This window comes from Carex rostrata, chromosome 10 (genome assembly GCF_964058835.1).
Source record: "Carex rostrata chromosome 10, lpCarRost1.2, whole genome shotgun sequence".
Taxonomy (NCBI): Eukaryota; Viridiplantae; Streptophyta; class Magnoliopsida; order Poales; family Cyperaceae; genus Carex; species Carex rostrata.
Window position 1 is genome coordinate 11,044,556 of NC_135927.1, and position 144,179 is coordinate 11,188,734.

Genomic DNA, 144,179 nt, shown 5'->3' on the forward strand with positions numbered 1-144,179 from the left:
GGGCATTTTTAAAATTTTCTTTTTTTAAGGGTATTAAAAAAAATAGCCGAATAAAGTATGTTACTCTGTGAATTGTGATGAGATTTTTAATTCATTAATATGGCTCTTCTACTTTGTTATATATTGTTAAGTTATTATCAGTTGTTTTCATGATTGTGCTTTGAAAGCGATAATTCCGGATTATATTAGTGGTATTATATGAGTCTTGTACGATAGAGACAGAATACGCGTAAAGATAATGACATCATGTGGTAATACTATTTCATATGATTTATTTTGATCAAGTTCTTATTATTCGAATTTTTAGGAAATTTTACTCGAACAATATTAATTACTAAAAAAAGTAAAGTTGGTTAAGACCCTTTGAAACATTCTTAATCGTCATCGAAATGCAAGATCATGTAAAATAAAGAATAACAGAGGTTTAGTTGTAATTTGAATATTTGATGAATGTAAATCTTACAAATTCATAAAATGTTAAATATGTAAAAGATTGCATTAATTGATTAATACTAGTTCCACAAAAGGAAATTTTTTTTGTTAAAAAAGGTCATGTGCATATATGATTGCTATTTTTTTTTTTTTTGTAAATTCAGTTACTGCTCTAATTAATTTTTTTTATCATTATTGTAAATAAACTACAATTGAAATTGTAACTGAAATTTTCAACGAATTAATTCGGTGTCTTTATACCTAATTGGCTGTTTTATTATAATATTAATTAACTTCTTAAATATACTTGGATGGTTTCATCGATCCAAAAATAAAATTAATTGGCAATTAGTTCATTCGTTGGAACATAATTCTATCAGTGTTTTATATTTGAATTAGAATATGGTTGAAATATGCACCATAATTTTAAATTAGTTAAACTTTTTTAATAATATTAAATTAGTTAATTTAATTTCTAATTGCGAACAAGTTCTTTTCTGACATAAAAAATATATAAATGATCTTTTCCAATGTATTTTGATATTATAGCTAAGTAGTTTAATCTCATTTATTCTTCCCATGACTTGATTTTGGTGACATCATATTCCAATAAAAGAAGGGAATAGTTATAAAAATCATTTGAAATATTATTATATTCTCTATTTTGAATCCGTGATGATTATATTTAAGTTGAATAAATTTATGATTGACATTTAATATTATTAACAAAGTAAACTGCTTTGTAGTTATTATAAAACTAAAGTCTTCCATGAATAAATTTTCAATAGCTTCCGTGAAAAGTTACAATAAAAAAAAAAAACAATAAGAATGATTCATTAAAAAAATTAACACAATTCAAACCCAAGCCACTTAATTATTTCTATTTCTTCTTCAATCAATTCTTATATTATGCACACTCTCCCTTCCGTTTTGGATAAATACACTTAACTAAACCACTTCTCTCTGATTTTGGATCACTTAATAATAATAATAAACAAAGAGGCTCTCTGATATACTTATCCAATCTGATTGCTTCTTAAACAAAAAAAATCTATTAATAACTTTTTCATTCTTGGACCTCTCTTCACTATTCTCTTTAATATTTTTAATTAATCTATTTGTTTTGCTGAATATTGTAGAGTTAGCGTTAGTCAATTTTATGACCGTGCTCTAAAAAACGACAACTTCATATTATTTTGGTGGTAATTTCACGAGTTTCGCACGATATAGACAAAACACGCTTAAGAAGTGACATAATGATCTCATAATACTATTTTAAGTTTATTTATTTTGATTAATTTCTTTTTATCCATTTCTTTTACCCCAACTTCAAAGCGATACTGTAGCACTACACAAAACAAGTATAAACACTCTTAAGTTATAATTTATTTGCACCACAAATTTAGAAATTCTAATTAATGGCACAACAATAGACTTGAATCTCCCAAATTTGGGTATTTCATTGTTTTAAATAACTGATATCGATTAATACAGATATAAACATCTTTTTATTATAGTTATAAACACTTAATAGTGTTTCTGTGTTTGTATAAACATTCATATGGCCGAGTTCAAATTTTGACAGTTGAATTTTTCAACAGCTGAAATCTGACTTGTGACAAAGTCGGTATTTTTTTAAAACAATAAGACATATTTAAATCTGCAACTCTTGTACGGAATAGTACGGGTAGAATTTCTTTTAATAAAAAAACGGGCTTATGCAGGTAGAATTCGTATTCTCTGAGATATCTCAAACTTTGCGTAACTTTATGGAAAATCACAACCGTTTAAATACGTTCTACACGAATCTCAAAGCATACATAATACTGACCCCTACATCACTCCCGAATAGGCACCGGACACGTCGGTCACGCAAAAGTTGAGATATCTCAGAGGATACGAACTCTGTGGGAACAGGTTTCTATTCTACTCGGATCTTCTGGGGATATTCCGATATTACAACTTGCTGCGGGTTACTTTTCTCTATTTTGAAATTTGAAACAGCCCAACACATGGTGTACTGCACAGACTTCTGTGTTGAAAACTTCAAGTAAGTTTGACCTTTTCAACTTTTCAACTGAGAGAGAGGGAGAGCAAGTTCTCATAAATGTTAATGTCCCAGATCAGGTCCAGTAGAAATTAATTCTGTTCTCGGAAGTAATGAGAAAGTACAAATCGTGTTATTACTTATTAAATTTTTTTTTTTTTAAAAACGTTATTAAATTAATTTCTGTTCTCGGAACTAATCTTCGCTTCTAAAATTCAAACAATCGATTCCAATGCGTATTCCATCCGATATCTGATCTAAGCCGTTGATTCAGTGTGATGCCTGTGACACCTGTCCCTTGAATTAATCCATAAACCCCTCCTCCTCTACCAGGAATTCGCATCTCATAATATATCTCAAATTTTGAATTGATCCAAACAACTTCTCAACTGTTCAACACGAATAAGGCAGCCTACTTTATATTGTAATGTGACCGTGTATCAAATTTTAAATTAATCAAATGAATATCTTTTTTTCGTATAGCTTTCAGGAACTTTTTAAATTTGCAATTGAATGCATGTTATTTAATAATATAACTTCAATTCTCGTTTGCTTGGAAAATTTGGAATTTTCTTTCTGAAACTTCTTATTTTTTATAATTTGTTAATAATCTAGCAGAGAGAAATTGTCTGAAAAACTTTTTAAATATGTTTTCAAGTTATATACAAAAATATACTTGTGGTTAAAATAATTATACAATTATGACACACTTTTAAAAATATTCTTGGCACCACTTTTGGTTTTCAATCGATTACACAACTGGTAGATCAGAGACGAACTTCAAAATTATGGAGAGTATGAGAGGAAAAGTCATCGAATCCGCATGGAAAAAATAATTAGTAAATTATAATCCAATTATTAATATTATATATATATTTATATTGGAAAATGAGAACGCTCATCTAATGCGCTGGTAAAAATAAAGTACGAAAAATGTGAGAAAAAAATTATATATATTTACAAGTCAGGTTGACCCTAATTTAATGCTTAAGTTCAAATTTCAAATTAATTTCCGAATTATTAAATAAAAAACATGAATTATTGGGCATCTAACAAGGAAGAGGTTTTATCTATCAATTATATATCAATCACTATAAATAAATATCTGACACATTTATTGAAGAAGAAACATAATTGCATGTTGGAACAAAATAATTTCTAAATTGCATATTAATTTTGTACCCATCTTAATAAATAGTAAAAAAAATTTAAAAAAAATGTAAAATTTGGTCTCCAAGAATCCAAGCACATTTTATTGTAGAGATCACATCTAACGGTTTGAATCGACGATTTGGACTTTAAAAATGTAAAAAATAGTTGTAGTAACTTGATCCCCTCTTATTTAAGGGACCGAATCTCCTACCCCCAGAGTCACTGTTGGTGGGCCCCCCTAAACTATAAATTCTAAATCCTAAACTCTAAACCCTAAATCCGGCCCCACCCCGCAGTGACTGAGGGGGTAGGATTTTCCTGCACCCCGGGGGACAGGTGATCTGCTTCCCTTATTTAAATTGCAGTACTTTTACGTATATTTGTTTCCTTTATACGTCAATTCGTACAATCGCACATAAAAAAATGTACTATAATAAATAAATATATCTAGGTAGGGTTAACTTTACGTAAGTAACAATAACACATGGTTGTAATTAATCTCATATTTTATTGAATGGTTTTCAACATATTATGATTCGTAACTGAGAGCGCCGTTTCCATATATTTATGTAATACAATAAAAATATCTTGTTAACGATATGATTATTTAATAAATGGAACCAACTTGGTCAATTAATCAAGCTTTTCTTTTCATAGACACCCCTATGTGGCTATGATCTGTGAATTAATTTTTAATGGTTGTCCAGATCATCATTTGTTTGTTTATTCTCACGGTCTATAACTTTTTTTTTTTTTTGAAGAATTAGCAGCCTTTCTATAACTTCTTGGAGTGTGCCTTTATAACAGATCAGCCGGTTGAAAAAAAGCACATGCATGAAGCAATATTTTTAATTTTAGATAGATGGGAAATTCTTTTAGATTTCATGGAAGACTCATCATTGATTCAATTGGGTGACACAGAAATAGTGCTAATTCAGAAATAGCTGCTATTCCTGGCGAGCTATTCCGAACCTAGCACGTTTGGATGAAAAAAAATGCTATTCTCAACAAAGGAATAGCTCGGGTTAGCTGCTATTCCGCTATTCTTTAGAAATGTCGAGTTAGTTGTTAAAGAAGACACGTTGATGCATCAAGGAGAAGCAATTAAGCAATGCCTCGGTGCATTTAAATTTCGGATTTTATGTGATCAAACTTGAAAATCTGCATCAATGCATAAGAAATTGAATGAATGATTCGGTTTCTTCTATGGTATAATTATATCACTTATCTCCTTTCCAACAAAATATTTATTATATTTCTAAGAATAAAATTTATGTGCATGATGCACTCCTGTCCACGGAGACATGCTTATCTGGAATATTCATTTTTTTTTTTTATAAAAATGGTAAAATGGTACATAAAGGTTCTGAATTCTGATAATCATTTTATGTTGTAATGTAACTCCTGAAGTACATTGATACAAGATTTAAAAGATAATTATTTTTAAATATTTGAACCCCTAAAAAATTTATTGGACGTTCGTTTGATGGAGAACCAAAAAAAAAAAAGAACATTATAAACCAAGTTACAGACCACTATGCCATTCTATTATTGTAATTAATTAAGCTATAATTAGCTCAGTTTCAAAATCGAAGAATGATAACGCAAGATTCGCCATCACTATTCCGTAAGATATATATTTTTTTTAAGTAATGGTGCTTGATTTTGAAAGAGTGCATCAAATGTAAAATGAAAAATATTACATTATTAGGTATTTTATTATAAAATTCCAAGTCACCTTGAAAATCTTTAATTGAGATGCTGGCTAGAGAAAAATAATACCAAGTATATGAGAACATGTCTATAGTCTATACCAAATCTTACCACCGCTCCTCTATGTGTCTAATTTGTGCAATTCTAGTTGCAATTAATTCTACAATAACAATGTAAATCGCTTAAAATTAATTTGTAATGTATACACTAACTTATGATCCGGAACAAAAAAAAAAAGATTTAACAAAATTTCGAGGTTCGTAATTCGATTCGGGTTTGATTCTGGTTTGATTCGAGTTTAATTCGATTTGAAATGGGTTCGAATTGAAACGAACCAAACTAGGTTCGGTTCGGAATTAATTCAAACCAAACCCAAACCTAGCTTGATTCAATCGAAATGGGTTCGATCATTTTTATGGTTCGAATCTCATAATAACATTAGCCGTCCATTTACCTGATGAAATTAAAATCTAAGATAGAGAGTCATAATTTAACTTAGCCGACACTCCCTCGCTCTCAAATCTCAATAATCTAGTTCTCTCTCCACCTCTCCCTAACTCACTCTCCCTCTAGCTCTAAAATCTAGCCGACGCTCTCGGTGACTGGCTGTCTCTCCGACTGTCACTCCTCCCTCCAGCCTAGATGACTGTCTCTCCTCTCTCTTCGGTCGCCTCTCATAGTTTATACCAAGAAACCGTCTCTGATGTATTTTTTCATAAACAATTTTTCAACTTAAAAACACTCGTTTCATAGTTCATACCGGTAAAAGGAAGCCATGTGAATTGTCCCGCGAGAAAAAAATAATGTATAAACTACCGGTATAACTAGGACTGCTAAAAAATAATTTAGTTCGTGGTTCGATTCGAAAAATGTGTAGTTCGCAATTAATTTGATTCGAAATGGGTTCGGTTCGAAACGAATCAAACCAGATTCGGTTCGAAATTAATTCAAACCAAAGGTAAGTTCGGTTCGGTTCGGTTAGTTGCCACCCGTATGATGTTGCCAGTCTAAAAGGATTTTGAATGGAATTGAGTATTTATTTCTGCCGAACAAACTCATAATCGACCAGATTAGAAACGATAGAATATGGTAATCATAATTAATCAGACTAGAAAATTAATTAATTTTCAATTCCACAATGCCTCTATTCCTTTTGGGCCTGTTCGGCTGAGGTAGAATAGCGGAATTGAGCGGAATTGAAGTTCTATTCCAGCCGAACATGAATTAAATGAGCTGGAATAGAAAGAAGGAATAGTGCACTCTTCCTCTATTCTCAATTCCAGGGGGATGGTGGAATTAAGAATTGAGCCGGAAAAGAATAGGAAATAGACCACTTTTACCCTCTTTTCCAATGACGTGGCAACAGCCCCTTTATTTTAATAATTACCCACTCTTCTTCTCCGTGCAAACTTTGAGAGAAATAACTTTTTCCTTACATTTATTTGATCAAAATTTCCGACGATCCGTCGGGAGATTTGCAAAATTATGATTACAAATAACATGTATGCAAAATACTCTTTCAAATGAGATTCCTCTTGTTCAAGAGATTTCTTGTTCCATCTTGCTCCTCCTCTTTTTCTAGTTGTGCTGCAAGCCTGCAACAGCTTGTTAATGGCTTCTTTACTGTCACACGTAATGGGCCACTTCCCTGCTTGCTAATGCACTTCGTCAAAGCACAAGTATATGTTGTTGAAGATGCCATCTCCAGCCAGTGTTTACTCTCCTTTTACGTGTCTCATTTTGTTTAGTTAATGCTTTTAATTCTTTGCTAGATTGAGCTTGTTAACAAAACCAAGTCCGCTTCAAAATACTAACAAATGTCAAAAACACTAAAGTGTAAAAAAACCTACAGTAACCTCAATAAGGTTACAATAGTTATTTCCTACTTATATTCATATTTAATAATTTTATATTTTCACAATTCCAAATATGATGCTCACCGAACACAACAATGGAATAGTGGAATACTTTGGAAGAGTGATCAATTCTCAATTCTACAATTCCTCTATTCTACTTCTATTCCACTCGTTGCCGAACAGGCCCTTTGTATTCTTCTTTGAATATATGTCTAATATTTTTTTTGTGAAAAAATCAAAGCGTCATATGATATTTATTCAAATGAGTTATTACATAATTATTAAGTATGTGTTATATGCATAATTAATTTATTCTACAATAATAATAATAATTGTCAAAACAATTATTAATATGAATGTAATAAAATTGTAGATATATTCTTTATAATAATTCAAACAGATTGCGAATCAAAGTAAAAATGGAAATGTTTATAAAACATTTATATTTTCAGAACTTTTATTAATTGTGATAAATATATTTTGTTAGTTATTTTCATTTTCAATAATTTTGATAGTAAATATTTATCTTCTCGTTATTAGGAAACATTTTCAAGTTTATCAAATTTTCTTTGCTTGCATATCACTTTATTCAACCAGTACAAAGTACATTATACAATATTCGATAAAAAATTTCCCAAAAAAGAAAAAGAAAAAAGATTTGACTAAATTCAAAGTTTTATGTTTATGTTAATATTGTTAATTTTATAGGGGTATACGTAAAACTCCCCCTTGATGTTAAACTTAAACAACTTGCATGTTTAAGTTATTATTTTTGTTGAACCTCACTTGTTAAACTTATACAACTTTGCATGTTGAAGTTCTTTTATTGTTGAACCTAGATCTGTATGGTACTCTACAGTCTTTACACCTTTCTATTTATATTTTAAATTTTAAGCATCTCCATCCACTTGTTAACTAATTGCTTGTTTAAGTCAAAACACTTGAAACATCGTGCAATTAGTCTCTACATATAATGTGAAAAATAATTGTAGAACACATGATTGCAGAGCATCCAAACATTTCTCCAAACCCCTTCTACATAGCCGCCTAGACCCCTTCTCTCTCGCTTCCCTCCTCCCTTCGAATCCGTGTTTTATCCCACACGCGCTCAAAAGCTCACACCTTTTCACATCCCATTAAAAAACCTTCGCTTAGAAACGCTTCTCTCTCTCCCATGGCCAACTTTTTCTTTCCTCTCCTCCTCTACCTCCTCTCCTCTCTCCTCCCTTCCCCCTCCTTTTCCCTCAACATCTCCTCTCCGGTGAACACCACCAACGGTTACTACTACTACTCCTTCCCCTCCTTCAACAACTCCTTGTCGAACACCGACCTCAGAGTCTTGGGATCCGCCTCCATTGCCTCGAATGGAGCCCTCCAGATCACACCCGATACCCTCAACAACGTCGACTACCTCACCTACAAAGCCGGTCGGATTTTACTCACCAAGCCGTTTAATTTGTGGGAGAATATTAGCTCCGGCACCCGCCTCGCCTCCTTCTACACTGCATTCGATATCAACATCTTCCAGACCAACCAATCTCAACCTGGCGAGGGCTTTGCATTTTTAATCGCATCCTCACTGGAACAGCCTCCACCCGGCAGCGATAACGGGTACCTGGGTTTGACTAATCAAACCCAGGATGGTGATCCCTCCAATAAGTTTGTTGCCATCGAACTCGACACTGTCAAGCAGAGCTATGATCCTGATGATAACCATGTCGGGTTGGATATAAACGGGGTTAATTCGACCGTTGTGAATTCTTTGACTCCATTCGGGATACAGATTGCGCCGGTCAATGCGACCAATTATACTCTCTGGATTGATTACAACGGATCAACCCGCTACATATCGGTCTATATGGCTAAACAAGGAAGTTCAAAACCCACAAAAGTTGTGCTGAATGCTTCACTTGATCTCTCAGAGAAGATAAGCCAAACAGCTTATATAGGTTTCTCTGCTTCCACTGGTGTGAGGTACGAGTTGAATTGTGTGTTGGAATGGGTATTAATGGTGGAGAGATTACGGGAAGAAAAAACAGGGTTGTCAAAAGTGGCCATTGGTTTAATTATTGGTGTATCATGTTCCATTTCGGCCATAGTGGCCCTCGTACTGTTGGCATTTTACATTAGAAGAAAGCGGGTCAAAGACGACCCGGCCATGCTAACGGGTACACTGAGGAGTCTACCGGGTATGCCTCGGGAGTTTGATTTCAAAGAGCTGAAGAAAGCCACTGATAATTTTGATGATAAAATGAAGCTGGGGCAGGGTGGATTTGGTGTTGTGTACAAAGGGGTGCTTGTGGGCGAGAATGGGGAGGGCGACATGGTTGTAGCTGTGAAGCAATTCTCCAGGGCTAATACAAAGGGACAGGAGGACTTTCTCCAAGAGCTGAGTATTATTAACCGGCTCCGACACAAGCATCTTGTTCGTCTTGTTGGTGCGTTTTTCTCTTATTTTGCTTTGTTTCTTGTTTTTAAATATTTTATTACTTCAGTAAAATTTAAAATATTGCATATATGCCTTGTTATGAGGGTTAATTTGGGAATATTTAATGAAACTTATGGAGCAATATGTATTGGTAAGATTAGATGGAAATAAATCTGCTGCGATCCTTTGGAATCGCAGGGACTCTGCTTTTCCAAATCAAGCCATTCATTTTTTGAAATACACGGATCTCAAAAACAGTTGGTTTTAGGCACGAATCTCAAAACAAATGAATGGTTTGATTTGGAAAAGCAGGGCCCTGCGATTCCAAAGACTCGCGGCAGATTTATTTCCTAGATTAGATGATTGGATATTTTGATACTTTTAAGAGGTTCCATGAAATTTCTGCTCTGTCCTTCTAATCTTGGATAATATTTCTGGTCAAACTAATTTGTAGCACATGGTTTTAGACTTTAGAGGCCTTTTTTTTTAACTTAGACCTGAAAAGGCAGACCTCGCTTTCTGGACTTGCTTTGAGGTTTTGTGTGGTATCCATCTGGCAGTAGGATCCACAACCTGTGACATGGAACTGTTAAGAATATCTTTAGCACTTTAGTTGAGTTCCTACCTGGTTTGGTCTTTTCCTTTAAAAAAGATAATTCTTTGGAACTTTATTCTCCGGTCCTGTTCGGCAGCACAGTACGGAATAGAAATGGGTACAGGAAATAAAAATTTTGACCTAGATTTTACTGTTTACGTGAAAAAACAAAAATTTAGTATGAGTAAATTTTTTATTTCCCACGTGAACACTACTTTCGGGATTACTGCCGAACAGGGCCATACCTGTCTCCTTCTCCTAAATGGTTGACACTGGACACTGATAGGATTAGGATATTCATAATTCATGAACTGATTCTCTTTGTAGTTGAAAATTCTATGAATTAGTTGATGGGTGATGCTTCTATTTTTGGGTAATCCTTAATTAGGGTATTTACTAGAAGAATCCATGCTAAGAAACTTCCTTTTATACCAGGTTTTCTTGAACTATCCATAAGTAACCCTTTTTCAGTTATAATTTTCTTGTTCTTGCCTTTTGTCCCTCATTCATATTTGTTGGATGTTTATCTTGGAGAGAGAGCCTACTAAGAATAGAAGTGCTCCTTCATGATCTTTTCTTAAAACTTAAAAAATAAATAAGAAAAGAATGACAATTGACAGGCTTTTTAAGTGGGACTTAAATTTAGTCAATTTACTACAGTTGTGGTTTAGTTACATTTTTTTCCAAGCTAATCATTCCCACTTGGATTTAAAATTTGTATTATCAATTGATGTTGGTTGTTAGAACCTAATTTACTAGGAGTATATATGACATCAAATTGAATGAGAGTTCCCTTTGTACCAAACAACAATAAAAAAATTCTTTTGATGCGATACCTCCAAGAAATGTTTGAACTTGATATTCTTATTTATCATTTATCAACTTTGCAAGAAAGCCGCCCATGTCACATCATTTGTCCTTGGCAACTATCATAATATGCCTTATCCTGTGAACTTAGTTGACCCAGCCTTCAAATATGTCTGCTGAGAACGATATTCCATCTTATAGATATAGATAATAAATAAGAATATCTGTGATTCTCTTTTTTTAAAGTTGTATGCATTAGTTAATGTTATTGCCTCCCTCTCCATTTTCACTTAAAAAAGTGTTTCTTTTTTCTGATACAAGTGTTGTCCAATACAACCCGTTCATTTACAGACACAGCATTTCAATAGATTCTATTCAATTTGCTAGGTGTCATGCTTAGGAACTTCCTTGATGCCAGTTTATTGAAAGAAAGCATTCAACAAAGTAGCTTGTTTGTTAATTTTGTATTTTCTTTGTTATTTCTGATATGTATTTGCTAAATATATATCTTAAGTAGTTCCTAAAGCCTTTTAAGAGCTGAAGTGCTTCTCTCTGTTGATTAAAAAGTAGTTAGAAATCATAATTACTTCTCACTGACTTTTAGTGGGTAAATTAACATGGTCAAAAACTACAAGCATGATTTTTTCGTTTTTTCGTTAGGTATATTATTTTCTTAATTTATTATGTCTACTTGACATTTAAATTTTTTTAATTAAATGGCTGAGGTTGTTAGAAAGTTTCTCTTTGCTATGAATGTGGGTTGTTAGAACCTGTTTTGCTTCTAAAGGAATTTGACATACCTCCTATAGAATGACATTAATATTTTAACTTTCAGAAATACATTAATTAAGCACGGAAGAAAGCTGTCAATTGCACATGATTGAGCCTTAGTGCTATTTATATATACATTTGTTTATTCAGAGGTTGGCTTATCACATGGTTCTTATGCTGGACATGCTTTCAACAACAACAACAACAACAACCAAGCCTTTAGTTCCAAACGAGTTGGGGTAGGCTAGAAATGAAACCCAATCACAATCAAACAATAATACAAGTTGGCCTTATCAGATGCACTCGGAATAATACAGTTCTACTTTTACACAAACATGCCATTTTGTGCATGAAGATTCGTACTGCGTTTGAAAAAAAAATGTATATATATATAATATATATATTTTTTTATTTCATAGCTGTGCTCGACTGCCTTTTTATTTGCCTGTGACAAATTCCATCTCATCAGTGTCATGCTTCTTTTCAAATTTAAAGAACACATAACCCTAGTTTATCTGGCCCTATGTTCTTATCCTTGTTTTTATACCACAGTCATCAATTACCACTAAATCTCTTTCACATGGATAAAATTACAGGATGGTGCCACAGGAATTGCAAGTTTACTCTTGTGTATGACTTCATGCCAAATGGCAGTTTAGACCAACATTTATATGGTGGTCCCGACAAGCCGATCCTTACATGGGACCGGCGGTACAACATAATTACTGGCGTTGCATCAGCATTGCAGTACCTACACAATGAGTATGATCAGATGGTTGTACATCGTGATTTGAAGGCGTCTAATGTCATGCTAGACTCTGCATTCAATGCCCGTCTCGGTGATTTTGGCCTTGCAAGAGCCCTTGAAACTGACAAAACCTCCTATGCTGAGCTTGAGGTCCAAGGTAATTATTGCAGTCTTGTTTCTCTTCTTATTTTTCTAGTTTGTAAATCTTGTACCTTGTTATTAGTGCAAATTAGTTCTGGAAGCCTTACTTATCCCACATGTTCCCGAGCAAGCATTATTCTGGAAAGGTTAATTAGTATAAAATTAATGTTGTTAGCACAAGTAGATGCGTTACATTTCAGAGATAATCACAACATTATATCAAAGACATTCTTTGACTTCATATAGTGCTATCAGATTAAAATCATTATTGTATCTCTTGTCTGAATAAGCAAATACATTAAATTGGAAAATAGCATAAATGTCCAATGACACAAAACAATGCAACATAAGAAAAGATTAAAATTTGCTAATAAATAAATTACAAAAATTTGGTTGCAAAGCAACTTGGTCTTTGCTGAACATCACATCAACTTTTCGACTGACAACAGGGACCATGGGTTACATAGCACCGGAGTGCTTCCACATGGGCAAAGCAACCCGTGAATCTGACGTATACGGCTTTGGTGCCACCATTCTAGAAACAGTTTGTGGTCGCCGGCCGAGGTGTGACATTGCCGGGTTCCACTTCCTGGTCGATTGGGTCTGGAAGCTGTACCGAGAAGGCCGCATTCTAGAGGCAGTTGACCCACGCCTCGCTGGCACTTTCAACGAGGTCGATGCAGATCGGTTATTGCGCCTTGGCCTTATGTGCAGCCACCCCGATTCTAGAGAGAGGCCGAAAACTCAGGCCATTGTGCAGATACTCTCAAGGTCGGTGCCGCCACCTGAAGTACCACCTTTTAAGCCGGCAATCGTCATTCCGGCTCCTGAGCCTGAATCTGACTCAAGCAGGTTGCACAGCTCGGCTGTGACCTCATCTTACACTGTCTCGACATCTGAGGGATATACCTATAGCAGCTATTATGCTAGTAGGGAGCACCTAGAAAATGACAGGTCTCTTGGATGATTTGTGTTGTGCGAAGATTTTTTTATTGTTCATTATCAATAGTCAATTTAATTATTTGTAAGTTAGTGATTTGGAAAGATGTAAATAGAGACAGAATTGGAGTTCAGTTTATCGCAAGTCTGTGCAAGCTGGGACCCACACAAGTTATATCCATGGAGGAAGGGAAGGTGGGATGGGGCTGTGGTACATTGACTTGAGATATCGAAATCAGTACAAGCTGCAGATGTCTTGGATTAAGAGGTGGAGGTAGGAAATGACAAGGATTGAAACTTGAAAGTGCAATTGAAAGTTCCCTTGCATTTCCATTAGATGTTGAGAGTTTATTTTTTGTTGATCTTTATTTGTTTGTTTTTTGGCTTTTGTTTTGGGGTCTCTTTCTTTAGTCTCCTTTTTTGTTCTTTGTTTTGTTTTGTTGTACCTCTCATTGTAAGATTGATTGTAATTAGATCACATCCACTTGTTCCATTCAAATTGCATATTTTATAAAGCAATTTATATGTACATTGTATTATATTTAATTGAAAATTTTCTTTGAAACTTAAAGCCAAGTCAAACTTGATCGTTGCTTGATAACTTCAAAACCACTAGTTTATAATAATTTTATATATACCATGCTTTGTTATTATATATTTTATTTAAGTTTACAGGTACTATTTTCCAATCTAAGTGCTTGTGAGACCTATAATAATATGTATTAACTAGTATTTTTTTTTCTTGTCCGATGCACTTCACAATTATTTGATTGGTTTTATTTTAATTGTTGGGTTGTTGGGAGAATGGAACAGAGAAATTGTAATGGCATTTGTATTGGGACATTGTGAAGGAAATTGAAATTGAAATTAAATCATGCAAAAAGAGGGGAAAGAAATATATTAAGAATAAAAATCTTTACTAATTTTCATTTATTTTATTCTTTAGTATATCTCTATTTTACGAAATAGTGTACTTTTTAATTTCATGGGATTTAATAGAGTGAATATCTTTCATGGATCCAAATAGGTTCAGTTTCATTATTTTTATTATTTAATTTAGACCCAATACAATTAAAATAGTGCGAGAATGACTCAATTTTTGAAACTAATTGTATTATTTATTCTTCTTCTATCCTATTGTGTGCTACACAAGTTTAGGATTATTCAATTATACCAAAGATTAACTAACTTTTTTGGTCAATGCCTAAATATAAAAATATATATCTTGGCACTATATTCCACGTCCGCTGCCATATAATAATGATAGTAGATGTATCATCGGTAACCGGAAACAGTATAATTAAAATCGGAAGGTTTAAAGTTAGATTATAATATTTTTTTGAATAAATAAAAAATGTGATCTAAGTTGTTGTAAACAATCAATTTTTTTTGTTTCTGTAATCAAACTAATGCCACCTTACGATGTTTAATAATGACAGTTTTTTTTTTTTTTGGTAAGTCAATGTAGTGGTAATTTTTTTTTTATGATTTATCGAGATATTATATTAAAGTACCTTAAAGTATATTAAGATGGAGTAAAATTAAAGTAGTTTCATACTTGGAGTAAAATTAAAACTTAACTTTTGACATAATTTATTCTTACTATTTTACTTAATAACGTGCTTTATTAGAATAATTTATCTTTTAATTTAGTGCTACTTAATTTTTTATAGGAGCGGATCCACTAATATTGAATTCGGGTCAATTGACCAGATTTTTTTTTCTTTCAGAATTTATGTATTTATACAAAATTCTCTATATAATTTAAATGAATATAAAAAATTTCTAAATAATTTGTAGTATGAAAATTTTACATGATTGACTCTAATTATGTTTGATCTCCATAATTTGAAAGTCTAGTTCTGCCTTTGATTTATTTATTGATATTATTATTAGTCTATTATCAAGCATTAATGCTTAAAGATGATGTAGTATTTTTTTTTCTTTTAGTACGATATATGAGTAAAAATCATCAATTATATAACTGATAGAACTTCTTGAGTGATGAAGAATGTATTAAACAACTATGTTATATATAAATCTCAAAATAATTTAGTATTTATTTAACTTCAAATTTACATTAGACAAAGATTTAACAAACATGCAAATGTGAACGGTCATCACTCATCAATTGAAATCATCCATTTTCAATTCTATACTTATCCTGATATTTGACTATTAAGCAAGAATTCCATGCAAAGAAAATAAGAACACGTGCCAGATTTGACAAAATGGGAACATCATACAGGTCTTTGGATAGGTTTAATAATTATATATCTGGAGCAAAAGGAATATTAAATGGGTGCGTGTGATTTATTTTCTTTTTAACAAAAATGTCTATTTATTAATCCCATGTAATTCTGTTTTGAATTGAACTTGAAAGGTTTTTATCTGTCTATTAATTATGATTTTAAAGATCTTTAATTGCACCTTGAATAATTAAGGATGAGTTTAGGAGCATGTAATAGAGGTTATAATTTTAAACATAGTTTTTTATTGGATGAAAACTGTTACTTTGAAATTATAATAAGTATTTTTACAAAAATAAAAATATTAACAGATTACGAAAACGAAATTATGAAAAAACCCATCTGGTAAGATGGTCAAATTTTCTGTGCATTTGTGGTTAGCATGAAGTTTCCTTAATCGTGCCATTTCCTTCTCATTTCTTATCGTTGTTTCCATTCAAATATTCCTAAAACAACCAAACAAACACAAAATTAGCATCGCCTACACTCCCCTAAATTATTGACCATTGACTCTAGGGTAGGCATATCGACACTACACACGTTTATATTAACACAACAATTTTACAAAAAATTAATATATGAACAATTTTAACCCTCATTAAATGTTTCTCTAACTACTATTTTTTTCATAATGTAATTAATATAGTGATCATTAAATTATTTGGTTTCCATAATTACTAGATTTTTTTCTCTTTTTTTTTATTTTATATTTTGCATTCATGTAAAATCAAAAGCTACATAAATTTGTTGATCTTTCCTTTTTCTCATGACTCATGATACGTATTTAACTTTTTTTGTAAATTTATTTTTTATATATTAAGATACACTTGCTTTAATATATGATATATCCCAACTCAAATATTTTTTTTAATTTTTTATATTTTCTTCTTCTTTATTTTGATACTTATAATCTATTAGTCTATTTTAATTAAAACTGTTAGCAATTTTTTTTTATTGATGTTTTGTAATTAATTTATATTTGTTAATTGAATAGATCTATCAATCCCCTAATTGAATAGATCTATCAATCCCCTAACTTATCTAGCAATTTCTTCTTCTCTAGAATCTCTACAAGACCATCAAGTCACAAATTCCAACTTTCAAATTCTCGCATTAAATTCTGCACAGAATTGCTATCAAGTATACTTTCAGACCGTGTTGGATTGTTACAAATTATAGAAGTCTATATTTATGAATATGTATTGAAATAGTTATAAAAATATGATGAAATGAATGCTCGGTTGAACCGTGTAATAATTGTAGAAAATTTTGATTTTTATCAAAAAATATATATGTATTCAAATTTTCTTATTTATATCATATCATATCATATCAGTCATAGAATTTGCAATCTTTTTATTTATTTTGTATAATTATCAATATTTTTGGGTATATTATTTGAATTTTAAAAAGTAAACTATTTGCAATCATTAGTCTAGATCAAAATGAACACTTGCATACTGATTTTTTCTAAAAAAAATTTAATAATGAAGTAATGAACACATGAGTATATTGCAAGGACGAAGCCGCATTTTTTATAAATATCCAAAAAAATAATTAAAGTTGGGCAGGATTTCGAAATCTATGCAAACCGAAATTTTTTTTCCGGTAATTCAGTCTAAAACCGGATTTTTTTTTTCCGATTTTAGAATTCCAAAACCAGGGGCTAAAAAAATAATTAGGAAATTGATAGTAAATGCGTGAGTTAGAGGTATGTTTTTTCTTTTCTTTTTCTTCGAAAGAGATTTGTGGAGAGAGAAAATAGTTTCGTGGTTAAAAACATTGACTTTGATCAAATTTTTTTTTTGTTTCCATATTTTTGTGAACTTGAAAATCCGGTAATTTCTCATAAGATTGAGCCTTTTGAACAGTCATGTGAGATGATAATTTTAACAATAAGCCATCTTACAACAAAAGCAAACTAATTATAAATATATACTTGGGTTAATTAATCACAAAAAAAATCCTAATTAATAGGACAGTCTCCACTGTACAGCAATTTCTGAAGTATGCCTAAAAAGGGAAATAATTCAAGGGAGCCTTCTGAGATGTTCTTATAAGATTTCGCAACTGATGTGAAGATTAAAAAAAAAAAAAATCTGATAAAATACATAATCATTAGATCAATATTTTAACAAACAAACGACAAAAGGTTTCATCTTGCCATCATACAATTTTGGATACTATCACATTGGCCAATAATCATATTAGTAATATGAGTATTACAAGCTTGTCAAGCTTCGTAGATGCTTGATGCTTCCATAGTTAAAACAAATTCTACGATGCAAAAGCAATATGCATAATAAAAATAAATAAATCTAATTATACATACTATAAATATATTTGATTTTAGAGAAATGCTATTATTTATCTTGATTTGATTAAAATTTTGAGTATTTATTTTTTTGGACGAGATAAGTTGGGGGTAAAGAATGGGCTTCAACGCCTGAGCCCGTTTCTACTCATGTTGGGCTTGGCCCTCCATTCAAACGGCCCATAAAAAAATTATCTCAATTAGCTCCAAATTCCTTGTATTCTTATGAGATTTGCACCAACCAAAAAGGCTTTAATAATATGCTATTCACCAACCAAAATTCCTTGTATTTTTTTTTTGAACAAAAGTGATTTTAAAAAATTCTAAATAAATAGAAAAACAATTCCAAAAATGTAAAATTTTGTCTCCAAGCACATTTTATTAAAGAGATCATGTTGAGCAATTTGGATTAATTTTTGGGACTTAAAAAATAAAGATATTAGCGTGAAGTAAAATATATCATTTACTTCAAAATTAAAGATATGAGCGTGAAGTAAAATATAGGTGCAAAATATCTTATAACAAAATACAATATTCAAACTTTTTATTTATAAGAATACCGACTTCCCAAACAATCATTAAATACTCCTATCAAATTTCAGCAAATAATTTTTCATTAATCATGCCATCAAGAACAAAATGAGTTAAAAGAGGGAAAATGGAGCTATAATTTTTTTTTATTCCTCAAAATATAACCATACATTTCAGTTCACAAAAGAAGCAGCACCTTAGCGGGTCATCCTAATTTCAATTAAAACTAAAAATGAGAAAAATAAAATGTTCATTCCATCATTCCATATTCCAAGACATAGAGAAGCTCTTTCCAAGAGGCAATTCAAGCCCTCCTACCTCAACCAACATTCCTTTATTATTTCCTCTTTCAACCAATCCTTGCACCTCACCTAAATGATCAAAATGAACACTTGATGTGTTAACCAGAGGCATGCCATCTACCTCAATTGCCAACTCTTTTGCCTTCCCTTGTAAACCCAAGACGCTCACCTTATCAATCATCAATCCCTTTGACAAACTATATGTGCCCATTTGTACACTAGAAATTATTGTGACCTTTTTGCCCTTTACATTCGCCGTGAACTCCACATAAGTTGCCTCTCCTTCTACCAGAGTCATTTCAGGTCTCTCGTCATCATCTACATACACCTTTCCTTTTGCCTCGGCTCCATCGGTACCATACGGGAAAGCAATAACAAGTGTAAATGGTGTCTTTCTCGCCTCCTTAGATATCAAACCTCCACGTTGCATGGGGAGCACTGTGCCTTGGCAAACATGCACATTGACCTCGTTTAGGGGTGCATCTAGGGTTATTAAGGATGCGTCTTTTGATATCACTACCTTGGTCATGTCAAAAAGGTTGTACCAAGTACTTGGAGGGAACATTGCCTTGACTGATGTGGCATGCACCTTGCTCAAGAACCGGTGAGATCATGATGCCTGGGCCCAGCATAAATTGTGTGCTGAGCCCATAGCTAGGAGTGAACTCAGGGAAAGAGAAGAAGACCGGCCTAGCAACAGGTGCACCTGTGAGATGTGCTTCATATATCAATGTGTATAGATAGGGTAATAACTTGTACCGGAGGCCAAGTGCATTTCGTGCCGACTTAGCAACTGAGTTCCATTGGTACAACTCTTGCATGCCCTGGTGATGCAAAATTTGCATGATCTCGAGAGAATGGATAGAAGGCACCAAGCTCAATCCACCTACTGCATATCTCCTCTAGTGGTACTACTGCCGGGTAAAACCCACAAATGTCAGACCCAACCATTGGCACTCCAAAGAGAACAAAATTGAGCATAGTGGAGATTGAGTATTTTAGATCTTCCCATGTGCCCTTGTTATCACCTGTCCAATGTGCAGCATACGAACCCGAACCGACAAAAGTTGATCTTGAAAGAATAAAAGGTCGTTTACCGTCAAGCCCTAACAATGCCTTGTGTGTGGCAATAGCATGAGAAAGCCCATAAAGACTATGCGCGTTATACTCTAAAACACTATCATAATGCATGGCACTAGTGGCAATAGTATTGTAACCTAGAGGTGCACTCTTTCCAGAGGCGTTTATTTGGTAAGGAGGGTTGTCCCACCTAGTACTAGTAAGATTCTTGCAATCCAAACAACATGTCCAATTAGGAGTTGTGGAGATTTTTTTGGGGCATTTGTGTGTAGTTGGAATGACACACTTACCAGCACAAAAGTTAGAAGCCTCATTCATGTCAATCCACAAACCATCGATTGGTACCAGTTGGTGAAACCGAGAAATCTCGTCTATCCACCAGGAGACCCCGTTTGGGTTTAGAAAATCAGGGAAATATACTGGTCCTGGCCACACTTGTGCTAGATAAGGCTGACCATCTAGCTTTATAAAAACATCCTTTTGCATACCTCTTTGGTACACACCATAGGATGGATTAACAGATATACCGGAGTCAATCAACACGATATATTTCATGCCTTGCGCGTGGATTTGATTGAGAAACTCGAGGAGTTTTGAACGAGGGTAATTAATTGGGTCTAAAGTGAAATCTTTTGCTGCATCCATGTGGTCGTCATCATTCCAAATAACATCTAACGGGATGTTCGCCTTTTTGTACCCTTCCACCATATCTTCTACTACAGAGAGGCTCTTATATCCCCACCTACACTGGTGAAATCCTGTTCCAAAATAAAAATGAATGAAGATTAGAAAATAAAAAATGAAAAAAGAGTTAATTCTCCTTTATCAACAATGGGACTATGATGAGAGTACTCTTTTAATAATGTTCCAAGAAATGACATGAAAACATAAGCAGTACTTGTGTCAATACATGAATTTGTTAGGGTACACCGGCGTCAAGTCTAATCTAAGGGAAAGGGTATTTGATCGTTACTCCAATATTTGAACTTGTATATATGCAAAATATCTATGTATTGTATACTACCCATTTTTACCGAATTTTTTATTAATATCCAAATTTAATAATAAATTTCAAAAAATAACCGCAGCCACGTTTATCGAAATATACCCTTTCCGGAAATTTTTTTTCCGGAAACAGAGGCTACTTCCGGAAAATTTTTTTCCGGAAACGGGCTATTTCCGAAAATTTTTTTTACGGAAACAAGCTTTTTCCGGAAATTTTTTTTCCGGAAACAGCGGCTGACTACAAAGGGCGCTGGCTCCACCCGTCCCCATCAGCAGTGTTTTTAAGGTATTTTATTTATTTATTTAATTTATTTAATTAATTTAATTAATTTAATTAATTTAATTTTAAATGGTTTAAAATAATGTCCAAATAATTTAGGAAATACCGAATGGTCTAGAAAAATTTAGAAAATACCAAAATGATTTAGAATAATTTAGAAAATACCGAAATAGTCTAGAATTGTTTAGAAATTACCAAAATGTTGTAGAATAATTTCAAAAAATACCAAAATGGTGTAGAATAATTTAGAAAAATACCAAAATAGTGTAGAATAATTTTGAGAAATACCAAAATAGTGTAGAATAATTTAGAAAATACCGAAATAGTCTAGAATTGTTTAGAAAATACCGAAATGGTGTAGAATAATTTAAAAAATACCAAAATAGTGTAGAATAATTTAGAAAAATACCCAAATAGTGTAGAATAATTTTGAGAAATACCAAAATAGTGTAGAATAATTTAGAAAATACCGAAATAGTCTAGAATTGTTTAGAAAATACCGAAATGGTGTAGAATAATTTAAAAAATACCAACATAGTCTAGAATAATTTAGAAAATACCAAATGGTGTAGAAAATTACCTTAGTAATATAGAAAATTGTTCGATTAATTTAAATTTTGTTTAGGAATCTCTTTTCCTTTCGGGTCCCTTTCGGAGCTCTGATTGTCTGATCGATCGGATCTGCGATTCAGGTTTTTACATTTGAATTTTTTTTATTTTAATTTAAAATATAATTAATGAGTTCATTTTAATGGTTTAGAATATTGTCTGATTAATTTAGAAAATACCAAAATGATGTACAATAATTTACAAAAATACCAAAATGATGTAGAATAATTTGAAAAAATTTAAGGTGATTTACAATATTGTTCGAATTTTGTAGTATGGCAGACCCAGTACTTAAGCATAGATTTAGCCCCCTGTTGTGGATAGTTCACGGTAATCACAGGATATCTGAGGCGTCTAAGGAGGTAAACATTTACTTATTTTGTTTTTCATAACTCTGTAAGTAATCAAATAAATATTGTAATTAATTTTTTTTCTTATTTTAGAGTAAAGAGATTTTAAACGTGAGACATTATCGGCACAAATGCGAGTATAATGAGAGGTACGCACCATTTTTAATTCGAATGGGCTTATATCAGCTCGCGACATTGCCCGATATCGCCCTCGATGCGGCCTTCATTCATGGACTTGTCGAGCGGTGGCGTCCGGAGACGCACACTTTTCATCTTCCTTTCGGAGAGATGACAGGTATTAACTAATTTAAATATATATTTTTTTGATTCCTTACTGACAAGTCAAATATATTACAGTTTCTCTGGAGGATGTGAGTTGTCTCTGGGGTTTGCCTATTACGGGGGAGCCGATAACGGGATTTACAAACTCGGCGAGTTTTCAAGGCCGACTGTATGAGTTGCTGGGGGTGAAAGATGATGAAGTGAAGGGGTTCATGAAGAAGAGGGGAAATGATACGTACGACATGCTTATTGCCAAAAAAGCTGTCCGTGAGCGCTTCAGAACATTACCAACAGATGCGAACGAAGAACAATTGAAATGGTTAGTATTTTTTTATTTACAACTTTATTCGTATTTGATATTTTTTAATAATGTACTCACATTTTAAAATTGACGGTTAGGTATGTCCGTGGATTTCTCCTCGACATGCTAGGGAATACAATGTTTGCTGACAGTAGCAGGGACGGAATACCGCTGTGGTATCTCGGCATGATTGAAAACTTGGACGAGCCGAGAAAGTACAACTGGGGCGGAGCTGTTCTCGCTTATTTATATAGAAATCTATGCCTCGCATCCAGTCCTTCATGCAAAAGCATGAATGGTCCCACCATGCTTCTGCAACACTGGTCGTGCACCCGATTTCAAATTCACCGGCCGTTACCGGGATCTCAACCGAATTGGGGCGCAGAAACAGAAGATACATGTCCATCATTTGCTGACATGTGGAAAGGCCCACACAATTGGGAAAACTCGTCTCATGGTGCAACCTTCGGTCCAAGTATCCCTCGCGACCAGATTCAGAAACTGACGGATAACATGGTCAACTGGCAGCCATACGCATCTGTTTACCACAACCTTTCGAGAACAACCCGGGCGGATCAGGTACATTGTAGTAAAGTCATATTATTTCTTTCATTTATGTCATCACATTTATAATTTGTACCTAACATTGCAACTCTAAATTTGTAACACCGTGAAAATAAAAAAAAAATAAAAAAAATAATAACATAAAATTTTAAATGCAAATTGAATTAAAAGCCTAAGTGTTAAATTAAATTGTATATATATATGTATATTCTTCTTTTAGTAATATCAAACAAGTGGAGGGTCTATTTTGAAAAATGTCCAAAATGCATGTAAACAATTCAACCCTCTCTTTCTCCCTTCGTTGCTCCCTTGTGTGTTTGCTGCCAAAAGAAAGAGAAGGAGATATCATCTCTTCTCTCTTAAAAATCCACCAAGAAACCTTGAGAAATTGAAGAAAAGAATGGAAATTGTTGAGAATCTCTCTCTAGTGGCCATCTAGCTTCCCCATTGGTACTGCTTTTCTCTCCTCTCTCATCAAAAATCTGAATTTTATCTCCATTGCTAGGGTTTTGCTCAAATCTGAAATGTTTGTATAAATGATGAGTAATCTATCTCCATTATGCTTCTAGGTTGTAAATTTAGTGATTCTCTTCTCAATTCTATCTTAATCTTGATTTTCTATCTAGGGTTTGGTTCAAATCCGAAAATTAGAGAAATATTTTGATTTGCCTAGTCTAATCCAACAAACAAAGGTGTTGATTGGTAAGTTCTTCTCTCACTCTCTTAAAATCTGAAATCAATTTGGTGTTGATCTCTTTTCTTTGTTCCCTCTTTTGTGTATGGTGATAATGAAACAAAGTCATAATATTTTTTGATGAAGTGATAATGTTGTCTCCGAAAGGCCTAGTATTTATTGTGTATGGTGATAATTAAACAAAGTCATAATATTTTTGAGGAAGTGTTAATATTGTCTCCGAAAGGCCTAGTATTTATTGTGTATGGTGATAATTAAACAAAGTCATAATATTTTTGAGGAAGTGTTAATATTGTCTCCGAAAGGCCTAGTATTTATTGTGTATGGTGATAATTAAACAAAGTCATAATATTTTTGAGGAAGTGTTAATATTGTCTCCGAAAGACTTAATATTTATTGAGAAAGGCTTGATTATTTATTCCAAAATAGATGATACTGATTGAGAAAGTCTCTATATTGATTAGAAAAGTCCTCATATTAAATCGAAAGGGATTTTAAATCGGAAGGCTATTAAATAGGTCTCTTTTATTTGTTCCCTCTTTGGTGTATGTTGTTGTTCAATTGGAATCCTAAAAGGTGAACTTTGCATATTCTATGATGTCCAATGTATTGAATCAAAATAGCAAGTGTTGATGAACAAACTTGATTTACCATTAAATTTGTGACTGCACAGTGGACAGATTTTTAGGCTGATTAAGAAGCTAATTTGAATGGGCAATTCTAAATCATTATGGACAAATGAAGAGTCTATTTGATGCGTCTCGGAGTCTAGTTTCTAGTGGTTCAAGTTTCAAGTTGTTTGGAGTTTCCTATAAAAAGTTATTGCAGTTTTAGTAACCAAGGGTCAGAATTTAGGGCTGCTGTCTATAATTCCGTTTTTCATTTATTTTGTGTTCTTGTTTACTCTTTCTCCAATAGCGCTCTCTATTTTTAACACCAAGAAGGTGGATACAAAGTTATATGGATTATGTTAAGGAAAGTATATAGAAAATAATATCACTCAAGTAAGCATATCAATCGTCGAACAAATATTGAATTAAGTATATATGTTAATACAGGTGTAGGCTTGGTTGAGCAAGATTTTGCGGAATCTTTCGAGACGTTCGAACCCTAAGTGCGAGATACGCTCTTCATAATCAGGTGCGGGGGTTCACGGGATCTGTTTTGGATTCTATTACTTAGAATTAAATAACGGTACATGTATATATATATATATATGTGCTTATATATATATACCGATTGAATTGTTAATTGACTTATTGTGCATGACCTCATGTTGGATCTCTATTGTTAGCATTATTTGCAGCATTGCATGAAAATAAGTAATGATATAATTGAATTGATATGATATTGTTGATCTAGCATGTTGGTATTGTTATTCGATTGATTGTTCTATTGTTTTGATAATTGAATGGAACCACAGTACTGACATGTGAAGAGGGCAGAGGATAAGTTAATTGTGAATGAAATGAGTGAATTGTAGGGACAATGTCTAGCTAGCTACTAGACTTTGTCTTAGGGCCCATATGCGCATACGGTGAATAACCCTAATTGTGGAGGGTATCGGTAACCAAGGAGAAAGGCAGAGCTAGGTTAACTGATACCAAAAAGGTAGAGTATAGCAGGAGGATTGAAACTGTGGATAATTGATTGTTATTGGTCTCTCTTTGGAAGAGTGACAACCCGTTGCATGATCGGGAGATATGCAATCCTAAAATGGAAATTGACGAATTGATATGGATGTTTGACTATAAACCAGACCAGAGAAATGTTAAGCCAAATGAGATGGATAGTCGATATCTATCAATTGTAACCGGACTTAGCAATTGTATCTGTTATACCAAACCATTCTATGAATTCTTCGATTTCATTTGATTGTGATATGAGTTGGATTTCAATTGCTTCTATAGGTGTTGCATATGCATTTCTTTTATCGAATTGTTGAATTGAAACTCGTTGCGGGTTTATTTAGTTCCGGTAATGGATTTCTTACAAATCCAGTAGCCCTGACTAAATTCCGCACTGAGAAAACGGTTGACAAGTTTTCTCACCCCCTATCCCCTCGGGGAACTTTATTCTTTTGTATGTGTTTGCAGGTAAACGCGAATAGAAGGGATTCGAGTGCTCGACCAGTGAGGTTTAAGCCGCATAGCGATAGGGTATGCCTCACATTGAGTCCATTTTGATGTCGATAGGGTTTTGGTATGGTATTTGTGTATAACCATGTTATCGGACCGTGTCGAGTGGTTTTGTAAACCTAATTGTATACTAAACGTTTACTGTGATTTAATATGAATTTTTTTTTATGTTTTAAACTGTGTATAAAATGTTAATGGGAATGGTTTATATTGATTTGGAAATATGGGGATCGATCGAGTTGAAATCGGGGAAAAGAAATGGTATAAAATGGGAATTGAATTGGGATTTTTTTTATCTTTCAATTATATAGTTATTGCACGAATTTATATATACTATTGAGTATATTATCATAATCTATAAATGTATTTGTATAAACATGATTTTAAATCGAATTAAATGAGAAGTGGTGATGTTGTAAACCGATATTATGTTAGGTTTACACCGTAATTGCCTTGTGAATGTATAGTCATCTATATATTCACGGCGTAACTACACGACACCTAGTTCCGGGGTGTGACAAAATTTGTCAGTCGTTCTACTTGTACCGCGGTTGTCACACCCCGCGGCCACGGGTCGTAACAGTCTCCCGCCGTAAGCATACAATGCCGTGTATGCTTACAAGGCAATTAACAACTCAATCCAAACAATTACATATAAAACAAGTTTCTAATAGATAATCAGAGTACACAGTCTGGTCAGAATATAATACAACAAAAGTATCTCATCCGGATACTAACCACGAGGCCTACCCTAAAACTAAACAACCAAAACATAACTAGGGTCAAGTAAATGGTAAACTATAAGGCCTACTGCTCGCGTGCCTCTCCGGAATCAATCGCACCCGTACCTGTAAAATAACCGGGAGGGTGGGGGTGAGAATAAATTCTCAGTGCGAATTTGCCACATTTGAATTATTGGACTTGCAATCAAACTCTATATTCAACAATGAAACCCAAACAATAACAGTTCAAACAGATATATATAATCATAAATAACAGAATGCCAATGCTCGACAACAGTTTAATAAACCTGAAACACAGTTTACGGAATTTCCAAGATGAATTTCAAACACAACATATATTTTGGCTTAACTCAATTCAATAACTCAATTCAATAGGGCTTGTAGCAATTACAGATGTTCTTTCGAGCTGAACCATTATCAAACCCACATCTGTAGGGTTACTGACACCTACAGATGGCCAACCGCTGGACCCTTTATCTGACACCCATCTGCAATCGCTTGGCTTAACAGTTTATTAAGGTATGGTTTGAATCATATAAAGAAAATCCTCTCTGGAATCATTCCAATAGTCGTAATATTCAATTGACCTTTCAAATGCATTAACACGTAGGAAAATGCCACCGAGCCATAGACGTTACACATGTCACCCACGATTTCCAATCACACATCTCATAACATAATCACCCTCCCTCGTCCCAACCGGTACTGGGAATATCGAGGGCCGTTCACCTAAGGCCATTAGGATCCTGGGAATCCAAGTCAGCATACAGCCCGACTTGGCAAATTCATTGGATCCAAGTGCTTAACTTCGTAAATCCATTCACATACATATCAAATCAAATCAAATAAATCGTGGTGACTTTCAATCAAATCAGATCATAATAGATCGACACAACCTACAACCATACCAGCATGCAAATCACTCAAGTCATATCAATTCGAGTTTAATTTGATTGGGCTATGCAAATGCTTTACACAATTCAGATGCAATCAATGATATTCAACATGACAAACGAATACACAGTTTAATTCCTGAAAATAAAGTATCAAACAAGTCCAAGAATCCCGCACCTTATTATGGCGAGCGTACCGCTTAGTTACGGATCAGGCATCTCGAATTGCCTTGCTAAGTTTTGCTCGACCGAGCCTACACCTATATTATACGTATACTTGGTTTAATTCGGGTTCAGTGGTCTATACGTTTACTTATGGTTGGTACAGTCCTAATTCAATTCTTATGCTTTGGTATCAATTCGTTCGGTTCATCATTTCTTACCAAAATTCTCTAAAACCACACACAATCTCATCTAGGTCCTCGGGACCATACAAGCTCTCAATTGGGTAACCATTCACTTACTAGTTCACCAATTTGGTTCTCGGTTCATTTCAATTTACCGTTTGGTTAACCCTAATTTGGTCAAAACCTCAAATCAGCCGTTACATGTTCTAAAAATTCACGATCAGGAGGCAACCCTACCGATTACAAGTCTAATTGGTTGGGTTAAGCAAATCAAATCACGATTATGCCAACTTTCAATTTTGGCACGAAACCCTAGAAATCAGATTTCACAAATCGGAAGAAATCGGGAAAAAGATTGACAAATAAACTAGTAAGGAGTGTAGAGGAACTAGTCCTCGAGCAATTTGAACACAAATCTCGGGTTTAAAACGAGAATCTGAGAAATCGAGAAAATTCGAGGTTTCGAAAGAAAGAAATACCAAATAGGAGAGCTGGGAGAGATCCTCAGCTGCTTACTCGGTTCCAAAGTCGATTTCTCGCAACAATCGGGAGTCTGAAAGAAACGAAAAGTTCTCGCACTCTTTTCCTTCTCTTTGGCCAAAAATCACGCAATAATGGGGAAAATATGAAGTGGGAGAGAGAGAGAAGGTCTGATTTGAGTTTTAGGGTTAAAATTACCCTGAATGCGGATGCACCCATCCGCACTGCGGGTGGCTTGACCCGCACTCAGCACTTAGTCGGTTTTCAGCATGAATTTTAACACATAAATCACCCGCAGTGCGGGTGGCTTCACCCGCAGTAAGAACTTAGTAGATTTTTGGAATGAATTTTAACACAGAAACCACCCGCAGTGCGGGTCACTCACCCGCACTCGGGACTTAGGCAAGAGGTCCGGAAAAGTCCGAGCATAGTGCGGATGAACCCCACCCGCAGTGCGGGTCAACCTCATCCGCACTCAGTACTTAGCCGATTTTTAGGAAATTCAGTTCAATACAAGAATTCATGAGTGCGGCTGAACCCATCCGCAGTGCGGGTCACTCACCCGCACTCAGTACTTAGCTAATTTTTCAGAATTTCAAATCAACACATGTTTGAATGAGTGCGGATGCACCCACCTGCAGTGCGGGTCAACCCATCCGCACTCAGCCTATAAAATCTCAAAATCTCAAAATTTCAACGCGGTTTTGATTCATACTTAATTTACTTATTTAGGGGAACCTTAATTAAGGTTTAAACTTCCATTTTATTAGCAAAATTTTTAATTCTTGCTTTTAAATCCTTTGACTTTAATTACTAAAATTTCGTAACGTAACATTTCTCCCCCCCTTAAAATAGAGTTCAGTCCCCTGAACTAAATTGCGTACCTTAGTCGTTGAATAGTTCTGGGTACTTCTCACGAATGCTTTCCTCATGTTCCCACGTTGCTTCCTTAGTCGAATGGCGTCCCCATTTGACCAGGACAAGCTTAACTGTCTTACTCCGAAGTTGCTGTTCTTTTCGGTCCAATATCTGCATTGGATCTTCTTGATAGGACAAGTCACCTTGGACATGCAAGTCGGAGTGATCAATGCAGTGAGATGGATCTCGTACGTACCGGCGTAATTGTGACACATGAAACACCGGATGAACCCGGTCCAACGCTGGTGGCAATGCAAGCTCATACGCCACCGGTCCTATTCGTCTCAAAATCTGAAACGGTCCAATATATCTAGGACTCAACTTGCCTGATACGCCAAATCGGTGTACACCCCTGACGGGTGAAACTCGAAGCCACACGTGATCCCCTTCTTGAAACTCCAACGGTCTTCTATGCACATCTGCATATTTCTTTTGTCGCTCTTGGGCCGACTTAAGCCGACTCAAAACGACCTTAGTCTTTTCAGCAATCTCTTCTAACATTTGAGGTCCGGTAGGTGAATACGTACCTGCGGGTCCCCACCACAGCGGTGTACGACACTGCTGTCCTGTAAGAGCTTCTTGTGGTGACATTCCGATACTAGAATGGTAGCTATTGTTGTACGCAAACTCTACCAAGTACAAATGATTGATCCAGGATTCTCGGAAACTTAAAGCACAGGATCGAAGCATGTCTTCCAACGTCTGTATCGTTCGCTCGGATTGACCATCGGTTTGCGGATGATGGGCTGTACTGAATCTCAATTTCGTGCCCATGGCTTCTTGAAAGCTTTCCCAAAAGTGAGAGGTGAATCGAGTGTCTCGATCAGAGACGATGTTTCGCGAACATCCGTGGTACTTAAACTGGTATTGCAAGAACAGATCAGCCAACTCTCTTCCGGATGTCTCGATCCGAAGTGGAATGAAGTGTGCAATCTTCGTCAGCCTATCCACTATCACCCATATGGCATCGTATCTTCCGACGGTCCTCGGAAATCCAGTCACGAAATCCATAGTGATCGACTCGAATTTCCGTGTGGGTATCTCTAGAGGTCTGAGCAGTCCCGCCCTCTTTCGTCTATCTGCTTTGACTTGCTAACAGATCTGGCATTTCTCAACATAGCCTTGCACGTTCCTTTTCATCTTTGGCCACCAGAAGTGTCACTTTAGATCCTGATACATCTTGACTTCACCAGGGTGAATGGTATACCCAGAGTCATGTGCTTCTGACAGAATTAAATTCTTCAGACCTGAGTCATTTGGAACACATATGCGGTCATGGAACCGCAGAATACCATCTTCGTGGAGTTGGAATGGCGAGTCTGCATTTGACTCAAAATGTAGTCGGAACTGCTGGCACTTTGGGTCCTCTTGTTGTGCTGCTCGAATCTGCTCGTGTAACTCTGGTAGAACCTCGATCGCGGCCAAGATAATCAAGGCAACTGTAGATGTACCTGCACTATTGCTATCTCCAATCAATCGAGATGAGGTTTCCAATGCAAACTCACGGGATGCACCTACATGCAGATTCATTCTTCTCATTTCCTCGAGAAGATGTGTCTCGCTGGTGATAATCGATGCCAGATTGATCTGATTTTTCCTGCTCAACGCATCAGCTACCACGTTTGCCTTTCCTGCATGATACTGGATATCCAGATCATAGTCTTTCATCAGCTCCAACCACCTCCTCTGCCTCAAATTCAACTCCCGTTGATTGAAAATATACTTCAAACTTTGGTGATCCGTAAAGATACGGCACCTTACTCCATACAGGTAATGCCACAAAATCTTTAAAGCGAAGATCACTGCAGCTAGCTCCAGATCATGGGTCGGATAATTCTGTTCGTGTGATCGTAACTGCCGAGAAGCATATGCTATAACATGGTCCTTCTGCATCAGTACACATCCCAAACCAGATCCAGATGCGTCGGTGTAGACGGTATACTCCTCGTCGGTGATGGGCATGGCAAGAACCGGTGCAGTTACCAACCGATTCTTCAACTCCTCAAAGCTTTGATCTTGAGTGGCACCCCACTCGAACTTCACACCTTTATGCAAAAGCTTCGTAAGGGGAGCAGCTAACTGTGAGAATCCAAGTACGAACCTTCTATAATAACCTGCTAGCCCCAGAAAACTGCGAATCTCCATAACTGTTTCTGGCCTCTTCCAATCGGTCACCGCCCGAATCTTTTCTGAATCCACTGCCAACCCTTCACCTGATATCACGTGACCAAGGAAGGCCACTTTCTCAAGCCAGAACTCACACTTCGAAAACTTTGCGAATAGTCGATGATCTCTCAATCTCTGCAACACTATCCGCAGATGTACCTCATGCTCCTCACGTGACCTTGAATATACCAGGATGTCGTCGATGAACACCACCACAGTTGAATCCAACAGGTCATGAAACACTCGCTGCATCATATCCATAAATGCAGCCGGAGCGTTCGTTAGCCCGAACGGCATCACCAGATATTCGTAATGCCCATAGCGCGTTCGGAAGGCTGTCTTTTCCACATCAGTCGGACGTATTCTCAGCTGGTGGTACCCCGTTCTCAAGTCTATCTTGGAGTAGATCGAAGACCCTTGCAGCTGGTCAAACAAGTCGTCGATTCGAGGTAATGGGTATCTATTCTTGACGGTCACCTTGTTCAGTTCACGGTAGTCAATACATAACCGCAAGGTACCATCCTTCTTCTTCACAAACAGCACAGGAGCACCCCATGGAGATGTGCTCGGTCTAATAAACCCGCTTTCCAGCATCTCTTCTAATTGGGCCTTGAGTTCCTTCAATTCTGCAGGAGCCATACGATATGGACTCTTTGAAATTGGTGTCGTACCCGGTACCACTTCTATGCCAAACTCCACTTCTCGTTCCGGTGGTAATCCGACTATTTCCTCCGGAAACACATCCACGAACTCCGACACCACTGGAATCGTATTCATCTCAAGAACTTCCGTATTAGTGTACACTATTGCTGCCAGATATGCAGTGCACCCTGAATCGATCAGATGCCTAACTTCCACAGCCGATATGCATGGTATCAACCCTCTAACTTTCCTACAGTTCAGCATGCACGACATACCACCTTTTGCGGTCACAAAACAAACCCTGCGGTGCGGACAGTCGATCGTCGCGGCATGTCTTGTTAACCAATCCATCCCCAATAGAACGTCGTAACCCGTGATCTCCATAACCAATAGGTCTATCTCGAGATCCCTTCCATCAACTCTGACTTTTCGGTTTCGGCATATGGTTATTTTTCGGTCAGTCGAACCGAAAGGGGTTTGGACACTCAGGACTTGGTTATTGGTTTCAGTTGACCAGTTATACTTTTCTACCCAAGCCTTCGATACAATGGAATGGCTACACCCAGTATCTATCAAACAATAGGCACTCTCATCCGAGATAGAAAGTATACCTGTCATCACATCAGCTTGAGAATCAGACGGTTGCGAGCCTTCACCTTCCTCCAGAGTCCTTGTTGCGTCATATGCAACCTCTGCTATACCGAGTGCGTGGGCAGCCACTCGACCTCCAATCCTGCCTCCGCTGGTCTGAGAAGCCCCTCGACCACGGAATGGTGGTCTACCAGATCCACGTCCCATGGGCCCTCTGCCACCACTGTCTCTCTGGAACCTTAGTGCCGCATTCGGGCACTCTCTTGCCCAATGTTTCATGCTGCCGCAGGTGTAACACGCTTGGTTGCGGCGTCTGCAGTCGATCTCAGAGTGTGCCTGGTTGCATGAACGGCACCACACAGAAACGAAGCCCGGCCGGAGTACCGGTGCTGCTATCTGCCTCGGAGGGGGTCTAGGTGCCATGAACTGTCTCAGGGGTGGTCTAGCTGTCGACGGTCCTCCCCTTGACCTAAACTGTCGGTTCTGATCCTCCCTTTGTTTCACATTCCTCTCCGTCAGCTCTGACCTTCTTCTCTTGCTGTGCAACTCCACTTGCTCAGCGTGATCCATCATGGCCTGTAGCTCAGTAGCCCTAGGGGTATCCACAATCATTGATATCCCTCCATCCAGTCCATCCAGGTACTGTCTATGGTATCTCACCACATCAGTCGCGTACCTGGACAAGGGAAGGAACTCATTGTTATAATCCGCCACTGCTCGCCCGCTCTGCTTCAACTCCAGAAATTTCCTCCGCAGCGCCTCTCGCTGGATGTTACTCAGAAACCGTCGAGTGAACTGCAGTTCAAATCACTCCCACGGAATCTTGGCCTCCTCCCCGACATAACTACGTCGGGCTCCATCCCACCAGAACCTCGCACCCTCCTCTAACTGCTGCTCTGCCAGCTCCACCATATCTTGTTCTGGTGCTCTACACAGAACTAGCTTTGCACTCATGCTCGTGAGCCATTCTTCCGCAGCGGCATACTCGCCCGTGCCATTAAACCGAGGTGGATTAAGGCGCATGAAGGAGTCGTACAACCTCCTAAAATCTTTCGGACCTCCTCGGGGAGCCTCCGGTGCCACCTCACGTCTCTCTGCTTGGCGGCCTCTCTCGTAAGCCGCAATCAATCTATCGTCTAAATCTCGGTCCCGGTTCTGCGCACCTCCAGGTCCAAGATCAACTCTCTGGACCTCAGGCCCAGCAGATCCAGCCTCACTTGCTTGAACGATTGGCTCGTTCTGTGGATCCTGGATAGGATCACGATTCCTGATTCTAGGTCGTCCCCTACTGCGACGTCCTTCCATAACTTAAATAAGAAGAAAATAATTTATTAAAGTTGCATACACTTATCTCATAGAACGAACAAGTCGTTAGCTGTGACGACCCCAAGTATAACGTACCCCACTCACGTATCCTATCAGTCTGGTTAGGGCTTAAAACCTTGAGCTCTGATACCACCGAAGAGAGCTGTCACACCCCGCGGCCACGGGTCGTAACAGTCTCCCGCCGTAAGCATACAATGCCGTGTATGCTTACAAGGCAATTAACAACTCAATCCAAACAATTACATATAAAACAAGTTTCTAATAGATAATCAGAGTACACAGTCTGGTCAGAATATAATACAACAAAAGTATCTCATCCGGATACTAACCACGAGGCCTACCCTAAAACTAAACAACCAAAACATAACTAGGGTCAAGTAAATGGTAAACTATAAGGCCTACTGCTCGCGTGCCTCTCCGGAATCAATCGCACCCGTACCTGTAAAATAACCGGGAGGGTGGGGGTGAGAATAAATTCTCAGTGCGAATTTGCCACATTTGAATTATTGGACTTGCAATCAAACTCTATATTCAACAATGAAACCCAAACAATAACAGTTCAAACAGATATATATAATCATAAATAACAGAATGCCAATGCTCGACAACAGTTTAATAAACCTGAAACACAGTTTACGGAATTTCCAAGATGAATTTCAAACACAACATATATTTTGGCTTAACTCAATTCAATAACTCAATTCAATAGGGCTTGTAGCAATTACAGATGTTCTTTCGAGCTGAACCATTATCAAACCCACATCTGTAGGGTTACTGACACCTACAGATGGCCAACCGCTGGACCCTTTATCTGACACCCATCTGCAATCGCTTGGCTTAACAGTTTATTAAGGTATGGTTTGAATCATATAAAGAAAATCCTCTCTGGAATCATTCCAATAGTCGTAATATTCAATTGACCTTTCAAATGCATTAACACGTAGGAAAATGCCACCGAGACATAGACGTTACACATGTCACCCACGATTTCCAATCACACATCTCATAACATAATCACCCTCCCTCGTCCCAACCGGTACTGGGAATATCGAGGGCCGTTCACCTAAGGCCATTAGGATCCTGGGAATCCAAGTCAGCATACAGCCCGACTTGGCAAATTCATTGGATCCAAGTGCTTAACTTCGTAAATCCATTCACATACATATCAAATCAAATCAAATAAATCGTGGTGACTTTCAATCAAATCAGATCATAATAGATCGACACAACCTACAACCATACCAGCATGCAAATCACTCAAGTCATATCAATTCGAGTTTAATTTGATTGGGCTATGCAAATGCTTTACACAATTCAGATGCAATCAATGATATTCAACATGACAAACGAATACACAGTTTAATTCCTGAAAATAAAGTATCAAACAAGTCCAAGAATCTCGCACCTTATTATGGCGAGCGTACCGCTTAGTTACGGATCAGGCATCTCGAATTGCCTTGCTAAGTTTTGCTCGACCGAGCCTACACCTATATTATACGTATACTTGGTTTAATTCGGGTTCAGTGGTCTATACGTTTACTTATGGTTGGTACAGTCCTAATTCAATTCTTATGCTTTGGTATCAATTCGTTCGGTTCATCATTTCTTACCAAAATTCTCTAAAACCACACACAATCTCATCTAGGTCCTCGGGACCATACAAGCTCTCAATTGGGTAACCATTCACTTACTAGTTCACCAATTTGGTTCTCGGTTCATTTCAATTTACCGTTTGGTTAACCCTAATTTGGTCAAAACCTCAAATCAGCCGTTACATGTTCTAAAAATTCACGATCAGGAGGCAACCCTACCGATTACAAGTCTAATTGGTTGGGTTAAGCAAATCAAATCACGATTATGCTAACTTTCAATTTTGGCACGAAACCCTAGAAATCAGATTTCACAAATCGGAAGAAATCGGGAAAAAGATTGACAAATAAACTAGTAAGGAGTGTAGAGGAACTAGTCCTCGAGCAATTTGAACAAAAATCTCGGGTTTAAAATGAGAATCTGAGAAATCGAGAAAATTCGAGGTTTCGAAAGAAAGAATGAGAGAAAGAAATACCAAATAGGAGAGCTGGGAGAGATCCTCAGCTGCTTACTCGGTTCCAAAGTCGATTTCTCGCAACAATCGGGAGTCTGAAAGAAACGAAAAGTTCTCGCACTCTTTTCCTTCTCTTTGGCCGAAAATCACGCAATAATGGGGAAAATATGAAGTGGGAGAGAGAGAGAAGGTCTGATTTGAGTTTTAGGGTTAAAATTACCCTGAATGCGGATGCACCCATCCGCACTGCGGGTGGCTTGACCCGCACTCAGCACTTAGTCGATTTTCAGCATGAATTTTAACACAGAAATCACCCGCAGTGCGGGTGGCTTCACCCGCAGTCAGAACTTAGTAGATTTTTGGAATGAATTTTAACACAGAAACCACCCGCAGTGCGGGTGGCTTCACCCGCAGTGCGGGTCACTCACCCGCACTCGGGACTTAGGCAAGAGGTCAGGAAAAGTCCGAGCTTAGTGCGGATGAACCCCACCCGCAGTGCGGGTCAACCTCATCCGCACTCAGTACTTAGCCGATTTTTAGGAAATTCAGTTCAATACAAGAATTCATGAGTGCGGCTGAACCCATCCGTAGTGCGGGTCACTCACCCGCACTCAGTACTTAGCTAATTTTTCAGAATTTCAAATCAACACATGTTTGAATGAGTGCGGATGCACCCACCCGCAGTGCGGGTCAACCCATCCGCACTCAGCCTATAAAATCTCAAAATCTCAAAATTTCAACGCGGTTTTGATTCATACTTAATTTACTTATTTAGGGGAACCTTAATTAAGGTTTAAACTTCCATTTTATTAGCAAAATTTTTAATTCTTGCTTTTAAATCCTTTGACTTTAATTACTAAAATTTCGTAACGTAACAGCGGTCCTCTTATTTTTTATTGGATTGTTGAGCATCACAATCCTGATCGCTGCATGCGACAGTTCGGAAGATGGCAACAGATAGCGCCACCGCTTCCCCAGGATGCAGTCGAGCACCAAGAGCTGCACAAGTAATATTCGCAAATCATATGTGGTTTACTTATTTTAAAGTACTTATTTACTTATTTATTCTACTAACCTTGTAAACAGGTTGAAATCGGGCTCAAAGAGAAATGCCAACTGGGCGCAAGTGCACCTTCGGCATGTAAACGATGCAACACATTATGCAGATCATGTGTACGAAGTAGGTCATCCATGGGACATAAATGACCTCCTAAGATATCGTAAATGGTACCAGGAGAACTGCATGGCATCCGTCTACCTGTTTGGCCAACACGTGGTGGGTATGGATCGTAATGTTCCGGTTTCAAGAGACGAACACTCCAAGTCTGGATACATTCCCAGCGGATCGACATTTGTTCGAAATGTAAACATTTCTAACTTTGAATTTTATGATTGTTTTATTATATATAATTTATTATACTCCGAATATACGTACAGGCTTTGCGTGGGATAGGAGAGTTAGCACATGGCACACGGGCATTTTTCACGAAGGGTCTCCGTGCAATTGGCAAGGGCAAGATGAGACTAGGTTGGTGCCTTTGCAGAGATAATGGTTATGGAGACCGTGCTATTGCCATGCTGGAGGATGCGGGGGTTCCACGTAATTGGGAGGAAATTCCATCTGACGATTCTTATCCTTTGGGAACGGAGCCGATGCCACCAGGCCCTGTATTTGAAGGCCCAGATCCAGTGACAGGCTGGTTATATGATGGCTCACAATGGAGGGATTACATCCGTCCGGGAGAGTTCGTAGGGCATACTCTATCATCACGTGCCAATGCGCGCCAGGTATGAATTCAACTTACAAGCTGATTTAAAATTTAATTTGTAGCTAAGAAAAACTATGTATGAATTGCAGGAGCAGACTCATGAGCATACTCAGGAGCAGACTCATGAGCATACTCAGGAGCAGACTCATGAGCAGGCGTATGAGCAGACGCATGAGCAGGGGCAGGAGCAGGATATGAGTCATGCTGAATGGATGAATGTACTATTCGGCGATGAAGGCGGCCCGGTATGTAATACTTTAATTGAGGTAATTTTGTTTTTTAATTTACAATCAACAAGTAATAAAAATTTTCTTATGAAATGCAGATGTGTCAGGATCAAGCGGGTTATTATTACTATCAAGGACTGTCTCAGGAGCAGGCGAACGAGATGGAGCAAATACAATTTGACCAGGCAAGGCATGAATCAATGATGGCTCATATGGAGGCGCCTCCGACTCCATTCTTTGACCACGGATTCGGTGATCCTGGGGTGTCGTCTTCTTATGATGCAGGTGATCCTGGGGCGTCGTCTTCTTATCCACCTCCTGGAGAGGATCCGTCTCAGACACCACATGCAGTGGATCCCACTGACGCACCGCGACGTTCACAGCGTGCTAGGGTTGACGCTTCTCGCTTCTCACATTCGCAGTATCCGGACCACCATGTACATGCACAACGTCGCCAGTAGGATTTATGGATTTTATCTTGTTATTTGCGTTATATGTTGTTATTTTTATTATCTTGTAGGACTCCTCGTATATTTTTTATTTATATATTTGTGTTATATTTTGTTATTTTTGATTTATCCTGTCTTGTGTGTTGCATCGAAACCATATCCTATAACCTAACAAAATAAAATAGTTCTCAACACATACAAATAAAATAATTGTCGACACGTACTTAATTAAATAGTTCTCAGCAAATACATAATAAAATAGTTCTCAACACATACAAATAAAATAAGTCTCAACACATACAAATGCTAGCCAGACTTTTTTATCTCCCCCAGACGACGTGCTAGCCAGGCTTTTTTATCTACAAAATCATCATCAGATATTTCAACTCGTAAATATTCCTTTATCTGCACACATCTCGGACAGTCCTTTTCATCTCTTCCACAGAATTGACAAATTTTGTTATTTTCCCCGGTCTTTTCTCGATTGTTACTGTCCATCTTGGTGGTCTACAATTTCATAATCATCAACATTATTACATAATAAAATAGTTCTCACCACATACAAATAAAAAAACACACATGTTAATTTCTACGACGCAGACTGAAATGTTGTCCGAGGGTGCGCCAAACGGTTGTACTTGTTCTTGCTGGTTGCTCTGCCGCTGCTTGCGCCTGTCTTGCTGCCTCCTCTACATGTAGTGTAGAGCATGCATTAGATTGTGAATTTAGTTAAAAAAATTAACAACAGTTGGTTTCTCAGTTATACCTGCAGCATTTCGATCAATTGTCTCACGATGAGCCTGGTGTCCGAGTCTTCGACCACGCATTCTGTCCATCTCCATCGGTATGCGGTCATGCCGTCTCCTTCCTTTTTTTATCAGTCTCGACTTAGGTTTAATTTTCGGGCCCTCATACACTGGCCATTCACATTGGTTGCCTTTCGGTTCCCAGTCCACTCCATGTCTGTGCCACTATTGACATACGGTATAAGGGGTTGACGTATAAATTTTCATTATATCTCATTTCACGGACAACGGCCATGAAATGAGAACAAGGTATGCCGGTCAATTGAGGCTTCTGACATTCACATTCAACCTTGTTGTTGTCCTTAACAACAACCCTATACCCGAAATCCCTACGAGTATACTCAAGTCTCGGCTAATTACGCCTTGCTGGAATTTTTTCACCCTTAACTAGGACCTCAAAAAGCCCATGACTTCCACGATAAGGAATCACAGTCATGTCCCTTCCTTTTCCAATACGCTTTTGCAATAACTTAGTTACCCTGTCGGACCACACCTGACCATGCTGACATGCCATTTGAGCTTTGTTCGATCGTTCAAAAAACCATTTATTTAATTTATAGAACATATCCTCCACGACCGCTGCAACCGGTAATCGCCGACTAATTTTGAACACGGCGTTCAGTGACTCTGACCCATTTGTTGTCATTATCCCCCGTCGGTGACCTCCGTCCAAAGCTTTATACAACTTCTCTGGACATGGAAGCTCGTCTTCATCGTTAGGGTCCCTCTTACCCACCTTGTTAAGGTAGTCGATAGTCTTCGGACAACCAATTTCAAAGTCTTGTAACATCTCCTGCAACCTCCTAGGTTTGCATTTGTTCACTCCAGCTATGAACCTGTCACTAACCTCTCTCTTACGGCTCACGTGCTTGTAGAGATTTTCGGCAACATGTTGGGAGCAGTACCGATGCACACATTGATCGGTAGACTCATCCCATCCGAGATTTGGATCCTGAAACACGGCTTTAATTCCCAAATGTCTATCCGATATGACACAAAAGAATCGATTATCTCCAATTACTTCCAACCTTAACCATCTCATAAAAAAACCCCAGTTGTCAGCGCTTTCTTTCTCCACAATTGCAAAAGCCACTGGAAGCAATTGGTTTTCAGCATCGTACATACATGCCATTAGCAGCCTACCTTGGTACCGTCCCGACATGAAACATGCATCGATACTAATCACTGGTCTGAGGAACGGTATCGCTGCAATACACGCTCCAAATGCCCATGCCGCTCTGTGGAAGTGCCTATCAGTTTCTTTCTCAATCGGTTTCGAGATCACACAATACTTAGTTCCTGGATTGTTTCTCTTGATGGCTTCCAATAGTGGAATAAGCAAGTTGTACGAGTTCTCCCAACTCCCAAATAGATTTGCAATAGCAAGCTCATGACCTCTCCATAATTTGTTGTACTTGGGGGTTACCTTATCATATTTCATCATGACGATATCTCGAATATGATTTATAGAAGAACACACGTCCCTTCTAATGGTCTTATCAATCGCAAGGGCAACCATCTCTGCTGTAAGCTGACAATGATCAGTACGTGTTGCCGATACTGTGCACGTATGGGGAAGTGCTTGTTTGGTAATAATCCAAGATTCTGAAAGACCGTTCTGCTTTGCGGACACCTTAAATTTACAAAAAACATCTCTGCACCCCACCTCGTAACGTCTAGGTTCGCTCCTAATAACCCTGCACTCACAATTATTTTCAAGATGAAACTCATTGATTGCTATCTTTAGAGCCGTTTTCGACTCAAAAAATACACCTTTAGCCAATGGATTATCTGTCATTTTTTTTTAGCTGCCGAAAAAATCGACATCCGCAGGCCGAAAACCGGATATGTCATTGAAACTGTCAACCGGATGTGTCATATTTTCCCGACCAGTAATCGGGTACTGTGATTGACGGGACTGTGGTTGTGACTGATTGGGCTGTCCGATATCATCATCGGAACCCGACGGCTCACCGGAGAGCATCTCATCTCCACTCGCCAAACTATCAGAATCAATTGCATCCACAGGTACATGCGAATAATCGCGTACATGTCTGCGGACTGCACTGGAACTGGGTCGGGATCTCATTGGTATATCCACAGAGTGCCGACCGGTACTAGGTCGGGATCTAACTGGTATTGGGTCTTGATCCACATGATTCTGACTGCTACTGGGTCGGGATATAACTGGTTGATCCACAGAGTTGCTACCGATACTGAGTCCGGGTCTCATTCTTACATCCACAGAGTACCGACCGGTGCTAGGTCGGGATCTAACTGGTATTGGGTCGGGTTCCATAGGATTCTGACTCGTACTGGGTCGGGATCGAGGTTCAGGAATCTGACTAGTACAGTTCGGTTCCAATTCTACATATAACTCCATAATCTGGATCCTTTGTGAAAAAGACGACACAATTCCTAAAATCATTTCGAATGATTGTTGGTCCATTACCGGTACTAATTGATAGTCACGTTGTCCATCCGTGGACATATTAAACCTGGCTTGAATTTCCAGATTTGCTTGACTAGCATTGTACCCAACAAATTTATAAATCTCATTCTGAAGATAATCAAAATTGTGGTTCACGGTTATCGGTAATGAGTATTTAGCTCGGGTACTGTAATAGACCCCCTCATCATTATATTGGATTTCCCCTCCAGTATAAATTTTCGCACAAATAGTTGTCATTTTTAATTTCGATTGGTCTGACAATTTCAAAAATAACAACATATAATTAATAGGGCATTGGTAAAAATATTCTGGACAATTTTCAATAATTATTCTACACTATTTTGGAATTTCATAAATTAATAGGGCAACATTCTAAACTATATTGGAATTTTTAAAATTATTATAAACCATTTTGGAAGGTTGTAAACAATTCTAAATTTTCTGGACAATATTATAAAAAATAAAAAATATTTTCGAATGAAGTAATTAATTATAAATTAAATTAAATTAAAAATAACATAAAGAAAATAAAATTACCTCAATCGAAAACCGGTCGATCTGACTGTCAGAGCTCCGTAAGGAATCCGAAAAGCAAAAAGTTCCTAAAACAATTCTAAATCATTTCAGAATTAATCAAAATTATTTCAGAATTAATAAAATTATTTTAGAATTAATAAAACTTTTAAAATTATTCTGCACCATTTTTAATTTTTTTCAATTAATATGACAATATTCAGAATTTAAATAATTTCAAATTAAATAGTTACATATTTAAATAATTACAAATTAAATACTTCTAAATTTAAATTATAAATAAAATAAATTTAAATTAAATTTAAATTATAAATAAATGAAATTAAAATTATAAATTATAAATAAATGAAATTAAAATTATAAATTATAAATAAATGAAATTAAAATTATAAATGAATGAAATTAAAATTATAAATTAATGAAATTAAAATTATATATTACTTAAATTTAAAATATAAATAAATTAAATTATAAATAATAAATTAATAAAATTTAAATTATAAATAAATTAAAACTTACTGTGAGAGAGCGGATGAAATGAAAGCGACGACAATCTGTGAATTTATAAACTGCATTTCCGGAAAAAAAATTTCCAGAAATTCCGTCTATTTCCAGAATTTTTTTTTCCGGATTTAGCCAGTTTTCGTAAAATTTTTTTCCGAAAATAGACCGAATTTCCGGAAAATTTTTTTTTCCGGAAAGGGTAATTTTCGAAAAACATGGCTGATACGGTTATTTTTTGAAATTTAATATTAAATTTGGATATTAATAAAAAATTCGGCCATTTTTATGTCCAATTAAAAAGTAATCAACATGGTTAAGGTTATTTTGGATATTAATTAATGTGTCATATTGGGTGTGGACATTAGAGGTGTAGAACCTAAGAATAGTATTCATTTAATTTAATGACTAGATGAACTGAATAATTACTAAATTAGACAGCTAAGAGGTTTCTTCTATATTGTTTCTTAAATTTTGAGTTTTGTGGGGGTTGTTGAAATTTAAATTAAAAAAAAATCAAAATTTTCATTTCAATATATTTTTATTAAAATCTCCAGTTGTAATATTTGTAAATTTGAGGACTAATTGAAAAATCTCATATATTATACTAAAGAAACAGAGAGGTGCCTGTACACTCTCTCTCCTCTCTGCCTACTGTTTTTTAGTTTAAACTAAATTGTTTAATGCACTGTCAAGTTATTCTTGTGATGCCACTGTTAAACTTGTATATTCAGCAAATCCACAGTAAGCAGTTACTAAACAAATTTTAACTTGTTTCCAATCTCCAACTAGTTGAAAAAGTATAATGTCTGGTTGTGAACAGTGAACACAATGTACCAACCAATTCACCACTTGAATGTTTGTGCGAATTTCAATACATGAAAGTATTTAATATGTAAACTGTATTTTTCTATTTGCTAGTGCTTGTCCAAAAACTTGGTGTTTCGCGCGCACATATATTTGTGCATTCATCATGAGTTACTGGTACAACTAAACCATACTTCACTTAAAATACGAGGCAATCAGCAACAAACCAAATATAAAATCCAAGACAATAATTAATAAACAAAGATATATACCTAAAGACCAGTACGGCATCGGAGCGGGTCGACCAATCAATGCGGTATACTGATTCATGACATCTAACGGGTCTGGGCCCGAGAAGAAATAGAAGTCCAGTAGTCCTCCAATTATCTTGTAAGTTAGTGAACTTCCCTTGTAAAACACATCCATGCCGTTACTGTTAAGCAACAAAACCCCATGTGCTGACGCTCTTCCACCACTGTTTCTCAAATCCATGTATACCGGGTGGGACCCGTACAAATCCGTATTTAGATTAATTGCCGATGCATCAGTTGTGTACAAGGTGTATAGGTCATTGGGTCTCAACCGTATACCGCCAGATTGCGTATTTTCACCAAGACCGTATAAAGATGCAGTTTCTGGTAGTTGGGTTGATATTTGGATGTATTGGTCCTTGAAAACAAAATCAAAACTAGACATGTTGAAGATGGCTTCCCCGGTGGATTTACGGGTAATCGCAAAAGAAAACGGGTTGGATCGAAATGTGAAGATGAGGTTGGATCCGGGAAAGGAGATAAGAGAGAAGTGAGAGGAGATTTTGGGGGTTTTAGTGAGAGGAGGAGGTGGGTCCCGTGGTAAGAGGTTGTATGGTACCTCCCATCTTGGATTATCAGCATCTGTTATGTGAACTCTCAATCTGTTTTGATTCTCATGTCTGCATATTTTACAAAAAAATGATGTTATAATTTTCCTATTGTGTGACATTAAATCAATAATAGAAGCAAACAAGGATTTGATTCAATCTTAAAGCATCTAGCTTCACAAATATGGAATCATAAACAACAACAAAGAAGAATCATAATATGGAATCATAAACAACACAATATTTATCCTAACTTGTTTGATATTGCATATGATAAAGAGATTTTAGTTTCACAGGTGTTTACGTCCAATGGTTTGCAAATTGCTTTTTGTAGGCAGTTAGTGAGTATATATCATACCGAATGGTGTTCTTTATTATCGCAATTTCAGAATTTTCACTTGAGTCATACCAATGATCAAATTGTTTGGAGATGGACTAGTACTGGTCACTTTAGTGTTCATTCTTTATATGCATGGTTACTGTTTGGGGGCATACCTACTTCTACTTTTAATAGTATATGGTCTACTAATATACCTTTAAAAATCAGAATTTTTCTTTGGTTGGCAAAACAAAACCGCATTTTGACTAGGGATAGCTTGAGAAAAAGGGGCTGGCAGGGTGATCCAAGGTGTGTCTTTTGTGATTCATCTGAAACTGTTTCTCATTTATTTCTAACTTGTCCTCTAGCTAATCAGTTATGGGCTTGGATTGCACAATATAATAATTTTGATTTTACTTGTACAACTCTTGAGGAGCTGTGGGACATAGGTGCATGCATCCCTTTTAAGGATGCCAATTTAATTATGATTGTTATAGGTGCTATTTTATGGTCTATTTGGATTGAGAGAAACAGGGTAATTTTCAAGAGGGGGATTGTCAAACAAGCTAGTACTTTAGAAACACAAATTCTTGCAATTGCTAAATTTTGGTGCTCTAATCAGAAATATAATGTGCTTGACAATCTGATTTATGTGTTACCTCCTGATGTTAAGGGTCTGTCAGGAGATTTGCTTACTATCCCTATGGTGGATGGGCTGGATATAATCCCTATGCTTGGGATCGATCATTTTCAGGATGATGATATTGAAGATGCAGGGGTCTGATGTTTGAAAGATGCAGTTTTTTGTAATTTTTACTTGTTGCAGGGTCATTTTACTTGCTTTGGTCTATGTGATTAGTTGGCTAGGAGATGTTAATTTCTTTACTTTGTTTTGTTGTTGCCTATACAAGTGGGTATTATCTTGATGCCTTACTTTTGTATGCTTGTTTCTTATTTCGTTTTGTTAGCTAATGTAGAGACTCCCAATGTAATGGTGCCTAGGTAACAAAAACGATGTACTATGGTTTTTGTTTAGTAATGGAAATCGGTGGGTATACCCACTTCTCTAAAAAAAAAAGAATAAATTAATGACATGGATGTACCGGTACATGATTTAACACTGTACCATGCTGCTACGGGCACCCATATCTGAAATTATATGTACTATATTTCCTCTATTTGGTAATGGTACCAGCATCCGATGGGTCTCCTGTGATACTGCCTGGTCACTGTACTGCGGCTGTGAGGTGACCAGACAGATAGCACCGAATTGGACCAAGTATTTAGCACTAAAAGTAAGCTTAATAATTGTTTAGCATAATCTTTGATAAATCAAGATTAACTCAGGATGTAATCATGCTTTCTAATGAGAGATATTTAATAATGCGTGATAAAGATGCCTTAAAATAATTACCCCAATTAGTTTTGACATTAATTACTGTTTAATACAAGTTCGCCACAAAAATAGGCGTCTCGAGACCTGTAAAAAAAATCTTATTGCAGGTGACTTTTATTGAAAATAGTAAACAAAATAGAAGAAATCAGAGGATACGTGGGAACCAAACAAAAGACTCTTTTCAAGTTTCAAGTTTCAATTACCCTTTATTAAAAATAAATAATAAAAGATCTCACTAAGCTGAAGCATGTCAGTGTGCTTTTCCACTTAAATAGAAATTTTGGGGGTAAAAAGTAAAATAAAGATTAGGTTTGCTTAGCTTCAATGAAACAGAGTGAGCCCAAAATTAATTTCCAGAATAGAAGATAACTATATGATTATTTAAAATATAAATATATTTTTGTAGTTAAAATAAAATAAAAATAAGAATTTATTTTGAAGAAAATTTGGGATGCAATGCAACTGCCTCCCTTGCCTCACGTAGATTCGCGTACTGTTTAAAGCATGCCGGTGTCCTTTTTCATTTCACTTCAGTTCCATGTTGTAGAAGCGTGTTTGCTTCTATGACTTTGCTACTTTTGAAGAATCAACAAAGGAGTGTTTTCAGTGTCTTTTTTCTAGACAATTTTAAAACTTATAAAAAGAAAGATGCAAATGAACATTGTCAAGCAAGGAAATTTGATAATGACTCTGAACTAATTCTAAAAAGTTCAACTGAAGCTAAAAACCCCATTTAAAAAAATGAGAGGGGAGGGGAAGGACAAAAATGAAAATGCATTCTAGGATAATATCATCTCTCTCAATTAAGTAATTTCCAATACACAAAATATCAAATGATGGAAAACCGAAAAAAGAATAAAGGAAAAAAAATCTCCTTACTTGACAAAGAGTCTGAGATTGGGAATATCAGGTCCATATTTTGAGGTACTCTTTATCATCTTGAGGTATCCTACGAGAGAACCTCCATTTAATGTGCTCTCCTCTAGAGATACCAGGCGGTAACCATAGCCAATTTTTTCTTCCAATGCGATTCCGCTGCTCAAACAGAGAGAAACCAACAATCCAAGAATCAACAAGGATGGAGAAGAGAACACCATTCTGTCTGACTGTCTCTCTCGCTCCCCTTTCTCTCTCTCTCCGGGGTTTAATGGTGCAATGTGGAAGGAGAGAGCATGGTTTTACACAATGGGTACTGTTTTTAACATGCGATGAGATGTTAACTATAGTGTGTTGAGTCTGACTGTCTGAGTGGTACGAAGTGTGGGATCAGTATCCTCCCAGGTACCTGACTCAACACAATTGAAATGGATGGCCCAGATTTAATTTCATCCGGTGGATGCTCGGGATGGCGTTAGGGGGCAGTATTATTTGTGCTTTGAGATTTGTGTCAAGTTAAAAATTCCAATTTCATACCGTTCGATTCAATTGTATTCAGTCAGGTAACCTGACGGGATGTGAATTCCGAAGTGTGACCGGTGCAGGAGCCATCAAATCAAATTCGATTTTGGGTTCAATCGGAGCTATTAAATTTGGTTTTGTGTTCGATGGGAACATCAAGATTCGTGCGCAGAGGCGGACTCAAGTGAGACCGGGGGCTTCTGAATTTGAAATATTGTTGAAGATATATATATATACATGTCCATAAAATTTTGCCTCTCCTCCCCCTCCCAAAATAAATTTGACGCTGTGAAGAGCTCAAATTTCTAATTTACTTGAATTATTAATGATTGTATGTACAATTAATTAGATTGTACGTATGTGATGCAGGAGCCATTAAATGGTAATTTTGATTTTCAACCAAAGGTTAATAATGAGTCAAGTTAGTATGACATCAGTGTCATTTCAGCCTATATAACACTAATTCTAAAACCTATCGAATCGACTTTAAACGGTGAATTCAAACCGTTCAAACCAATTTACTTTATGAGTGATGCATTTACATACAAATTTTTTATAATTTCTATTTATTTTAGTATCAAATCAAGCGGTCAAAAATGTTGAAAAACGAATGCATAAAAATTAACTTAAAAACTTGTACATTTGACTGCTTGACTTGATACTAAATAAATTGAAAAATTATAAATTTTGCATGTAACACACAACTAATTAAATAAATGGGTCTGAATGATTTGAATTCACCGTTTGAAGTCGATTCAATAGGTTTTGGAGTTAGTGTTATATAGGCTGAAATGACACTGATGTTATACTAGCCAGACTTGTTAATAATATATAAATTAAGTGTATTGGAGAACAAGTAATTTTGATGAGAAAAATAAAAGAAATTTTTAAAAATTTGAATACACCCATTAATCTGTTGAAGGTTTCCAAAAAAAACATTAATCATGTTGGTCAACTGTCCAGAATTTAAATTAGCACTAATTACAATGTGTGATGTACTTTAACAGTCCACTTTTGCCAATTCCCCCAAAGAATTGAATGCCAACAATTATGTGCATGAATGCATAGAGGCTCTTATTTTTATTAAATAAATTATCCGTGCAACACAACCCAAAATACATCCCTATCCAATTTTAAAATTAACTAAAATATAATAATTTTAAAAGTCAAATTAACTCGAATCTGTGTTCATTCAAAATTAGACGATTTAAAACTAAAGCCAAGAATCCGAATTTGGACACAAGATCTAACTATGGCACTAAAGATCTGAAATAAAATAACCCAAACACAACCCGATCGATGATCCGAATCCGTCTCTGACCCGTTTAGCTAGTTATCAAATATCTCCCAAGACTATTATCAACCTCCCTAAACTAATATAGCATCTGCATATATACACACAAAATGAAACCACCACGTAACACTTCCATGGTGTAGTCAAGTATAATCTTCTGATGAAATCAAATTTTGTATTCCATACAAGAAAACACATTACATTAATTTGAATCTAAAAGTTATATCTCATACAACATTCCAACTTGTAACTGCTTGCCAGGTGGAATCCGGAGCGTCGCAACATTCGAGCGGAAGTTCTTCTGCAAGAATCTATAAAAACTGTTTATTATACGTTGCTTAATATACCCCTGCTTCTCTGTCATTTTGAGTATGATACGACCCAAAACAAATACTACACCATCATGCAAGGCTGCATCGAGCATCTCCCTCTCCTCTTGGTTTTCTGTTGCATCTCTGAACGCAGCTATGACAGATTCCGCAAATTCATCTCCTTCCATGGTGTGGACATCCATGTAGCCGAATTGTACCAAGCATCTGTATACACCCATTGGGCCCAACTTGCCAATGTTGAACCGTTCACTTGGTAGAACGGATCGGACCGGCAATGTACGGACAGTGACAAACACCGTCACATTGCGGATGCTACCAATCAGCTCTGTATAATGCCGGACGATCGGAGGGATGCCTAAAAGACACATACCACATATTCATCACATGTTATGTTTCAATGATTATAAACTATAAATTCTTAAAAAATAACAATGATTCTGTACCATTCATGAGATCTGTACAAAAGAAACAGACACCAGGCACCCGTCTGGTAGATGCCATCAGTTCTTCAAACTTTTGCCGATCCAACATCCTTTGGGCCTCATATTGTGCCTTCTTTCTACGGCCGTACGTCCATGTGAGAGTGATAACAATGAAAATTGCCGAGATAGCGAACGGAACCCAACCTCCCTCGACAAGTTTATTCAGAAGGGATGTCATGTACACGCCTTCTATGATGACAAAGACAGTGAAGAATAGAAGGGCAAGTGCAATGTTTGTTTGCCAGATAACAATCATCACCACCGTTAGTAGAAATGTTGTGATTAGCATCACCCATATCACTGCCACACCTGTAGCATAGGTAAACAGAAGTTTTCTTATTATATGACTCAAACCCCATGTCATTCCTTATGAAACGACCTTATTTGTATAAGAATAACATAAGCTTCAATTAGTGAAAAATAAAAATTTCTCCTATATAATTTGTAATTATATATGCAAAAAAGATTGTTGTTAGATTTGAGATTTGAGAACACTCTTGATTATTTGAAAGTATATCCTGATTTAGAAAACAAATACCATAAGATATGAAACTGTAAAGAAAAAGCAGCACTGACCAAATGCATTTCCAATCTCAGCACCGCCCTTGAATCCGACGGTGATCAAGATACAAGCAATCATCAGAAAGTAGTTGACCTCCGGAGAATAAACCTGCCCCTCATGCTTTTCGGATGTGTGAACCATGGTAACCCTCGGGAAGCAACCCAAGGCAATCGACTGCCTGATGATAGAAAAGCTTGCTGATATCAGAGCCTGACTCGCAACTACAGCAGCTAAGGTGGCCACTATGAACATGGGCCAGAATAATGGTTCTGGTACCGAGCTATAGAATGCCGTGGACAATTGGTCAGGGTGCTTTATCAGATATGCTGCTTCGCCGGCATATGCTAGGATCAGAGCTGGATACACCATGGAACAGAAAGCAAACTGAAAAAAAAAAAGTTAATATGAACAAGCAAGAGCAAGTTTGACATTTTCCCATTGATAATATGCAGAAATTGTGCAATTATACCTGAATTGCACCCTTGCTGAAGTGGCCTAAATCAGCGAACATTGCTTCAGCACCTGTTGACGATTTTTATTTTATCAATTAGTCTTGTGAACATCCTGATATATTTTCGTATGCTTTACAATTTCTTTTTTTGAAGGTTGTCGGCAATCGCCTGCTTTACAATTTCTACATGTTTACTAAATATAAAGCTTGATATTCTAAACATGAAATCCCTAAACAAGTGTGATTGCTCTTAGTTGAACTTCACAATACAAATGGATGGATCAGAGAGGGCAATAAAAAGTTTCAAGACATTTTTCTTTAAGTTATTGATCACTGGGTGAATTACTTGAGATTCCTTTTTTGAAAGCTCGGTATACACTAGAAATTCACTTCAATTATATTTTACAAACCTAAATGCATTGCCTAATCCCAGGAAATTTAACCACCAAGTTATCTTGTGAAGTGTCCAAACTAGATTTTGTTCTAATATTTCCATCAATTTAATTCTAAGTTTAATTACTTTAAACTTATGTAAGGACGAATAATAAGCTAGAACTACCATTCTGGCTAATACACAAAATAGTTTGGTACTATACCAGTAATGCAAAGTGCAATTGCTCCTAGCAATGTCCATCCTTTCCTCTTCTGATCAGCAAAGAAATAAAACATGTAGTGAGGTGATATTGCCTTTAGCACTGGAGGGTAGTATTTGATGATGTTGTACAACCCAATAAGAGCAGTGAATCCGAACCAAAGTATCATGATTGGAGAAAAGGAGAAGCTCACTTTACTGGTACCAAATCTTTGGAACAAAAATAGTAACAACAATATTGCCACCGATAGCCACACCACATAATCTGTAATAGCAATATATGTAATCTTAATAAAATTGACTAGTTATTTAATGTACAATTTTTAATTAATGTACTAAGAGAACTAAAAGAAATATAATTAAAGAATTGTGCAGTGATCTTGGGGCCAAATAAGAATAAGACACTTAAGTTAAACATATCATGTCTAATATAACTTGAGTCACTAAAATTCAAATTAAAATCTGATAAAACTATTAGTATAAATGAGGTGAAGATTAATTCAATATTCAAAAATACTTGCTCGTTGATCATGTTTCCAAAATCACATATTTTTGCTGCATGAATATTGTCTACCAGGTTGAGTACCAGTGGCACCAGTCCAAAGTCCAAACCTCCCACTTATTTATTAACATAAAGAAAAATTATTCAGGTACTTACTTTGGGTAATTTTGGGGGATCTGGATTGAATTCCTTGCACTGCTGATAGAACTGTAAAATTACAAAATGGGAGTCAACATATATACCCAACAATGAAGGAAAAAATTTCAGAGCAAAATGAACAGTATATGTGCATTTTACTATGAAGTATACCTGAAATAGCCGGAGTGAGGGCACCATCACCTATGACCATGCATGTACCGAGTAGAACTATATAAGTGATAATTTTCTGCGCAATAAAGCTCTCTTCTAAGAACCTTTTTGCTTTGGACTGAATTGAGCTTCTTGTGCTATGGAATTGCAAATTGGCATCAGAATCCAGACTTCTTAACGACATCACCATCTCTGATTTGAAATTCAAATGTTGCCGCAGTAACGAGTACAAAGCAAAGGTCCCACCTTTAAAATCAATCAAATGTTAGAACACAAGTACATACTGAGATGTGGACATTTTCCTATAGCATCATTAATTCCTTCTCATTTTCTAAAGGGATCAACTAACTATCCCCAGTCAATTTCCCCCATTCATCCCCCAGTCAATAACTACTTATGGGAATCATTAACTAACTGTATTTCATTAATTACTTGGAGGACCACTTAATATTTGATAGATTTTATAACTGACAAGTGCAAATATGGATACCTATGCACGCAAGTGTTAATATATAATATATCAAGTATTCATACCTAAGATACCAAGTATTTCGAAAAAAAAAACTGGATACATCACACACATCTTTTACACGTTTTTAGAGTTGTTTTTTTTTTCTCCGTTCAATTTTGTCAATATTTCTGACGATTTGTAACGAAATTTGTAAATATAAAATCATGGACGTCTTCTATGTAATTTTCTCTTTCAAATGAGATCTATGATGATGTATTTTCGGATTGTCCGTTGTGCAAGTATTTATACCTCGTCGTGCAAGTATTCGTACATCGTCGTGAATCCCTTATCGTGTAAGTATTCATATCTTGTCGAGTAAGTATTGTTGAGATTTGTTGAGATTTATGTATGTTTATCGCATTAGTAGAACTATAGGGTTGTATTGGTAAGAAATGAATTATAGAGAATTATAGGGTTACGGATGTAATTTGTAACGCCTATATAGGCCCAACTTTCCAAGGAATAGAATAACAATTCATTTTAGAACCATTTCCTCTTTGTCAATTTGGTATCAGAGCTGAAAAAAACGAAACCCTAAAATCGCTACTGTAGCGCTACAGTAACCGCGATTTCACAGATTCAAGGAAGAGCCACCTCCGCCTAGCTCCGCCCGACTGCCTGAGCTCCGCCTCTCTCCGTTCAGGTCGCCTGACCCTCCTGGTCACAGCCTGAGCTCCGTCCGGCCGCCGAGCTCCGCCCCGCCCTAGTTCTACCGCCACTGCCATGATCTAGGCTTCTCTGACCTAGATCCGCCGTCCAGCTCTAGATCCGCTGCTCCTCTCTCTCTGCTCCGCCTTCCCTTTCTCTTGGCCAAGCAGCACTGTAGCTCCGCCTTGACCACCAGCCATCTTTTCTTTCTCTTCTCTTTGGCTGTTTTTCCTCGTTTCTAGGCCGTGCCACCACTTTTAGGGCCGGCCAGCCACCAAAGGTAGGTTCCGAGTGTTGATTTGGCCGGCGTGGGAGGCCTAAATCCCACGGTACCCGAGAAGCGGGTTCTTGGTTGGGTTTGATTTGGTTTAAGCTCGAGTCTTGATGCGCTAAATCAAGATCGGGACAAGAGGAAGAGAAAGAAAGGGGGAGATGGTTTAGATACGTCTTGGAGATGCGAGATCGGGTCTAAGAGAGTAGTAGAAGAGATTCGGACTAAAGATCGATACGTGAGGCGTAGATCTGAGTCGGATCAATGTCAGGGGAGAAGACCGGGAATGAGGTGACCCAGAATGTGTTCGCAAAGGCCTGAGCGAAGCTGACCCCTGATGAGATGGCTGCTTTGGTGGTGCGAGCGTTGGCCGTGTGCCAAGCTCCTGTTGAGAGCAAGCCGAAGGGGCAGAAGGTTGACCTGTCACCTATTGACATGAGACTCGAAGGGCCAGCTCTAGAAGTGAAGGATCTAGAGGGGTACTCGACTGAGGGGGAGAGCCGGATTAGGCTACAGGCTGGGGCAGTAGGACTTCCAGAGGTGAAGTCAGCACTAGCGGTCTCCAACTCAGGTCACACAGGTGACACAGGATTCAGAGGCGAGCCTCGACGGTGTTACATATGCGGTGAGGTAGGTCACTTGTCCTAAGTCACCTAAGGGAGATGCAGGTGAGAGGGGGTAGTCTGGAGTTCGTGGGGGCCAAAAAAGTGAAAGAGGAAGCAACAGGGCAAATCTGATGGTTGCAAAGAAAGCGAAAGAAGCTATTGTGGGGTTATCCGAGGAGGATCTGATCTTGGAGATAGTTAGGAGGAGGCAGAAAGGAGCAAGTGAGGGGAAGAGTGTGGTCGCTGACACACTTGCTCTTGCCTCTAAACCCACTACTAGGTCACCAGATTGGATAATAGACTCTGGTGCATCTCGCTATATGACTGGTGTTGTTAGGGAGTTTTCTTCCTATACTCACCTAGCAGTCCCAGATAGCATTCAGATAGCCGATGGTACTGTCCGGCCCGTGGTTGGTAAGGGTACTGTGAGGTGTACCGATTCAGTGACTCTGACAAATGTGTTGCATGCTCCTTCCTTTCCCGTAAACCTGGTGTCCATTAGTGCTATTATTTGTGAGCAGAAATGCATTGTGACCTTTGATATTCCGAAGATGGTCTTTCAGGAAAAGGGGACAGGTCGGATACTAGGGACTGGCACATGGCGTGATGGGTTGTGGTACATGGATAGAAAAGGGATGGACACAGCGCTGGCATCTGTGGTCGATAGAGTGGGGGCAGGAGGATCTGGGGTGAGTGTGGAGGATGAGTTGCTTCTGATTCATCGGCGGATGGGGCACTCTTCCTTCAGCCTACTGGAACGTTTGTTTCCATCAAAGTATGAGAAGGCTGCAAACAGAAACTTGTGTGTGACGGATGTGAGTTTGGGAAGCACACAAGGAGTTCGTATGCAAGCTCAGGAAGTAGGAGTTCTCATGCCTTTGATCTGGTACACTCGGATGTGTGGGGGCCTTGCTCAACAACTTCGATAAATGGGTATAGATTTTTTGTGACTTTCATCGATTGTTATTCTCGTGTCACATGGTTGTACTTGATGAAAAACAAGAGTGATGTACTTGCTTGCTTCAAGGATTTCCATAAGGCGGCTCAGACTCAGTTCGGTGTTGTGGTGAAGGCACTGAGATCCGATAATGGGACCGAATATACAAACAAGGCATTCGAGGAGTATTTGTCAGTTCATGGGATACATCATCAGACCACGTGCCCTTACACACCAGCACAAAATGGAGTGGCAGAGAGGAAGAATAGACACTTGTTGGAGGTAGCCCGGTGCATGATGATCTCCATGAATGTTCCGAAACATTTGTGGGGACAAACAGTCATAACAGCCACACAATTGATCAACAGAATGCCATCTAGAGTGTTGGACTGGCAGACTCCATGTGTGATATTGAAAGGAGATAATGGGGGTATTCTTTCTCCAAAGGTATTTGGTTGTGTGTGCTTTGTGAAAGACAACAGACCAACAGTGGGAAAGTTGGATCCCAGAGCGGTGAAATGCATTTTTGTGGGTTACTCTGGTATTCAAAAGGGTTATGTGTGCTGGAGTCCAGTAGAGAGGAGATTGTTTGTGAGTATGGATGTTACATTTCGTGAGCTCAAACCTTACTACTCCTCAGAGACTACATCACCCTTTGGAGACTCGCTTGATACAGGAGGTATGAGGCGAGAGGGGGAGAGTAGTAGTGATGGTGAGAGGAGGATGGTGAGTGTGAGTAGTATTCCTTGCCCACTGATGGATTCGACTAGGGTTGAGCCGGAAAATGAGGATTCGGTCAGGGTTGAGCCGCAAAGGGAGGATTCGGCTGTGGGTGAGCCGGAAGTTGAGAGAAATGAGCTCGAAGGTGGTAGCACTCAGGCTCAGGGGGAGTCAAGATACCGTGAGGTGTATGTGAGGAGAAATAAGCAGAGTGAGGGAGTCGTGGCTACAGTGCCACCTGTGCCAAGTCCCTTGTCCCTGCCTACTCCTACTCCTGAGACACTTACACCATCTACCTCAGACTCAGAATACACAGGTGCTATGATTCCTCTCTCTACTCCTCCCACTCCCCTATCAGTAAGAAGGACTCCTCGCGAGAATGCGGGCATTCCTCTTGACCGATATGGTTTTCCGCATGAGATTGCTCAGTTTGTCTCTTACTCACACATATCACAGGTACATAGAGCGTTCATTGCATCATTAGCCACTGTCTCTATCCCTAAGTGTTGGCAGGTTGCTAAAGAAGAACCGAAGTGGAAAGCAGCCATGTTAGAAGAGCTCAGTGCCCTTTGCAAGAACAAAACCTGGGAACTTGTGTCACTGCCACTAGGCAAGAAGGCTGTTGGATGCAAGTGGGTCTTCACAGTAAAGCAGAATCCAGAGGGTCTGGTTGAGCGCTACAAGGCTCGGCTGGTAGCGAAGGGGTACAGTCAGACCTATGGCATTGACTATGATGAGACCTTTGCACCCGTGGCGAAGATGAGCACAGTGAGGACACTGGTTTCCATGGCAGTGAATGAGGGATGACAGTTACACCAACTCGATGTAAAGAATGACATTCTTCATGGTGATTTGTTAAAGGAGGTGTACATGGAGGTTCCACCAGGGTTTGGCACAAACCAGACAGTGGGTAAGGTGTGCAGGCTCAAGAAGTCGCTCTATGGGTTGAAGCAGTCCCCTCGGGCCTGGTTTGATAGGTTCAGGAAGGCTATGGTAGGCATGGGCTATCAGCAAATCAATGCCGACCACACAGTGTTTTCTCGACAACATGGTGATCACATTACTATGCTGGCTGTGTACGTTGATGATATGATCATTACCGGGGATGATGAAGGGGAAATTGCACAGTTAAAGACAAAATTGGGGAAGAAATTTGAGGTGAAGGATTTGGGACAACTTAGGTACTTCCTTGGGATTGAGGTGGCTCGCGAAGCAGAGGGGATTGTTCTATCCCAAAGGAAGTATGTCCTAGACTTGCTTACAGAGACATGAATGTTGGGGTGCAGACCTGCAGTTTCTCCAATTGATGTCAAGGCCAAGATAAGTGCAGAGGCAGGAGAACAGGTTGATCGTGAGAGATACCAGAGACTGGTGGGCAGATTGATCTATTTGACACATACTCGTCCTGATATCTCATTTGCAGTGAGCGTGGTGAGCCGCTACATGCATGACCCTAGGAAGGGCCATATGGATGCAGTGTATCACATTCTGAGGTACCTGAAGAGTGCACCGGGGAAGGGCTTGATTTTCAGGCAGAATAGGCACATGAACATTGAGGGCTATTGTGACTCTGACTGGGCCAGTTGCCAAGATGACAGGAGATCAACATCTGGCTACTGCATGTTTGTAGGAGGCAACTTGGTCTCCTGGAAGAGCAAGAAGCAGCCGGTTGTTTCGAGATCGACGGCAGAAGCTGAGTACAGGGCTATGACATTAGGAGTTGCTGAGATGCTGTGGCTGAAGAGGTTATTAGAAGAGCTCAAGGTGAATCACGGAGCTCAGATGAAGTTGTGGTGCGATAGCAAGTCAGCGATCAGCATTGCCAACAATCCTGTACAGCATGATAGAACCAAGCATGTGGAGATCGATAGGTTCTTCATAAAAGAAAAACTAGAAAGTGGGCTATTGGAGCTGAGTCATGTAGCTACTGGAGATCAAGTAGCTGACTGCCTCACCAAAGGACTTAGCTCAATGGATCTAGTTAGACTATGTGACAAGATGGGTTTGATGGATATCTTTTGCCCATCTTGAGGGGGAGTGTTGAGATTTGTTGAGATTTATGTATGTTTATCGCATTAGTAGAACTATAGGGTTATATTGGTAAGAAAGGAATTATAGAGAATTATAGGGTTACGGATGTAATTTGTAACGCCTATATAGGCCCAACTTTCCAAGGAATAGAATAACAATTCATTTTAGAACCATTTCCTCTTTGTGAATTAGTATTCATACCTCGTCGTTCAAGTATTCATATCTCGTAATGCATGTGTATATAATTCATGTCTGAAGTGTTTGTACCTAACATATTTTATCATTTTTTTCATATGACACAGGAGGACGTCTGAAAATATTAATATTAAGTATTGCAAGTATTTATATATCGTCATGTAAGTGTAAATAGTTCATATGTAAATTTTTATTTTTATTTCCATATGGCACGAGATGATGTATAAAAGTATTAATTTCAAATATTTCAAGTATTCATACCTTGTTATGCAAATGTTAATAGTTTATGTATTAAGCGTTTTATCTAAAATATTTTATAAAAAACTTTTTCTTTTCTTTTGACATCAGATAACGTTTGAAAGTACTAATATAAAGTATGCAAGTATTCATACCTCCTCATGTAAGTGTAAATAGTTAATGTATCAAGTATATGTATCTAACAAGTTTTATTTTTTTCATATGGCACTGGATGATATCTTAAAGTATTAACATAAAGTATCACAAGTATTCATACATCGTCATGCAAGTGTGAATAGTTCATGTATCAAGTGTTTGTATCTAACAAATTCTATCAATTTTTTTCACATGACACTGAATGATATCTGAAAGTATTAATATCAAGTATTGCAAGTATTCATATATTGTCATGCAAGTGTGAATAGTCCGTGTATCAAGTATTTGTATCTAGCTAACATATTCTCTATTTTTTTCCTTGTCACACTAGATGATGTTTGAAAGTATTAATATCAAGTATTGTAAGTATTGATAACTCGTAATGTAAGTATTCATACTTATAACTGAAACATGAATTATTACGTTGAAAAGTATCTTAATTTAATATTTTTTTACAAATTACTCTATTTGATGCTTGATTGTATTAATACGTAATGAGGAAAGTATTCACACCTGTGTATTTATGTACTAATATTTACGTTGTAAACTATGTTGCATGGATACAGATATGGATATCGCATCAGATATGATACAAATACAACGATACGACAATTTTTAAAAATCTAGAATACAAGTATGCATACAACATCGAGCAAATATTTATATATTCGTAATACAAGTATTCATACCTAAGGTACCTAACATATTTTTAAAATAACTGAATGCAAGTATGGATGTCTATACGTACAAATATTAATATATAAAAAATCATCTATTCATATCTAAAATATTAAACAACTAAAATAACAAAAAACAAAATAACAACATAATGAAAAAAAAGTCCAATTGAAGTAGCAGCTCAACAAACATTCTGGGGTTAATATATGCAAATTGCGGATCTGTACAGAACCAGCTATTCAAGCTCTAGCACTTTAACGGTTCTTTCTGTTCGGTTTTGTACCGAACCGAAGTAGTTTGGATCAAACAGTTCAGTTTTTTCAGTTTAACGGTTCGGTTCGGTTCGATTTGTTTTTTAAAATCGAGTTATAATTCGGTTCGGTTCAGTTTGAAATTTTTAAAATTGGAATAACCGAACTGACCGAACTTTGATATATTATGAATTTGATCCAGACCGTCGCGGTTTATTTCTTAATTAATTGCTTTAAATAATTCAGTTTATTTCTTAATACCCCGGTTTATTTCTTAATATACTTCGGTTTATTATAAATCAATTGCTTCAAATAAAAAAATAAAAAAAATTCCGTTTGAACCAAACAAACCGAACAAACCGGAATAAAACTTTGTTTCGGTTCGGTGGCAATGCTAAATCGGTTCGGTTCGGTTCTATTTTTAAAACTAAATTATAATTTGGTTTGCTTAGTTCGGTTCGGTTCCAACCATACCGAACTGATGAACACCCCCTAATTATATATTAGCACAAAATTTAAAAAGATTTTGTGCATTACAATTCAGATTCTGATCAAACAGTCTGAGCTTAAACTCAAACGATGATCGAGGTGATGCAGAGAATCCGGACTCTTCTTTTATCTTGCCAAGATCATTAGCATCACTCTGTTACTAATTTATTCTTATTTTGGTGTTAACACTTAGCAACTGCCAATCCAAATTAAATAACATGTTCCATCCCTTTTTTGTCCTGCTTGGAAAAGCTGTGAGGAGCAGCCCGCGAGAAGGATCACTTCTTGTTGTTTGCAAAAAATGTGATTAAATCAAGTCGGGAGTGCTTCAAGGTTGTGAAAGAATAGAATTGGCCCAAGTGCAGATAATATGTAAGAGATAAATCGGATGCGGAGGGAAATTAAAATGCTGGTTATTTTTTTCTTTTTTTAGAAACAGTTAAGTCGTTAATTTTGATGATTAATGAGTTAGTTATAGAAAAGTAGTTAGTTGGGGGATAAATGAGGGATAGGAGATGGGATAAAAATCTTTATTCTTTTCTAAATTGATGAAAAATTTCTTCCGCATTTTCTCCATAAAATGGAATCATATCACAAGAGAGTCTAAGTAGATTTGATATGAAAAAGACTAGAATTGAGAAAAGAGATATTTTTTATGGAATTAACTAGAATATACCCATAAACATAAATAATTTCCTCCATGAAATCTATCTGCCTAATTACATGAAACTATTTGCCTTATAAAGAAGCCTCATTTTCAAAATTAAAATGACAATGACGAGTACCGAGCAAAAGGTACTTTCAATAACATCAACAGAAACTCGAAAGCAAATGTAAAATTTCAAGTTGATTTGATGAATAATTATTTTCAAATTTTAGAAAAAAATCAGTACCTTCTCCATGATCGTCAGCCCGAAGAACAATGAGCACATACTTAAGGAGTCCCATCAATGTAAGGGTCCAGAATATAATACTAAGTATTCCCAAAAGGTCCCTCTCTGTTGGCTCAGACAGCTTGATGGATGAGAAAACATAGAGCGGGGATGTTCCGAGATCCCCGTACACCACACCGAGAGACTGGTATCCAAGCACAATTGTCTCCAGTGTTGTAAATGCCTGTATTGTTTCATTTCAGATACGATACCAGAGTCAGATTTTCTACTGTAAAAACAGCTGTCACATCTATAATTCATATTGTAATTTGGCGCCTTATTCTTATGTAATGAATCAAGTAAACACACTAAATATCATTTTAATTGCTTTTTCAAAGTTAATTTATAGAAAATTTTCCCTATTGATCATGGATATATTTTATCTATGCATGTATACCCTTTGCTCTAATCACAAAAAAACTAAAAAATAAAAATATAAATAAAACCACAACCTTTGTGTGTCGTTGGGGCATCTGGTAAGCCTTGGTGAAGCTGAAGCCTTTCTTGAGTGTCGGCTTCTCAGAATCAGCCGTAACCTCTCCCTCTTCTCCTTCATTACCATCATCATCATGTGCCAGGACCTCGACTATGGTTTCATTTTTCTCTTCAGCCATCTTCGTTTGTTTGTCAATCTTCCCCTCTTTGTGCTATTGTAGAATAGCAAGTGCAGCGAGAAGAGGTTAATTTAGGGGTGACCGTTGGAGACCAGGAGGAAAAAGAAGAAGAAAAGATGAAGGGCAGTTCGGTCAAGAAGAAAGAGCAGAAATAATTAAAGGAAGCTGAAACTGACATCGGGCCCCAGCCATTAAATGGGGATGAACCGCTTCAATTAGCTAAAGGGTTAAATTGAAGACACGTTGTCACACCCCCGATCCGGAGGTGCGACGATTATTACCGCGTCTATTTACCATAACAATATACGTAACATAAGACATGGATCTTTTTATGCATTGCCAATAGTATCCATTATTTTTGGCACATCTCAATTTATTTACAATAATTATCTGACATTTTATAGTGGATGATGCTAGAGATATATTATCTGCACCCTGTCAGATATAATAAACCCAAATCCCATACTTTTAGGTGGCCCTGCTGTCAAATATTACCCATAAGCGCTCTTTATCTTCGTATAATAAACCTGTAACCCACAAGAGGAAACAAGTGAGAAATAATAAATTATTTCTCAGTGCTGATTGCCACTCAGATTATTGGATTCGAAGGAAATCCATATTCAGAATGAAATCACCGCACGAGAAACAAACAGTTCATTTTATAATGACGAATGCAAATGCTCAATAACAGTATCCAATTGAATAACAAATATTTCATAATTAATTCAGAACTCTAAGAATCTTATCAGAATAAATGGTTTGGGTCAAAATCTTTTAAACCATAAAGTCAGGTAACGTTTGGGACCTAATCTTTAGAACCACTTAGTCTGTTAACATTTGGTTTCATAACTTTACAATTTATAGTCTGGTAACACTGAAAGATACTATAACATATATCTGTCGTGTTAGGGCTTATACCATTCTAACTATTCTGACATATTGTTAACAGAACCAATACGGAAACAATATTACAATACTGTCATTATCGGAAAGAAAATCAATCATAAGACAGTTACCACAGTTCATTAGTTTCACAATCACAATTCACATTTATTCAATATCCCCTATCCAACCAGTACTGGATTCAGTTGGGGCCATTTACCATATGCGCATAAGGGTCCTGGAGTAAAGTCTAGTGGCTAGCTAGACTTTACAATATATTAATCCTTTTTCTCCACTATATGGAGGTTCAAGGATTACCGTATTTCATATTCATTCAATTCAGTCACTATGGTCTCAATCAATCATTTACAATAAGAATCAAGCAATCGATAAACAATATCAACATGACAGTCAACGGACTTACTTGTAATTCAGTTTCAGTTGTATTGGGCTAATGCATATGATGCAACAGTTCAATCAATACAGTCAATCAAATATTCAAAATGCACAGTGAATCAATACAGTCAATCACTATTTTCCTCCATATTGATTGGAAATTTTTTACTATTCAATCAAATATTCTCCAATCAATACAGTCAATCACTATCTTCCTCCATTCTGTTACATTCATTGATCTTTTGATTTTGATTGAGTTCTTGTTTGTTCTCAGTACGAGCACGAGGGGACTATACCTTGGACATGGTTTACCACTGCTTTCCGTGCCCGCTTCATGGGCTAGGCACGTCTACGGACCCTTAGGCAGAGCTTCGAGTCTCTCACTCAGGGCAGCTCGACTGTGCGCCACTACGGGTCCCAGTTCATCAGCTTGTCTCGCTATGCCCCCGACTTAGTGGTAGATTCGCAGGATCGCCGCTTGCGTTTCATTGAGGGATTGCAGCCCTCACTGTCATTGCACACGACCGCCTATTCGAGCACGGCCATCGACACCTTGATAGACCACGCGGAGTCGATAGAGAGACTCCAGCACCAGCATCAGAGTGTCCGACCTAGGATCGATTTCACTGCCTCCCAGGGACGAGGTAGGGTTGTCCCCTCCCAGCAGATGGTGAGGCAGCCCCAGTTTCAGCCATTCCGTGGTCCGTCAGGATCAGCAGCTCCTCGCCTAGCCTCAGGCGCCTGCTTCATCTGCCAGTCTCCTAACCATTGGGTAGTTTTTAGCACCGCCCATCATCCGCAGACCGACGGTCAGTCAGAGCGTACGATCCAGACGTTAGAGGATATGATCCGCGCATGTGCGCTGACGATGCGAGGCGACTGGACGGATCATCTGCACATGGCAGAGTTCTCGTATAACAGTAGCTATCACACGAGTATCGGCATGTCATCGTTCGAGGCTATGTACGGACATCGAGTTCGTACTCCTGTTTGTTGGGGGCCTACTAGTGCGATTCGCCCTACCGTACCTCAGTTGATCGAGGAGTGTGCGGATAAGGTGCGAATTATTCAGGACCGGCTAAAGGCGGCTCAAGATCGTCAGAGAAAGTACGCAGATCCAAAGCGTCGAGATTTCAGCATGGAGGTGGGCAAGCACGCCCTTTTACGAGTGTCTCCCCGCAAGGGAGTTATGAGGTTCGGAGTTAAGGACAAGTTAGCACCACGTTACATAGGCCCGTTTATGATTCTTGAGCGAGTAGGTAGTACCGCATACCGACTTGCATTACCTCCGTCTCTTGCTGGTGTACACGATGTCTTTCACGTATCTCAGCTGCGACGCTACATGAGAGGCGAGTCACATGTTCTAGAGTACGAGCCGCTACAGGTGGCTCAGGACTTGATCTACGAGGCCCGACCGATACGCATTCTGGATGCACAGGAAACACAGCTACGGAGACGGGTTATTCGCCGAGTACTAGTGCAGTGGGAGTATCATACTCCGCGAGAGGCGACTTGGGAGCTCGAGGATGAGATGCGAGATCAATACCCTCAGTTATTCGCATCGATGGAGTAGTCCCAGACGTTCGGGACGAACTTTTTATTTGGGAGAAGGTTGTTATATTCCGAAATTCTAAAACGTGATTAATTTCTAAATTTATCTTTGCACTAAACAAAAATCTTCAACTAGATTAATAATCGATCAAATTAATCTGATTATTAAAACGAGACAAAAATTTCGAAACATAAGCGAATTTATGAAATGAAGTACTTAAATTTTTTTTTTTGGGATTTAAAAATACAATAAAATAAAATATATCACCATAAAGAAAATTATAGTTATTCGGTAAACTAATAAATCGAAAATTCGCCACAATCGTGGAACTTAAGAAAGAAAATAAACCAAACTAAATCGATTCTTGTAACTAAATAAATAATATTGAGATCTAATTAAATGTATAAGAATACAATTTCTCATGCACATAACATTATAAAACTTTATTAATGCCATTCGTTTATGAATTATAGAAGTATAACTAAATAGATATTTATCTATATAATTATATAAAATTTATATTGAATTATTCGGATTCTAAATTGAAATATAAATGTTCGAACTATTCGTACGAATTTCATTTGCAAATTATTACGGAACATCGACCCGAATTTACACAAGAAACATACCATAAATCAATTAAATGAGACTATATTTGAATTTCAGCATTTCTGGACCATTAGATTTAATCCAGCCATTAGATTTAATCCAGCATGAATCTTGATGTAAAGGGGTATTAAACCCCTCCCCCTCTCTTTTTTTCCTCTGCCCCTGGGCCCGATCCCCTTTCTTTCTCTCTTTCGATGGCGCTCTTATGGGAACCGTAAGAGAGGCGATGCCTCTGTTGCCGTTGTGTGCGGTGCCGGTGCCTCTATTTCACCTGCTCCTGTCACGTCGGTTGCTCACCTACGCTCGTCCTTGGCTCGTGGGCGCGACGACTCTAGTCGTACGGCTCTCAGGGCTCTGACGCCTTTGACCCACCCCGTTTGTCTCTGTGCTATACTTTACCAGGTTATATATACCCTCCCCTTCTGTTCCATGGGGTTGGCTGTTCTGTTAGCTCTCATGTGTTGAGATTTTTCGTATTGCCTCTATCCTTGCCTCCTTCTTCTGATTTTATTGAAATTAGGGAAAACCCTAATTTCTAGGGTTTTCGTGTGTGTTGTTCTGGTGAGCTTGTGCTGTATTGGTGCTTGCCATTGCCGTGCTGGTGTCGGCTTGGTGCTGTCTGGTGCTTAGTTGGAGCCGGCCGTTCTTTTCCCAATCCATCTCGTGCTAGCTCAATCGGGTAAATTTTTGTAGTGCTCGTTTAAATTGATCGGATTTTGTCTTTGCACGAGTTGTTAATTTTATCGGCAAGGATCTGACTTGGGTTGTGTGCCTTATCCTCATGGCCGCCCCCCTTCCCCTTTTCCCCCTTCCTTTTTCTGTTCTGGTTCGCTCAGACCAGTATGTGTATGTGCTTGTGTTTGGTACGGCTTGGTTGATGCTTGACTGGTACCATACCAGTACCTGTTCTGGTCTGTTCTGTGGTGCTTGATTTCTTGTTGCCTTGCTCTCTGCTCTATTCTGTTGTTACTGGTACGGCTTGTGCCTTGTTCTGACCAGTTCCTTGACTGGTTTTGCTGGTTCTGTATTGATAATGTGTATGTGGATGATGTGTTGTTGAATGGTGCATGTCACTAGTACCAGTGTGCCAGTCCCGTAATTTACTGGTACGGTTTTGATGTGTTTTACCAGACTTGGAACTGACAGGGACCAAATTGTGAGTATCTGGAAGTTTAGGGTTGATTGTGAATAAAATAGGCCCTTGAAAGAATTTTAAAAATTCAGGGGTTAATGTGAATATGTGATGTTATTGGGCTTGGCCCTTTTTGCTTGTTGAGTTCGGCTGAAAATTTATTGAGCTTAGGCCCAATCCGAATTGGACTTAATTAATTAAGGGCTTGGATCCTTTTTTCTAAATTATGGGCCTTTAATTAAATTAAGTGGGAATATAGTTGTTAAGTCAAATGGGCCGAAAGGTATAAAGGAATTGACGGATTAAAAGACGGCTTTTAAAAATTTAGGTTTTAATAATGTAACCGAATAAAACAGGATGCTTATGTAAACTTAAATTTATTCGGGAGATGATTATACCATCCAGGGTCTTGATGCCTCGATGATAGCTCATAACATAATTTGAACAGATACAAAATAACCTGGTTGGACACCTGTATGATCCCGAAACAAACCAAATTAAAACACCCAACACATAATAAAATAAAAGTGTAATTAACAAATTTTAAAGTTTATAACATTTAAATGTTTTCGAACTGATATGAAAACTCATTGTTAAATTAATAAAGAACAATTAATTAGCAATGAAAAATATATATTTTTGACTTGGATTCGAGACAAGTAATTACACGTAGAATTAGAGTAGTTATAAAATGACGAATTGCTCGACTTAGAAATAATTAGAAAACACGTAAAATAGGTAAACAATCATTTTCTAAAATTTTGCAAATCAAATTACATATCTAAATTATAAATAACTAAAGACATATTATACTACTCGTTTAGCAATGACTACAAAATTTATGCACTTTATAAAAACAGTAACATTAGACATTTTTAATAACAAACTAACTTTCAAAACTACATTTCGATCGATTAAAATAATTATAGATAAGTTAAAATAAATCAATAGATAAATGATTAGGATATAATAAATGGATAAGACACGTTCAAAAATTACCGTAGCTCGCGAATAATTACTTTTGCGAATATTTCGATATTAGAATTTTTACAAGCAATATATCTTCAAATTAAATTATTAAAACTATAAATTAGTTAGAATTAAAATTAGGATAACTTAAAATCAAAGTGAATGATCAATATCTGACGAACTTATAAATTAAGATTAATGCTAAGCTCGATGGCATGAAAGTAATAATTAATATCTGACTAACCGGATCAGTCAGACTGACTGAATCGGTAATATTTATAAAATCGAAATAATCGAGAATTTAACTTACTCATTAATTGGAGCAAGGGTTAGAATAATTAAGCGTAGATTTTAATTAGTTTAAATTACGTGATCACAGATCAGTCAACTTCGTACGAGTTCGACCCGTGGGCCGATCCGACTGACCCGCAGCTCGGAGCATACGTGGAGCACGCTGATTTTTAGCGACAGAGACTCCAGCCCCCTCAGGTGTGGGATATCTGAATTATCTTTTTCGTGGGCGTACTCTTACCATTCGATCCATCTGACCTGACATCCGCACTTTATTTTTAAGTAGTTGCATTAAAATTGTAGAGCATGTTTATCCTTTCTGCACTGTAGGTAGAATTGCATAAACCCTGAAAAACCTGAATTTATTGTATTTTAGGAGTAGAGTAATTAAATAATACTATATGTATATTATTAGATTATTAGGTTATTAGTCTGTCTTCTTCTCGTCGAAGACAGTATATATATTATTATTTTACATGCATACGCATGCATTGGTGAGAGCTGAGCAGAGCCGAGTGACTTCATTCCATCTTGGTGTCACTTGGCATGGGACGGCCCGACAGCCACTGAGCTGAGGGTCACTTGATCCTTGGATGGCTTTAGGATTTATATTATATGTATGAACTTGATTATGTATTCTTTTCGATTCATTTTACCATTGCGTGCGGGCCGGACTCGAGCCCTGAGGCACGAACGATTTGGGATTTATTCCTTCCCTACATTAGGAGCTACTTTGCCTAGAACGAGATTCCAAGCCGGGTAGTGTTGGGTAGAATCTTGTACGGGATTCCAAGACCGGCGAGTCTTGGGTAGAATCTTGTACGGGGTTCTAGCACCAGTTTGGGTAGAATCCATGTGTGGTGTCCTATTGGTCTGGCCGGACGGTAGAGTTCTCTCCTGCTCATGAGGGAAGAGATTAACTTTTTACGACTTGCATTGTATGATTTCTCCTATTGGATATGTTTGGGTGATGAATCGTTAGGCGAGATGACACACCGAATTTTGATATAACCATTGGCTAGTGTGCTATTATCTTGTGGGCAATGCTCGATGTCACTAGGCAACGTGTATCATTGCACTCTGATCACAGTCCTTGGATTATATTGTTTGGATCTTTTGATCCTATTGGCACGGCACGGGGTGATTTACTTATCCATATTATTATTATTATTATTATTATATTTGGGCACACAGTGCAAGGAGTACTGGATTCCGACTTGATTTATATCCGATATTACACCTTGATTTTATTTTGGGTTTATTCCGCATGTTGGCATAATAGAATAATTGCATCATGGCATCATTCAAAAGTATTATAAATTATATTAGATATTAATATAGGTTCACGCATGTGCATATTTTTAATTGTATTAATTTTATAAATAAAAGTGCTTTGACCGTAGAGGATCCCTGAGGGGATAATTCTGGGTCACATACTGGGCAATTCGTCGCTCACCCACAAGTTGTTTCGTGAGTTTTAGGTACAGGTTCTGGCGGTCCCCAGCAGGAGATGTCAGGAGCTGTCCCCGAGAGCCACACCACTTGACCTAGTTAGGGTTAGGCTTTTGATTAGGTTTACGAGTCCCGTATTTGCTGTGTTATATATACGGGCTCGATAGATCATGTATCCCCTTCTATAGATGGTGTTATTTGGATCCGAGATGGATTGAATTATATGTTATGTATGTGTATGTTTATTTATTTGTTATGTGACTGATGCTTGATATTTATATTATTTTGCTTCCGCTGCTGTTTGATTCATTATTTATGATTAGCCTTGCGTGCTTAATGTTTAATTAAGCACAAGGCAAGGTTGATCACACCTTAATCCAGAATTCCTGGTTGGAGGTGTGACAGGAGCTGTCACACGTATCTTACGATATCTGAAGGGGACGCCCGGTAAAGGAATCAAATTTGAGAAGAATGGACATACAAAGATTGAAGGATATACAGATGCAGATTGGGCAAAAAATAAAATGGATAGGAAATCAACATCGGGTTACTTTACTTTCGTTGGGGGAAACTTGGTAACATGGAGAAGTAAGAAACAGAATGTGGTCGCCTTATCTAGTGCTGAAGCCGAATTTAGAGGCATGGTGAAAGAGATTTGGGAACTATTATGGCTACGAAAATTGATCAATGAATTAGAACTGGAAATGAAAAATGAGATAAAGTTATGTTGTGACAATAAGGCTGCAATTGACATTTCACATAATCCAGTACAACATGACAGGACAAAACATATAAAGGTAGACAGACACTTTATTAAAGAAAAACTTGATTCTCATGTTATTTCTCTTCCCTTTGTTAGATCAACAAAACAGGTGGCCGATGTTTTAACCAAGGCGGTAGCAACTAAACCATTTGAAGAAATGCTGGAGAAGATCGGAATGGTAGACATTTACGTACCCTCGTGAGAGGGGAGTGTTAAGATTACACTCGGTTCCAGCATAACTTGGGGATCAAGCCGAATCCTTTAAAATATCTATATCTACTCAAAAGAAGGAAATAAGAAATTGAAAGATATCAATTATATCTAGTGAAATAGGCAATAGATAGTATTTGATTATTTGTCATTAATTCTAAGGATTGGTTTCCATGTTTAGCATGATATACAAAATATTTCTGAATTGATAAATAGGCATGTAAGAGCTGTGTAATTCGATCAAGAAAGAAAAGAAATAAAAAAAATAAGGGAGGGAAGAGAGATTCATGAGAGTCTTGTGTTCTTGAGTTATTTTATTATTATTTTTTGACAGTTCTATTATTATTTTTGACAATTGTAGTACCTACACATTGAGTATGATCAGATGGTTGTACATCGTGATTTGAAGGCGTCTAATGTCATGCTAGACTCTGCCTTCAATGCCCGTCTCGGTGATTTTGGCCTTGCAAGAGCCCTTGAAACTGACAAAACCTCCTATGCCGAGCTTGAGGTCCAAGGTAATTATTGCAGTTTTGTTTCTCTTCTTATTTTTCTAGTTTGTAAATCTAGAAACAGTTTGTGGTCGCCGTCCGAGGTGCGACATTGCCGGGTTCCACTTCCTGGTCGATTGGGTCTGGAAGCTGTACCGAGAAGGCCGCATTCTAGAGGCAGTTGACGCACACCTCGCTGGCACTTTCAACGAGGCCGATGCAGATCGGTTATTGCGCCTTGGCCTTATGTGCAGCCACCCTGATTCTAGAGAGAGGCCGAAAACTCAGGCCATTGTGCAGATACTGTCAAGGTCGGTGCTGCCACCTGAAGTACCACCTTTCAAGCCGGCAATCGTCATTCCGGCTCCTGAGCCTGAATCTGACTCAAGCAGGTTGCACAGCTCGGCTGTGACCTCATCTTACACTGTCTCGACATCTGAGGGATATACCTATAGTAGCTATTATGCTAGTAGGGAGCACCTCGAAAATGACAGGTCGCTCGGATGATTTGTGTTGTGTGAAGACTGTTTATTGTTCATTGTCAATAGTCAAATTAATTATTTGGAAGTTAGTGATTTGGAAAGATGTAAATAGAGACAGGATTGGAGTTCAGTTTATCGCAAGTCTGTGCAAGCTGGGATGGGGCCGTGGTACATTGACTTGACATATCGAAATCAGTACAATCTGCAGATGTCTTGGATTAAGAGGTGGAGGTAGGAAATGACAAGGATTGAAAGTTCCCTTGCATTTCCACTAGATGTTGAGAGTTTGTTTTTTGTTAATCTTTCTTTGTTTGTTTTTTTGTTTTGGGGTCTCTTTCTTTCTTTAGTCTTCTTTTTTGTTCTTTGTTTTGTTTTGTAGTTCTCATTGTAAGATTGATTGTAATTAGATCACATCCACTTGTTCCATTCAAATTGCATATTTTATAAAGCAATTTATATGTACATTGTATTATATTTAATTGAAAATTTTCTTTGAAACTTAAAGCCAAGTCAAACTTGATCGTTGCTTGATAACTTCAAAACCACTAGTTTATAATAATTTTATATATACCATGCTTTGTTATTATATATTTTATTTAAGTTTACAGGTACTATTTTCCAATCTAAGTGCTTGTGAGACCTATAATAATATGTATTAACTAGTATTTTTTTTTCTTGTCCGATGCACTTCACAATTATTTGATTGGTTTTATTTAAATTGCTGGGTTGTTGGGAGAATGGAACAGAGAAATTGTAATGGCATTTGTATTGGGACATTGTGAAGGAAATTGAAATTAAATTAAATCATGCAAAAAGAGGGAAAAATCTGTACTAATTTTCATTTATTTTATTCTTTAGTATATCACTATTTTACGAAATAGTGTACTTTTTAATTTCATGGGATTAAATAGAGTGAATATCTTTTATGGATCCAAATAGGTTCAGTTTCATTATTTTTATTATTTTATTTAGGCCCAATACAATTAAAATAGTGCGAGAATGACTCAATTTTTGAAACTAATTGCATTATTTATTCCTCTTCTATCCTATTGTGTGCTACACAAGTTTAGGATTATTCAATTATACCAAAGATTAACTAACTTTTTTGGTCAATGCCTAAATATAAAAATATATATCTTGGCACTATATTCCACGTCCGCTGCCATATAATAATGATAGTAGATGTATCATCGGTAACCGGAAACAGTATAATTAAAATCGGAAGGTTTAAAGTTAGATTATAATTATTTTTTTTTTGAATAAATAAAAAATGTGATCTAAGTTGTTGTAAACAATCAAAAAAAAAAAATTTCTGTAATCAAACTAATGCCACCTTACGATGTTTAATAATGACATTTTTTTTTTTTGGTAAGTCAATGTAGTGGTAATTTTTTTTTATGATTTATCGAGATATTAGATTAAAGTACCTTAAAGTATATTAAGATGGAGTAAAATTAAAGTAGTTTCATACTTGGAGTAAAATTAAAACTTAACTTTTGACATAATTTATTCTTACTATTTTACTTAATAACGTGCTTTATTAGAATAATTTATCTTTTAATTTAGTGCTACTTAATTTATTATAGGAGCGGATCCACTAATATTGAATTGGGGTCAATTGACCAGATTTTTTTTTTCTTTCAGAATTTATGTATTTATACAAAATTGTCTATATAATTTAAACGGATATAAAAATTTTCTATATAATTTGTAGTATGAAAATTTTACATGATTGACTCTAATTATATTTGATCTTCATAGTTTGAAAGTCTAGTTCCGCCTTTGATTTATTTATTGATATTATTATTAGTCTATTATCAAGCATTAATGCTTAAAGATGATGTAGTATTTTTTTTCTTTTAGTACGATATATGAGTAAAAATCATTATGTTTGGATGTAGCGAGAATAGCGAGAACAACGAGAATAGTGCTGTTCTGATTCATCCAAACATAGGAACAGTGAGAATAGCGCTGTTCTCGCTGTTCTCACTATTCCTACAAAAAGTTGGAATAGCAAACGTACTCTCTCAAATGTTCAATCGTTATTCTCACTATTCTAAATGTTCAATCCAAACAACATTTCGAATAGCTCCGAATAGCACTATTCTTAAACAGTAGCTATTCTAGCTATTCTTAACCTACTATTCTCAACAGTAGCTGTTCTCGCTATTCTAGAGTGCATCCAAACGCACTTCAACTTCTTGAGTGATGAAGAATGTATTAAATAACTATGTTATATATAAATCTCAAAATAATTTAGTATTTATTTAACTTCAAATTTTCATTAGACAAAGATTTAGTGTCACACTCCAGATTTTTACCATCCGGAGCGTGATTATATAAGCATCTTCACACTTTTCCTTGGCCCGTCAACCTACGTCGCCAACAGAAATAAAAACAAAACAACAAAACGGAGTCAGCTACAAAGCTCAGTAACCGGTTATTTAACGACGCGCTTCTCTATAATTGGTTTAATTTAACAACCATTCAAATAGACCGGATTAATCCCCACAAATACATATCAAATTATGCACGCATATTTCATCGGCGATAGCACGTCGGTCTAGGTTATCCGTAAAATAAGTCACATCATTTTCAACCATCGAACCCGACTGCGACTAGCATTCCCCGCATATCGGTCCCGACCACGACTAGCAGCCCCCGTGTATCGGATAAATCAAATTCCAACCTCAAACCCGCTATCCCGTTAAATATGTCATCATAATCCAATATTCAATACCAATATTCAAATCAACCATACAAAACGAAAACACAGATTATAGAGAAGTCCGGTTACCTGGTAGCGAGATGTTCGAAATTTTAATCTGGATTGCAACGATAGATTAGAACCACGGTGGCGTAGTCGGAATACGAATTGAATATTGAAATCGGTTATCAAAATAATTGTCATAATTCTTTCTTTATTTTCTTTTTCTTTTTCTTCCGAAGAGAAAATGAAAGAGAGAGAGATGGGATTCAGAGAGAGACAGAAAGGCGGGATTAAAAGGAAGTTATTTGGCGTGGGCGGAAATTAGGGAGAAGGAATTAATGGCCGCATTAGTTATTTTTTTTAATTAATTACTAAATTTTTAAATGGAAATAACTGTTGTTGTTCGTGATTTGACAATAAAGTAATAATATAAATAAAGTTGGACAAATTTATGATTTACATAACAAAACAAGAATGATATCTTTTTTTTCATTTTTTTTTCCTTTTTATTTATCTAAAATTATATTATTGAGAAACAGTTTTTTTTTTTAAAGACACATATATAGTATATTCAGTATATATAACAAAAACTTATTAATTATTAATAATAATGACTTAATTTTTCGGGATTTTACATTTAGTCACTTTGAGTTTTGTAACAAACATGCAAATGTGAACGGTCATCACTCATCAATTGAAATCATCCATTTTCAATTTTAGACTTATCCTGAAATTTGGCTATTAAGCAAGAATTCCATTCAAAGAAAATAAGAACACGTGCCAGATTTGACAAAATGGGAACATCATACAGGTCTTTGGATAGGTTTAATAATTATATATCTGGAGCAAAAGGAATATTAAATGGGTGCGTGTGATTTATTTTCTTTTTAACAAAAATGTCTATTTATTAATCCCATGTAATTCTGTTTTGAATTGAACTTGAAAGGTTTTTATCTGTCTATTAATTATGATTTTAAAGATCTTTAATTGCACCTTGAATAATTAAGGATGAGTTTAGGAGCATGTAATAGAGGTTATAATTTTAAACATAGTTTTTTATTGGATGAAAACTGTTACTTTGAAATTATAACAAGTATTTTTACAAAAATAAAATATTAACAGATTACGAAAACGAAATTATGAAAAAACCCACTTGGTAAGGGGAGAGGGGGGTGTCCGATGGGCATCGGACCAAATCCTGTTCGATGGGGGGTTTAAACCGTCAGATCTGCTTTAGGATTCGCACCCGCAATTTCGCGTCTGCTTTAAAATCCGTACACATGAATCCTAAAACAGATCTGACGGTTTAAACCCCCCATCGAACAGGATTTGGTCCGATGCCCATCGGAAACCCCCCTCTCCCCCTGGTAAGATGGTCAAATTTTCTGTGCATTTGTGGTTAGCATGAAGTTTCCTTAATCGTGCCATTTCCTTCTCATTTCTTATCGTTGTTTCCATTCAAATATTCCTAAAACAACCAAACAAACACAAAATTAGCATCGCCTAAAGTCCCCTAAATTATTGACCATTGACTCTACGTTCTCTAGAATCTCTACAAGACCAACAAGTCACAAATTCCAACTTTCAAATTCCCGTCTTAAATTCTGCACAGAATTGCTGTCAAGTATATATACTTTCAGACCGTGTTGGATTGTTACAAATTATCCGATATAAAATTTCACAAATATGAAAACTTATAAACAAATTATAGAAGTCTATATTTATGAATATGTATTGAAATAGTTATATAAATATGATGAAATTAATGAATGCTCGGTTGAACCGTGTAATAATTGTAGAAAATTTTGATTTTTATCAAAAAATATATATGTATTCAAAATTTCTTATTTATATCATATCATATCATATCAGTCATAGAATTTGCAATCTTTTTTATTTATTTTGTATAATTATCAATATTTTTGGGTATATTATTTGAATTTTTAAAAGTAAACTATTTGCAAACATTAGTCTAAATCAAAATGAACCTGAGATTTTTATTTTTACTCAATTATTAAAATATTTTAATAAAAATAATCAGAGTTTGAGGGAAATTTTAAAAATGCCCAAAATGCGAAAAAAATCCACAGTTCTGAATTTTTATTGGGAACCGCGAAAAAAATCCATGGTCCGAATAAAAATTCAGAACCGTGGAATAAATCCACGGCCTAGGGTTTCTAATCAGAATCGTGGAATTTTTCCATGGCCCGAGCGCGAATCCATAAACCGACCCGTGAACGTCTCCCTCTCTGCTCATCTCGCTCTCTCTGCTTCAATTTGATTAATGTGATTCGATTTGATTCGATTCGATTAGACTTGAATTGATTAATTATTGAGTGCGGGTTGTTGATTTTCCCGACTCGATCGAAATACTTAGGTGTAATTTGGAAAATTTAGTTGAATGAGATCGGTGCTGGTGCGTCACTGCTGCGGCGCTGCTGTATATTATATATACATATATACATATACATATACATATATTACATATACATATACATATACATATACATATACATATACATATACATATACATATACATATACATATACATATACATATACATATACATATACATATACATATACATATACATATACATATACATATACATATACATATACATATACATATACATATACATATACATATACATATACATATACATATACATATATTATATATATACATATATTATATAGAGGAGAGTTCAAATGCACCCAAATTTTTGTGCACCCAAATGCACCATATCTTTCAAATCATTTTTCTCCGTTTTCAAAGTCCGAATAGTCAATCCGAACCGTTAGTTGCGATCTATATATTAAGATGTGCTTGGAGACCAAATTTTACATTTTTTGAAATTTTTTTACTATTTATTAAGCCACTTTAAAAATCGCTGATTTTACATTTTCTGGACCATTGGATCAGCGATTTTCAAAGTGGCTTAATAAATAGTAAAAAAATTCCAAAAAATGTAAAATTTGGTCTCCAACCACATCTTAATATATAGATCGCATCTAACGGTTCGGATTGACTATTCGGACTTTGAAAAAGGAGAAAAATATAGGGTGCATTTGGATGCACAAAAATTTGGGTGCATTTGAACCCTCCTCTATTATATATGAGGAGGGATCGGATGACACCGTTTTTTGGTGACATCGAATGACAATGTCCATTTTCAAAATTTCAAAGTCCAAATAGTCGATCCAAACCGTTCAATATGATGGATATATTAAAATCTACTTGCAAATCAAATTTTACATTTTTTTGAATTTTTTTACTATTTATTAAGTATTTAACAAAATCGCTATATTCGAACCGTTGAATTTTTGTACCCGTCTGAATAAACCCAAAAAAAAATCAAAAAAATGTAAAATTTGATCTGCAAGCACATTTTAACATATCCATCAAGTTGAACGGTTTGGATCGACTGTTTAGACTTTGAAAATGGACGGTGTCATCCGATGTCACCAAAAAACGGTGTCATCCGATCTCTCCTCATTATATATATACATATACATATATTATAAATTTTTTTTTTCCGTAATTAACGTATTTTAGCATATTTTTACCGTAATTACCGTATTTTAAGCCAATTTAAGTATATTTTTGCTATTTTAACCTATTTTATTCTAATAAATTTTTTTTTCATATTAGCATAATTTAGCATATTTTTAATTGAATGAGTGTATTTTATCATATTTGAGTAAAGTTTTATTTTTTTTAGGGTAAATTTCGCTGTATGTCACTAAACTTTGTTATTTGTCACGAATTACTCATTCAAGTTTGATTTGTCCCTTTAGAGTCACTCAAATTTGTTATTTGTCCCAATCAAGTCCCTCTATACTTTTCCATACAAAATTTTAACGGAATATTCCTATTTCATCCAAAAAATTAACGGAATATACTCATTCCATCCAAAATATTAACGGAATGAGCATATTCCATCCAAAAGACTAACAGAATTAGCATATTCCGTTAAAATTTTGGATGGAAAAATATAGAGAGACTTGATTGGGACAAATAACAAAGTTGAGTGACTCAAAAGGGACAAATCAAACTTGAGTGACCAATTCGTGACAAATAACAAAGTTTAGTGACCTACAGCGAAATTTACCTTTTTTTTAGCATATTTGACCCGAATAACATATTTTTTCGTAATTAACGTATTTTAGCATATTTTTACCGCAATTAGCGTATTTTAAGCCAATTTGAGTATATTTTTGTTGTTTTAGCCTATTTTATCTGAATAACATATTTTTTTTCATATTAGCGTAATTTAGCATATTTTTAACTGAATGAGCGTATTTTATCATATTTGAGTATAGTTTTGCTTTTTTAGCATATTTTATCTGAATAACATATTTTTCCGTAATTAACATATTTTAGTATTTTTTTAACTGCAATTAGCGTATTTTAAGCCAATTTGAGTATATTTTTGCTTATTTTCGCTTAAATTCGCATATTTTTACTGCAATGAGCGTTTTGTAGCCAATTGTTTCATCTCTTAATTGTTTTTTCAACACAGGATGGCTAGGGGACGGCCTAGGAGACCACCACCAGCCCCCCTGTTGATGAGCCCATTCGCGAGAACAGCAAAGACCATTTCAATCCTTTATTATGGATGACTCACGATGAGCACCGAGTCTCACTGGCATCCCGAGAGGTACTTGATTACTTTCTTTTCCTTTTTTTTTAAGATTAAATTTTCTTGAGTTCTCGTAGTTTCAGTTTTTTATGTTGCTTACTTTTTTCGTAGAATGATGACATTTTAGATGTCAGGAGTCGGCATTACAAAATGAAGTACTACTCGTCATTGATGGACCTGTATCTGCAAGTACTGGGGTTGAAGCAATTGGTCGATATTATGGAGATGCAGGGTAAGGCCATTAATGCGTCTCTCATTGCAGGACTAGTGGAGCGATGACGCCCAGAGACGCACACGTTTCATTTACCGTTCGGAGAGATGACAGTGACTCTCCAGGACGACAGTGCCCTATGGGGTTTGCCCATCTAGGGCGTGCCCATTGGTGGCATATCTGACCCCATCGATGAGTACACGATTAATGCCAAGCTAGAAGAGCTGTTGGGAGCGGAGTCGGATATACAAGATAATGGTGGGAGGTCGAAGTATTGCATGAATAGGAAGAAGCTGCGAACTATGTTTGCGGCAGGAATTGATTATGCTTCCACGCCAAGCGAAGTTCAGAGGTACTCATACAAACTATTCTAAACACATTTACTTTGTACCCTATTTCATGTGCAAAAATGAGTTACTTTGTAATTTTGACATTACAGATATACACGGGGCTTCGTGATGGACCTATTTGGTTCTATCATGTTCGCTGATTCAAGTGGTGATACTATCCCGATGATGTATCTAGAGCTGCTGCGAGACCTTCAGTCGTCAAGAAAGAATAACTGGGGTGGGGATGTCCTAGCACATCTTTACTCCAACTTGTGCCAGAGTTGTAAGGTCAGTATGTTTTTGCTGTCTTATTTTAATAATTTTACACCTCGAATTTTGCTGCAACAGAACAAAGTAAATTTAAACAAAATGCATCTAAAAGAAACAAAAATGATATAAATTAGACATACCATGGCAAAATCTTCGAACATCTCTTTCAGCCTTCTTGGCTTCTTCTTCCTGGCTCCTTGTTTGAACCTAATTCCGTACCATGGGTCCTTCCTACACGCCTGGACCAGGTTATCAGCAACGTGTTGGATACAATACCTGTGCACAAAATTCCCTATCCCATCCGTACTCAGGTTTCAATGCAGCTTTGATCCCCTTGTGTTGGTCTGATATAACACATACTAATCTATTAACACTAATCACATTGATCCTAAGCCAATGTAAGAAAAAACCTCAATTATCTTCATTCTCCTTATGCACAATTGCAAATGCTAGAGATAGCAATTGGTTCTCGGCATCATAACTGCAAGCCATCAAAAGTCTTCCCTCATACCGCTCAGAAAGGAAGGCAGCATCTATACTTATCATCGGCCTCAAGTAATCAAATGCGGTGATGCATGGTCCTTAAGCCCATGCCATGGCCCTGAATTCCTGAACACCTTGCTTGACCAGTCCTGTATTTTTTATCGATGCTCAGACTAGTCTGAAATTAGTACCTCGAGCCGGGATTCTTGTCAACTATTCCGATAAGCAATAGTTTCATAAAGTTGTACGACTCCTCCCAACTCCCAAATTGCTGGGCAACTGCAATCTCACGACCTCTCCAAAGTTTGTTGTACTTCGGAGTTATACTGCCAAACCTAACCCTCACGCAGTGTGCCACACTCCGGATGCTCATAGTGGGGTCTTCCTTAATGTTAGGCTCGATGATATTTGTTCGCTTACAAAAGTATGCTACAAAGTTTTAGTACAATGATTAATTGTACCTTTTAAAACCTTGAGTTACTCTCGATTGAGACTGCAAGTGCACAGCCCTGCTCGTATAGTAAAATCAGGTATCGATCCACAGGGACGGTTCTTTTCTATTCTAAATCACCACTTATCCGAGCTAGGTACTAGAAGTGTGAAAAGTTGGGTTTGGTATGTTTATATTTCCTAATTTCAAGTAACAATTCAATTAACAGTAAATGAAAGCAATTAAAGGTTTTGGTTTTGAACAATGATAAAAGGCGCTCCCAGGGTTTCAGGTTTCATCCCAAACTTTGCCTCTCTGGACCTATCATCCGACTCGCATCATCTCTGATGAGGGTCGCATGGTCCTCGAGCAGAGCTGACATGTGTTCGTATCTAAGTTGATTTCTTGTGCGAGGCTTCAACCTGTAACTCTCACCTACTGGTATCTGACCTAGATTGATTGTCTGGTTCGCTAGAAGTATCCACAACATTTCGATAATGGAAAGTTCATCTCTCGGCTACTATTGATCTTAGATCTACTTCAAATACTCAATCACAATTGCAAGAAACATCAAGGTCAAATTACTGGAAGAGATGCTATAGACATCTAACAGTAGACAATCAAGAATCAATCAAGCAATCAAATTCAAGCAATCAATGAATACTCAAACAAAGAATCACACAAGTTCAAACTTAGATCAAAACAACATGCAACTCAAAGACAAAGTTTAGAGACTACATCCTAACCCTAGGAACTAAAGTTCTACTCAAACATGGTAAAAGAAAGCATAAAAGAGAGAGAGAATAGGCAGATCATGATGAAGCTCGAAGATCCAAGGCGGATTGGAGAGGATATTGCAATCTTCTCTTCTCTTCTTCTTCAAGCAAGCTCCAATCTCTTTCTTCTCTCTTGATCTCTGCTCTCTAAGTGATCTGGAATGTAAAGGGGGAAAAAGCTCTCGAAATTCTGGCATAGGACCTGCTTATATAGGCAACGGATCTGACTTGGGGCTTATCGGGTTGAATTTGAATTGGGCGACAACAGTTGATGCGAGTCGCCTCAAGGAGGATGCGAGTCGCATCATGTGGGTCGCAAGGTATGAGTGAGGGTCGCATCATGTCTTCCTGGAGTCTGTCATTTGCCTGATTTTACCCGATTTCGCCTGATTCCTGCAAAGTAAGAACCAAAACATAGCAGTACCATATTCTATGGATATTCAATGTAAAATACGCGATTTGGTGGTTTAAAACGCAGATTTTGGTACAAGAATTGGTCGGAACAATAGATCAAATATGGAGATATCAAATTCCCCCAAGCTGAACTCTTGCTTGTCCTCAAGCAAAGATCTGTTCTTTGTTACCGGGTTGGACTCTAAATGCAAGTTAAGTTCCTAAATGTGAAAATTTACATGAGTTGCTTAAATCAAGAACCTTGAGAATCTTTATGGTATGATTTGGACTTTCCTTGATCAATTTTCATTCACCCCACAAATTGACTAATCAAACTTCAAGTTCTAGAATGTTTTAATACTTGCAAAGCTGAATACTCGAATTGATCAATCTATCATTCTTTTACTAAAATCAAGCTCTCATTTGTGGAGATTTTTCCTTTTTCTCCCCCAAGCTTGGAACAAGCTTAGGTTAGCAAGTCGCGGACTTCGTGTGTTGATATATGCAAAAATTATTTTTCTTTTCTAAATTTGGGAGACGAGCTCAAAGGCGCCCAATAGAACTTATTGCCAGTACTCTTATTTTCTCTATCCTTTCTTTTTTTTTTTTTTTTTTAATTTGGGAGACGAGCTCAAAGGCGCCCAATAGGACTTATTGCCAGTACTCTTATTTTCTCCATCTTTTTATTATTATTTTTATTCTTTTGCTTTTGCACATATACCATGAATATACACATCCATTGGTATTCATTCATACCAATGAATATCCAAATCTTTCTTTATTTAAAATCCCCATTTCCCTATTTAAAAGGCACAGTTCATTTTCAAAAATTGATTTTCGATACAATTCAAGTTTTCATCCTTTCAAGTTCTCAAAACATCCCTTCCTAATCAGTTTTTTGATCAATTATGAGGTTATTTCTAATTTTTCAAAGTCATCCAAATCACAACCAAAATTGTTCAAACAAGTCCTTAACCCAAGCAATCACACAAATTTATCACCTAAAATGCAAATTTTGGAAAAAATAAACATGACCTAAATGCAGATACAGTTTTCTTCTATTCACCCCCCCCCCAAGCTTGAATGAAGCATTGTCCTCAATGCTTGAATTCACACAAGAAAAAGTAAATAGAAGAAAATATGGAAACTAACCAGACATGGAGTGAATGGTGAGGCGGGGGCGCCTCACTGGTTGGTGGAAGGTGGATCAGGCGGTTCTGGGCGGAGCGCCCACTCGATCAAGTCCTCAATCACAATTTGCTGAGCTTTCAAATCCTCTAAGAATCTGAGGATGCGAGCTGGGTCGAGGTCTGCATTTGAAATCACAGGACAAGAGTTATTTGGGTCTGGGAACTCATACCTGAGGTTAGCTGGAAGAGGCTTGAGCTCAGGAGTCGGCAGCTCTGTGTAGACCTTGACGCGGTCCGCGTCAGGTTCACTCGGGTCGCGTGAAGACCTCGCGTCAGCTTCATCAGATACTCGTTCTCTATTTTCCAGGCCTTCAGACTGTGGCACGCGACCCGCGTGGAATTCATCCGGCCCGCGTCCTAGTTCATCCAGATCGTCAAAATTTGCTTCTGCTGCACACATCTTCTCCTGCAATTTATCCAAATAATCAGAATAATTACTCATTATTCGCGTATCGGATCTATCTGGTCTGTATTGCCTACGAGATTGTTCTTTGGCCAATTGATCGACCACATCAAGCCAGCAGCATGTTTCTGTTTCGGAGGGACACTTCATAGCTCGGTTGAGATTAAACTCCACTTTCTCATCTCCAATCCTCAGAGTCAGAGTTCGGTTCTCCACATCAATGAGTGTTCGAGTCGTCTTCAAGAATGGTCGTCCCATAATGATGGGGATTTCTTTGTCCTCCTCCATCTCCATCACCACAAAATCAGCAGGGACATAGAACTTTCCGACTAGAACTGGCAAATCCTCCACTATGCCAAGTGGTACCCTGACAGAAGAATCAGCAAGCTGCAAAGTCATGCGCGTGGGCCTGAGCTCGCCTACTCCCATGCGCTCAAAGATGGTGCGTGGCATGAGACTCACGCTGGCCCCTAAGTCACATAGGGCTCGCTTGATGGTAGCTTTCCCGATTGTGCAAGGAATGAAGAATTTACCAGGGTCTCCCAATTTGGGTGGTAGCTCGCTGTTCAGAATGGCACTGCACTGCTCCGTCAGTTTCACCGTCTCGTGCCCCCCCAAGCTTCGTTTGTTGGATAGAATGTCCTTCAGGAACTTGGCATAGGTGGGCATTTGAGTCAGAGCTTCGATGAATGGGATCGTGATGTGCAATCCTTTAAGAATCTCGACAAAATTAGCGAATTGTGCATTCAATTTGGTCTCAGCTAGTCTTTGAGGGAAGGGTACAGGTGGCCTGTATAGAGGTGGTTTCTCAGCCTCCTTCCCTTTTTGACTCTTAGATTCTCCTGACGCGAGTCGCGTGACTGGGACACGGGTCGTATTCACTAGCTTCTCAATTGGCGATGTGGGTTGAGTTGATCCTACGCGGCCAGGATTCACCCCTTCAGAGTCTGACGCGGGTCGCATCAGTGGAACGCAGGTCGCATCAGGTGGGGTCTGATCTGTTGGGATGGCCGGTTCTTTGTATTGGGTCCCACTTCTCAGAGTAATCGCCTTTGCCTCTCCTCTGGGGTTGGTTCAGGTTGAGCAGGTAGCTTTCCTGGTTGAGGTTGGCTTGAGGTGACCATGTGACTTAATTGCTCCAGCAACTTGTTCTGAGCAGCTATTTGAGTAGACATTGTTTGCATTGCTTGCATTTGCTCGAATATCATCTGGTTCATCTTTCCTTGCTCATGCATGAAACTACTCACAACGGGATCGATACATGGCTCGGAAGGACCGGATTGAGGTGCTCAGTTGTTCTGATTGGGGAATGAAGCATTTTGGTAAAAGTTTTGGTTGTTGCCACCAGAGAGGTTGTTGAAAGAGTTGTTGAAAGGAAGTCTGGGAGCATTGTTGAATGGTGCCGGGTTGTTCTGATTCCACCTCCAGTTTTGTTGCTCAACCGGGTCTTTGGAGTAAGATTGGTTGAAAGGAGGTCTCGGAAAGAAGGACGGTTCATTGTTAAGAGAGTTTACTCGCTTGATCTCCTCGTCAACTTGCACCATTGGACATTGCTCGTAGGCGTGCCTTTCGTCTCCACACATGACACATGCTTGCGGCTGCTGTTCGTCTGCCTTCACACTCAGCTTGTCCATTGCCCTTTGCATAGCATCCAACTTGGCATTTAGAGCTGTGATTTGATCGACTTCGTACTTGCCTCCACCTCCAGGTCGGGTGTTGTCTCGGCCAGACCACTGTTGGTTCTGCGCCATGTTGTCAATCAAGTTCATGGCCTCCAGAGGTTCCCTTGACATCAGCGCTCCACCTGCAACTGCATCAACAGTGGTACGAGTACTTTCGGTTAAACCATCATAGAAGGTCTGAATCAACAACCAATCAGGAATGCCATGGTGGGGACATGAGTACTGCAACTCCCTAAACCTTTCCCATGCCTCATTAAGGGGTTCATCGGACCTTTGCCTAAAACTGGTCAGTTGGTTCCTTACCTTGGCAGTTCTTTTGTGGGGGAAAAACCTAGTGAGAAACAACTTAGACAATTCCCTCCAATTGGTAATGGAATCCCTTGGTAATGACCCTAACCATTTCTTGGCCTTGTCCCTAAGAGTAAAAGGAAATAAAGCAAGTTTGGTATAATCAGCTGTCGCCCCATTGGTCTTGATGGTTGTGATGCACTCGAGGAAGGTCTGGAGATGAGCATGTGGATCCTCGTGATCCATGCCATTGAACACATTCTGCTGAACCATGTTGACAACTCCTGGGTTGAAGTTCGGTTGTTGTCCAGGTATCCTTAGTAGTCTGATCACACCTCTGACATCCCCAGCCCTTGGTATATTGAACTCTCGTAAGGTCCTTGGCATGAAGACATCCATTTCATCGTCAGATTGGTCGGTCAGGACTTCCCTTTCTCTGGCATCTGCTTCCCTATCTTCCCTGCTTGGATGCTCTGACATTGTCTCTGTCACACAAGTCGCGTCAATAGTGATGCCACCAGCGTCAGCTCTGATGCCACCCGCTTCAGCTCTGATGCCACCCGCTTCAGCTCTGATGAGGGTCGCGTCAGATGTGATGAGGGTCACGTCAGCTGATGACTAAGCAGGAACAGTGTCGTCTGGAGGAGTGTCGTCAAAAAGCGGTCCTCTGCTCCTCAGTTGGTAAGTCGGCTTGTATTTACCTGCAGGAGGGGGAATGAAAGCCAGTTTTTAGTAATAAGGAAGTAAAGAAAAAAAATACAGATTAAAATCTAGATTAACTAAGATAAGCAAAGATCTAGAAAAGAATTAATAGCCGTCCCCGGCAACGGCGCCAAAAACTTGTTCGCTTACAAAAGTATGCTACAAAGTTTCAGTACAATGATTAATTGTACCTTTTAAAACCTTGAGTTACTCTCAATTGAGACTGCAAGTGCACAACCCTGCTCGTATAGTAAAATCAGGTATCGATCCACAGGGACGGTTCTTTTCTATTCTAAATCACCACTTATCCGAGCTAGGTACTAGAAGTGTGAAAAGTTGGGTTTGGTTTGTTTATATTTCCTAATTTCAAGTAACAATTCAATTAACAGTAAATGAAAGCAATTAAAGGTTTTGGTTTTGAACAATGATAAAAGGCGCTCCCAGGGTTTCAGGTTTCATCCCAAACTTTGCCTCTCTGGACCTATCATCCGACTCGCATCATCTCTGATGCGACCCGTTTGATGCGACTCGCATCATCTCTGATGAGGGTCGCATGGTCCTCGAGCAGAGCTGACATGTGTTCGTATCTAAGTTGATTTCTTGTGCAAGGCTTCAACCTGTAACTCTCACCTACTGGTATCTGACCTAGATTGATTGTCTGGTTCGCTAGAAGTATCCACAACCTTTCGATAATGGAAAGTTCACCTCTCAGCTACTATTGATCTTAGATCTACTTCAAATACTCAATCACAATTGCAAGAAACATCAAGGTCAAATTACTGGAAGAGATGCTATAGACATCTAACAGTAGACAATCAAGAATCAATCAAGCAATCAAAATCAAGCAATCAATGAATACTCAAACAAAGAATCACACAAGTTCAAACTTAGATCAAAACAACATGCAACTCAAAGACAAAGTTTAGAGACTACATCCTAACCCTAGGAACTAAAGTTCTACTCAAACATGGTAAAAGAAAGCATAAAAGAGAGAGAGAATAGGCAGATCATGATGAAGCTCGAAGATCCAAGGCGGATTGGAGAGGATATTGCAATCTTCTCTTCTCTTCTTCTTCAAGCAAGCTCCAATCTCTTTCTTCTCTCTTGATCTCTGCTCTCTAAGTGATCTGGAATGTAAAGGGGGAAAAAGCTCTCAAAATTCTGGCATAGGACCTGCTTATATAGGCAACGGATCTGACTTGGGGCTTATCGGGTTGAATTTGAATTGGGCGACAACAGTTGATGCGAGTCGCCTCAAGGAGGATGCGAGTCGCATCATGTGGGTCGCAAGGTATGAGTGAGGGTCGCATCATGTCTTCCTGGAGTCTGTCATTTGCCTGATTTTACCCGATTTCGCCTGATTCCTGCAAAGTAAGAACCAAAACATAGCAGTACCATATTCTATGGATATTCAATGTAAAATATGCGATTTGGTGGTTTAAAACGTAGATTTTGGTACAAGAATTGGTCGGAACAATAGATCAAATATGGAGATATCAATATCTGTGATGATTGATGCCGTGAGTTGTGCATGATCGGTCCTGGTGTACTCAGACGTGCATGTGTGAGGCGTGTCTTGCTCAGTTATTATCCATGTATCTCCTTGATTTGTTGCTCTTGCCTTCAATTTAAAATGACAACCCAGAGTGCTGCATCTAATTTCCAGCCGGGATGTGTCACTTATCTTCGTATATGTCTCATGGTTCTTATCAACACGGTACTCTCTGATCTTTTTTGTCAGTTGCTTCTTATTTGCGAAGTATTGGTCTTTTGCAAGCTCATTCTTGTATTCAATCCAATGACCATAGTAAGAAACATCTACTTCTTGGAAAGCAGATGTGTCATTGAAGTTTACGAGCGGGTGAGTCTCAGAATGGCCACTTAATGGCATATCTCTATTTTGCCTCACAGTGGGCTGTGTGTATTCTTCTTCATCTTCTTCATCTTTCTCATCATTAATGTCCCAGTCTCCTTCCCTCTATTCATCCCTAGTTTGCAAATTCTCCTCCGGTACCTAGTTCATAAATTCAAATTCCGACTCGTTTGGATCTTCTTGTACTGGTGGCGGTCTGGGATGAGGATTTAGTTCAGGCCCAGGTAAGGATGAAGGACCTCCACACACAGATATATGTGGGATAAAAGGTGGAGATTGTAGTCGGGGTGGGATAAAAGGTAGAGATTGTGGTGAATTATTGTATATTTCTGGTTCTGGTATTGGTCCGGGTACGAATAAATGAGTGTGTGGTTCATAATTTGATTGATAATTTTCTGCAACCGAATTTTGGCCTAAACTTCCAGCTCCTGACTCTCTGTGAATTCTGCATGCAAAAACTTTGCATAGTGATTCGCCGGACCTCACAACCTGCGCGATCAGGCCTCTCAATGCCCCGTCATCTCCTAACGCGATTCTGACATACTTTCCTGCGTAGACCATTCGGGCCTGAATTTGTAATTCCCAGCGATTCCTATTGTACCCGCTCACTTCATAAATAAGCGATTGTAACTGCTCAAATGAGAAATTTTCATCAACCCAGTACGTATTTACTGGAGGTTTGGAGTAACGTGCTCTATTCTGGTCAAAAATGAATTTCTCTCCAAAGTGTACTGAAATTCCAATAGGCATGACCAATAAACTACATTCGTAAATGATAAATATTTTGTCAGTTTACTGATTTCAATTGTGAACAGTTTATGAACAGTAGTGGGCATTATATGAACAGTAGTAAACAATAATGAACAATATATGAATAGTAAATACACATATGAATATTACATGAACAGTATATACGTAAATGAACAGTTACAAAAAAAAAAATTTACCTGATTTAGAAGCTGAACAATATCCTTTCTCCTTCTCTTCTTCTCTCCTCTCTTCTTCTCTTCCTCTCTCCGTCTCTCTCTCTTTCTCCTTCTCTCTCATTCTCCTTCTGTCACGATCAAAAGTGTTACCACAAAAACGCTTATATAGCAAAAAAAACAACAAAAAAAAACCCCGGACCGTGGAATTTTTCCACGGTTCCAATTAAAAATCCCGAGCCATGGAAAAATTCCACGGTTCCGATTAAAAACCCCAGGCCGTGGATTTATTCCACAGTTCTGAATTTTTATTCGGACCGTGGATTTTTTCCGCGTTTTGGGCATTTTTAAAATTTTTCCCAAATCCTAGTTATTTTTATTAAAATATTTTAATAATTGAGTAAAAATAAAAATCTCGGAAAATGAACACTTGCATACTGATTTTTTCTAAAAAAAATTGATAATGAAGTAATGAATACATGAGTATATTGCAAGGACGAAGCCGAATTTTTTGTAAATATCCAAAAAAAATAATTAAAGTTGGGCAGGATTTCGAAATCTATCCAAACCTGAAATTTTTTTCCGGTAATTCAGTCTAAAACCGGATTTTTTTTTCCGGTTTTAGAATTCCAAAATCAGCGGCTAAAAAAACAAAAAAAATGAGGAAATTGATAGTGAATGCGCGAGTTAGGGGTATGTTTTTCCTTTTCTTCGAAAGAGATTTGTGGAGAGAGAAAATAGTTTCGTGGTTAAAAACATTGACTTGGATCAATTTTTTTTTTTGTTTCCATATTTTTGTGAACTTGAAAATCCGGTAATTTCTCATAAGATTGAGCCTTTTGAACAGTCCTCGGAGAGAAAATAACAAAATAGTCGCATGTGAGATGATAATTTTAACAATAAGCCTTCTTACAACAAAAGCAAACTAATTATAAATATACTTGGGTTAATTAATCACAAAACAAATCCTAATTAATAGGACAGTCTCCACTGTACAGCAATTTCTGAAGTATGCCTAAAAAGGGAAATAATTCAAGGGAGCCTTCTGAGATGTTCTTATAAGATTTCGCAACTGATGTGAAGATTAAAAAAAAAAAAAATCTGATAAAATACATAATCATTAGATCAATATTTTAACAAACAAACGACAAAAGGTTTCATCTTGCCATCATACAATTTTGGATACTATCACATTGGCCAATAATCATATTAGTAATATGAGTATTACAAGCTTGTCAAGCTTCGTAGATGCTTGATGCTTCCATAGTTAAAACAAATTCTACGATGCAAAAGCAATATGCATAATAAAAATAAATAAATCTAATTATATAAATATATTTGATTTTAGAGAAATGCTATATTTATCTTGATTTGATTAAAATTTTGAGTATTTATTTTTTGGACGAGATAAGTTGTGGGTAAAGAATGGGCTTCAACGCCTGAGCCCGTTTCTACTCATGTTGGGCTTGGCCCTCCATTCAAACGGCCCATAAAAAAATTATCTCAATTAGCTCCAAATTCCTTGTATTCTTATGAGATTTGCACCAACCAAAAAGGCTTTAATAATATGCTATTCATCAACCAAAATTCCTTGTATTTTTTTTTTGAACAAAAGTAATTTTAAAAAATTCTAAATAAATAGAAGAACAATTCCAAAAATGTAAAATTTTGTCTTCAAACACATTTTATTAAAGAGATCATGTTGAACAATTTGGATCAATTGTTGGAACTTAAAAAACAAAGATATAAGCGTGAAGTACAATATGTCATTTACTTCAAAATCAAAGATATGAGCGTGAAGTAAAATATACAGTGTGAGGTGCAAAATAATTTATCTTATAACAAAATACAATATTCAAACTTTTTATTTATAAGAATACCGACTTCCCAAACAATCATTAAATAACTCCTATCAAATTTCAGCAAATAATTTTTCATTAATCATGCCATCAAGAACAAAATGAGTTAAAAAAAGGGAAAATGGAGCTATAATTTTTTTTTATTCCTCAAAATATAACCATACATTTCAGTTCACAAAAGAAGCAGCACCTTAGCGGGTCATCCTAATTTCAATTAAAACTAAAAATGAGAAAAATAAAATGTTCATTCCATCATTCCATATTCCAAGACATAGAGCAGCTCTTTCCAAGAGGCAATTCAAGCCCTCCTACCTCAACCAACATTCCTTTATTATTTCCTCTTTCAACCAATCCTTGCACCTCACCTAAATGATCAAACTCAACACTTGATGTGTTAACCAGAGGCATGCCATCTACCTCAATTGCCAACTCTTTTGCCTTCCCTTGTAAACCCAAGACGCTCACCTTATCAATCATCAATCCCTTTGACAAACTATACGTGCCCATTTGTACACTAGAAATTATTGTGACCGTTTTGCCCTTTACATTCGCCGTGAACTCCACATAAGTTGCCTCTCCTTCTACCAGACTCATTTCAGGTCTCTCGTCATCATCTACATACACCTTTCCTTTTGCCTCGGCTCCATCGGTACCATACGGAAAAGCAATAACAAGTGTAAATGGTGTCTTTCTCGCCTCCTTAGATATCAAACCTCCACGTTGCATGGGGAGCACTGTGCCTTGGCAAACATGCACATTGACCTCGTTTAGGGGTGCATCTAGGGTTATTAAGGATGCGTCTTTTGATATCACTACCTTGGTCATGTCAAAAACGTTGTACCAAGTACTTGGAGGGAACATTGCCTTGACTGATGTGGCACCTTGCTCAAGAACCGGTGAGATCATGATGCCTGGGCCCAGCATAAATTGTGTGCTGAGCCCATAGCTAGGAGTGAACTCAGGGAAAGAGAAGAAGACCGGCCTAGCAACAGGTGCACCTGTGAGATGTGCTTCATATATCAATGTGTACGTATAGATAGGGTAATAACTTGTACCGGAGGCCAAGTGCATTTCGTGCCGACTTAGCAACTGAGTTCCATTGGTACAACTCTTGCCTTGGTGATGCAAAATTTGCATGATCTCGAGAGAATGGATAGAAGGCACCAAGCTCAATCCACCTACTGCATATCTCCTCTAGTGGTACTACTGCCGGGTAAAACCCACAAATGTCAGACCCAACCATTGGCACTCCAAAGAGACCAAAATTGAGCATAGTGGAGATTGAGTATTTTAGATCTTCCCATGTGCCCTTGTTATCACCTGTCCAATGTGCAGCATACGAACCCGAACCGACAAAAGTTGATCTTGAAAGAATAAAAGGTCGTTTACCGTCAAGCCCTAACAATGCCTTGTGTGTGGCAATAGCATGAGAAAGCCCATAAAGACTATGCGCGTTATACTCTAAAACACTATTATAATGCATGGCACTAGTGGCAATAGTATTGTAACCTAGAGGTGCACTCTTTCCAGAGGCGTTTATTTTGTAAGGAGGGTTGTCCCACCTAGTACTAGTAAGATTCTTGCAATCCAAACAACATGTCCAATTAGGAGTTGTGGAAATTTTTTCGGGGCATTTGTGTGTAGTTGGAATGACACACTTACCAGCACAAAAGTTGGAAGCCTCATTCATGTCAATCCACAAACCATCGACTGGTACCAGTTGGTGAAACCGAGAAATCTCGTCTATCCACCAGGAGACCCCGTTTGGGTTTAGAAAATCAGGGAAATATACTGGTCCTGGCCACACTTGTGCTAGATAAGGCTGACCATCTAGCTTTATAAAAACATCCTTTTGCATACCTCTTTGGTACACACCATAGGATGGATTAACAGATATACCGGGGTCAATCAACACGATGTATTTCATGCCTTGCGCGTGGATTTCATTGAGAAACTCGAGGAGTTTTGAACGAGGGTAATTAATTGGGTCTAATGTGAAATCTTTTGCTGCATCCATGTGGTCGTCATCATTCCAAATAACATCTAACGGGATGTTCGCCTTTTTGTACCCTTCCACCACATCTTCTACTACAGAGAGGCTCTTATATCCCCACCTACACTGGTGAAATCCTGTTCCAAAAAAAAAAAAAAGAATGAAGAGTCCACTGATGTCTATTCAAATTTTAAAAAAATTTGTGATGTACTTTAACAGTCCACTTTTGCCAATTCCCCCAAAGAATTGAATGCCAACAATTATGTGCATGAATGCAGAGAGGCTCTTATTTTTATTAAATAAATTATCCGTGCAACACAACCCAAATACAGCCCTATCCAATTTTAAAATTAACTAAAATATAATAATTTTAAAAGTCAAATTAACTCGAATCTGTGTTCATTCAAAATTAGACGATTTAAAACTAAAGCCAAGAATCCGAATTTGGACACAAGATCTAACTATGGCACTAAAGATCTGAAATAAAATAACCCAAACACAACCCGATCGATGATCCGAATCCGTCTCTGAGCCGTTTAGCTAGTTATCACCAATATCTCCCAAGACTATTATCAACCTCCCTAAACTAATATAGCATCTGCATATATACACACAAAATGAAACCACCACGTAACACTTCCATGGTGTAGTCAAGTATAATCTTCTGATGAAATCAAATTTTGTATTCCATACAAGAAAACACATTACATTTTAATCTAAAAGTTATATCTCATACAACATTCCAACTTGCAACTGCTTGCCAGGTGGAATCCGGAGCGTTGCAACATTCGAGCGGAAGTTCTTCTGCAAGAATCTATAAAAACTGTTTATTATACGTTGCTTAATATACCCCTGCTTCTCTGTCATTTTGAGTATGATACGACCCAAAACAAATACTACACCATCATGCAAGGCTGCATCGAGCATCTCCCTCTCCTCTTGGTTTTCTGTTGCATCTCTGAACGCAGCTATGACAGATTCCGCAAATTCATCTCCTTCCATGGTGTGGACATCCATGTAGCCGAATTGTACCAAGCATCTGTATACACCCATTGGGCCCAACTTGCCAATGTTGAACCGTTCACTTGGTAGAACGGATCGGACCGGCAATGTCCGGACAGTGACAAACACTGTCACATTGCGGATGCTACCAATCAGCTCTGTATAATGCCGGACGATCGGAGGGATGCCTAAAAGACACATGCCACATATTCATCACATGTTATGTTTCAATGATTATAAACTATAAATTCTTAAAAAATAACAATGATTCTGTACCATTCATGAGATCTGTACAAAAGAAACAGACACCAGGCACCCGTCTGGTAGATGCCATCAGTTCTTCAAACTTTTGCCGATCCAACATCCTTTGGGCCTCATATTGTGCCTTCTTTCTACGGCCGTACGTCCATGTGAGAGTGATAACAATGAAAATTGCCGAGATAGCGAACGGAACCCAACCTCCCTCGACAAGTTTATTCAGAAGGGATGTCATGTACACGCCTTCTATGATGACAAAGACAGTGAAGAATAGAAGGGCAAGTGCAATGTTTGTTTGCCAGATAACAATCATCACCACCGTTAGTAGAAATGTTGTGATTAGCATCACCCATATCACTGCCACACCTGTAGCATAGGTAAACAGAAGTTTTCTTATTATATGACTCAAACCCCATGTCATTCCTTATGAAACGACCTTATTTGTATAAGAATAACATAAGCTTCAATTAGTGAAAAATAAAAATTTCTCCTATATAATTTGTAATTATATATGCAAAAAAGATTGTTGTTAGATTTGAGATTTGAGAACACTCTTGATTATTTGAAAGTATATCCTGATTTAGAAAACAAATACCATAAGATATGAAACTGTTAAGAAAAAGCAGCACTGACCAAATGCATTTCCAATCTCAGCACCGCCCTTGAATCCGACGGTGATCAAGATACAAGCAATCATCAGAAAGTAGTTGACCTCCGGAGAATAAACCTGCCCCTCATGCTTTTCGGATGTGTGAACCATGGTAACCCTCGGGAAGCAACCCAAGGCAATCGACTGCCTGATGATAGAAAAGCTTGCTGATATCAGAGCCTGACTCGCAACTACAGCAGCTAAGGTGGCCACTATGAACATGGGCCAGAATACTGGTTCTGGTACCGAGCTATAGAATGCCGTGGACAATTGGTCAGGGTGCTTTATCAGATATGCTGCTTCGCCGGCATATGCTAGGATCAGAGCTGGATACACCATGGAACAGAAAGCAAACTGAAAAAAAGAAGAAGAAGTTAATATGAACAAGCAAGAGCAAGTTTGACATTTTCCCATTGATAATATGCAGAAATTGTGCAATTATACCTGAATTGCACCCTTGCTGAAGTGGCCTAAATCAGCGAACATTGCTTCAGCACCTGTTGACGATTTTTATTTTATCAATTAGTCTTGTGAACATCCTGATATATTTTCGTATGCTTTACAATTTCTTTTTTTGAAGGTTGTCGGCAATCGCCTGCTTTACAATTTCTACATGTTTACTAAATATAAAGCTTGATATTCTAAACATGAAATCCCTAAACAAGTGTGATTGCTCTTAGTTGAACTTCACAATACAAATGGATGGATCAGAGAGGGCAATAAAAAGTTTCAAGACATTTTTCTTTAAGTTATTGATCACTGGGTGAATTACTTGAGATTCCTTTTTTGAAAGCTCGGTATACACTAGAAATTCACTTCAATTATATTTTACAAACCTAAATGCATTGCCTAATCCCAGGAAATTTAACCACCAAGTTATGTTATGAAGTGTCCAAACTAGATTTTGTTCTAATATTTCCATCAATTTAATTCTAAGTTTAATTTCTTTAAACTTATGTAAGGACGAATAATAAGCTAGAACACCATTCTGGCTAATACACAAAATAGTTTGGTACTATACCAGTAATGCAAAGTGCAATTGCTCCTAGCAATGTCCATCCTTTGCTCTTCTGATCAGCAAAGAAATAAAACATGTAGTGAGGCGATATTGCCTTTAGCACTGGAGGGTAGTATTTGATGATGTTGTACAACCCAATAAGAGCAGTGAATCCGAACCAAAGGATCATGATTGGAGAAAAGGAGAAGCTCACTTTACTGGTACCAAATCTTTGGAACAAAAATAGTAACAACAATATTGCCACCGATAGCCCCACCACATCATCTGTAATAGCAATATATGTAATCTTAATAAAATTGACTAGTTATTTAATGTACAATTTTTAATTCATGTACTTTAAGAACTAAAAGAAATATATATAATTAAAGAATTGTGCAGTGATCTTGGAGCCAAATAAGAATAAGACACTTAAGTTAAACAGATCATGTCTAATATAACTTGAGTCACTATAATTCAAATTAAAATCTGATAAAACTATTAGTATAAATGAGGTGAAGAATTCAATATTAAAAAATACTTGCTTGTTGATCATGTTTCCAAAATCACAGATTTTTGCTGCATGAATATTGTCTACCAGGTTGAGTACCAGCGGCACCAGTCCAAAGTCCAAACCTCCCACTTATTTATTAACATAAAGAAAAGTTATTCAGGTACTTACTTTGGGTAATTTTGGGGGATCTGGATTGAATTCCTTGCACTGCTGATAGAACTGTAAAATTACAAAATGGGAGTCAACATATATACCCAACAATGAAGGAAAAATTTTCAGAGAAAAATGAACAGTATATGTGCATTTTACTATGAAGTATACCTGAAATAGCCGGAGTGAGGGCACCATCACCTATGACCATGCATGTACCGAGTAGAACTATATAAGTGATAATTTTCTGTGCAATAAAGCTCTCTTCTAAGAACCTTTTTGCTTTCGACTGAATTGAGCTTCTTGTGCTATGGAATTGCAAATTGGCATCAGAATCCAGACTTTTTAACGACATCACCATCTCTGATTTGAAATTCAAATGTTGCCGCAGTAACGAGTACAAAGCAAAGGTCCCACCTTTAAAAACAATCAAATGTTAGAAGACAAGTACATACTGAGATGTGGACATTTTCCTATAGCATCATTCCTTCTCATTTTCTAATTTGATGAAAAATTTCTTCCGCATTTTCTCCATAAAATGGAATCATATCACAAGAGAGTCTAAGTAGATTTGATATGAAAAAGACGTACTAGAATTGAGAAAAGAGATATTTTTTATGGAATTAACTAGAATATACCCATAAACATAAATAATTTCCTCCATGAAATCTATCTGCCTAATTACATGAAACTATTTGCCTTATAAAGAAGCCTCATCTTCAAAATTAAAATGACAATGACGAGTACTGAGCAAAAGGTACTTTCAATAACATCAACAGAAACTCGAAAGCAAATGTAAAATTTCAAGTTGATTTGATGAATAATTATTTTCAAATTTTAGAAAAAAATCAGTACCTTCTCCATGATCGTCAGCCCGAAGAACAATGAGCACATACTTAAGGAGTCCCATCAATGTAAGGGTCCAGAATATAATACTAAGTATTCCCAAAAGGTCCCTCTCTGTTGGCTCAGACAGCTTGATGGATGAGAAAACATAGAGCGGGGATGTTCCGAGATCCCCGTACACTACACCGAGAGACTGGTATCCAAGCACAATCGTCTCCAGTGTCGTAAATGCCTGCATTGTTTCATTTCAGATACGATACCGGAGTCAGATTTTCTACTGTAAAAACAGCTGTCACATCTATAATTCATATTGTAATTTGGCGCCTTATTCTTATGTAATGAATCAAGTAAACACACTAAATATCATTTTAATTGCTTTTTCAAAGTTAATTTATAGAAAATTTTCCCTATTGATCATGGATATATTTTATCTATGCATGTATACCCTTTGCTCTAATCACAAAAAAACTAAAAAATAAAAATAAAAATAAAACCACAACCTTTGTGTGTCGTTGGGGCATCTGGTAAGCCTTGGTGAAGCTGAAGCCTTTCTTGAGTCTCGGCTTCTCAGAATCAGCCGTAACCTCTCCCTCTTCTCCTTCATTACCATCATCATCATGTGCCAGGACCTCGACTATGGTTTCATTTTTCTCTTCAGCCATCTTCGTTTGTTTGTCAATCTTCCCCTCTTTGTGCTATTGTAGAATAGCAAGAGAGAGAGAGAATACAAACTACAGAGAGGGGCAAGGCGTGTAAGAGAAATTAAAGCAGAGAAGGTGGATTGCACCAGGCAAGGCAAGGTAGTTAATGCACTAGCTTCCATTTTCACCTATTAATATTTAGTTTTTACGCGGAAGCACTAATTATAGAGCGTCTATAGGCAATGTCTGTCCATTTTTTTACCACTGGAAATCCATCGAGAAATTCACGTGTAACAATTGGATCCTGCTGGCGGTTGCTACTTATTTAAGCTGACCCGTTTGATTGAACATCGTATTTGATCTGAATCATTTGATGGAGATCGTACGGTTCTCCGCTAATTTTAGGAATTCCCAACTCGTATTAGCAGGCAAAATGTATCTATTTATAACAAGATAATAAAAAAGGAGCTTAATTATTTATACTTCAAATTAATTAAGGATTGATCAAAATATAGAGAGCAAATTTTAGGTCTGATTTATATAGCTCACATAAGTTACGCATCAAATTAATTAAGGATTGATCAAAATATAGAGAGCAAATTTTAGGTCTGATTTATATAGCTCAAATAAGTTACGCATCAAATTAATTAGCAGGATTGAAAATTATTCAACAAATTATGATCTATAATTTTAGATATGTTTTATATGTAGCTCAAACAAGTTACGAATCAAATTTAGATATGTTTTAAATATGTTTCAGTACGGTTGATTTATACAATATTTTATTTATATTGTTTTATTTAAGTAGATATCTATATTATTATATTTTTTTGTTATACTTTTTTTAATTTTTAGATATGCTGCCAAAATTTAGATATACAGCTAAATCGATTATTTAGCTGCTAATCCGATTATTCTCATTGATTGCAGATTGATACTTGTTTAGGTCATGATATCATCTTCATCCAAACTCTTATTTTATTTTTTTTATTTTTTTGAAAGTTAGTAGCAATAGGAGGCTATGTTAAACAATTCAGATTACTGTTTAATTAATAAAAATAAAAATATTAATTTATAGTTCAAACTAATGTTATGTACACATTCATAGCATAATAGCCTCACTCTAGATAATTTATATCTTTAATTTACAGCTCATAGTCCAATTAAATAAAAAAATATATATATATATAATGCCTGGCCCAATAAAAATCTTAATGTACAGCCCAAAATCCTTAGGAGCCCATTTATAAACCATCATCTTCTTTCACCTCTTAGGAGCCCAACTATCCATCACAGTTCAGTCACAGTAAAGCAAAACCTCTCTTCCAACCATCAATCAAAATTGCATGAAGAATCAGTAAGAATTTTAATCGATCAATCACGAACGAAACAATCGGCGATAGCTCAGAAGGCGAGTCTCTTCCGATTCAAGCGTTGTTTCGCCCAAAACGCGGCCAGTCGGTTTGGAAAATTTCGCAATAATCGAATCGTGTTTCTCTTATTCTAACTTCCCTCTTTGTATTTTGCCTAACTTTTGTTGCTCATTATTTCTGTATTGAAGATGTAAAATGTCAACTTTTTCAGGACTTATAACAAAGGTTCAGGTTTTCAAGGAAATAAGCTTGAATAAAGACATGGTATCAATTTAAAATCTGATTAGATCATTTCCAATTGATTGATTCGTTGCCGATTACTGAAGACTTTTACTGCATTGCATTGTAGGTTAAAATAGAAGAAATCAACGACAGTGGTGGGGTCCCCACTAGTAACATTGCTGTGTTACCAGTACTGCCGAAGGCTGAACCGTTGGATATAGACACTAGTTCTGAGCCAATTCAAGTAAAGGAGGTATATTTATTTAAAAATTATGACTTGTTGTTTTTATCATAGTATCGCACACTTTTGCCGCTCTGAATAATCCTTACATGCAACTACTTGATCTGAAGAAATGTTTGAAGCCTTATTTAGACCCCAATGAATTATGACGAATGGTAATATTGCTTTAAAAAAATGTGTTAAGGCTATCTAGGATTGAAAAAAATGATATGCATTAGAGACAAACTATCATAACAGGTTGAAAAAGATCTCTTATGGAAAACACTAACACAATACAGCCTGCTTCGAACAAGTTAGGTTGCACTAGGAGCAGTGATAAAACTATTCTTCTTTAACTACTTATGTAGGAAGCTGGGCCCAGCTCGTCAGTGAGCCACTTGAGGTTGAACTTTATTGGGATGGGTTTCTCCCCAGCACTAGTAGATAAAGTGCTCCAGGAAAATGGTATTCCATTTTTTATTGTAATGTATACATCATACTAAATCTATTTGCCATAGTTTGGTGTGTGACCAGATAGCCTGGAGTTCACCCAATTGAGTTTTAACCAAATTTCAATTATTTGACCTCATTAAACCCTCAGCCTCTTTAGGCAACTACTCATTTGGTGCTCAAACTTATAAGAGGAAAAGGGGACTGAATCTCTTGCTGAATATTACGTTTCTATTGTTCTTTGTAGATTTATGGATCTGGAGTTTGGTAATATTTTATTGTTTCTACATGATTCTCTCATTATTGATTTATAAATTGATATCACATATTTGTTTTGTAACTTCTCAGGAGATGGTGATGCTAATAGTCTGCTAGAGACTTTGTTTACATATTCAGTAAGGCAATTTTTGGTTTTTTTTTTTTCTGATATTCAAGCTTTTTGTGTTTTTATTTGCATTTTATTGTTTAATTGAGGCTCTTGCAAGCCTCATACAATTTCTAGCGAAAAGAAAATTACAAAAGGTATCCTAAATATTGATTTTGAGAATTTGTTTCAAGCGGATCAGGCTCTGGAGAAACGAGGGGCAGAATTGTCAAGTTCGCTTGAAGGTCTTTTCAGTTCAGATGATGATGAGGAAGTGCAAGCACCACATGGGCCTGTCACAGAAAATAACCTGGATTCCAAGGTCACTATTTGTTTAGCACCAAGGATAACATAGCATGTCTGATACTCTTTACAGTACTATCACCTTGGTTTTAGGAGTTAATATTTTATTCAATGTAATGCAGCAGTATAGAGTATTCCATGTACTATTCCAGTTAGGGCAATACCGTTGGTACTGGCATTTTTCTTATTTGCTGTTCAGTTGCACAATTGTGGAGGATAAGTTTTCGACAGATCAAGTTTAATTGCATATAATTTCTCTTACTCTGAACTATCTCTTAATCTATAGTCTCAATATTCTACAAAATTTGTCTTATTACATGAATTTATTTATTTGTTTTTTTGTTTTATTTTTCAGCCTTCTGTTGCTAATACAGAAAAACGCTCATTTCTACTCAGTATGAATTTCTCAGGGCGAGAAGTTGATTTGGCTCTACAACAGCTTGGTTTGTGCTTATTCTTTTAAGGACTTTAGTAGTTATCAAACATTGCAGTATTTGATTTTTGTTATATTCCAGTGGGATCCATTACCAGCATGTGCCAGTACCAAGTGACTAGGCTTTTTAACTTTTTTTTTTTGTTTTTGGGTAGAAATGTATGATGACAGAAATTTGGCTTATTGAGGCATTATGAATTCTTTAAAAGTTAATTTGCGCAGATGAAGTGATTGCTTAAGTGTGCTTGAGATAAAATTGATTTAGAAATCTAGTATCTCTTTGCAATCAGCAGCAACAATTTATCTACTGTTAAAATTGCAGGGGCAGAAGCTCCTATGGAACAGCTTGTAGACCACATTGTAACTGCTCAAACAACAGGAGGAGATTTCCAAGACGAAAATGAAACCAAACCTTCAATTAGCGGCAATGTGAGCTTAGATGAGGTTGTTCTTTCACCTTGTATATAATATATTAAATATTAATGTACCTTTATGAAAATGTTATAAAAATGTTTATATAACTCATACCGATCAACTGTTCAATATGTGTGGATAATATAGCATTTTTCATAGCATTTCTGACCATCTTATCTTCCATATAACATATTAATATGCCATGTTGAAAATGTCCTACAACTGTTTGTATAACTAATACCGCTTAACTATTCAATTTCTGTGAATAACATGACCATTTGCATAATAATTCTGACCATTTCTTTTCGTTCATGGGGACATGAGTTTCCAACATTTTGCTGTTTTTAATTGGTCATGTTACTGTTTTTGAAAATTGCCCCCTGGGCTCAATATTGTTTTGTTGCTTTCTTCATTATAAAAAATCCTACTTGTAAATTCTTGTCTACTACTTGGTAGGAAAGCAATGCTGATAATTTATATGGTGTTGTGGAAAAAACATTATATTTGCTCCAAATGGGTTTCACCGAGAAAGAAGTTTCGTTTGCAATTGAAAACTTTGGTTAGTAATAGGCTATACTTCTTTTATTATATTGGATTTGCCAATTTGGTATACTGGCTGAAATTGTATGAATCATTTGATCTTAGTTATTTGCCTTCTCTTGGTTCAGTCTCCATGTGCATGTTAAGAATCATTTGATCTTTGATAATGGTAGACTGAATCAAGAGATTATCAAAGATCAAATGATTCTTAACTTGCACTAATTTTGATACACAACCTATCTATTCTAAAGAGAACGTATTTTTCAATTATGCTTATTTGATTTTGGTAATCATTTTGTTAGTTGTCGTAGTTGTCAAATAAATATGGTTGTCAATATATCCCCCTTCCCTTTTTGTCTTTTGATTTCACTTTGACCCGAGTTAGATTTGAATACAATTATCTTCTATTACATTTACAGGTGCACATGTACCTGTCACGGAGCTTGCTGATTCCATTTTGGCTAGTCGATTGACAGCTGGCACTAATGATGTTGAAGACTGTAAAGAGGTGAAAATTTTATTTCCTGCCAACTTTATAATTAGCTTGCCCATTTATAAATACTACCTATATAAATCTTAATATTGGTTTCTTTTCATGCTACAGTATGTGTTCACTAGGGTAGCGAATGTCAGAAGAGAAACCAACTTCTCAACATCAAATGGTGAAACGAGTTACAAACCTTCAACCTCAAATTCCGGTTTCTACTATGAAAACAATAACAATGAAGGCGGAGCCCGACCCAATAAAAGAGCTAAAAACATCTTTATACACAAAACCGGGCCCGACAACCCGTTTAATCAAATTCATCCCAACAGCACCACATTTCCATTCAACAGAGGGATGACTGGGGCCCGCGCTGCACCAGGTCCCCCATTCTTTATCTACGGAAGTACGCTTGCTGTTTCACATGCAACGTGGCGCGAACTCTCTCAATTTCTCTACAACATTGAGCCTGAATTCGTCAACTCGCAATCCTTCTCAGCTGTGGTAAGAAAAGAAGGCTACATCCACAACCTTCCAACTGAGACACGGCACCACATAAAGCCGAGGCCTCCAACAAATATCGAGGGAGTGATGCCATATTTACGCAAGTGGTGGCCATCGTGGGACCCACGGAAGCAACTAAATGGCATGATTGAATTTGAGATGGTCGGTATTGATCAACTCTGCAAGCAACTGGAGAAGACCATCAGAGACTCCCTCGGGGCCCCCTCGCGTGAAAGTCAGACCAATATCCTCAACAAATGCAACGCTTATAACCTAATTTGGGTAGGAGAGAATAAACTTGGCCCGCTTGACCCGCAACAACTCGAGCTGGTCATGGGCTATCCGGTGAACCACAGCAGTGTAATGGGTGCTGACAAGTGGGGTCGTCTGAAGGCCATGACCCAATGCTTTCAGACTGACACGATTGGGTACATTCTCTCTCCATTGAAGAATATTTACCCGGATGGTATACGGGTTCTGTCAATCTTTAGTGGGATTGGCGGCGCTGAAGTTGCTCTGCATCGACTCGGGATACACTTCAAATGTTTGGTCTCAGTCGAGTCATCCGAGATCAATCGAACTATCTTGAAGAGGTAAAAGACCAACCTGTAACCATCTTAAGCAACCAAACAACTGCTTCTCTACTTCTCTACTTCTGACGCTTACAAGTATATACCTAATTTTCACTCTTTAAGTACAGAAGTAGAGAAATTAGAAATTTACCCTCAGAAACCGACCAATTAGAAGGCTGACATTTTTCTGAAACATGCTACATATATTTTTTTTAATAAAGGGTAAAATGGGTATTTTATAAAATTAAAATGAGTTTTAATAGAAAAGACATAATGGGTAAATTTGTGAGTTTTTGGAATTTAGAAGGGTAAATATGATATTATGAAATTTAAAGGGGGGAATATGTAATTTCGAAGATTTTTAGGGGTATACATGAATTCTCCCCTTAAATGGAATTCAAATCCCCTTAAAGTAACCCAAATATTGAGTTTGGATCCGGACCATCTGATCTGTTTTGACTTGAATATCAAAGGGACCCCGTGCATTCCACCTTGGGTCAAATTGGTCTGGATTCTGATCGTACGGTCCGGATGCAAACTCAAAAATTGGGTTACTTTAGGGGATCAAGACCCCCTTAAATGTGGGTACCATTACTGTTTTTCATAATTCTTGGCAGGTGGTGGAGCAACACTGAACGGAGGGGAGAGCTGAGACAACTGGCGGATATATCAAAATTGACAATCCAATTGCTGGAGGATTTGATCAGAGAGTTTGGTGGGTTCGATTTGATCATTGGTGCACCCGATTTAACAGCTGGTGGTGGTAGAGGAAGCAATGCTTTAAATGGGCTTGTAGGGATAGACTCGAACTTGTTCTTCGAATTTGTTCGTGTTGTTCAGCGAGTCAGGAGCATGATGAGCAAGAATAACTGAGTATTTTGTGCTAATAATATTTTGTGTAGCAACTTCGGTGGAAATAGCACTTGCCGTTAACCTTCAAAAAGAAAAGTCTGGAGGAAATAATACATTATTTCTTAATTATCTAGTTGGGAATAATGGTTGTGCATGTAGCAACCCCTTAATGAAATGGGTGTTTGTTGGGGTTCAATTTTGTTGTGTGCATGCCTTGTTTCGCAATTTAGGAGCTTGATTATTAGAAGTATCTAATTAGGATAGTCGGTTTAGTTAATTTAGTGGTAATAGTATGACCTAGTTTGTATTAGCTTTATAATCTTTTTTTGTAATAAACTAATGACCATGCGCCTACAATCCACCTAGGGATTGACTGCCTAATAGGTTGTGTAATTGTGTCTTATCAAAGCTATGCCTTTACCTTATCTTATAATAAGCAGCATGTAGTTTTTCTTTATTGTTAGCATTTATTTAATTTTCTATTTTGGTGGTAATAGTATGACCTAGTTTGGTGCTTTTTGTTCGTTAAAATTTTATAACCTAGTTTGGTATTAGTATATAATGTCTTATCCTGTAATTTCCTGAATGTGTAGTTGGACGTTGGGTTGCAAGAAAAACTTGTAGCTCGTTGACTCGTTCGAGATCAATTCAAATCTTGGTTGAGCTCAGCTTATTGATAAGATTTTTGGTTAGCTGGAGGTAGAATTCAAAACCATTTCATTTGCTCGTCCGAGCTCAACACAAATTGCTTGATATATAATTATAGGTTTTTATGTGCGTTGGACTTTAAATCGTTGGATTCAAAGTGCAAAGTTGATTTAAGTTGGTTAACTTGATCTTCATATTAATATATGTTTGGAGATTAAATTTTATATTTTTTGAATTTTTTTTTATTATTTTTCAAGATATGTACAAAATCGTTGTTTTTTAGAAAATTCTAAAACATAAAAAATAGTGATTTTCAAAAATTCTAAGAAATAGCTAGATTTGAGTGATTTTGATACCAAAAATCTTATTACGGTAATTACTGTTTTTTGCAAATTAATTTGATTAGAGATAATTTAGAGTTATTATCTTATTATATTTATGGATTTCCACAATTTAAAGTCCACAACTCAAATGATCTATAAAACAATCAAATTCAAGTAACAAGATGATATAACAAATCATCCAATTCATTCTATTCAAAAGTAGCAGCGAAAATGTATTCCGCACCAACTTCGTAACTGTCACATGACACTATGACAGCAAATTAACTGATATTTAGCTAGCTTTAGCATCAAATTCAACACAGAAAAAATCATAGAATATCAAGTTTGAAAAATCGGCTGATTTGAGTTGACTCGGTTGAGTCGGGTCGGAATTAACTGGGTCTGAGTAGGGCTGTCAAAACAGCTCGCGGCTCGCCTCTAGCTCGCTCGCTCGGTAGTGGACCGAGCTGTTAACGAGCCAGCTCGGCTCAGGCTCGGGCCAAAATAAACGAGCTGAGCCAGGGGTCAGCTTGGACCGGGCCAGCTCGGCTCGTTAAGCTACAGTGGATTTAGGATTTAACCCCGTATAATTTTAAGTCCAGTCTCATTTTCAAAGGCGCAATTATGCAAAATTGATGTATTTTTGGTCTGAGAAGAAAGGATATGGGCTTCAGTTGCTTCAAGATGTGCCTGCTGAACGATTTCTTAAATTTTTTGAATGAGCTTTCTTATTTTTATATTTTTGAATTTGTATAATAGCAGCCCAATAAAGCCTAGCGAGCCAGCTCGTCAGCTCGCGAGCTAGCTCGGGCTGGCTGTCAACTTGGACCGGGCTAGCTCGGCTCGTTAAGCTACAGTGGATTTAGGATTTAGCCCCGTATAATTTTAAGTCCAGTCTCATTTTCAAAGGCGCAATTATGCAAAATTGATGTATTTTTGGTCTGAGAAGAAATGATATGGGCTTCAGTTGCTTCAAGATGTGTCTGCTGAACGATTTCTTAAATTTTTTGAATGAGCTTTCTTATTTTTATATTTTTGAATTTGCATAATAGTAGCCCAATAAAGCCTAGCGAGCTAGCTCGGGCTGGCTTGTCACGAGCGAACCAGGGGTTTTTGGTCTCGGATGACCTAAGTCCAGCTCGCTCGGTCCAGACTCGGGCCAAAATAAATGAGCCGAGCTAAGGCCCAGCTCGGCCCGAGCCAGCTCGTTTACACCCCCTAGGTCTGAGCCTATTTTTATTAATTGAGTCCGGCCGGAATTTTTCAGTCGAAAATCGTCTGATTCAGTTGAATTGGATAGAGGAAAACTAGTTTCATTACTTTATTGAGATGATATATATTTAATTTTCAATCCATGGAGCACCAAATTTGACATAAAAGAAATTTATACAATATGACACAGTCTGGCTAAAAAATACACAAAGACACTAACAAGTTCAATTAATATATCATTCCGGAAGGCAAGCTCACGCTATATACCTTTCTTTTTGCCATGTTGAATTCTCATGATAATCTGGGCCAATTTCTATTCAGAATCAGATAACCGTGTAGCATTCTAACATTCCTTTTGTTCATCAACTTTCACTCGCTATAAGCCTAGCAGCAGAGTTATGTTCACAACATATCTTGCAATGAGCTGTTCGTTCATCCACCGACCAACGAGTGCGTATCCTCTGAGATATCACATATTTTGCGTGACCGAGACGTGTCCGGTGCCTATTCGGGGATAGCCTAGAGACCAGTATTATTTGAGCTTTGAGAGTCGTGCAAAACGTATTTGAACGGTTGAGATTTTCCAAGAAGTCACTCAAGATATGAGATATCTTGGAGGCTGCGAATTCCCGACCACTGCACATTTGATGGAACTCGAATTAATGAAAACCCAAATGAAATACAAGATATGTTGCATGGATACGAGTACGGGTATCGTATTGGATACGATACGAATACGGCGATACGACAATTTTTAAAAATCAAGAATACGATACGTCTATTATATTATATTATTAATTAAATACTGTCATTATATAAATCAAATATCAAAATTTTTAGTTATATATTAAATATAAAAGCTATTGGGTTCTAACATCAAAAGTGAAGTACTGTAGTGGTAAAGGTTGTGGCACTGGTTCGAAAGGCCCTGGGTTCGATTCTTCATTGGCGCCATAAAATTTGTGTTTTTGGCACGGTTCATGTGCGGTTCACACCAATAGCGCTGGTGCGTATCCAGGCATGTCAGAGGCGTATCCCAGCGAGTCATCAGAGACCGTTGTTCGGCTGGGCTCCTTAGAGCTCCTTAGCTTCTTAATCCACCTTAATCTTAACGAACAACTCTTCCTTATGGAAGATTAAGCATCCCTCCTTAGTGTCAAATCTTAAGGAAGCCTCCCCCCTTCCTTAAGAATCAGCCCTCCTTAGAGCTCAAAAAAGTATTTTGTTTTACGATTCTACCCTCAGCTGAGGTGCTACTTGAGCCACTTTTCATTATTTAATTGTTTTCTATCATTTCTTCTCTCTTTTCGAACGGTTTCGTAGAAGCTCCTTAAGCCTCTTTTCATTTTCTCCCTAGCCACCGTAGCTAACTCGTCGGCGATTGTAATGGAAAACTCGTTCATCCGATGCTATGGATGAATTCGTCTCGAGATGCTCTATCTATCGAGATCCCATTTACCCAGTTTTTGTGGCCTCCGTAGAGGACTTGCCGGTGATTGCAGTAACGAACTATGCCACAGGGGCCGAGAAACTCTACTTATCTTGAAGAGTAGCAGCAAACTCGTTGGTGTTTTGTGGCCTCCGTAGCAGACTCGTCGGTGATTGAAAGAAGAAAGGTGCTGCTACCCATGGATATAGTGACAGAAGAGAAGAGAAAAAGAAAAGGTGCTACAAGGGGCCATTAAGGGCAAGGATTGGTGGTGGTGGCGGGGAGGGTGAGAGAAGAAAGACATTAATAGAGAGTATCAAGCCAAGGAGAATTCTCTGATGAGCCACGATTTACAATTTTGAACTTTGTCTAATTTTTATTTTTATTTTTGGTTGATATTTGAATACATGGAAGAAAATATTCACAATATTTTGATAACTTTTCACCAAATTTCATTTTTGTTTAAATTCATGTTTCTTTTCCTTTTTAAATTAATTTGACTTTAAATTTGTGAACGAGATATATTGTGAAATAAACAATGAAATAATAAACGTCATCAATTTATATTTTTATTACATAACAATTAAATAAGGATATATTCGTCTTTTACCCTTGTTACATAATAAAATATATTTTCTTTGTGCATAATCCTTTTCCAATCTTAATCTTTAAATTGCCGAACACTAGCTTCTTAGAACAGCTTAAGGTGTTAATCCTCAACCCCTTAATCATCGATCCCAGCCGAACAACACCTTAGTTACGAACTTACGATCATAAAAATTTAAAATTCTGACATTACATCGCTTTCGGTAACTTTTTTTTTTTTTTTAGAGATATTTGATACAAATTTGGTTCAATTTGATATAATTTTGAAACAATTTAGACACAATTTGATCTACTGTTGATCATGAGTTGTCCTACTCCAAACCTAATTCCTAAACTTATATCTATTACTAGCAAAATTAAATTAGAAGAATTAATGGGGTAAATTTCCTTTTCCTAGCCCCCTTTTTTTAGGCTACCAAGCTCTCGGAAGCTACAAGCTGCCGCTATTTTTATTAATATCCAACATTAAATATAAATTATATAGATATATCCAGCTTAGCTAAGTATTTATAAAAATATCCATACTAGCAGGTTTTGAATTTTAATTAGCCTATCAAGAGGTTTTTTTTTTTTAAATATTTGTTAGATTATTTTTTATATATATAATTAGCATTATTATACTAAAATATGTTCAAATATGTCAAAATTACACTAAATTAGACTAAGAGAGACAATATCTGTTAGTGTAATAATTTAGAAGTCAATAATACGATAATTTATCATAAAGCTTTGTTCATGAATTGGATGATTTATATATCATTTTGTTGCCTTGAGTATTATTGAATTTATGGATCATTTCGAGTTCATGACTGAAATTGTGAAACTCCATAATATAGATGATATATACTCTTAAAAGGTCACTGACCAAGGTAATTAGCAGGAACACTAATTACCGCGATAAGGTTAGTATGTGGATTAAAAGATGGTTAAGTTTTACAAACCACCTGACACGAGATGTCATTTTAATCACATAGATACATGTTCTAGGAACATGGTATTTGACAGACCCCGAATGAAACATTAAATAGAATTGTGTTCGTGTCATTTATGTTTTCATTCAGTGTCACGTTCTACAGTATGAGGTATTTATCGTTCCCACTGAGAAATATGTATGTGTGATTGTTATCCACCGCTGTCCGTAAAAAGCAGTAATAACGGTAGCTTTTCCATATGTATAGCTTAGCTGAGGAAGTGATAGTTTACCAAGAATACTATTTGTCCCTCGTATCTCTATACGAGCTATAGCATCACTGGGCCCCTTGATAGAGTAAGATTATCTGCTAGCGGTATAATTACAAGAGTAATTATATTTGATAATCTGCTCAAGATCAAGAAAAGATTAAGTTAGCAAGGATGACACACATCTACCTTGAAACTAATCTGATAGCTATGAGACAGAAGAACAGACACAAGTAAATTGTTTACTGGATCGTGATATTGTACAGTACAGCATCATCTGTGTAATTGGATGGTCATGATGTGTTGCCAGACGCCACCCATGATTATAGAAGTTAAAACGGTTTTAACTCTATTTACCAACATAACACAGATCCTATTGGGTCACACCATATAGGAGTTAATCGGAGAATCTTATTTTGATTGATTATAAATTGGTTATGATCAATGATAAGATGGTTATAATTAATTATACATGTTATAATTAAATTATAAATGTTATGTAAAAATAACAAGCAAAAACATTGGTTAATTTATAAACGTGTATGACACGTTGTATAAAAGTTAACCGGTTAATTTATAAATGTGCAGGACACATTGTATAAATTACCGAAACAACAACCGCAAGAAAAATATATATAATTATTCAGAATAATTATACGAATATTATTTGTGTTCGGGCCGAGGGCATTCAGATCTTTTCAGATTCGTCCTTATCCGCATGACATGTCATCGATCCTATCCAGATGACACGTCATCGACACCGAAACAAATAACCGAAAGAAAAATATATATATAATTGTTCAGAATAATTATACGAATATTATTTGTGTTCGGGCCGAGGGCATTCGGGTCTTTTCAGATTCGACCTTATCCGCATGACACGTCATTGATCCTATCCAGATGACATGTCATCAATCCTATCCACAAGGGCAAAATGGTCATTTCACACCTATGCCACCTTGCATGTGTAGAAGCATGGAGAAGAATGTGGAAGGGTGTGGAAGGGGTATTTTGGTCATTTCACATATAAAAGGATGAGGTGTCAATGTCATATCTTGTAAATAGGCCGAACTTGGAGGGCATTTTGGTCTTTTGCAACCGAATCTAAACACTATAAATAGGGGTGGAGGGGTAGAGAGAAAAAGATATATATATGCACATTCACATGTATCTTTTCGTGCAGAAACGAATCGGTATTTTCTCTCTTTCTCGGTTTCTCTCCCAAATAGTGTTTCGGTTGAGAAAAGAAAGTTATACGTACTTGACGTATAATCTTGCGGGTTGTTATGGAGTATATTTACGGGATTGATGAATAGTGTTTTACCAAATTTAGCGGTATGTCAGTTTTGCATATTGATGAAACTGAGCAACCGAAAATTCGTGTTTACGGGTTTTCGTCTTTTTCCCTGTGAATAGTGTTTTTGCAGAATTCCGCGGTTTACGGTATTTCTGGCAGAAGAAACAAACCGCTCTCTGGTTAGTCCTGGTGGATAACCGATAGAGGTATCACACGTGTGATACTCCGAGTCGATTCCTTCCCTAGTGAGGCTCTACTCGCTCGGTCTGCATTCCAACTGTGATTTGGAAACAAGGTATAAATATGCTATATTAATCTATTTAATTGGTAAGTAGATTAAAGTTTTAGAAATCAATCATGGAGTAGATCTGTAAAATGATTAAATTGGGTTTTGATGCCAAAGGAATACTGAAGGTGGACCGCCTTGGAAAGTTTCCTGACATACCCCGTTTAATCCTGAGCTTAAGTTGGCTGTAGAAATTTTTGTTCTACGGTCATTCCGCAACTTAAGCCTAAAAGGGGTTTTGGATTAGCACCGCGCAAAACCCAACAATATCTTCACTGAGAATGTGAAAAACGACGATGAAACTTCAAACGACTATAAAACGGTGCTTGATTGTCTGATTTCAGCAAATTACCACTTTTTGGAAAGCTTGCAAAAAGATATACGCGTTGGTGATGGTTTTGCCCTTTTCGGAGTTCAAAATTGCCAAAAAACCAAAGGGAAGAGCCTCAAAACTTGAGTTGAAGTTCCGATTAAGATTTTCATTTCTATTTTTCGATCTAAGTATCAATAAATTGGTTATATAATGAACTTGTAGAATCCCAATTTTTACTATGTTTGGAATGTTTTTACTATTTTTTATGATTTATGAAAGATGGCACAAAATCAGCCTAATTTGGCGTGTTTTAATGTAATTTAACATAATTTCCAGTAATTTAGAGCATTTTAGTATAATTATGCTAATTATACATCAAGAGAAGTATTTTAACAAATATTTCAAAAAAAAAAACTCTTGACCGGCCAAAAAATGGCCAGTCCTAATTAAAATTCAAAACCAGTCAAATAATGATCAGTCTGGATATTTTTATAAATACTCAGAAAACCTGGACAATATAATTCTGTTATTTTTTAATTAATGTTGAATATTAATAAAAATGTACGTACAAGCTGCATGGATGACAATTTTTGACATTTTCATGATAAGATTAAAACTTTGATTTATTAAAATGGTAATTAAAAATATTTTGGTTCTAGTCGACCAAGCGGTTTGTTACAAGCATTCTGTAATTTGCAAAATAATGAAGGGGTTGAACGCATGTTCACGATGACTTTACTCTCATATCATTGCAGGTTTATAATTAATCCATTAGTTCTCAAGAGCTAATGAGAGAATTTAAATATTTTACTTGAAGCATGATTCATGAGGCACCAACCGAACTATATATTAGCTTCACTAATTCTTTATTTGTGAAGGAAAATGTGTCTGGATACAACTGGTATTGGGCTCCTTTTCAAGATGTATGCGATTTTGTAACAACGAATAAGTCATGAAAATAATATATTACATTATCGACATTGCTAGTGGTTGGAAAATATATAATTTTAAGGGATACTCACAATTTTCTATTTCAACAATCCAGCCCATATATATAGGGTTATCATTCTTTGATAGTTGAAATTATATGGAAAGCAAGATTTCCATTTTGTGTTGACATGCCTTATATTCGCCACAGCATTCCAGCTCCTGCTTGCCTCTATCTGAAGCATCTCTTAAGGTCGGATATACTACAAGAGCATATGTTAAAGGGCAGAGTCAATTGTGAAGAGCACTGTCAAAATAATCCCGGTTTAGGCGCTGGTCTCATGCATCCGCAAGTTATTTCATGACTGTTTTGTCAGGTAACTTAATTTTTTTTATTCCAACTGTTTAATTTGTGTCCTGCATATTATTTTACTTCAGTTGAAATGGCCATATGCAAAGTAGTCTTGAATGTAGAAATACTGTTGATCCGGGAAATTAGTTGAAATGGTCATATTAAAACCATTAGATGTGATCTCTAAAATAAAATGTGCTTCGAGACCAAATTTTACATTTTTTTGAAATTTTTTTACTATTTATTAACATGGGTACAAAATTCAATAGTCTGAATTTGACTAGTTTTTGTATCCATCTTAATAAATAGTAAAAAAATTTCAAAAAATGTAAAATTTGATCTCCAAGCACATTTTATTGTAGAGATCACATCTAATGATTTGGATCGATGATTTGGACTTTGAAAATGTAAAAAATGGTTGTGGTAACTTATTGTAACTCAAAAATTGTTGTAATTTTGAAAATGTTAAAATGCACCCTCCCTTTTGTGCTCATAACATGCACCCTTCTCTTATATCTTTATTTTCAAAGTTCAAATAGTCAATTTGAATATTCTAACGTGTTTTTCATATTAAAATGTGCTTGGAGACCAAATTTTATATTTTTTTAAATTTTTTTACTATTTTTTCAGAATTTTTTTATTAAACTAAACAATAATAAAAAATTCAGCAAAGTGCTGATTTTCAAAAATTCTGAAAAAATAGTAAAAAATATCCAAAAAATGTAAAATTTGGTCGCCAAGCACATTTTAATATGAATAACACGTTGGAAGGTTCAAATCAACTATTTGAACATTGAAAATGAAGATATGAGGAGAGAGTGCCAATTAGGAGAATAAAAGGGAAGATGCATTTTAACCCTCCTATATATATATATAGAGAGAGAGAGAGAGAGAGGTTGGCTACTCTACTTACATAAGCATATGAGGGTATATGCTTATAAGTCATTTTTTCGTTTTTAAAATCCAAAAGGTTGATCTGAACCGTTAGATGTGATCTCTATATTGAAATGTGCTTGGAGACCAAATTTTATATTTTTCTGAATTTTTTACTATCTATTAAGCCACTTTGAAAATCGCTGATCCAACGGTGGCTTAACAAAACAGTAAAATCAGAAGCCACCGTTGGATCAGCAATTTTCAAAGTGGCTTAATAAATAGTAAAAAAATTCAAAAAAATGTAAAATTTGATCTCCAAGCACATTTCAATATAGAGATCACATCTAACGGTTCAGATCGACTTTTTAGATTTTGAAAACGAAAAAATGACTTATAAGCATATACCCTCATATGCTTATGGAAATAGAGTAGCCAACATCTATATATATATATATATATAGGAATATGCGTAGCATAGCTCCCTTTCGTGCAACGGTTCAATATTTGACTTTTCAAAATCCTAACGGTCGATCCGAACCGTTCATCTTGTTCTCCATATTAATATGTGTTTGGAGACCAAATTTTACATTTTTTGGAATATTTTTACTATGTTTTTAGATTTATTGAAATTCGTTGTTTTTAGCAAATTCGGACCATAAAAAAACAACGATTTTCAATAAATCTAAAAAAATTCCAAAAAATATAAAATTTGGTCTATCTCTACATTGAAATGTGCTAGGAGACTAAATTTTACATTTTTTTGAAAATTGTTTATTATTTTTTTAGAATATTTCAAAATCATTGTTTTTTATGGTACAAAATCCGTCCAAAAACAACGGTTTTCTACCTATCTAAAAAAATAGTAAAATTTTTTCAAAAAATATAAAACTTAGTCTCTAAGCACATTTCAATATGGATATCATATTGAGCAGTTCAAATCGACTGTTTAGTCTTTGAAAACGGAGTTATAAACATAAAGTAAAACAAGATCTTTACTTCACAACTCACCATAATTCATCTCTCTCTTTTTATATATATATTTGCAAAGTTGCAGGATAACTGGTCCATTTTTTTTTATGACAGATCGACATGAATATTGTTGCAAGGTCTAAACAATAAACTCAAATGCTTAGTATGTACAACATATATCATATGTAGAGATTCTGTACGTATAAACTAAAACTGAAAGAACCTCCTATGCATGATTAAAATTAATTTAATTAATAATCTAAGTATAAAGTATAAACGAAAATTGACCAATAATATATACTTTCTTTGATGGGTTTGGAGGATGCATCATTGTTAGAAAACATTATATATATATATTGAGTACAACTAGGGTGCTCTTAAGCTCACCAAAGTGTTTGGTGAGCTTGACTCTAAAATCCATCAAATCGATTTCAAATGACGAATCCGAACCGTTGAAACCCGCCTACCTTACGTGTGATGCGTCTACATGTGAAATTTTTAAACATTCGAATTAATTTAGTATAAAGTCAAGCGGTCAAAAAACGTTAAAAAAATGAATGCACTAAAATTAATTTATTAACCTTCTAATTTTGACCAATTTACTTTATACTAAACTAATTGGAATGTTTAAAAATTTCACATGTAGACGCATCACACGTAAGGTAGGCGGGTTTCAACGGTTCGGATTCGTCATTTAAAATCGATTTGATGGATTTTAGAGTCAAGCTCACCAAACACTTTGGTGAGCTTAAGAGCACCCTAGTTCTACTCATATATATATATATATATATATAGAGTTAGGCTGGGGTGCTATGGATAGCATAGTGGCCTCCCGTGCTACGGCTCAATATTCAAGTTTTCAAAATCCAAACGGTCGATCCGAACCGTTCATCTTATTCTCCATATTAATATCTGCTTGGAGACCAAATTTTATAATTTTCTGAATTTTTTTACTATTTATTAATCCACTTTGAAAATCGCTAATCCAACGGTTTTACTGTTTTGTGCAGCCACCGTTGGATCAACAATTTTGTAAAATACTTAATAAATAGTAAAAAAATTCAGAAAAATGTAAAATTTGGTCTCCAAGCAGATATTAATATGGAGAATAAGATGAACGGTTCGGATCGACCGTTTGGATTTTGAAAACTCAAATATTGAGCCGTAGCATAGAGGCCTCTATGCTATCCATAGCACCCCAGCCTAACTCTATATATATATATATATATATATATAATTGAAATTAAAGAATTAATGACTGCATGAGCATGAATTAATGTTATAAGCAAATGATCACATAACAACATTTTCTTTTTTCCCACTAGGATTGTGATGCCCGGATCAATGCCCAGTGCCTAAACCGGGATTATTTTGGTTAACAATTAAAGCTTCTCACAGTGCTCTTCCCAATTGACTCTGCCCTTTTATACATTTTCTCTTGTAGTACCCAACCTTAAGAGATGCTTCTGATAGCCGAAGCAGGAGCTGGAATTAACGCTGCAATAACAAAAAAAACAAAAACAAAAAAAGAATGATAACTATATATTGGCTGGATTGTTGAAAGAGAAAGAATTAAGGAGAGCTGGTGAGAAAAAATTGAAGGGATATATTCGGTATTTATAGAAAAGGTGTTGTGGAAAGATGATGGTTATATATATGTATTACAGTATCAGGCTAATGCTTCTAACCACTCGAATCTTACTAGCTTCCAAATTCATTCGAGACAATTAATGATAATTAGTTATCAGCATCTTCATGTCAGCATAATATTAATTTTACAGTTCGTAGAATATTCTCATTAGTGTGCAAAGTAAAGAATATTCTCATTAATTAGTGTCAAACTGTCAATGCAGTCAAAAGCGAGCGCATATTATAATTGACACATCTGCGTGCGCGCGCGTCTGAATAAAAGAGCAAATGCAGCTGTTTAAAATTGAGTTTAATTTTCAACCAGTGCAAAAGTTTTCTCGTGATTAGGGTTGTCATTCTAATAATTAAATCAAATGTTGAATGTTAATGTGTAAGTTTGACTAATTTATGGGAAAACTGGGTTATTTGTTAAAAGTTTAAATATTTAAAAACTGGCAAGAAAGGAGATATTTGAAAATTAGGTTATTGAATGCTAGCACACATGCATTTCATCTTAATTAATTAGAAATATCTCCGTATCTCCATATCTCCATATCTTAGTAGCATGACAAATCATATATTTAGGTCATAAATACAAGCAGGGTTAGATTAAATAGAGGAGAAATAATTATTGGTTTCTAGTGAGAAAATAAATAAGTTTTAATTTTATAGAAAAATTAAATATTTTAAAAAAATTATGAATAATTAAGCCAATAATTATCTCTTAAAATTACATATTTTCGAACGAATATGTATTTTTTTTGGGGTGCAAACGGATCGGATAGTGGTAAAACCATATCTCTATCATCTTTTATTTTTCGGATACGAATACGGATTATATATTAGATAGATACAGATACTTATTGGATATCAAACGGATACAGATATGAATATCGGTTTTTCATAATAGTGAATAACATAAGAAAATTTCATAGTATATATTAAACAATATAGTATATATCTACTATTCAGATACAGATAATTAAAATTTAAAATCATATCCGTATCCGTATCTGTACAGATATATCGGATATCCATATCTAATTTTTGGATACGGTCGTTGTTACAAAGTCTCAAACTCCTTGTAAATTAAGTCAACCATGTTCATTGGTGGGAATTGAACTCAAACTCTCCACAATTACAACAAAGTAAATTCCAACCACTAGGTTACAAGTAGACATGTGATATTTTATGAGGGGAGCTAGGCTAAATAAAAGGTTTTAAAATAAATTAAATTAAATTAAATTTTAATATACATAATTAAAATTTTAAAATCATAGGGTACCTTAGTACCTGTACGGGTGAATGTAGATCCGTCCTTGTTCACGATGACTTTATGGAGAAATTTACAAATTTGTCATACTTCTCAAAATTTTCAAACAAAATACCTCTCCTTTAAAATAATTAACAAAATGTCCTTGTGAGACTCCCATTCCCCCCCCCCCCCCCCCCCCCCCCCCCCCTTCTTTCTCCTTTCTCCCCCTCCCTCCTATTTACTCTCATCAAATTTTAGCGCCTTTCATTTTTTATGTCTGTCACTTCATCTCTAAACTCAAAATCTGATAACAAATTTGCCCCTCTTAGCATTGTTCGTTCCTCTAAGCATCATTAAGTTTTCGTTTGATGATGGATGGAAATCACAATCAGTTAGTATCTTTATTTTCATATTTTGTATCAAATTATTATTGGTTTATGATATTTAGTTCTTGTTTGCTTGGAATCTAATACATGATTATATTTATAATTATTTTCAATTTTAATTTTTTATTGAAAATTTGTAGTCAATCAAAAGGATTTAATAATATGTTATTTTCAATATGTAGTCTAAAGAATTTAATCTGTAGGTTTAAGAGTCAAAGAAAGAGCAAAAAATTCCATTTTCTATGAAATCTAATTAACAACGAGAATATATCTATAAAATTTAAAGTTTAGAAAGATTTATAATATATTCTTTTTCAAAGGAAAGGACATATAAAAAAAAAATACAAGCCTTGTACGTGATTTTGTATTGTAATTCTTTTGATTATTCTCTACTTCCATACTAGTATAACATCATAATCTATATATTTTATCTTGATTGGCATTGGTTGTTACCTTTTCTTTTTTTTTTTTTGAAGTTTAGAGGCTTGGTTGTTACCTAATTGAAAAACATATATTTGATAAGATATATTAATTATCTAATTAAAAAATTTGTTACATGTCTACAAAATATTTTTTGCATGTTATGCACTCATTAAAGTCCAATGAGAGAGGATGTGTTAAAATTTGATGAGTAAATAGGAGAAAAAGAGAGGAAGAAGGGGAAATGGGAACCTCACAAGGACATTTTGTTAACTATTTTAGAAGAGGGGCATTTTGTTTGAAAATTTTGAAAAGTAAGACAATTTATAAAATTTTCCTGACTTTACTCTCATATCATTGCAGGTTTAAGAATCCATTAGTTGTGACGAGCTAATTAATGAGAAAATTTAAGGATATTTTACTTGAAGCATTATTCTCGCAAAACAGAATGCTTGCAACAAATATGGTCGACTTAAAAGTAAGCTGACATTTTTATTAATATTCAGCTTAAAATATAATTTATCAAATTTATTTATGTTTTCAAATTTTTATTAAAACTACTCAAACCGCTAATTAAATTGGCAATTTGGGATTTTTTTTTTTGCTTTATAAATACCCCATTTCTCTCTCTAATATATGTTATATGTTTGATTATGTTTTATTTTCGTTATGTTTTAGTTTTGTTATGTTTTATTATGTTTTAGTTTGAAATATAACCATAATTCGTTGAAAACATCAAATAGAAGTTCTCATACATGCATCTAATAAAAATAGTTCTAAACACAATCAAATTGTTAAGTTCTCAAACTTCAAATAAAAATAGTTCACAGACCTTCATCTAAATAAATAAGTTCATAAGTAGCATGCAAGTTAATTTCTACTATGTCTAAAACTAATCCGAACAACCGACCAGTTTCTATTTATTATGTACTTCTTCTTCTTGGTTGCTCTGCTTGTGCCTAGCTGAGTACCATATTGTCTATACCTTATGGCAGCATCGATAGTTTGGCAATAATAAAGTTATGACCGTTTAGAGAGCATGGGTGCATCATCGATGTTTTGGCAGTGAAACATCGATGCATTTATGCCGTCATTAAGCCGGGCATAATGCATCGGTGCATTATTGGTGTTTTTGCACGGAAACATCATTTTTTTTTTTTTTAAAAAAAAAAAACTTTAAACAACCATAACTTTGGCTAGAAAAGTCGAATTTGCGCGTATGACCCCAATTCGGAAAGGGGGGGACGAGATGCTTGGGACCTCTCACAAGGATCATCCCCGGGCACCTGACGAAATCATAATTGCAAAAAAAAACATCGTTTAGTGCCTCAAAAATCCAGTTTAAGTTTTTTATCAACAGTAGACATACAAACGCTTATTTTTTTAATGGATTACGGTTTCATTTGTTATTCAAAGATCATTGAAATTATCTATGATTGTTCAATAGTCCTTTACACGGTAATTACTATTTTTTTTTTCAAAATTCAAAGAGATATATCAAGAATTACGTATGCAAATCAAGAGATATATCAAGAATTATTATTTTTTTATAAAGTATTTTGTTTTTGTGTTGATGTTTTCAATGAATTATGGTTACATTTATGATTCAAAAGTCATCGAAAGCATAAATTTATGATTCAAAAAATTTAAAACACTTCCAAACTACATGATCAACTATTATCCAACAAATTCAAAGCATACCTACGGGTTTCTCTGTCTCAAAAAAAAAAATTATTGCATAGAATCCAATAAAAAGGCATTGTCAGATAAACTTTACAATTGTTGATTAATAAGACAATTGGATTGTTACCAAGGATCAGTGTATCAGCTAGTCATCCACATATTTTCTGAAAACACATAAAAAAACACATCATTTTCCATAGCCATTGGATCTCAAATCCAAATCCAAATCATAGTTTACACATTTATTCTACTTTTTTTCTTCACTTCAGTTGTATTACTGTTCAATTCAGTTTTAGCTTATGCTTAAACATCTAGTTATGGACTAATAAAGACTCAAGGGGATATATAATCAGTTTAAGATAAATGAGATATTTATAGAGAAAAAAAACAAAACAAAACAAAAAATCTCCAAACCGCCAATTAAATTGGCGGTTTGAATAGTTTTAATAAAAATTTGAAAAAATAGATAAATTTGATAAATTATATTTTAAGGTGGATATTAACAAAAATGTCGGTAAAAGTTAGAACCGATATATTTAAGTTACCATCTTAATAAATCAAAATTTTAATTTTATCATCGCTTTATGTAAAAGTCAAAAATTGTCATCCATACATCATGTAGCTGCGCAGAGCTTGGTAATCCGTGACCACTGCACACCTACAAGGTGCGTGGTGCGTGGTGTGGAAATAAATCTGCTGTGATTTCAAAATTCCTACAATCCCTGAAGTTTAAAATTCCTCCGTTCATTTGTTTAGAGATTTGTGCAATTTAAAATGCGAACGGAGGGATTTGGTATCACATGAAATTGTAGAGATTTGGATCGCACAGCAGATTTATTTTCAAGTGCGTGGATGACAAGCCTATAAAAGAGCACTGGAAGAAAATTTACCCCATACCATTTTCTTATTCAAGCTATTTGGATTCTACCTGGAGATATGTGGGGGTGTTTCAAACGGTTCAATTTGTTCAGTTTTCAACCTCGATTTAAATGGTTCGGTTTTTTTATTTAAATGGATTGATTCGGTTGAATTTTTAAATTATTTCAGTTTAAATAGATCGGTTCGGTTTATACTTTTAAAACCGACCAAACCATATTAGTTCAAATATAATTTATATTTTATTTGTTTCAATTATTGCTTTCTTTCATTCATTTTAGTTTAAATATTTTATAACATTCTACATATTTTGTATGAAATTGAACAACTTGTATATGAACATATGTAATTTTTGTTAATAATGATACCAATAAGTTTTACTTCGGTTTGAACCAGACAAATCGAAATTTTACTTAGATTTATTCAGTTTGGTTTGGTTTCAGTTTTGAAAACCGAAGAAAAAATTAGTTTGCTTATTTTAGTTCAGTTTCAACCGAACCGACCGTTTAAACACCCCTAGAGATATGTTTTTTTCTTCTAGTCCAATTGATTACTCTCCTCTCTCAAACCTTCTTCCATCTTTGAATGGCAGCCCCTTTCACACAGATTTAAAGGGACACCCTTTGATTACCCCGTAGTTACTCTTTTTGACAAAACCCATCAATATTAAAATAAAACATTAACCAGTAAAAATATCTAACCTATTACACAAACAAAATTTAGTAACAGCAAGATTAAGAAAAAAAATCTGATCTATTCAATAATTATCCTGGCCGCCATGTCAAGTTTCTCCTTCACCTGAAGTGGGTCGATGGTCAGGTCGCGGACCCGCTTAATCTTCGGATTCAACAACCCTACATGCCCAAACCCATACAATCTTAATATCTGATTATCAGCAAAATTAAGTGCCCTCTCCATGCTATTAAGACATTTTTCCATCGGGTAATCCCCATATAACCCGCAAGGCTTGCACCCGACAAAGTGTGTCACAAAAGGCCACCTCTCATCTCCTAGTCGAGGGTGATGCTTCGCCATCATCTCCTCATACTTATCCACTAACCCGACCCAAAACCCGTGAAGGTAATACGAGTTCTCAATGTACACCTTACTCAACCATTTATCTTGTTGAGATATCAAAAGATAGATTAGAGCCGATTGGTCATCTGCCGCGAATGCTGGACGCCCTTTTAAGTTCTCTGTTAAGAACTTGCCAGCTAAATCTCTGATGATCCCTTTCGGGCCCATGGTTGCCCATGCATCAAATAGGTCAAGCGACCATTGACAGTTTCTGATGATGAAGACGCCAGCGTTTAACGCAATCCATGAGTGCTGCTCGAATAATAGATCGGGATATCCGTGGATAATCAAATTGTGATTTTTGTATTTGTCGAAGGGTAATTCAAATGCCATATCGGTGAAGATTGCATCATTGTCCATCCACCATATCCACTCGACTTCAGGGTGGGACAACATCAGCCGTCGGATGAATGGGAGCTTCGCCCAGTATACGTCAAAGTTTTTGTCAACAAGCGCCATGTTGTGAATAATTTCAATCCCATGGAGACGACAGTAGTCAATTTTGTTTTTCGTGGATTTTAAAAGGTAGTGGTCGCCAAGGGGATTGTCACATGGGTTAGGGGATGACCCGGTAAGGAGAAGGATTCGTTGTTTACCAGACACCTGACTAGGAAAATCAGGGTTCTGACTTAACCAGACCTGACGAAGATGGTCCCAGTTAGATATTTTTGGTCCTAAAGAGTAATTAATGGCCTTGACTGCTTCACTGTAATTCCAACTGTGTATAGTGGAATTGACATGGTACATCAATGCGAACGAGTCTTCAGGTTCGGGTTCGGGTTCGGAGTCGGTTTGGATCTCGCGAAGGATCTGGTCGATATCCTCCATGACTCGTTTGTCCTCTGAAACAGGTTGAGAACCTAATAGATTGCCCACACCAAGTGTGCCACGTAGCACCAGAACAGTAAGGAATCCGCAAATGAAGGTGAGCTTGCAATTGCTGAAGGTTTTCTGGATGTTGCGGTCACGAGGAACCCGGTATCGAGATGTGGGTATGTTAAACCGGGCTGAACCAGTTGTGAAATCCATCGCTTTGCGCCCCATCGGAGAAAGGGTTGTACTGGGTGGTGGATGAAAGGTGGAAGGTGCCTCTCTTTGCTCTCCCTCGATCCTTCGTGTTTCTTTTTCTTCGTCAACTCTTCATTTCGAATGTTATATATTGAAGAAGAAGTGATATCACGTTTGGGTGCATGCAGTATCTGGAGACATAGGGATTAGCGATGAGAGAAGACAGATGCATCCGGCACGAAACATGCACCATGCTTATTTATATACTTTTTTGACAGAGGTCGGTTGAAGAAAGCATCCCAGATGGAACTCAAATATAAATTAATTGAGAGAAGTCTCCGCACTAAGGAAAGTCAACTTGTTAATTAGATCTATAATGGAGTTGCAATATATTTGCCTCTTCTATATACAGAGATTGGTTGGCTAGGGTCTTAGTATTATTAGTTTGTATTGGTGATTTCAAAGTTTAAAAAGTAGATATAAAATGTTGAATATGTTCTCTAAGATCGAATTTTATATTTTTAAGGAATTTTTTATTGTAATTTTAGTAATTTTAAAAATTACTTTTTTTTTAATATTTTTAAAAATTTATAAAAAAAATAGTAAAAAAATTTAAAAAAATATAAAATTCCGTCTCCAAATATATTTTAATATAGAAAACATGCTAAGTATTTCATATCCACTTTTAAAATTTTGAAATCACCAAAACAAGCTAGTACAGTATCAAATTCTTGATCATACCATTGTGAGCTTATTAGCCAGTTTTCATACCAAATTTAACATTTTTTTTATTGTGTTTTATTAAAGAAATATAGATAAAATAAAACTAATTTATATCTACGGACTTGTTTAGTCTAGTGGTTTGTGCTCTTTACTATATTATAAAGTTTATAGATTCTGATCTCCTCCACTACAAAATAGTTTTTAGGTTTTTTTTAAAGTCCGCATGGACCGTATATGTGTCTGTATATTTAAAACCGCATGAACTTAACTACATGAGATTCTGTATGCGGAAGACCACTGCATAGACATATGTGGTCCATGTGGCCGCATTTTAAAGCACTGCAAAAAACAGAATTTATATATAAATTTATAAAATTCCTCATCAAAATAAAATAAAAGAAGCAACTGATTATCAACCATGCACAAGACAGAATTTAAATTGTCCAATGTCATATAAAAAATTGAAAAAAAATATTTAAATTCAGTATATGCCGGACTTGTGTGTGTACGTTTAACACTTCAACCTTTTGACCTCGTACATGTTCATTCAATTCTTTAAATTTCTTAATTTGAACCTCTGTGTCAGAATTTGATCGATTGTTTGATATCAGATCTCTGATCCAGCATATGCTTCTTTAGATCCGAAACTTTGGGATCTGACTAGGGTAATTAAGTAGGAAAGTACAATCGAATAAGTATCGTATATATTTCGGATAACAGTTTTCTCATCACTTTTCAAATATCATTCTTAATTTTATCGTATTTTCCTAAACTATTACTATAAAAAAAAAAAAAAAACACTATTCCTTATATTGCTAAGATCAGCTGCGTAATTTTTTAACTTGGCAACTGACCACAAGTTATTGGTGCACATGCAAGCATGTTTCTTTTCAACCTTTGTATCTGTAGGATTAAAAAATTAAACTCAATACATCACATTCAGAATATTTCGAAACTAAAGAGAAACACCGTTAGCTTTAGCTACAACGTTATTTTCTAATGAAATGATGTCGCTTACAACGTTAACGCTTCCCAATCCTTAAAATGTTGTAGGCGACAACGTTATTTTTGCTAAATTACATGAAAAATTATCCTCTTAAGTAGAATTTACGAGAGCGCATAGCAGGAGCAGAAAACCCTAAATACATATTGACCGGAAAAACTAACTCCGACTGTTTTCTAACAAATTTTGACAAACAATCTTTGATGATAAATTTGAAATTTGAAATTAATATTATATATAGGAATGAGGTTTATAAACCACATATAATGTCTATAAAAAAGGAACGCTTAATTAAACATTAAGTAACTTAAAATTTTAGTAGTCCTTATTTAATATATATTTTTATGCAACACCAAACAAATTAATACTTCAATTGTATAAAATATATATGAATGTAAGACTATCTTTATATTAAAAAACATACCTGTAAATTTACTTTTCAATTTTCATTTTTAATTACTTTTCTGATTACATAGGTATTTTGTATTCTGAAATTTTTAAAAAATAAATAAATAAAACTAGATTTCGAACATGCAACAGTTTGGACCTCCCACGGAAGGGTAACATTTTAATTAGCTACAATAAGGATAACAATTTGAAGAAATTTTATAAAAAAAATTAAATTGCTATTTTTTTTAAATCATTTTTTTAATATGGTAAAGAAATAATAAAAAAATTCTACAAAAATAGTAAAAAAAATTTTCAAAAAATGTAAAATTATGACTCTAAGCACATTTTAATATGGAGAACATATTGAGCGCTTCCATATCAACTGTTTGAACTTTAAATTGCACGATTAACTTGATAATAACTTCTCATACAAAAGGCAACAGTAAAGATAGACCATGAATATTAATGGATATTTCACATTTGAATCAAAAAAACGACCTGCGCATGTATATAAGCTCAATATTACCACCATTTCTAAAAAATAAAGAATATTACAGCATAATATTATTAGTAACTTACCTTAGTGGGCCTTTAGTGGGCTGAAAGCTCACACGGCTCCAATGGAATCCAGACCAAGCAAAAAAAAAAAAAACATACAAAAAAGAGCACGTCAATAAGCCAATATTAAATTAATAAAATGGATACTAAAAACACGCACGCTGATATTCACACCACAAAAAAATATTATTAACACAACTCACTTTAAATATTTTAATGAAGAGTAGGGTTAAAATGCATTATTGGTTTTGTGCTCTAACCATACCCCACGTTTCTATCTCCGTTTACAAAGTTCAAATAGTCAATCTGAATCGTTCATCTTGTTCTACATATTAAAATGTACTTAGAGACCAAATTTTATATTTTTTGGAATTTTTTGGAATTTGTTTACTATTTTTTTAGATAGGTAAAATATCACTGCATCTGGACCATCCAAAAACAGTGATTTTGTACCTATCTAAAAAAATAGTAAACAAATTCCAAAAAATATAAAATTTGGTCTCTAAACACATTTTAATATGTAGAACAAGATGAACGGTTCGGATCGACTGTTTGAACTTTGTAAATGGAGATAGAGACGTGGGGTATGGTTGGGGCACAAAACCAATGGTGCATTTTAACCCTTCTCTTTAATGAATAGACAATTTAATTTATCCCTTAATTAGATTTTCAATCAAGTCATCATTTCTTTACTTTTTTAATTAACAAGCTTCTTAAATATTAATTTCTAAATTTGTTACCCTCCTTTCACGTTCTCCTCTAAATATCAAAATAGCCTACTATTAGAGAAAATAGAAAAAAAATATTCAGCATGTTCTGACCAAATTAACGTTCACAATATTTTTTGTTAATTGTAAATTGCATTATCTAACTAAGTACTTAGACCAATATATCTTTAAACGTCATAAGTTTTAATTAATAAAATCTACTGTTTATTATATGCTAACTTATTTATTACCTTAGTGATCTTATAGCACGTGAGTAGACAGTTGATTTTGTTTAAAAAAATACAAGTATTTAACTGACTAATTTCACAATTATTATACAAATAATATTTCTTTTCCATACAGGTGGACTGTTGTTGATTAGAGTAATATCAATTTCAGAGCTTACTTGAAAAAAAAAAATATATATCTAAAGACAGTTTCCAATGACACGCATGTATAAACTAAACACTAAAGTATTTTAGCTCAATAATAAAGAAGAGGAGGGATCCAATTGCATCTTTTTTTTAGTAACACCGGATTACACCCTATGTTTTTTAAAGTTCAAATATTCGATCCAAACCGTTCAACATGATATATATGTTAAAATGTGCTTGAAGATCAAATTTTACATTTTTCTGAATTTTTTACTATTTATTAAGATGGGTACAAAAATTCAATGGTCTGAATATAGCAATTTTGTTAAATACTTAATAAATAGTAAAAAAAATTCCAAAAAATGTAAAATTTGATATGCAACCACATTTTAACATATCCATTATATTGAACGGTTTGGATCAACTGTTTGGACTTTGAAAACTTTGAAAATGGAGAGTGTAATTTAGTGTCACCAAAAAAGAAGGGTGTAATTGGATCTAAAGAATTTAAATTACGGAGATACAATAAAATGATCATGTCATTTATTATTCAATATTTAATAAAAACAGATACACTTGTACTCAAATTACTGAAATTACGCGAGACTAGTCTACTGTCATGTAAGCCTAATACAAATTTTAAGTCGACCAAATTCCAGGTTTCCATGTATGCTGTATACTCGACATGAATTGAAGTATACATATTACATACGGAACTTGTCAAACTGAAATCACAAGGGAAAATAATATATTGACACGAATAGAGCTGTACAAAATTGTTTAAATTCGCAACTCGCTCATTAATAGTTCGTTTTAACTCGCTCATTTACAACTCAAGTCAGTTCCAAATCGAGTTGGCTGACTCATTTAATAATGAGCTGAGTTTGAGTATAGCCCAACTCGCTCATTTATAACTCGAGTTACATAACTAGATATGATGGTTCATAATTTTAGATGATGATTTCGACAAGATGAAGTTGTTGGATACTAAGTTGTTTGTTTTTGTTAAGTTGCTGTATGAAAAATTGCTAGTGCTTATGTACTAAGTTGTTGTATGAAAAATTATTGAATTCTAAATTGTTGTTTGCTTTGAGTTGACTTATTATTTATGTGTTAAATTGTTTGTATTTAGATAAACTATTATTAGACCATTTCAATTGTTTGTGTATAGATAAACACATACTAGTGTATAACAATACCTAAGAACTTGACTAGTTAAACGAGTTGCGAGTCAACTCGAGTTGATAACGAGCTGAATTTGAGTTGACTCTACAACTCGTTATTACCATTCCAACTTGAGTTAACTCGCTCAAAATCGACTTATTTACTTCACACGATGGTCCCTTAAGTAAGCAATCATGAAAGAAATACAGAACGGTGGGTAAAAAAACAGCTCATTTTATTATGAAACAATCATTGTTCTTTTTCCAAATCTTATATACTGACAACCATAACATCAGTTTTAGTATCCATTGATCAGTTCCAAATATTAATAATATGCAGTAACTGAAAAAATGAAGAACTTCTCCTCACAGAGGCATAATTGGCCAATCTTCACAGGAGAAATCCAATTTCATGGAAGGAAGCCCTGAAATATCACATTACAAAGTGACTTCAAAGAATCTGTATATGTACCAGTACAGAGCACAAACTCTTTTCAGAGGTCCTCCAAGCTGAGATTACATTTTTCAAGCACAATCAAAACTCAAAAAGTTCTTTTGAGGGATTTCAACTTAGATTTCCAAGCCTTTGGAAATAGAAGAATCAAAATCTTTGCAATCTGAACTGGATGATCTGAAATGAGCCAACATTTTGCTGAACTTCGGTTTTTTCTTTGTAATGGCAATGGAGATATCATTTGGAAACAGATCCCGCAAAACAAATGCATGAATAATTGTATACATAAGGAGTGTTGATATAGTCAAGGTCGAGATAGCACAAAGGAAAATAGAGAGGGATCGAGTAAATATATTTGTGACAGCCATTGTGTATTTTATTGTAGCAATCGAAACTCCTGTCATAGGAAATGTGTAAGCCCACCATGCAAGTGAGAACCTGTTATTTGAAAGAGGTGAACATTAGGGAATTTTCTTTTTTTCAAATTTGTGATGAGATTATTTCAAAAAGAAAGCATGATCAATAGTTTGGTACCTGAATCCTCTGAAGAAATTAACTCTGACAGCCTGGAAACGTTTTCACAAAAATCAAGAGAAAAAAGTAAAATTAGTAATTTACTTTATATCCACAGGTGCTTCCTTTTAGTTATTGATAAATCAGAAAGATTTCAAACTTACCAGTGACATATAAAGAAACAAGGCAATGAAATATAGGATTTTGGCGCCATGATCAAAATCTCCTTGGATCTTGGCCCAAGCCATGCAAGCAACACTAGGTGGAGCAACAAAGAGGAAAAACACCGGATGCAATTCTTTCGGAAGAGTCGCATTGGTCGGAAGTCTCTGATACAAAGTGACAAATAGCACCATGTAATGAGCCAACCCCACGGCAAAAAAGAATATGGGCCCCTCTTTAAGACCCATGTTGGCACCTAATAAGGCACCAATAAAGTTGCCGATGATTGACAAGTGGTTTGATGGGTTAGCGACTTTCGAGAGCCTACGTTGGTCGCCCGACATCCACTGGCCGTAGATTTTTAATTTAAACAAAAATAACGGAGCCATTAAAATGTACCTGATATTATTAAACAAGAAGAAGACAGAATATCAAGTTATTTTAGAAATATTTCCCTTGAATAAAAGAGAAAGGTACATACACACGTACCACATAATTGGCCGCAGATTCACTGCAATAGAAGAGGGGACACCCAGTGACAAGAACAAACACGCAATCCACGGAGCAAAGAAGAAGTTTGCCCGCACCGGGTGGTGGTATTCCCTCTTGACAGCCTCGAAATAAAACACAATTTTCAACACGTATAGGAACGACACAAACACCATCAGCACTAGTGAGGCCCACCATAAGATTAGATTTGGCATTGGGCTGATGTGGAGGAAGCTCATTACAGGCGATGTGTTGAGTGTCTTCCAAAGGATTGCTTGGCTGCTGACACCTAGGCACATCCCGAAAGCGTTTACCGGAAAACACAGAAGAAATGGCCAGTTTTCATCCTCTGCCAGAATAGACACCTCTGTAGCCTGAAATATTATTGTATGATTAAACATGCCATTAGATCCATAAAATAAAAATATTAGAGACGTAGTCTGAAAACTCAAGAGATAAGATAACACTACCATTTCTCATATTAAACATTCTTTGGAATCGCAGCAGATTTATTTCCGTTTTATGAACCATATATTCATGGCAACCAATCCAATTGTATATTTGGTTCTGCACAGTCTCTCAGGAAATTTCTGTGACTAGCTAGGACTTTATCCTAGGCTAATTTTTTTTTTTTCCCTAGCCATGGAGTTCATTAATTTTCAAGAGTTTCAACTTTCAAGCAACTGATGTGAAGAGTTCTCTTTGACTGTTGTTACTCCTGACTAAAGTACAGAAGCAGCCAACCAGCTTCTGGTGATATTACTTAACCAACTCATATGCCTCTATAACAATTTCCAACTAATTAGGGACCGATTCACCATATATTTAGCACAAAGAAAACGATTGATTACTGAGAATTGTATATCATACCCTCAAAGTATCCAATTCAGGAACTTCAAGCGCTTCAAAGTTACTATCGACACTGGGAGCCTCCTCAGTTACATGTCTCTTTGTCTCACCGACCTCCAAATCTTCCTCTTCAGTGGGCATCCCTCTCAAATTAGAGATCTGCCTTTCGAGTTTACCCGTATTAAATGGGTCATACTGGCTATCTCTCATAGTCTCACTACGTACCAACTTTCTCTTTGTTCCCTCCGCCACAAGGATTGGTTGTGAGCAGAACTGTTTTTGTCTGGCAACTTGCGGATGCAGATTTGCGGGATTATTTTGGTTGGTATTCCTGCATTTTTCTGGGTGTACTACCAGTTTTGTCTGTCCGATGTGAAGTCCCGAAGGAGAAGATGGTAGGTTTAGAGAAGAGGATAATGAAGTCATAGGTTTTATGCTTATCACTAAGTCTTGTCTGTCTAATTTTGTGTTTTCTGAGCTTGCAACTGATTCTTCGATTGATATCTAATGAAGCAAAAAATGAAAGCTCCATAAGAAACAAAAATGGGAATGCGAAAGACAGTAGTCTAAATTTCAAAGTTTGGTAGAAGGTACAAGCACCATGCAACCTGTTCTTTACAAGTAAGTTGCTACAAAAGGAAGTTTGAATGGATTACATGCAGCTCCATTTTGAAGGATGGATTATGAGCAATGGAAGTTGAAAAGGTTGGTGAAACAGAGAGGAGAACAATTAAATGGAATAATTTACGAAATGAGAAATCGAGTTAGTTTCTTACTTCATCAGAAGTTGCATTTGCTAAACAATTAAAGCCCTTGATATTCTGGCATGAAGATTGCTTGAAAACAGAGGAGGGCTCAACTTGCAATTCGTTTGTCTCCATTTCAGTGATAATGTGACAAGTTGATGAGTTACAACCTCTACACCCCCTTCTTTATATAGAGGTTTTAAGTTATAATATACAACTGTTACAAGCATTAAAAAATACTTATGTAGTGTAAAAAATAAAAGGCAACAAAAGAATTGAAGATGGGTTCTTTGAATTGAAAGAGACTACAAATGGAACACTTTTTGTTTTTTAGTGTTTTCTGCTCTGCAACATTCGCGTAAATTCTACTTTCTGGCAACTTTCTGGCAAAAAATAAAAAATAAAACAAAAGATCCTACTTAAGAGAAGTTGTCGCCTATAATATTTTAAGGATTGGGAAGAGTTGTAAGCGACATCATTTAAATATAACGGTGTTTCTCTTTAGTTCCGAAATATTCTGAATTTGATGTATTGCATGAGTTTAATTTTTAATGCTATAGATAAAATGTTTGAAAAGAAACGTGCTTGCATGTGCAATTGTGCACCAATAACTTGGGGTCAGTTGCCAAATCAAGTTAAAAAATTACGCATCTGATCTTAAGTTTATTTTTTCTGTCGATGGAGTATGAATGTATGATAGGCGATCTATTATTTTAAAGAGAAAATTAAACACGCCCCCAAATATTCATTCTATATATATCTTTTAGGATTCTTTAGTAATATGAGAAATATTTTTAATAATAAAAAAATATATCTTATATTGCTAAACAATCCTAAAAGATATACTTAGAATGAATATTGGGGGCATGTTTAATATCGTTTTTTTTTTTTTAAATTAGTATTTAGTCTTGTGGCTAAGGCACATGATCTCTATGTAAAATGTCATGAGTTTGAAACTAACGTGAGAAAAATCATTTATTGTAATAACAAAGATATTAAATAGTTAACTAGATTAACCTCCAACCTTTACTCAAAAAAAAAAATTCAGAGTAATAGTTAAGGAAAGCACGATAATAGAATGATATTTGAAAAGTGATGAGAAAACTGTTATCCGAAATATACAGTGAATGGAAACGAAAATAATATTACAGGAGGGTTACGGTGCAGGGAGACCAAATTACATGTTTTTTGAAAAAAAAAATTACTAGTTTTTCAGAAATTTTGAAAATCACTGTTTTAATATGATAAAAAAGTAATAAAAAATTCTAAAAAATATAGTAATTATTTTTTCAAAAAATGTAAAATTTTGTCTCCAAACACATTTTAATATGGAGAATATATTGAGCGCTTCATATTGACTATTTGGGTTTTAAAATTGCAATAATTGTTTGGTAGTATTTTGGTCTCTATTTTAGATGTATTTACGTACGAAAATTTAAATTTTTTTTGTTATCTATATAAGCATTGCCCTTTCATGGGAGGTCCGCACTATCACATGTTCAAAATTATCTATTTTTTTTGTATTTCAGAATACAAAAATACCTATGTAAACAGAAATTTGTGTTAAATATATACTCTTCCTTATTTGTCAATATGGTGCTCTATATAATACCAAAAAATGATACAAAGCATGTTTTTTTCTCAGTATATAATCCATGAAACAATCACATAACACGGGAGAAAAAAGGTAATATTTAGATATTTATATCTTTATTGTCATTGAAAGTGTTTGACAGACAAATTTTGTATGAAAAGTTTGTTAGGCAGTGTATTTTTCACTTAAAATGGAACATAAGACGAAAACATTAAGTAAATTTCATGTACCGTCCGATTGAAATCAGACGGCTTAGAGGTGGCATGAGAGAACTAAAGCACACATGATAACAGAAATGCGACCCCAAAAGAACTTTATAACCAACCCACCGGCACAGATCGATTGGGTCCTTCTAGTAAAGAAGAAACGTGCCATAAGTGATGTGATTCAGGTACCACGTTGTGATTTTATTTGATATGTTATTTTATTAAAATAACAGTAAATAATTATGTCACTATTTTGTGATTAAAATGACAGTAAATAATTATGTCACACAGATAGTTACGTGTGTGATTAACATAACAGCAAATAATTATGTCACTATTTTGTGATTAAAATTACAGTAAATAATTATGTCACACAGATTTTTTTTTTTTGATTCAAACCCGTAGGCATTCATTGAAAACAGTACCATAGTTTGAGTTTACATCCTAATATTATCTAAGAAACATAAGAACTGAAAAGGTAAACAAATTCCCTACTCATGAGTTTTTGCTGGTAAAATAGAAAGCACTCTATGTCCTATTACACAGCCAGGTTTTTGTTGCCAGTCAAAGATCTTCTTCTCTTTCTGCTAGTGCTGATTGGTATGCCTGAAAAGGTCCTTGTTTAGAACCTGGTTGATGTTAGTCTGCTCAGCCGCCGGTATCGGTATTGCGCCATCGATTGATGTACCAGTGGTACGTGCCCAATTTCCCATGATATGCGGTTGTGTGGGGAGTGACCTATTTACATGCCTTATGGAGACACTTTCTGATGTTTCTTGGTACAGTTGTATTGCTCTCGCCGCCTTCTCTGCTGCTCTCCAAGTTGGTATGTTTATCACTTCATTCTTGTTTATAGCCTCCACCAAATTTTTGCAATCCGCATATAGTGGCTGGTGTATGTTGGGCCTCCTTGATGTAATGTAGCGCCTCGATCATTGCTTGTGCTTCTGCATCAAACGGATCCTCGCATGTGGTGTGACCTGTATGTGTATGAAGAGTTCTCCTTCTGCATCGAAGCAAAAGAAAGCTGTCCCTGTCCTCTTCGTACCGTCTCAGGATGCATCAGTGAGCAAAATAACATTTCCACTTGGTACCTCTATTCCATTACGTTACGTATGCTCAGATAGTTACGTTATGTATGCTCACGCTATGACGAGATATGGAGATATGCAGTGTGCCCCTGTGTCATAATTAGTTCCGTTTAAATATTATTTTTTAGATTTTTAGTTCATAGAAAAAATTATTAAAAATAAGAAAATATTACGAAACAAATTAAAAATAAAGATATATATAGCAGATCCATGTAGCATTAGTATACAAATCTAATACAACATTGATAACAAATTTGCAAAATTTAACATCAACTATCAATTCTGAATAATGAAATCATACAGCTCTTTTTTCTACCATTTTACAGTTGACATTGTACAACTAAACAAAAACAAAAAAATTAAAAATTTTGATTCACCATACTTCTGTGTTTTCTCTCCGGTAAGCCTTCAATTATAATTTGCTTCGCACTGTCAGATCCAGGCCAGAATATTACACAACGGCTCACGCTATGGACTCATATCTCTGTTTTTACAGTTCAAAGTCGATCTGAACCATTCAACATAACCTACATATGGAAATGTACTTGAACACCAATAAAAAATTTACTATTTTTTTAGTGTTATGTTTTGACCCAAATTGTTATTCGGGTCCATTGAGCTTTGTATATTTAATATGTAATCTTTTGTCATGAGAGAGAACTAAGTCTAATCAGAATATTATTTTCAGTTGTCTCTTACACTCTTTCTCTTCTCAAACCCTAAAAAACCTAACAAATTGGTATCAGAGCCATCTTGCCGCTGGCAGTTCGATCGGTGGTTTCAGGGTTCAGAACTGTTCCGCTGCCGGTAAGGTTTTTCAGTTTTGCTTCTCCATTCGTCGGGCGATTTCTTTTTTAGCATCGCTTCTTTCTGCACCGCACGGGTAGGTCTTTCTGTATACTGCGTGGTGAGCCGCGATCTATCTGGGAAATTTATTTGTGAGCCGCGATTCTAGACCAGCCTATTTACTCTCCGAATTTGCTTTGTCTCCATCTGTACACCGCACAAACATTCAATCAATCAGAGGCGCTTTATTTGGTCAATTGGTATGATTTTTAAGTTTACTAATTTGGTCAACTGTTGATAGATTTGGAGATTTGGCATTCGGGAAAATTGATAAATTGGAGATTTATTAATTTGGGGTTTTAAGAAATTGAATGGATACGTCGGCAAAGTATGATATTGAGAAGTATGATGGAAAGACGAGTTTTGAACTATGGCAAGTGCGTATGGCGGCAATTTTGTCAAGCCAAGGCGTTAAGGATCGTTAAGAATGCCATTTTTGGTCGAGATAAATTGATTGATGCATTGACGGATAGCAAGTGGAGAACTATGGATGATAAGGCACTCTCCATTATCCAATTGTGTCTGAGCAATTCGACATTGCAAGAGGTCCTATCGGAAAAAACAGCTAAGAATTTGTGGGAGAAATTGGAGAACATTTACATGAAGAAGTCTCTCACCAATCGGTTGCGGTTGAAATTGCGCCTCTACACCCTTCGCATGGTTGAATGTACATCAGTTTCCGATCATATTTCAGAGTTTGCATCTATTTTGAATGATTTGGGTAAGATTGATGTTAAGGTGGAGGATGAGGCCCAAGCGCTTTTGTTATTGTGCTCATTACCCGCATCATACAAGGCATTTAGAGACATGTTGATTTATAGTAGAGATAAGATTTCCCTTGAGGATGTTAAGAGCAATTTGCAAGCCAAGTTGCACATTGATAGTGAAATGACCAATAATGAGAAAGGGAGTCAAGGTGTTGGTTTGGTTGTTGATCGAGGTAGGTCATGGGACCGAAACTCGAAAGATACAAGAACCCGTTCGAAGTCTAGGCACAAGAATTTGGCGTGTAACTATTGTAAGAAGAAGGGACACATTAAGGCCGATTGTTTCAGCTTAAAAATAAACAAAAAGCGGATACTAAAGATACTTCTTCTGAGGAGGCCAATGTGGTTGAGTGTGACACGGTTGATACTCTTTGTGTGGTAGACACCAATGTTGATGACATGCATTATTGGGTGATGGATACGGGTACTTCGCAACACATGACTCCAAATAGAGATTGGTTTGAGACTTATGAGCCTACGGATGGTAAGGTTATCATGGGGAACAACAACATGTGTAAGGTTGCCGGAATTGGTTCGGTGACAATTAAGTTCCATGATGGAAAGGTCCGAAGGTTGACGGGTGTGAGGCATATACCCGATTTGTCGAAGAATTTGATTTCTTTAGGGTCTCTTGAGGAAAAAGGGTGCAAGTTCCAAAATGAAGATGGAGTCCTTAGGGTTTCTAAAGGGGCTCTCACAATTATGAAAGCGAAGAGAATTTGAACTCTTTATTTCCTACAAGGTTCCACGGTCACGGGCTCGGCCGCCATTGCGCGTTCGGGTACTATCTCGGATGCGAATGCTACAAAGTTGTGACATATAAGATTGGGGCATATGAGCAAGCGACGAATGATCATTTTGAGCAAGAGAGGCTTGTTGTGTGACCAATGCACGGGCAACTTGGAGTTTTGTGAGCATTGTGTATTTGGCAAGCATAAGAGGTTGAGCTTCTCCACGGCCATTCATTCGACCAAGGGAACATTGGACTACATCCATTCAGATCTTTGGGGACCTTCTCGTGAGCCTTCCAAAGGTAATGGTTCTTGTTACATGTTTACTTTCATTGATGACTTCTCAAGGAAGGTTTGGGAGCCTTCCAAAGGTAATGGTTCTTGTTACATATTTACTTTCATTGATGATTTCTCAAGGAAGGTTTGGGTTTGTTTCTTGAAAGAGAAAAGCGATGTGTTTCGCACCTTCAAAGAATGGAAGTCACTTTTGGAGAACCAAACAAGAAAGAAAGTCAAGAGGTTGAGAACCGATAATGGTTTGGAGTTTTGCAACCGTGAGTTTGATAACTTTTGTAAGGCCGAAGGGATTGTTCGGCACAAGATAGTGGTACACACTCCTCAACAAAATGGTGTTGCAAAAATAATGAATAAGACACTACTTGAGAGGTCTAGGAGTATGCTCTCAAATGCGGATTTGGGTAAGGAGTTTTGGGCAGAAGCCATTAACACATCTTGCTATTTGGTGAATCGATCTCCTACCATTTCAATTGAATTGAAGACACCCAAAGAAGTGTGGTCGGGTAAGCCGGCCGATTATTCGAATTTGAGGGTGTTTGGTTGTCCCGCTTATGCACATGTGAATGAAGGAAAGTTGGAGCCTAGATCGAAGAAGTGTCTTTTTGTTGGGTATCCCGAAAATGTGAAGGGGTATAAGTTGTAGTGTCCCGAATCATCCAAGTTCCTTATCTCGAGAGATGTCATTTTCAATGAGTCGACAATGTTGAAGGCAAATGATGTTGCACCCGAGCCGACTACTAAGGAGAATGAGAAGGTTGAGAAGAAGGTGGAGTTTGAGGAACCCGTCCAAGAAGGTGATGATGTGATCTCACATGATGATGCCAATTTAGAGGAAAGCCAAGAAGAGGCACAACCATATGCATTGGCAAGGGACCAAGATAGAAGAGTAATTTGACCACCTACAAAGTATGGATACTCCGATTTTGCTTATTATTTGGCAATTGCAGAGGATGTGGAGTATTGTGAGTCATCTTCCTACAAGGAAGCCATTTCTTCCAAGGATGCGGCCAATTGGGTCGCTGCTATGAATAAAGAGTTACAATCCTTGCAACAAAATGAGACTTGGTCTCTTGTAAAGCCTCCTAGTAGTAAGAGGATTGTGGGTTGCAAGTGGGTATTTAAGAAGAAGATTGATGGCTCAAATCCCGCGGATTTTCGATACAAGGCAAGGCTTGTGGCTAAAGGGTATAGTCAAGTCCAAGGTGTGGACTTCAATGATGTGTTTTCTCCCGTAGTAAAGCATACTTTCATTCGAGTTTTGCTCTCTTTGGTGGCAATGAAGGATTTGGAGTTGGAGCAAATGTGTTACGTTACGGAACTTTAACAATTAAATTCCGAATTATTTGAAAGCAAGAATCGAAAATCGAGCTAACAAATAGAAGTTTAAACCTTAATTAATGCCTCTCTAAATAAGTAAGTCAAGTGTGAATCGAAACCGTGTTAGAATTTCGAGAATTTGAGACTTTATAGGCTCGGTGCGTCCGCACTGGTGGTGAGTGCGGGTGGCTGACCTGCACTGGCCTCTGTTTGCCTTGGATTGTTGTCTGAATTTCTCCTCAGTGCGTCCGCACTGGTGAGTGCGGATGGGTGACCCGCACTAATTCCAAGTTCTCTTTTTCTCCAATTCTGACCAAGTCCTGAGTGCGGGTGAAAATTCTGACCAAGTCTGAAATTGAGTGCGTCCGCATTACGCTCAGACATTTTCCTTGTTCAGTGTCGTTTTCATGAAAATTTGACCAAGTACTGAGTGCGTCCGCACTGGACTGAGTGTGTCCGCACTGGACTGAGTGCGTCCGCACTGGGGTATTCTTTTATGTGTTTTCCAAGCTGCCCAAAATTCTGCCAAGTGTTGAGTGCGGATGATCGACCCGCACTGGAAATGAGTGTGTCCGCACTCGTGTATATTTCTGTGTATTTTCAACTGCTGAAAATATGTTTCAAGTGCTGAGTGCGGGTGGCCGACCCGCACTGAATTGAGTGCGTCCGCACTCAGGGTATCTTTTCATAAAAGTCCAAAATTTCTTTCTTTTCTCTCTCTTCCCCTGCGCCCCTTTCCCCATTATTTTGTGATTTTCGCCAGGAGAGAAAAAAAAGAGTGAGAGAGCTTCCCTTCCCTCTCTAACCCCCAATTGTTGCGAGAAATCGAAGCTGGAACCGAGTAAGCGCCCGTGGATCTCTCCTAGCTCTCCTATTCGGTATTCTTTTCTCTTCCTGTTTCTCTCTAAATCTCGAATTTTCTCAATTTCTCGGGTTTTCGTTTTAAACCCGAGATTTGTATTCGAATTGCTTGTAGACTAGCTCCTTGAGCTTCTTTGACAGTTTATTTGTCAATTCCTTCTCGATTTCAGCTCGATTTCGAATTTCAATTTTTAGGGTTTTCGTGCCAAAACTGAAATTGGGCATAATCATGAATTGATTTGTTTAAACCAACCGATTAGACTTGTAATCGGTAGGGTTGCCTCTTGATCTTGAATTGCTAGAACGTTTAACGGCAAATTTGAGATTTTGACCAAATTATGGTTAATCACTCGGTAAATCGAATTGTTACAGGAACCAAAATAGTGAACCGGTAAATGAAGTGTTACGAAAGTGAAATTAGATATGGCAGAGGACCTAGATGTAAATGTGTGAGATTTTTAGTAAGAAAAGAGGAATCAAAAGAATCGGTACCAAAGCATAGAAATTGGTTAAGGAATATATAAGTCCTAATACAACTCGAGTAAACTCCTCGATCATGAACCAAGGTTAAACCTAGTATACGTGTAATATAGGTGTAGGCTCGGTCGAGCAAGACTTTGCGGGGCAATTCGAGACGTCCGATCCTTAATTAAGTGGTACGCTCGTCGTAATCAGGTGCGGGATTCTTGGACTTGTTTGATACTTTATTTTCATGAAAATTTATTCCAGACGTTTTGCAGAACTCTTTCAGTTATTAATTATATTTCCGTATTTCAAGTAATGTTATAGGTCCATTGGGTTTTGTATCTTTAATATGTAGTCTCTTGTCATGAGAGAACTAAGTCTAATCAGAATATCATTTTCAGTTGTCTCTTACGCTCTTCCTCTTCTCAAACCCTAGAAAACCTAACATTTAGATAGGTAGAAAATTACTTGATTTATAATTCTGGACCACCCAAAAACAAGGACTTTCTACCTATCTAAAAAATAGTAAAAAATTTCTAAAAAATATAAAATTTGGTCTACAAGTGCATTTTGATATGAAGATTATGTTTAATGGTTCAGATCAAATGTTTGAACTTTAAAAATAAAAATATGGATCTAGCGTGGGTCAATTCGTAATATGCATATTACTATGGCTGCACTTAAAGATAACAATCAAACATATGAATAGATGAATAGATGAGGAAAAAAAAGCATAAAAGTGAGAAAATGAAAAAAAAGAATGGCTGGCGGTAACTTACATCAACCTCTGACGAACTTTTTCTAGACCATCCATGCTGAATTCTTCCATCAACAACTTGGAACTGGTTTACACTTCATTACAAAAATAAAAAGTTAAATGGAATGACTCAAAAAAGGAGAGAGATTGCATATGTGTGTTGTCTCTCACGAAATAGCGCTATTATATAGACAAATCACTGAGACGGCAAGGATGACGATAAAGGAAAGTGCAAATTACTTGTACTATTTGACAGCGCATATCACGTACAAAGAAAATCTGGATACATTGAACATTACGGCTATTATTGAATAGTGTATCAAATAATTTTGCTCTGATTGGTTACTTCTTATCTAGCAAATCAATTTTAAAAATTGATGGAGGTTGAAACGGTGGTCACTAAGTAGAAACTAAAAAAGAAAACAAAAAAGCAGATCAAACTCACAGTTCATCGTGCTTACTATCTTATTTATATCATTGGTTACATCTAATAATTGATAGTCATTGAATTGTACAGTGATGATGGATATTTTGCAAATTCCCAGTACACCCTGCAATTGCCTCACCTGTGCCAATAAATTTCTGCACATGTTTCAACACATTTCATTTTACCTTAGATGTAGTTTTTGGAGATTCCAACAAGCGTGACAAGATCACACTGGTAGCATGTTATGCATCAAACCTACATTGTCTACTTGTCTATTCATTTGAATTTACAAGCATGTTATTTCCGGACATGAAGAAAGCACTGCATATCCATTATTCTGATAAAAAAGGAAGAGGAAAAAAAAAATTAGTAGTAAAAAAAATAAGAATGACAATATCAAAAAGTTTCATAAGAGAGTATGTTTCAAACCACAATTTTCATGTACTCTTTATCCACCAAAACATCTTACACTCAGTTAAATCTACAAGGGTTATTTGCATTGACTCTTGAAAAAGAAATTAGCAAAATGAAAATTTGTTAATTACAACACGACTACTTCAAAGCTGTAAAATTAATTTTAGAAGGTTAAAATTTCTCTGCTGCACCAAATACAGGAGAAAAATATTAAAAAGAAAATTTTAACAACCTTACAACATCAATAATTTAACTTGAAGGGATTAAAAATAATAATATTTACACCACAAAGAAGTAACTTCATAAATAAATAATTTCCCTAAAGGCTTGTAAACAAATAACATATACCAAAACATTACAAAATCAATACTCTTCCGTGAAGGGGTCTAACAATAACAACTATCAAATTAGTGTCGAATTCTCTCCTTTATTTAGCCTAACAGAAGATTATCATTATTCTAACAGCAAGAAATGAAGAAACCAACAAAACAAAAGAACTCTGACATGTCACTACATCCCAAAAAAATAACAAACACCCTTTTCTTTTTCATGTCAGTGACAGGCGTCTGGGGCACCTTCAAAATTAAAAGTTAATTAAAAAAAAAAAAATCCTGAACAAACTGAAAGAAATCACTGGGCAGCACTGGCAATGTCTCTGCTTGACCGGTTGTACTTCATGTGACTCTTAACGAGCTGCCCTGCTGCCAATGCTGACATCAGCGATAGCTCACCAGCAAGTACCGCACCAGAAACTATAGTGGCGAGGAGACGAGAATTCGAGCCAGGAGACTCAGGGTTCGGGCCCTTCACACCCAGTAGGTTCAGACATGCTGACTGGGACGCTAGCTGGGTCCCACCACCAACCGTACCCACCTAATGATATAAAAGGAAGCGTGATGCTGTAATCACTATTAGAATTCTTTCTCTGACAGAGTATAGTTTACCTCCTTTTGAAAAACATGTCTTCACATGGAGGTGAGCTAATGACTCGGACCAAATTTTGATGATTAACTCTCACCATTTTTATCAAACAATTATTTCAATTTATTGTTTTTAAAAAGAGCTCCACAAAAACAGAGATATATAAATTAAGGAACCTAACCTCAATGGAAGGCATGGTGACAGAGACGTGCAAATCCTCACCGTCATTGACTGCTTCCATCATGGTAATGCAATGCGAGCTCTCCACATTTTGTGCCGGGTCCTGACCCGTCGCAATAAACACAGCGGAGACTATGTTGCTCGCATGTGCATTGAATCCACCTAGGGCCCCCGCCACAGCAGATCCGGCGAGATTCTTTATAATGTTCAGTTCCACCAGTGCTGGTACAGTGGTTTTGAGCACTCTTCTTATTATTTCACCTTTTATCGTAGCTTCGCAGACCACTGACTTGCCACGTCCTTCAATCCAGTTTACTGCGGCTGGTTTCTTGTCAGAGCAAAAGTTACCTGGTTATCAAATAAGAAAAAATATATATATATTAGAAAACCATTATACCAAAAAGTCCCAAGAATCAATCTAATGATTGTTTAAAGTTATTCAAGATGATTACCACAACAAAATATTTAAAAAGATTTAATTCATCGTATAAAAGTTCAATATAGATGATTTGCATTTCATTTCTTCACCAAAAACATTACACAATATTAAAAAAAAATTCCTTAAAAACCTAAAACTTATTTTTCTGTTTATCAATTTAGAGAGACTGCCTTCCTTAATCTCTAACTAGTACTATACCCCAACGCCCCCCCCCCCCCCCCCCCCCCCACACACACACACACACAAAAAAAAAAAAATCTGCTTCTCCTCTCACCTTAACCCAACAGTTCTGGCCTCAAGTTTAGAGATGAGAATCAGAACCTGAGATGCTGATCACGTCCATGTCCGGGAAGTCCGTCAGGAGAAAATCCAGAACATTCTGAACACCTTTGGAAACCATATTCATACCCATGGCATCCCCGGTGCTGCATGTGAACCTCATGTACAGGTTCCTCCCAGCAAGCGCGCATTTAACTCCTTGCAGCCTTCCAAACCTACTCGATCTGCAAGGTTAATAAAATAATTTTAGACTCCAGCTAGTGTAGTTTCTATCTTCTTTTTCTGTAACTAATTCCATTTCAATATTTCTCGCAAACCTATATGGCGAACCAGATTACCGACAAAGCCCCATTTTGAGAAATTATTATTATTAATTACCTAATTAAAAGCATGTTTTCTACGTTTCTATTGATTGATTACCTTCAAGATTAATTATTTAAGCACTTGTGACAAATGTATATCAAAATTTATCTATAACTGTGAGTAAAATTAACTCTAGTATAGTTACCTATTAAATACCAATGAAATTGTCTCGAAATTTGCTAGATTCTCAACATAGGCCTTCAGTTCAGCAGCTCTCCGAGCAGATGGCAACCTGACGACAGGGGCACGTGACATCCCATCCCTCAGGACCACACTATGAGCTCCACCTGATTCCGCTATTGCTTTGCATCCCCGATTTGTACTAGCAACCAAGCAACCCTCAGTGGTAGCCATTGGCACATGGTACTCGATCCCATCTAAAATCAATGGACCTGCCACACCGACCGGTAACTGGACATATCCAATTGGCATCTCACAGCACTGACCCAGTATCGAGTTATAATCAAAGCCATTAACAGGTAACCCTTCTAAACCACGACCTGTAATCTTTTGCAATGCCTTGTTCCTGATCAGCACAGCCCGGTCACAGTCTCCCAATTTGGATTCGAGCAAGTAAGAAGGGATCCTACCCAATACAACTAGCTCAACGATCTCATCATCGCTCTCAGGTAGCGTCTCAATCACCAATTTGGGGTTTTCAGGTAAAGGGCAAGCCGAGAGTTTTCTATCTGAAGCAAAATCAACTTCTTCTTCGTTGGAGGAGATGATGGACTGGATAAAAGTGATGCCAAAGAAGCTGAACAGATAGATCAGAGACGCCAAGAGGCCAAAAATGGCGAGAATCTCGCTAAAAGCGAGAATGTGAAGAGGCGAGGATGATCGGATCTTCTGGCGCCAACGTCGCATGAGGAAGACAACTGAGAAGATGAAAAGAGCTGAGAAAAGGCGATTGGTGTGACGGATCGGGAGAGGGAGCGCGTCAGATGCGAGAATTCGCGATCGGCTGGGATATGTGGCGGCGGTGGCACCGGAGTGTCTCCGACGAAGCTCCATCCAATGGGTGTGTTATAAAAGGTGGGTTGAGGAGAGAGATTTTGGGTGTCGGTTCGATGGGTTTAAAGTCGGAGACTCGAGCGAAGGCAAAATGACAAGTGTCAGCATATGATCTTATCAAGATTATTATTTGTAGTAATTAACGAAACGAGTCCTATAATACTTCTTAAATGGGTTGGTTCGTGTGTTTTTGTACAGTTTTGTTCACATAACATCCTATTATCGGCCACGTGGTCTATTTCTAACGGAAAATTTTGTGTGATACACACGTGTAACAGTCGACTCATAGGAGTCGAGAGGAAGCAACACGAATTCGCTTCTGAAAGGCCTGAGCAGCTGAGCTTCTCAAAATCTGCTGT

The 144,179-nt window shown here is 36.5% G+C and overlaps 9 protein-coding genes, 2 long non-coding RNA genes, 1 other non-coding gene and 2 pseudogenes across 15 annotated transcripts; 5 read left to right on the forward strand and 9 right to left on the reverse strand.

The window, feature by feature from the left end:
• The first annotated feature begins 8,290 nt into the window (after positions 1-8,290).
• On the forward strand, positions 8,291-14,160 carry LOC144560463 (putative L-type lectin-domain containing receptor kinase S.5). The gene is made up of 3 exons (XM_078309666.1): positions 8,291-9,638; positions 12,398-12,706; positions 13,140-14,160. The coding sequence occupies exons 1-3, from the start codon at positions 8,375-8,377 to the stop codon at positions 13,655-13,657; spliced, it is 2,091 nt and encodes a 696-aa protein (XP_078165792.1). The 5' UTR covers positions 8,291-8,374; the 3' UTR covers positions 13,658-14,160.
• A 4,821-nt stretch (positions 14,161-18,981) lies between these two features.
• On the reverse strand, positions 18,982-47,694 carry LOC144560961 (alpha-xylosidase 1-like; annotated as a pseudogene).
• Positions 47,695-49,509: 1,815 nt separating this feature from the next.
• On the reverse strand, positions 49,510-50,917 carry LOC144560287 (potassium transporter 26-like). The gene is made up of 3 exons (XM_078309453.1): positions 50,680-50,917; positions 50,065-50,412; positions 49,510-49,976 (listed from the first exon to the last, which is right to left on the reverse strand). The coding sequence occupies exons 1-3, from the start codon at positions 50,915-50,917 to the stop codon at positions 49,510-49,512; spliced, it is 1,053 nt and encodes a 350-aa protein (XP_078165579.1).
• Positions 50,918-51,774: 857 nt separating this feature from the next.
• LOC144560464 (uncharacterized) lies at positions 51,775-52,667 on the reverse strand. Its single transcript, XR_013513404.1, has 3 exons — positions 52,520-52,667; positions 52,367-52,417; positions 51,775-51,973 (listed from the first exon to the last, which is right to left on the reverse strand). It is a non-coding gene; the product is annotated as an uncharacterized LOC144560464 (long non-coding RNA).
• An 8,167-nt stretch (positions 52,668-60,834) lies between these two features.
• Positions 60,835-61,825, reverse strand: LOC144560288 (potassium transporter 6-like). The gene is made up of 3 exons (XM_078309454.1): positions 61,633-61,825; positions 61,142-61,364; positions 60,835-60,851 (listed from the first exon to the last, which is right to left on the reverse strand). The coding sequence occupies exons 1-3, from the start codon at positions 61,792-61,794 to the stop codon at positions 60,835-60,837; spliced, it is 402 nt and encodes a 133-aa protein (XP_078165580.1). The 5' UTR covers positions 61,795-61,825.
• Positions 61,826-65,701: 3,876 nt separating this feature from the next.
• Positions 65,702-69,309, forward strand: LOC144560830 (uncharacterized). Its single transcript, XR_013513491.1, has 3 exons — positions 65,702-65,912; positions 67,714-67,823; positions 69,107-69,309. It is a non-coding gene; the product is annotated as an uncharacterized LOC144560830 (long non-coding RNA).
• Positions 69,310-69,601: 292 nt separating this feature from the next.
• LOC144560289 (L-type lectin-domain containing receptor kinase IV.2-like) lies at positions 69,602-71,262 on the forward strand. The gene is given in 3 exon segments (XM_078309455.1): positions 69,602-70,018; positions 70,412-70,599; positions 70,601-71,262. Coding segments are annotated over 3 exon segments (1,053 nt in total). The 3' UTR covers positions 71,049-71,262.
• A 13,483-nt stretch (positions 71,263-84,745) lies between these two features.
• On the forward strand, positions 84,746-84,852 carry LOC144561139 (small nucleolar RNA R71). The gene has a single exon (XR_013513622.1). It is a non-coding gene; the product is annotated as a small nucleolar RNA R71 (small nucleolar RNA).
• Positions 84,853-90,443: 5,591 nt separating this feature from the next.
• On the reverse strand, positions 90,444-92,223 carry LOC144560578 (alpha-xylosidase 1 pseudogene; annotated as a pseudogene).
• Positions 92,224-92,886: 663 nt separating this feature from the next.
• LOC144560576 (potassium transporter 26-like) lies at positions 92,887-97,345 on the reverse strand. Its single transcript, XM_078309805.1, has 9 exons — positions 97,098-97,345; positions 96,607-96,829; positions 95,923-96,168; positions 95,770-95,820; positions 95,115-95,375; positions 94,538-94,590; positions 94,078-94,447; positions 93,463-93,810; positions 92,887-93,374 (listed from the first exon to the last, which is right to left on the reverse strand). Exons 1-9 carry the CDS (start codon positions 97,257-97,259, stop codon positions 92,908-92,910), a joined length of 2,181 nt encoding a protein of 726 aa, XP_078165931.1. The 5' UTR covers positions 97,260-97,345; the 3' UTR covers positions 92,887-92,907.
• Positions 97,346-98,529: 1,184 nt separating this feature from the next.
• LOC144560577 (putative inactive DNA (cytosine-5)-methyltransferase DRM3) lies at positions 98,530-104,424 on the forward strand. 3 transcript variants are annotated; one of them, XM_078309808.1, is made up of 12 exons: positions 98,531-98,727; positions 98,823-98,875; positions 98,961-99,086; positions 99,422-99,518; positions 99,852-99,898; positions 100,070-100,189; positions 100,526-100,613; positions 100,926-101,047; positions 101,474-101,576; positions 101,977-102,065; positions 102,162-103,138; positions 103,735-104,424. In XM_078309808.1, exons 2-12 carry the CDS (start codon positions 98,873-98,875, stop codon positions 103,988-103,990), a joined length of 2,028 nt encoding a protein of 675 aa, XP_078165934.1. In that variant the 5' UTR covers positions 98,531-98,727; positions 98,823-98,872; the 3' UTR covers positions 103,991-104,424. The 3 variants fall into 3 exon arrangements, with proteins under 3 accessions (XP_078165932.1, XP_078165934.1, XP_078165935.1); XM_078309809.1 differs by having other exon boundaries at positions 98,533-98,699; XM_078309806.1 differs by having other exon boundaries at positions 98,530-98,875.
• Positions 104,425-121,339: 16,915 nt separating this feature from the next.
• LOC144560945 (putative glycosyltransferase 2) lies at positions 121,340-123,057 on the reverse strand. The gene has a single exon (XM_078310165.1). It carries the CDS (start codon positions 122,754-122,756, stop codon positions 121,389-121,391), a length of 1,368 nt encoding a protein of 455 aa, XP_078166291.1. The 5' UTR covers positions 122,757-123,057; the 3' UTR covers positions 121,340-121,388.
• Positions 123,058-127,871: 4,814 nt separating this feature from the next.
• On the reverse strand, positions 127,872-130,906 carry LOC144560944 (S-type anion channel SLAH2-like). Its single transcript, XM_078310163.1, has 6 exons — positions 130,882-130,906; positions 130,127-130,609; positions 129,257-129,630; positions 128,770-129,166; positions 128,627-128,658; positions 127,872-128,530 (listed from the first exon to the last, which is right to left on the reverse strand). The coding sequence occupies exons 2-6, from the start codon at positions 130,529-130,531 to the stop codon at positions 128,209-128,211; spliced, it is 1,530 nt and encodes a 509-aa protein (XP_078166289.1). The 5' UTR covers positions 130,532-130,609; positions 130,882-130,906; the 3' UTR covers positions 127,872-128,208.
• A 9,996-nt stretch (positions 130,907-140,902) lies between these two features.
• Positions 140,903-143,883, reverse strand: LOC144560383 (3-hydroxy-3-methylglutaryl-coenzyme A reductase 3-like). Of its 2 annotated transcripts, none has more exons than XM_078309564.1 (4): positions 142,952-143,883; positions 142,486-142,667; positions 141,727-142,073; positions 140,903-141,497 (listed from the first exon to the last, which is right to left on the reverse strand). In XM_078309564.1, the coding sequence occupies exons 1-4, from the start codon at positions 143,818-143,820 to the stop codon at positions 141,255-141,257; spliced, it is 1,641 nt and encodes a 546-aa protein (XP_078165690.1). In that variant the 5' UTR covers positions 143,821-143,883; the 3' UTR covers positions 140,903-141,254. The 2 variants fall into 2 exon arrangements, with proteins under 2 accessions (XP_078165690.1, XP_078165691.1); XM_078309565.1 differs by having other exon boundaries at positions 140,903-141,523.
• Between the last annotated feature and the right edge of the window lie 296 nt (positions 143,884-144,179).

Coding starts and splice junctions, on each gene's coding strand:
- LOC144560463 (XM_078309666.1), top strand. CDS start 8,375: ATGGCCAACTTTTTCTTTCCTCTCCTCCTCTACCTCCTCTCCTCTCTC. Junction 9,639..12,397: donor GCATCTTGTTCGTCTTGTTG/GTGCGTTTTTCT, acceptor ATAAAATTACAG/GATGGTGCCACAGGAATTGC. Junction 12,707..13,139: donor TGCTGAGCTTGAGGTCCAAG/GTAATTATTGCA, acceptor GACTGACAACAG/GGACCATGGGTTACATAGCA.
- LOC144560287 (XM_078309453.1), bottom strand. CDS start 50,917: ATGTTCATAGTGGCCACCTTAGCTGCTGTAGTTGCGAGTCAGGCTCTG. Junction 50,413..50,679: donor TGAGATTGGAAATGCATTTG/GTCAGTGCTGCT, acceptor CCTATGCTACAG/GTGTGGCAGTGATATGGGTG. Junction 49,977..50,064: donor TTGTACAGATCTCATGAATG/GTACAGAATCAT, acceptor TGTGTCTTTTAG/GCATCCCTCCGATCGTCCGG.
- LOC144560288 (XM_078309454.1), bottom strand. CDS start 61,794: ATGGCTGAAGAGAAAAATGAAACCATAGTCGAGGTCCTGGCACATGAT. Junction 61,365..61,632: donor TGCCCCAACGACACACAAAG/GTTGTGGTTTTA, acceptor GAAACAATACAG/GCATTTACAACACTGGAGAC.
- LOC144560576 (XM_078309805.1), bottom strand. CDS start 97,259: ATGGCTGAAGAGAAAAATGAAACCATAGTCGAGGTCCTGGCACATGAT. Junction 96,169..96,606: donor GGCTGACGATCATGGAGAAG/GTACTGATTTTT, acceptor TTGTTTTTAAAG/GTGGGACCTTTGCTTTGTAC. Junction 95,376..95,769: donor ATCCCCCAAAATTACCCAAA/GTAAGTACCTGA, acceptor TTGCTATTACAG/ATGATGTGGTGGGGCTATCG.
- LOC144560577 (XM_078309806.1), top strand. CDS start 98,807: ATGTCAACTTTTTCAGGACTTATAACAAAGGTTCAGGTTTTCAAGGAA. Junction 101,048..101,473: donor GCAATGTGAGCTTAGATGAG/GTTGTTCTTTCA, acceptor ACTACTTGGTAG/GAAAGCAATGCTGATAATTT. Junction 101,577..101,976: donor GTTTGCAATTGAAAACTTTG/GTTAGTAATAGG, acceptor TTACATTTACAG/GTGCACATGTACCTGTCACG.
- LOC144560945 (XM_078310165.1), bottom strand. CDS start 122,756: ATGGGGCGCAAAGCGATGGATTTCACAACTGGTTCAGCCCGGTTTAAC.
- LOC144560944 (XM_078310163.1), bottom strand. CDS start 130,531: ATGACTTCATTATCCTCTTCTCTAAACCTACCATCTTCTCCTTCGGGA. Junction 129,631..130,126: donor CTGAATTGGATACTTTGAGG/GTATGATATACA, acceptor ATAATATTTCAG/GCTACAGAGGTGTCTATTCT. Junction 128,659..128,769: donor TGTTTCTTTATATGTCACTG/GTAAGTTTGAAA, acceptor AAACGTTTCCAG/GCTGTCAGAGTTAATTTCTT.
- LOC144560383 (XM_078309564.1), bottom strand. CDS start 143,820: ATGGAGCTTCGTCGGAGACACTCCGGTGCCACCGCCGCCACATATCCC. Junction 142,074..142,485: donor GGACGTGATCAGCATCTCAG/GTTCTGATTCTC, acceptor TTTGATAACCAG/GTAACTTTTGCTCTGACAAG. Junction 141,498..141,726: donor TCACCATGCCTTCCATTGAG/GTTAGGTTCCTT, acceptor TTATATCATTAG/GTGGGTACGGTTGGTGGTGG.